We start from the raw sequence: 107,018 nt of genomic DNA, 5'->3' as shown, positions 1-107,018 counted from the left end.
AGAAGGAAGAAAGAGAGAGAGAAGGAAGAAAGAGAGAGAAGGAAGAAAGAGAAAGAAGGAAGAGAGAGAAGGAAGGAAGAGAGAGAAGGAAGAAAGAGAGAGAAGGAAGAAAGAGAGAGAAGGAAGAAAGAGAGAGAAGGAAGAAAGAGAGAGAGAAGGAAGAAAGAGAGAGAGAAGGAAGAAAGAGAGAGAGAAGGAAGAGAGAGAGAGAAGGAAGAGAGAGAAGGAAGGAAGAGAGAGAAGGAAGGAAGAGAGAGAAGGAAGAAAGAGAGAGAAGGAAGAAAGAGAGAGAAGGAAGAAAGAGAGAGAAGGAAGAAAGAGAGAGAAGGAAGAAAGAGAGAGAGAAGGAAGAAAGAGAGAGAGAAGGAAGAAAGAGAGAGAGAAGGAAGAAAGAGAGAGAGAAGGAAGAAAGAGAGAGAAGGAAGAAAGAGAGAGAAGGAAGAGAGAGAAGGAAGGAAGAGAGAGAAGGAAGGAAGAGAGAGAAGGAAGGAAGAGAGAGAAGGAAGGAAGAGAGAGAAGGAAGGAAGAGAGAGAAGGAAGAAAGAGAGAGAAGGAAGAAAGAGAGAGAAGGAAGAAAGAGAGAGAAGGAAGAAAGAGAGAGAAGGAAGAAAAAGAGAAAGGAGGGAAAGCACATCATTCACTTCCTCAAGCTTGGCAGGCTGGGTCCTGCCGAATGGACAAGAGTGAAATGAAGGAGCATGTGCTGCAGGTTATATTGTGCAGACAGGAGAAGTTATGACATTTAACCAGATATGTTCTGGACTGACCCATCTGCAGATTTTATTTGAATTCAAGCATTGCAGCAAACAAAGGGAATTTGAATTCTCTTCACTCTTAAGGAAGGAGAACAAAGCTGTCACTGCCTCAAATGTACAAGGAGCTAAGGACAGCTGGGTAAGATTTGCTGCAACCCAGCCTGTATCCAGATAACATTATTAAATGGTAGCTTGTGGGGTTTTTTTCCATTTGAGATTTAGAGCTCTAAAGTCAGATTGACAATATGTCAGATTTTTCTGTTGCCACATGTAAGCAGTGTTTAACATGATTAGCAGGGCAGTAAACCTTTTGGCTTATATGAATATAACTTCAATACTACAAGCAAAAGCCACAGAAACTCAGTGAAACGCGTGGACTGGATTTTGGACAGTTCCCACTGACAAAAAGCACTAAATGCACTCAATGTAAGGCAGATCTGCCATAATGTAGTTCTGAAGGTTGGTTCCATCGTGTGAATTTGCTACAGAGAGCTCTCTTGGGAGCTGAATGCATGCTCTGGTGGACAAAACTTTAGAGACAACAGAAGAATAACATTTCTCCCCCAAATCATAACAGAAGTCAAATGGTCCCTCAGATAAAACCTGGATAGAAAAAAACCACAACTCACAAAACAGCCTTCCTGTTGGGAAAAGATAGTGAGAAAACTTTTAGCATGCAAATTGAAAACAAACAAACAAAACCCACAGAACTTATCTTCAGTCTGCAACCCAAATTTGAACTGCAGTTGCCAGAAGTGTAGTGACACCACAAATTGTATGACATTTCCAAGTGATATGATCTCTTGTCCACCACAGTTTTCTACACAGAAGCATTTAGTGAGTAAAAATGTAATCCAGTCAAAAGTCAGTTCCAAACAGCCCATTTGCATCACCTATTTCATTTAATAATCACATACCTCATGTCATTATTAGGTTGCTCACTTTCTGTGATTAACTTCACCCATTTGCACTTTCCATCCTACAGAAAGACCCCCACATTTCAAAGAACCTTTCTCCATCAGTGTGGAAAATAATCTCAGGTCAAGTCAAATAATTGCAAAGGAAATGAAAATGTAATATCAGGAGAAAAACAAATCAAAACCTATGAAATACAGTAAAGGCACAGTACCATCAGAGAAACTTCTGAAGCACCTGGCAGCATTGGGTCCCTCCACAGGTTACCTCCAGTTTGTCATCCTTATAAAACACCTTCATGGACCATAAAGCCTTATTCCACTTTAAATCATCTCTCTAGAGGTTTGCTGCTTGTCTCTGAGGTGAACTGAAGAACCCTAAGCTAGTCCTGGCAGATAAATCTATTGTAGCCGCTTCAAATGCAAACCTGAAACATTTCATCCCTTCTGCTCCACAAAAGCAAAGAGACCTGTTCCTGTGAGTTTTGAAAGACTGTCTTCTGTTCTATTGCCAATTCTCCACCTAACACCCAAATTTGTATTCTCCTCTTGATTGCATCTTTTGTTAATCTCCTTCCCCATCAATATTCACTTAGTAATCTGCCCTATATTTTACCACAATACAAGCATTCACTCTACTGTATGCCACCAAACCCCCTCATATTTAATTAAGCCTTTCTAACAGGAAAATATCAATTTAAAACAAGATCCATCCACAATCCTCAAAAAAATTAATGTTTGTCTTTATTGGAACCATATTACTAAGCATAACCATAGAGCAATGCCATAGGACTTCAGGTTATGGAAACTTTTCTGTCTTTGAAGTAAAAATCAGAACCAAAGAATCTGAGCTTTGTATGTAAAATAAATCTCTCTGCCATTTTTATGCACAGACAAAAAACTTCCTTGTATAACTATTTGCTATTGTGCATCTTATTTTTGACCCTAGTTAACTCATTTCAGCAAAATAGCAGGGGGGAAGAAAAGTAATAAAAGGAAGGAAGCAAACTCTTGCACAAACATACTGCACTGGAGGGAATAAACACTGGATTCTCCACACTTCCATTTTCTTTTATAGGTCACTTACCTCACCAAAAAAAAAAGAGCAGAAAGTTTCTGCTCAGGTTTTTTCTAATGGGTTTTAGCCAAATAGAAGGTCACTGAATCCTGGAGAAGACCCTACCACAAACGACCTTTTATATAAGAAGCAAAAGTGCAGTAAACCGCAGAACTTACATTATTTTTCCATCCCCTCTAAGTGAAGGTTCGAGGAGTCACTTCTTTCTATGCAAGAGAAACATAGCTCAGCCCAGTTATCTCCCAGGAAGTACCTGAAAAAACCTCCTCACTGTCTTTATCATCTGTTTCCCCTTTCAGGAATCCCTTGTCACTCTGGCAGTACTCTTCCTTCAGGAACTGTGTTATTTGTACATGGGGGGGGGGCAGTGTTGAGGGAGGTGCTTATTTAGCCATTAAAGTAACTGATGTGATTCTACAAGGTCTCGTGGGGAAGGCTGTAACGTCAGTAAGCAAGCTGGGGAGGCTCCAAGCTGAGCATTTCTTTAAGATACTTTCCCATCCTTGCTTTCCTGAGCCTTTTACAGACCATCAGGAGTGAAGCAGAGCAAAAAGGGTGGGAAACATGGGGGTGAATGTCTCTGTGGGCCTCACAGTGAGAGCTGTTTTCTCTACAGCAGGATTTAAAAAGAAATCAAAAAACAAAACAAAACAAAAAAAAATGGCCTTTATATTTTGTTGGAATATTTCAGTTTCAGTTCTCTGCTTGGCAGAGTCAGAAAAATGTGTAACTGAATCTATAAATTCTACTGAAAACCTATGACTGAAGCTGGGTAGAAGGCAGGAAAACTGGTGAGTTCTCTGTGTCTGTATACATGTGTATATATGTGTGTGTATGCACATATGTGTAAAACAAAATGCCAGTGCATATATATGAGTCCATTTAGTTATATATATAGATGATGATGCATGCAAGGAGTAGATGAGGAGCTGGAAGAGTTCACTCACTCTGTGTGTGAAGGAGAAGTGGGACATAGTAGAGATAACCATGTAGGTACCCAGGTCAGTGCAGGAGCAGAGGAGGCATGCCAGAGCAGCCATCCCTCCCAGCCTATGGTGAGACAGGAAGCTCAACCCATACACCCCTCAGAGATAAACAGTGGAACAAAAGTCTACCTGCAGCCTGTGGAGGACCCCATCCTCTCCTATACTAAACACAATCAGGATCAATAGAATATTTCCCTCCCACCCAACCCCCCGCTTCCATCTGCATTTTGTCCTTGGCAGCTTTGCTTCAGACAGAAGAGAAACTTTCAAGGAAAATAGTCTTGCAATATAGTGAGACAGATCCTATTTTATTTTCTGTTGAATTTGGGTTAATGAGAGAGAAAAAAAGAAGAGAAAGAAGCCTTGATAGTACACCTGGTCTATGGCTTTGATATGTTGGCTGAACATTGCCACCTTTTGGCAACAGCTTTGGTTCATTAGGCTCTGAATGTAACGAGTGTTGCTACATGAAGCTGTAATTTCTCTTGGATGCTTTAGACAGAGTGTTGTACAGAAAGTTTAATTTCACTGGAAGAAGCACATCTGTGGTGCTCAGGAAGACCATCTCCCTCCCCCCCCACCCCCACCCCCCCCACCCCCCAAAAAAATATTAGGAGTTTTTGTGGCAAATTAGGTTAGATAAAAGACTTATTAATCCATCTGACTTCACAGTTCTCACCACTATCACACTTTAAAGTAACATCACTTACAGGAAGAAGCATATTCAGATCAGTCATATGAGCCTCAGATTTCATGATGCTAACTGAATTCATATTATCTCTTGTGCTGTGTAAGCTCTCTGTCTTACAGGTCCTTCAGAGCTTTAAACCCGTCTGATACTTATGTTATGAAGTTTGAACTGTTTGAGGTTCTTCTTAGGTGTCTGTGAATATGCATGAAGTTCAGCTCCTTCATATAAACACCTGCACCTTGCACTCATATGGAAGGAACAGACAAATAAGGGTAGATGTTAAAATGTACTCATGCCCCTCAAAGAAACTTAGAGATGCTCACTAGGTTTGGCTTCCTCCCTATTAGCTATTCTCCACTGCTTTGGGGGAAAGATGACCTACAGTTTTCAGAGACAAGAAGGGAATTGATGCCATCTCTAGGTGAAGAAAGCAGGAATGCCATCTCTAGGTGAAGAAAGCAGGAATGTCATCTCATGCTTATCTCAGACTTTCTCAGGCCCTTGTGTTAACCTTGAGATCGGCAGGTTACTTGTCAGCTCTGGCTCAGGCTGAATCAGAGATAGCTTAGATGTCATTTATTAAAACTATCCCAGGGTGTTTTCTAAAGGCAGGTTGCATTCAGGATATATTCCAGGTGTACACTGAGTTCTCCAAGCCCATTGACTGTGCATGGCAAAGGATAACTAATTCAGTTGTAGCAGTCAGCCAGTCATACCCCAAGGATTGTTTGAGAAATCAGGTGTCTAGTATCATCTTGTATCACAAAGCTGGTGAGGGGTTTGGAGCACAAGCCCTATGAGGAAAGGCTGAGGGAGCTGGGGTTGCTTAGCCTGGAGAGGAGGAGGCTCAGGGGAGACCTTATTGCTGACTACAACTAACTGAAGGGAGGTTGTAGCTAGGTGGGGGTTGGTCTCTTCTCCCAGGCGACCAGCACCAGAACAAGAGGACACAGTCTCAAGCTGCAGCAGGGGAGGTTTAGGCTGGATGTTCTTCATAGAAAGTAATTGGCCATTGGAATGTGCTGCCCGGGGAGGTGGTGGAGTCACCATCACTGGAAGTGTTTAGGAAGAGACTGGCATGGTTTAGTTGATTAGATGGTGTTGGATGATAGGTTGGACTCAATGATCTTAAAGGTCTCTTCCAACCTGGTTAATTCTATTCTATTCTATTCTATTCTATTCTATTCTATTCTATTCTATTCTATTCTATTCTATTCTATTCTATTCTATTCTATTCTATTCTATTCTATTCTAGCTACAAAGTGGTCTTGGTTCACTACCACCTGAAAATTGCAGCAGATGCATGAAAAAAGGAGGAAACGTTGAACTGTAGTGGCCAAACAAAATGCACATTTGGTGAGAGAAGCAGCTCCATTGACTGTGCTGATGAAATCTCCCCTGAGATAAATGGAAATGTAGACATGTCCCATGTCTTTTTAAATGTATTGGGAGAAAATAGAGATTCACTGCTGGGCAGGGAAGGGTGAGGCACCTTTGGCATTGACATTTATTTCCTTGTTGAAATCAAATCATCATTTCACCCATTGCACTCACAGCAAGGCTGTGTGAGTCCACTCTCCTCTATCAGAGAGGAAAGTGAAGAACCTCCATACTCATGAAACTCAAGGCAATGAGAGCAGCTGGAGGGAAATGAACCTCAATCTAAAAGAAACTTGTAAAAGCATGAATAGCTGCCCTGACAAAATCTCCACTTTGCTAAATGAAGAAGAAAAGCCAAAAAGCATTCCTCATTTGTAAAGGAAACATATGGAATTAGTCTGTAAAAGGTCATGGTGTTTAGAGAAAAATGTATTTAACAAGCTGAGCAGTATCTGCACTTGCAAACGATACAGAAATGCCTTAATGGAAGTGGGCAAATAATTGACATTAATGGATGTTTGAACTTAAGACAAATTAATACTTAAAGACAAGTGAAACATATTCATGTGATGCATGTTTGCTATTAGAAAAGAAGAATATTCATTAAATGTAAAGCAGTCTAATCTACAACAAAGCTGAACAGTCAGCCTAAAGTGAGATTCATGTTGCCTTTCAGTTTTACCCTCCACAGCATAGCAATAACTTTGGAGTAGGGAATGGTTGCTTAAAAACAGTAGAAAAGAATTTAGCCCTCAGTTCTTTTAGCAATAACCACCAACTTATTTTTGGGGTGCTTTCTGCCAATGCTGTAATTGGTATGTGTGTGCATACCTATCTGCTATGATAAATTAGGCTCTTTTATAGCAATTTAAGGAATAATGAATGGAAGGTAGATTGTGAAAAATTATATATCAGGTGCAGCAATCAGTCAGCATCTAGCCAGCTTTTACATAGATCTCATTGCTATAGTAACAGGGACACAATGGTGAATACAATGGCTGCTTTAATTGAGACAAAACAGATGAGTTGCACAACTGCAATCATTTTTCTTTTAATGTGTTTCTGGAATCTTACACCACCACCAGATTTAGCAAAGATTAATTTCTGGCCCTTTCTGAGAAGCTAGATGTCGTTTGTAAATCTTAACTATAAATTCTTTGGCATTTTTGCTATCATCTTCTTTTGAAGGACGCAGCGTGGGCTCTCATTTTGTAACCAACCATAGTTTTTCATGGCAAAAAAAAAAAAACAAAAACAAGAGATGTGTCAGTCAGAACCATTTCAGCAGCACAATATGAGAGAAAGGAGATGAAAACCAACTCTCCATGCAATGAAAGGAAAAAGTATCACTGTTGCGATACCTTTCCTTCAGTGTTGCTAACAATATTTCATCTTAGAACTCTTTGACAGATTTTTAGATATGTAGTGCAGAATTATAGGGTCAACCAGGTTGGAAAAGACCTCAGAGGTCATCAAGTCCAACCTATTATCTCATACCTAACACCTCCTGACAACTAAACCATGGCTTCAAGTGCCACGTCCAATCCTTTTTTGAACACCTCCGGGGACGGGGACTCTACCACCTCTCTGGGTAGCACCTTCCAGTGGCCAATTACTCCTGCTGTGAGTAGTAGTCATCAATCAAAGGAAACTTTGCATGCTGTGAGCAGTGTAATTATACCTGAAATAATAAAAGATAGTGTTTCCATTGCAAGTGTTGAGATTTCTAGTGCCAACCAACACGGCCTGGGGAAAGTAGTTTTGCAACATCCAGGTGTGTGCTACTTCAGTGCAGCCATTTCAGTTAATTTAGAATCACTTAGCTGCTATGGTTTTAAACAGCAAAATCAAGGACCTTATCACCTATCTTATGTTTTCTCTTTCCCATAAAGAAATCATCATGATGAGATTTATATCATTAAACTCCCATATTTTTTTGGTGTGAGGTGTTACTGGTTATATTCTGTCATTGAAAGTATGATATGGAAACTACCCTCTGAAACACCTAACTGTTTGTCAGATCAGGGGCTGTGTTCATCAGTACAGTGTTCCTGTGACTTTACAAAACTCAAACCTTTTCAGTGTGATATATATAGAGATATATTTTTTTTTTCATTGTTATTATTTTTTATGACACTCTTACAATACAATGGAGACTGAGAGCTTCTGGTCAAGAGGGGAAACCCTCATAAATTGCTGTTTATGGGACAAGTATTAACATATGTGTGATTCACAGCCCAGGCTGGAACTGAAGAAATGATGCTGCAGAGAGCTTTTAGTGATTTATGAAGGCCTTTTACTGCACAGAGATTAGAATAGCTTCTGTAATACATTACACTGTTGCTGTATTTTAAGAGAATAGCTGAAGCCATTTTCAGATTCACATAATAGGGAAGTCTAAATGGTATAAAATGGTTAATTGGCATTTTTGTCAAAATAAAGAGCTAGTATAAAGGAATCTTATTTCCTTTTATCAGAGAATGAAATTTTAGATAGATATATATATATTTAAAAAATCATGGTGATTTAAAATTCAGACTCTTTTGAATGGATAATTGGCATTACAGAGTAACAGGAAATTGCTTTCTTTGTAAGTATGTATTAAAATCATTCTGATACACACAGTAATCTTCAGCTTTCTAAGTGGTCCAATGCACATTTCAATCAGGGAAATTTGCTTATCATCTACTCAAACAGAAAAAGATGGATTGCTCTTTTCTCTCTCCTCAGTGGTCTATCAAAATAATACTAAGAGAATTAGGGTAGTCAAGTAAATCGAGTTGGAAAATTAATATTCCTAATACTATTTCATCAAGCAGCATTAAGTGGTCTCTGGAGATTTCCCCAGCTGTAGCAGACACTGGATATATATTATTGGTGAAACTCCTTTCACCCATTGCATTTCTATCTTTTATGAAGAAACAAAACACAAAACCTCGATTATCTGATGTAAATCAGAGGTAACTTTAGTTAGCTGAAGATACAATGCTCTGGAACGAAGGTTCAGACTGCTAAGGATAACTATAGCCTTCAGAAGCAGCCAGCTTGAAGGGCCTACCCAGAGAGTACAAGTGGACAAGCTATTTAATACATAATAAGATGATTGACTGAAGCATCTGTTTGGCACAGCACAGTGATATAGAGATTGTATTATTCATCACATTGGAATAGCTGGAGGGGAGAAACAGTGTCTGTCAAGGGTTAGAACTGGGCCAGCCACTAGAAGAAAGACAGACACTCTGTGAACCCCACTCCCTTCCCAGAGGGGAAAAGAAAGAGTATAAGGGAGAAAAAGCCTGTGGATTGTAAAAGAAAACTAAAGCAGATTTAGTGAAAATAATATCAATAAAATGAAATATCCACAAATAAATACAAAATCAATATCAAATCCAGGCCTTCTGATGGCAATTAATCACCATCACCACTGATGCTACGGGAAAGTTCTCTGGGAATCCCAGTCTGGACGCAGCAGCAGATTGGAACCAGACTCAGGAGATGACTTCTGACACTGGATTCAGAAATGCCTGGATCAGGATAGAAGACAAAGCAGAGAGTCTTCCTCAGACATTGGCCATTGAAGAAGAGAACTTGACCTTTCTGGTCCCTCAGTTTTATAATGAATACAATCCCTTGTTGCCCAGTTTAGAGTCACCTGTCCTGTCCACTCCTCCCTGTAGGTCTGACCTCTTACTTACTGCGCCCCCAGCATAGGGCACAGATTGAGCAGTGATCTCAGTCTGCATAGGAGCAAGTAGAGCAAGTAGAGCAAGAGCCATTCTGCACACCAATCCCTGGCAGTAAGTGCAAACATCAAGTGTTATCACTGCTAGCAGCAGACACTGCCTGCAAAAAATATGTCATTTTCTTTCGAAAGTGCAGAGATTGAGCTGAAAGGTAAAGTCACTGAACAGAATTGGTTCTGGTCTAGCTCAAACCAGGACAGTGTCAAACACTGTTGAGAAAATGAGGTCCTTTTCTGTGTGCAAAATAGTTTCAAAAGAAGATCTGAATTAGATAATCTCCACCAGCTTGTTAGGCCTGCTACATTCTTTATTCTTTCCACCCTATCTGGAACAGAGCAGGTTGTCACTGCTTGTCATCTTCAGCAGCTTTCTGCAGAAATGTTCACTTTTCCCTTTGTGATCTTGATAGCACAATTCTGTGTCTATTACATGTTTCAGAGCGGCCTTTCTGCAGCATCTCTGCCTCTTATTTTGTGGTTTCCTCTATCATGACAGTCCTCCTGGATTGTGTCATCTGTGGTAGAAGAGAACTGAGCACCCAGGGGGTTTTAAATTCATTTCTTGTATGTTATCAGTTGATCATTAAACTTCCTGTGTAACAGGAGTGCGAGAAGAGGCAAATTCACAGCCAAAGCACCAGTTCACTAACCTGGTGTCTCAAGACTTTTGAAGAGCTCTAATCCTGCTGATTTGAATTAGGCATATTCATTCCAGGTAGGATGTCTAAATCCTTGGAGTGAAGAACCAAGCAGCTGCTCTTTTGCATGGGCTACCACAAAATCTGGAAAGAGCAGCAGAAACTATTTGGTGAAGGAAGAGCAGCTCTGTATACAAGGAGCCACATTAATCATGGGATAATTATATGGATGTTTGCAAACTGAGAGAGTGTTGTGTTCTTTCAGCCAGAAATTGATTTAATTTGATGATATTAAAAAATAATTAATCACCTTTTACAATTATGGGATTACTTTCATTCATTATTTTAAGTTATGCTCATGTGGACAGTAAGATCTGTCAAATATTATGTATCAAGAACTTTCTTTAAGGAACAGCAGGAAGTGACTAATACAAACACACAGTGAAACCATTTGGTTGTTTACACAGAGGAATCTTCCTCCAGATCTTTAATGGACTAATGCATGTTGAATTGTAATGGGGCTAATATGCTCAACACCTACTTAAGGAGAAGATGCAGGGTGCCTGATTTTTGCTCCCTCTTGGGTCTGAGAAAGCAATATATTGCCTACATGAAAGCATCTGTGACACTTTGATAGATAGTGAGCTGCAGCCAATGCATAATTGGATGATGCCAAGAGAAGCATCTGAAATTGCCTCTCAGAAGACATGCTTTAAAAGTCTATCACATTCAACAAACAGAACTGGGGGGAAAAAAATCTAGGCTTTGTTTCATCACTCATCCCACCCTCATCTTTTAAAACTAAACCAAGAGCTTTGTGTTTGTGGGAACTGAAAGGTCAATTTGTGGTGATGGAAAGGTCAAAGAGACCTTCTCCTGCTACTGGAATGTGTTATGTTCTAAGCATCTGTGCTATGTCAGCCCCAAGTATTTTTGTGTCAAAATAATGTAAGGGCCAGGGGAAACAATAACCTGAAATAGCATCAGTGCACATGTAAATGCATACATTTAGTGTCTTTTCCCCCCAGTAAATCAAATGTCCTGTAGCTGGGACCACACTTTTCTGTTATTTTATCAGCACCTTCATTCTTATTTACTTACAAGAACACAAAGCCTTTTTGGGTACCAGACACAGAACACATCCAACACTAGGTATTTAGAGGCTGGTTTCATTATCATATCTTAACCACAACATTTTTATCCTGCAGCTTCTTGCAGGACGTAAACCATAATAAAACTAATGCTGAAAAGGAAACAGAAAAAGGTGGAAAGAGAAAAGGCAAAGCGGAAAAGGAAGGAAGTGCTTGTGTTGATCTACAAGTTTCCTGCAGCATCTTATTCAGTTACTGAGACAGAATTCAGTTTCTTTTTCAGTGAGGAAAGCTGATGTTTGATGTAAAGGGTCTTTTCCTTTGAAAATAAAATCATCAGTCTTTAATACCAGAACTGGTGCTTCAGGTAGGGATGGATTGTTAAAGTAGCAACAACTGACACTATCACACACACACACAAAAAGAGGACTTGCTAACAACCATTACTTTGGTTAAATACTTGGATTTCTTTAGGTGTTTGGGCCAGAGAGACTCTGACTAAAAATTCCAGGAAAACATTAAATGGATAATGTTAATAGCTGGGTTTGATGGCATCCAAAAATCTTGACAATATTGGGATCTATGGGAACGTGCAAGCCTACTTCCACTCTTACAACACTGGGCAGCCACAAGACTGTCTGATTAATTGGGGGGCATATATCACTTGTAACACTGCTGAGTCTTCTGGGCAGAACAGACCTTCCTATGAGATTTCTGGGGATTTAATTTTCTTCCTAGAGTCTGTGGACAGCCCTAAACTTTTGTGTTTACTGTGGTAGAAGACTTGGGAATTCAGCTTCACATTTAGTAGGACTGGCAGCAGCAAAAAGCCGCCAGCACTATATACCTATATGCTCCTCAACACCATGAAAAGATGGAATAAGACAGAAGCCTTACAGGAAGGATGGAATGACATTTGGTTATGGAGAAAAGCTGGTTTACTAAGTCACCTTCAGAAATCCAGAAAGTGTCTTGTGAGGAAATGGCTTATTGCTCCATAGGCATTTTCAGTGATCTCCTGAAAGATGAGCACTGTTTAAGCAGTGCCCACAAAGCCAGATTTGAACCACTGCATTTTCCAGTGAGAAATGGCTCATTAGACAGTGTGGACTGTTAGATCATGAGCAGGGCCATGATGTGGCACTTAGAAATAAAAGCCTCTGCCAATCAAGGCCATTGTTTCTCCCTTACTACAGCTGGATGTAGTATTCACATCCACTAATCAGCGGCATCAAACCAGGATCTGTGGAGATAGATTCCTCTTCTTATATATTATTCATGGCATGCTATAAAACATTATGAAGTTATTTTAATTGCACTACAATTAAAATACCTGTTTCTGTGTACATAGATAAACATACAAAATGCATAACCTTAAATGAAGAAAGCTGTTGTCACTGTCTCTGCAACCATTAAGATGAGTGAATGGCTTCTAAAATTGTCATTTTTCTTTGAGCATTGCCCCACCTTTAACAAGTAGAAAAGCCTTTCCCTAAATGTTTGGTCATTTATATTCTTGGCTGAGGAGAACTGCAGAAAGAACAGCTATGCCTGGTTGGCAAAGTCCAACAGCCTCTGTCCAGATTCTTTGAGATATTCCACGCATGAAGAATGCTTAATACCAAATTTGCTTCTATGAGGGTTTTTGGCTTAGCAGAGTGACACATAATATGCTGAAATCAGAATACACATGTAAGGCTGCACTTTGAAAAACACAGCAATTGCAATATGCAGTTCAACCACAATACCAAGGGGACCTCTGTCACCTTCTCTATGATACCACCATCACGTTGGACATCCCCAGCCACCAGGGAGAAGTACATGGGTTGTAGCAGCTCACATCCATCGTTCTCTTTGCAGTTCTTTTGTTAGTTGTTCTTTCTTTTTTTACATTCTCTGTTGGGCTGAGCCACATGTACCTTTCCCCTATAATGTTCTTGCCAACTTTAATGAGACACTCCCTTTTAATGAACTCAGGAAGAAAAATTTACCCCACCAGCAGATCCACTCAGTTGTTGCTGTAGTCCCTTCATCCACTCAGTTGTTGCTGTAGTCCCTTCATCCACTCAGTTGTTGACAGCTGTTCACCTGAAACAAATGCCACCCCTGGTTTCCCTCTTTCCTTGCAACAACTATTGATTGTCAGTCACCTCCTACCTTGTCCCCTGTGCTTCTGGGGCACATTACCTTTGCTCAGCCCCTGTAAGGCTTTCCCCATTTTAAGGTTTTAGCAGTCCTGCAGGAAGAAAGTACTTTTGTCTCAGACTGAAAATGGGGTAAGTGTGGAAAACTGAGTTGGGTGATAGCAATTTAACAAAAAGATTCTCTTTTGGCAGTCAGGTATATCTGTGCAGCTCATCATGCACATCTGTGCAGCTCATCCTGCACCCAATGAATAAAAAAAAAATAGACATAATGAAACGAAATAACTGAGACAAATTTTGATTTTTAAAAACAACTTCTATTTTATTGGGCATAGCATTCAGTTTGATACTTCTTTTTAAGCATTTATTGGGGAGTGTGGTGATAGGATGAGGGGTAAGGGTTTCACACTGAAGGAGGGTAGATTAGGTTTTAGGAAGAAATTCTTTACTGTCAGGGTGATGAAGCACAGGAGGAGCAGGTTGCCCAGAGGAGCTGTGGATGGCCCATCCCTGCAAGTGTTCAAAGATAAGGTGGAAGGGGCAACCTGATCTACTGGCAGGTGTCCATGTCTGTGGCAGGGGAGTTGGAAAAAGGTTATCTTTAAGTTGCCTTCCAACCCATACCCTTCTGTGATTCTATGACGTTCTATTCATCTCGCTGTCTGTGTTATTACTCCAGCCACGGCCGTACAACAAAACAGAAAACTGAAGTACTAGTATGAAATCTTTGCTGATGAATTCTAGAGACTCTGCTAAGAATGGTAGCATAGTACTATTAAAATACTACCTCCAGTTCTACTCCCTTCAAGAAGGTTATGAATATATAAAAGAGAAATTACATAAGAGCCAATCTTACCCGTGGCTCGTTTCTCTCGGTGTTTGGGCAGCAAGGTAGGGTGCCTCCTGGTTTAAGTTTAACCTATGAATCTTTGAATGTTCCTGTGTAATTCCGTCTTCCCTGGAACCTGGTGAGAAAAGGAAACTGCATTGCCCTCAGTTTGCCCAGAACTCCAGCATTCTACATTAAAATAATGACTATTATCAAAAGCAGCCTGGCATCTCTTGCCTTAGCTCCATGGAACCACGGAGCAGACAACTGCGATGGATTTGCCCAAACAGCTATACTTTCCTGAGGGGCTGCCAGAACATCTCTATTGCCCTTTCAGAAGTCCCTGTAGATCAATAAAACTACTTACTAAGTTGATGCCTTCACTTATTTTCTCTGGAACTGGCAAAGAGCCTAAACTTGTACCACCACATTCAGCTTTGAAACCATGCAACGTCTTTATCTGAATATTTATAATGGAGGGGGCCGCTGAAGAAACAGTTGTAGAAGTTAGAGGACTCAAAATTTAGCTCCTGGGGTGGACAAATAAGAAATGTCTTGTTAATTTGCACTAATTTGTCACTCTATCATACAGAGAGACTAGAACTGTATACCCAAAATATTACTGATGGGTGTAGACTCCCAGAGGACACAAATGGCTGTGGATGTGGCCTGTTTAGCTATAATGTTTAAGTTTGAAAAGCAGGTGGCTACTGTCGTGGAATCAAAGAGTACTTCATATTGGAAGGAACCTCTTAAGATGAACTAACCCAACTCAAGACAAATATACTTCCAAAGGTAGATTCAAGTTTGGAGCTAGATTAGGCTGGTCAGTGTCTTGTTATATCAAGTTCTGAATTTCAAGGACATGGATGCCACAGCGAGTCCTGGCAATTTCTTCCAAAATTCATGCTACTATTTTCTAAGTCATTTACAATTAATTTAATACCTCCATGCTCAAGTGTGCGAGCTCGAGAGCAATTTCGCGTTGGTCGCATCCTAAAACGCAGTAAATGCTGCCATCTAATGGCCTTCGAGCAGTGAACGGAAGCTGTCGGCTCCTTTCAGCTCAAAGTTTCACCTCAAAAGCATCACTGGGCACCAAAGACACAAAAGGAATCCAAGCTGGCTAGAAGAAGGTCTTAAGCAGACCCACCAAGCATCTCTCCATCCCTCTGTCCCACATTGCTGACACTGAGTGCAAATTTCTGAGTTATCCTAAGAGGTCAATTTTGTTCTAAACAGAAGCTGGTTCTGGAAGTAATAAAGCTAGTTCAGGTTGTACTGTACCTGAACTCTTTTCTCTCTCAGAATTTGTGTGCTTTTATTTGTCCTTCAGATAGCTTCAGTGTGCCTATATCTGCCCTATTTTAGTAGCACAGAACAAGGAAATGATAGTAACAACTGATGATAGTTATGTCGTGTCGTTATAAATGATAGTTATGTCATGTAACAAACTGAGGATAGCCCTTAAACTCAGACCAAAATGCATTAAGCATCTGAACTCTTTATTGTAGAATCATAAACAGCCCTTTTAGTAGTTCTGAGGCCACAATGACGCTTCACCTGACCAACTTAAACTAGAAAAAAAGCCCAGTAAAAGTAATCTTAATGCACATCATTCGCACACGTTTCTTTTTTGTCAGCACCAACGAAATAAATACTTCCATTAACTTTAACAAATGTTGTCCCACAAGACAGAATAGAATAGAATAGAATAGAATAGAATAGAATAGAATAGAGTAGAGTAGAATAGAATAGAATAGGAGTAGAGTAGAGTAGAGTAGAGTGGAGTAGAGTAGAGTAGAGTAGAGTGGAGTAGAGTAGAGTAGAGTGGAGTGGAGTAGAGTAGAGTAGAGTAGAGTAGAGTAGAGTAGAGTAGAATAGAACAGAACAGAATAGAATAGAATAGAACAGAACAGGTTGGAAAAGATATACCATGAATTCCCTTTCAGATCACTAGGTAATACTTTCTTATGGCAGTAGGATGAAGTAAGTACATTGATGACATTTTATGTACAAGAATTCCTTTGATTTTCTGGAAACAGTACCTGTCAGGTAACAACCTTTGCTTTTGGTGACTATTATCATCATCATTTTCATACACTGAATGATACAAGGAATGAGCTATATACAGTTTTTAAGCACAGGCACATGAGGCTGGGACATTAAATCCATTTGGGTGCACGTGGAAAGACACCTCAACATTTTTAAGCACAAACAAACCCATCCAAAGGCACAGGGAGGAAGATGATCCCAAGCAACACAGAAAGTAGTGGCTGATTGTATTCAAGTGTCTTGAGTGAGACCTTTTATTTTTACAGAAAATGCAGTAATTATTTGGTTTTGCTACCAGTGTTGCACACCAGGCTGTATCTCTAAAGAGCTATGCGTTGTTCTACAGCCTTCTGCACTGTGCATCATAGTGCAGTTGCAACTGATCTTTTACAGATTTCTTCTGTAAACACAGAAATAGGAAGCAATACAAAAAACAAAAGAGACAAGTGTGGAACAACTAACTCACCTATTCTAGTAGTTGGGGAGGGGGGGGATAAAAAAATCCATGGTTTCATTTTCCTTTAATATTTATGACACGGATGCACAAATCTTGTTTTAAGGAGCATTGGCAAAACTGAACAACCACACCACCCAAAGGCTGCCATCATGGTTCTAAATTTAGAATGGCACATCAGAAATAGAAATGTTTCCTCCATCTGAACATAACTGCTACTGGCTTGAACAAAAATGCTGCAGCCTGGGGCAGCCTTACATGCCCACGTTGGTATCGCTATCTGTTTCAACAATGCCATCATAACATAAAGGGAGAGAGATGGAAGATGTAGTCCGTGATTTGTCTAGCTTCCTACCACTATATTCATTAGGCATTGATGCAATGAGACTTTCCCTCTCACGTGTTCCTTCTCCAAAGTCAGCGCTGCTGTATCGTTTCTGAGGGTGCAAGAGAGATTTGTTCTTAAAGGAACGCTGCACCAAATACCTCCTGAAGGCCCTCTGAATAACAAGAGCTGATACCTCCTCTTGTTTCCTTTTAAGGGTAGTGGTAATTGGCTTGTAAGAAATTTTAGATGGATTGGAAGCCATAAATTTTTCTTCCATGTGCAATTCAAGACCATCCAAATCTCCAGACTCTCCCAAGACCCTTTTGGTGAAGGCAAGCAAGATATCCAAGCAGTGGATCTTATCTCCACTAACTATAGGGAGGTCCATGGATATGAGCTGAATTTTATTAGGCTTTGGAATGCGTAAGGGCTCTGACAGAGCATCTGCAAAGTCTGGGAGAGCAGAATATTCAATAAACTGTGTTGCCTGAGGATCAAATTTTCCCCAGGTTTCATAAAACATGTCAAAGTCATCCTCACAAAGAGGATCTGTGCTTTCTTCAGTGGCAACACTGAAGTTCTCTAAAATGACAGCTATGTACATATTTACAACAATAAGGAATGATATGATGACATAGCTTACAAAGAACAAAATGCCCACCCCTTTATTTGTGCAGTTGTTTCTCTGTTCATTTGTTAAATTCAAGTTGGGAGCACATGAATTAGAGCTTTTCAACACAGGGACCAGAAGACTATCCCAGCCAGCTGATGTCGTAATTTGGAAGAGACAGAGCATGCTGCTGTCAAAGGTTTGAAAGTTGAAGAGGTTGTCGATCCCACCTTCCCAGCCAACACAGGCAAAGTTTGCCATGCCCACAATGGCATAAATGAACATAACCAGGAAAAGCAAAAGGCCAATGTTGAAGAGTGCAGGGAGAGACATCAGTAGTGCGAAAAGGAGAGTCCGGATTCCTCTAGCTCTTCGAATTAACCGCAGGATCCGGCCAATTCGTGCCAAACGAAAAATTCTCAAGAGTGTAGGAGAGAAGAATCTTTTAAAGGCTTCAGAAAGTCCAATACCTTTGAAATGAAAGAGAAAGCAAAATGTAGTCAAGCCATACCAGCAGAATTCCCTATCTACATCCACTTTGTTATACTCTGTTCTTCTACAGGCCTGAGAGACACACTGTGTGCAAGGCTTTCATTAATGCCCATTACTTGAACAACATCAGAGAAGAGCAAGAAGAAAATAAAGGAAAATTGTCTTGCACTATTTATCCTCCATTACACCTCATTCTATGGTTCTACAATCAGAGGAGTGACAGAATAGTAATGTAAATGATCACAAACAGAAGATTTAAGAAGTCAGCAATTTTCTGGCATGCATGGGACAGCAAAGGGATGCTGTGCTTAGGGATGAAGCAGAGAGACCAGGTTTTCTTTTCTGCCATTTATTCTATGGCATAACCTGAGCCCAGGTAGGAAGCATAGATCAAGCAGTGTACCAGAAACAGAGGTTATGTATGACCCTTTGTAGAGGAAATTATAAGCATATAGCAAAACCACTTTTAGTAAGATTTTTTTACACAGTCACAAAGAGTAGCCCAGGTTTAAAACTGTGCTGAGCAATTAAGTTTTCCTAAGCTTTCTAAATCAGCCCTCAGGATCTTATTTTCTTCTAGAAGAAAGTCCTGAAAAATGGAATACATCTTTCCCATTTTTCATACAAATGTATTTTTAACCTGAGCTTACTTTTACTTGGGAAACAACAGTTGGTGTGATTACATGTAAGTCAAAAGCATAACAAAGTCAGACAGTTTAAGCACAGTAACTTACAAAATATGTTACTGCATTAAATTCCCATCCTTACTGACTACAACTCTGCTTCATCCCTAAGTACAGAATCCTTTTACTATCCCATGCAACCCAGAAAAATACCTTTTAGCACTCTGAAAGAAAATATAAGGGAAACCAAAAATCCATCATTTTAGAACAAATCACTTAGCACATGGTTTGGAAAAGTACAGTGAATCTGGAATTTGTTCACCAGACACATGTTAAGTGGTTATTTTATACTGAAATTTAGCTCAGATTACCTGAGCTCATAAAGATTGATACTTACTAACTAGTGAAAGGACCACAACAGCTAAATCAAATATGTTCCAGCCACTGGTGAAGAAGTATTGCCTTAAGGCTAGTATCTTGATGACACATTCGGCAGTAAATACTGCCACAAAAAAATAGTTGATTTTATTCAGAACCTTCCTGACGTCCTCCTGGTTAATTTCTGCCATCATAACAACCATGTTTAGACAGATGAAGACCACAATGGTAATGTCAAATGCTTTGTGTGATACTATATCAAACAGTAGTCCTTGGAACGCATTCTGTGGAGGGAAGGAGAAGAACTGCTTAATGCTACTTCTAAGACTCATGAAACACTCAAATATTAATCAGTAATATGTGCTTAGAAATAGAATTTAAGAGGATATAAATTTAACTGCAAGCTACTAGAAGCATTGTTAGGTGATTTCTTTAGACCTGCAAAGAAAACAGTACCTGGCTAAGTATTTTCAGGTATCATGCAACCACATTTTATACAGCAGGAAAACACTCAGAGCCCATTGTGATTGCTCCTTTAATAGATTAATAATACTTGGTGAAGCAGATATTTCAGAATAAGCAATTCTAATTAAAATGTCATAAGCAAGGAAAACTCTGAATAGTTGCTGTGTGAAAACAAGCCTGGAATTAAATTTAAGAAACTAATAATAACTAAAGCAGAAGATTAGAAGGAAAGAGCAGCCATGGGCCATTATCACCTGCAGTAATCCAACCAAGCTGAAGTAATACCACGTAACTTAACCGACCAAGATCACACTGTGAATATCAAATACTGAATATGAGCCTTTATGGATAGGTTGTACAACTGGATGGCTGATAAACAGACAGGAAATTTCCTCAACTGATACCCACATAGATTGTATTAGATGAAATTAAGAAAATGAGAGTAAATTGTAAACACTAAGCTGAGTGAGAAAGATGATGTTCTCTAATGAGAAGCTTATTTCCAGTTGCCTGGCTACTGGAAATCATCACCTTTATATCTCCTACCATATTCTGCTAAAGATGGTCTCACCAATGGTCTTGGGATGGGTTTTTGAGGTTTCTTGGATCCAAGTTTCTTTAGGGCATTATAGTATTTTTTCTGTTCCTCGGTCAAAAATAGATCTTTTCCACCTAAGTAAAGAAAACTGTCATTCAGCTGAAGTTTAAGCAGTCAGTTGAATAAACACCACCAATTGTAAGTAAAAACAAAACAAAACAAAGTTAAAACTGTCATGACTGGGATCTATGAGAGCGCAGAGATACAGCCTCAAACTGCACCAGGGCAAGTTTAGGCTCGAGGTGAGGAGGAAGTTCATCACAGAGAGAGTTGTTAGCTGTTGGAATGTGCTGCCCAGGGAGGTGGTGGAGTCACCATCCCTGGAGGTGTTCAAAAAGGGGATTGGACATGGCACTTGAAGCCATGGTTTAGTAGTCATGAGGTCTGTGGTGACAGGTTGGACTTGATGATCTTTGAGATCTTTTCCAACCTTATTGATTCTATGATTCTATGAAAATGCCTTCACAATTCCTCCTTTCCCCCTTTTCTTTGAAAAGATGTACTGCAGAAAGCTGCTCAGGGTGTGCTCACGAAAGTGCAGTCTAGGCAGTGCACCTTGAGTCAGTTTCCTCACCTGTGATAGCCTTTCTGAAGTTTTACACATCTATTTCATGTTTTTTAAATGACCCAGGACTCATTAACAATGAGAATAATTCCAATCTATATTTCTGGGAAAAGTAGGAACAGAAATGCCTTGCTGGGCAAATAAACAGAGGATTATGAATAAGCACTTGAGGATTCAATTCGACACGTTGTGGGATGGAGGTCCTGATTACAAATTTCTGGTGCTCATTACCATCTACACCACCTGAATTGCTTAGCAATCACTTTGAACTGAGTATTCAGCAGAAGCCACTCATCATAAAAGCACTGAATGATTAGCACTTTGTGAAACACACTTTAAGTTCTGTTCTGCACTTTGGCAGAATCACTCTGTCAAGACCTCTGAAACTCAGTTTCATTTCACTACATGGCGTCTCATTGAAAATCCCCAAGAAGTGGCAAAGAAATTAGCAAGGAAAAAAAAATGGCTAATTACAGCATGCACTGGGGAAAGCTGTTACGTTCACGTCAGCTTCTAGCAAGTGTTCAGACTCATAAACTACTTAACCAGCATAGTTTCTGTCTGTTGGGATTATTATCATTTCCTTTCATAACAAAGTCCCAATTAGAGTGAAGCTGGACTGTTGTTCCTCAGCCCCTACACATCCTTTCTCTGTTCAGATGCAGAGGTCAGAATAACTTCTGGTGGGCCTTATTTCTACCTATCTCTACCAAGGGCATTAATTCTTTGACCCTTGGTGCGTAAGTCAGCCTATGGAAACAATAAATGGCTCCTAAAGAGATTCTGTCTTCCCAGTGTGAACCTTGAAATTGTAAACCTGGTGTTGGGAATCTGCTTTTCTGGCATTTTTTTAATGAGTAAGATGCTAATTTGTTTTGAGACTTCCAAGTGGATTAACTGACTCAATTTCTCATGATATTCTGGATATTTAAGCCCCTAAATGAATCAGGGAGAAAACTCAATTGACAAACAAACTTGGCAGAGAGAAGCAGAACTCTGACAGGGAATGTTGACTGTTGCTTTTATTTTACTATTGCATTTTCCATTCAGAGATTTTTGCCTGATTAAAAAGAACAGAGAATCTTAACAATCATGAGGAGAGAAGTGTAAGCAGTCAGTGCTCCATGGGCTTTAGGAAGGTTTTACTTTCCTAAATGCCCTCTTCCTGGGGCCTCAATGCAGAAAGCTTTAAATTCATCATTTACTTCATAAATATGGAAAGGGTGAGTGCCAAGAGGATGGAGTTAGGCTCTTCTCAGTGATGCCCAATGATAGGACAAGGGACAATGGGTGGAGGTTGAGGCCTAGGAAGTTCCATGGAAACATGTGGAAAAAAATTGTCACTGTGAGGGTGACAGAACACTGGAGCAGGCTGCCCAGGGGGGCTGTGGAGTCTCCCTCTCTGGAGACATTCAAAGTCTGCCTGGATGCAATCCTGTGTGATCTACTCTAGATGATCCTGCTCTGGCAGGGGGGTTGGACTGGATCATCTTTTGAGGTCCCTTCCAACCCCTGACATTCTGTGATTCATTGTCAAGAACATTTTTAAAATACAGGTAGTTTTAGAAGCAGCTCTGATTAGCAAGATCTTTCCAAGCTTCTTTACCAGGAAAGCAATGGCTGCCTCTTCCATGAGCAAGAGTGGGGTTTTGATTAGTGTTGCCACATTTGTCAGGTGTTTACTCACAGCCAAAAAGACTGCTCTCCAAAGTAAATCTTCAAAGCAGAAGAACACCAATCCATTCTCTTGTAGGAAAGTCTAAATAACCTTTTTTTTTTAGCTTCTTTTTTCTAAAACTACCCTCTTCTTCCTCCCCACCCTCCCACTTGGAACAAATGAAGGGCTTGGCATGAGAACAGAATTCACATGTAAATTACTGAAAGCTCGGTATCTAAATGTTATTGTCAAAACTTGGTAGAATAGAATAGAATAGAATAGAATAGAATAGAATAGAATAGAATAGAATAGAATAGAATAGAATAGAATAGAATAGAATAGAATAGAACAGGACAGGACAGGACAGGACAGGACAGGATAGGATAGGATAGGATAGGATAGGATAGGATAGGATAGGATAGGATAGAAAAGAATAAACCAGGTTGGAAAAGACCTTTGAGATCATCGACTCCAACCTATCATCCAACACTATCTAATCAACTAAACCATGACACCAAGCACTCCATCCAGTCTCTTCCTAAACACCCCCAGTGATGGTGACTCCACCACCTCCCTGGGCAGCACATTCCAATGGCAAATCACTCTTTCTATGAAGAACTTCTTCCTAACATTCAGCCTAAATCTCCCCTGGCACAGCTTGAGACTGTGTCCTCTTATTCTGGTGCTGGCAGCCTGGTAGAAGAGACCAACCCCCACCTGGCTACAACCTCCCTTCAGGTAGTTGGAGACAGTATCTAAACATTATTTTAAATGTCTCCAGTCAAACAGTTATCTGAGTATGTCACACATCTAGAAGGCAAACCAGCATTCACATAATCAAATTGGGATTAGAAGAGAGCCTGAATTAGCTTATGTGGTACTTATCTTTTTCCTTTGTTGGTTAAAATTGCTGATAACCACTCCAATGAAAAGGTTCAGCATGAAGAACGATCCAAAAATAATGAAAATCACAAAATACAAATACATGGCTAAGAATGCTTCAAACTTTGGCTGTTCATCCACCTGTTAAAAACAAATTATCAACATTAAAATGATGTTGGTATAAAACAGATAATCACAGGTCTGTCATTTCCAGTTTATAATAGCAAATCTTTTTATTGTCAGGAGGCATAAATTATTTCTATGCATTCTAACCTTTATTTAGATGTACAAGTAGAACAAATATCTTGTTCTGTCCTGCTTATAAAGATAATTACAAACAAAGATATATAGGCAAATCCAACTCTAGCAAATTCTTATCTAATAAGAATCACAGAATCACAGAATCATCAAGGTTGGAAGAGACCTCAAAGATCATCAGGTCCAACCTGTCACCACAGACCTCATGACTAAACCATGGCACCCAGTGCCACATCCAATCCCCTCTTGAACACCTCCAGGGATGGTGACTCCACCACCTCCCTGGGCAGCACATTCCCACAGCTAACAACTCTCTCTGGAAGAACTTTCTCCTCACCTCCAGCCTAAACTTCCCCTGGCACAGCTTGAAACTGTGTCCTCTTGTTCTGGTGCTGGTTGCCTGGGAGAAGTGACCAAACCCCTCCTGGCTACAACCACCCTTCAGGTAGTTGTAGACAGCAATAAGGTCTCCCCTGAGCCTCCTCTTCTCCAGGCTAAGCAGCCCCAGCTCCCTCGGCCTCTCCTTACAGGGCTTGTACTCGAGGCCTCTCCCCAGGCTCACTGCCCTTCTCTGGACATGTTCAAGAGCCTCAATGTCCTTCTTAAACTGAGGGGCCCAGAACTAGACAATCAGAAGTCATGCTTTGAATGCCTAGATTAGAAAAGCAGCTCAGCCAAAGCATAATGGTGAACCACCATCCCCTTGAATGCTTTCCCAGAGAACCTTTAAAAGGCCACCTCACTATGATCAGTCCTACGAGGAGGTCTCTTTTTAATCAGCAACTATTTCACTACATTCAGGAGAAGAGCACTTAAAGGGAAAAAGGAAAATTCATATTAAATAAAACATTAAAAATAAAAGTTTAAACACATTATGCTGTTGAGAGAGTGAGGAACAGCACATGGAAATGGGGAAGAAATGATGATGATGTCAAACAGAAATGACTGCTAGGGATGCATGCCATTGTAATGCTACAGTGGTACACATGTGAAAAAGAAGGATATTTGCTTCAGAGGCACAAACCTTTCAAGAATTCTGAATACTGTTCCCAGAACAGACTTGTCCAAAACTAGCAACATCCTGTCCAAAACTAGCAACATCCTGCCCTCTGCATTCTCAATACCATAAGGTTTTTTGTGTGGTGTCACTCTATTTCCACCATTTTTCTTTTCTCTAAGCCCCAGCCCTTTGGTACCCCAAGGATTCTTGTTTCACTGCACAGTTTGATGCAATCACCTGCTCGTATTTTGTGACTTGATATTGCAAACAAAGCTGGGAAATTAATTGTGTGGATAGAAAGAGTCAGAAGGGAAAAGAACTAAAATTTCATTGTAGTGACATACCCCACGTGAATCCACTGCTGCATACATAATATCCATCCAACCTTTAAAAGTTGCCTGAAAAAAAATGCATTGCTTAGGTTATTGTAACTTAAATATATATATTTTAATACATATATAATATATATATTTTTTATATTTATATTTATATATATATATAAAAATAATTAGGTAGAGCTAATATAAATGTATTGAGAAATGTGTAAAACTGAGCAGTGTGCAATAAAAAAATACCTAAAGATATGCTTGGAGATATTCAGTAAAGCTTAGTAAGGAATAAAAAAAAAACCTAACCAAACAATTCCTGGAAATAAGATTTAAAAAACAAAATCAACTGTAAAAATTCACAGGAATCCTGTGACACATGATTTAGTGTTAACTCCACTGAGAATGAAGCAGTAGAAGTTTTGGCTAGCAAATATATCCCAAACTGATAAAACCACTTTCTAAGAAAAGAGCAAACAATTCACAGAATCACAGAATCACCAAGGTTGGAAGAGACCTCAAAAATCATCAAGACCAACCTGTCACCACAGACCTCATGATTAAACCACGGCACCAAGTGCCACGTCCAGTCCCTTCTTGAACACCTCCAAGGATGATGACTCCACCACCTCCCTGGGTAACACATTCCAAGGGCTAACAACTCTTTCTGTGAAGACCTCTCTCCTCACTTCCAGCCTAAACTTCCCCTGGCACAGTCTGAGACTGTGTCCTCTTGTTCTGGTGCTGCTTGCCTGGGAGAAGAGACCAATCCCCTCCTGGCTACAACCTCCCTTCAGGTAGTTGTAGACAGCAATAAGGTGTCCCTTGAGCCTCCTCTTCTCCAGGCTAAACAATCCCAGCTCCCTCAGCCTCTCCTCACAGGGCTTGTGCCCGAGGCCTCTCCCCAGCCTCATTGCCCTTCTCTGGACACATTCAAGTGTCTCAATGTCCTTCTGAGGGGCCCAGGGCTGGACACAGTACTCAAGGTGTGGCCTAACCAGTGCTGAGTACAGGGGCACAATGACTTCCCTGTTCCTGCTGGCCACACTATTCTTGATGCATGCCAGGATGCCATTGGCCTTCTTGGCCACTTGGGCACACTGCTAGCCAGCAGTGTTCAGATAGAATCACAGAATCACCAAGGTTGGAAGAGACCTCAAAGATCATCAAGTCCAACCCTTCTTGCCATCTTTAGGAAGTCTGCCGAATTATAGAACTCAGGGCAATGAACTTCATCTAGAGAAGATACAGGGATAACAGCCACTTCAACAAACACCTTCCTCTCCTTTGTTGTGCTATTAGGGAGATTTATACCATAGGAGAAAATATATAGAAACAGAAACAAGCTGCATCACACTTTTTCACCCACACTGAACTACCTTCTACTGAATAACTTTAAATCTGGTAACATGCAAACTATTTTAGACTTAGGGTTTTAACAAAGCAAAACTGATATGCCATGAAACGCAGTTCTTGATTTTAACACAAGGCTGCGTGTGCTCAAATGTTCTTTAGGAGGAACAGAGCAACTTACAGACAACCAAAATATTTATGGAATCTGGAAAAAAAAATAATAATCCCCAATTTCAGTGCAATAAACACAAGTACAGTGGGCTCACAGAATCACAGAACCAGCCAGGCTGGCAGAGACCTCCAAGATCATCAAGTTCAACTGATCACCCAACCCTATCTAATCAACTAGACCATGGCACTAAGTGCCTCATCCAGGTTTTGCTTAAACACCTCCAGGGATGTCGACCCCACCACCTCCCTGGGCAGCCCATTCCAAAGGGTAATCTCACTTTCTGTGAAGAACTTCTTTCTAAGATCAAGCCTAAATGTCCCCCTCAACACATCTGCTAGAAGGAAACAAAATTGAGCATGTTTTTGTACAACTTACCACTTGGAGGAGAGCCAAGTACCCCATCCCAACATTATCAAAGTTTACATCACTGTTTGTCCAGCTTCCATTATAGGCAGCACAATCATATGTGTTATTGATTTTTTGGATATCTTCATTCTGGAGTGTGCATTTGAAAAATTTTTTTGCAAGTAGTTTTACTCCTGCAATGTTAAACAGGAGCCAGAAGACAACACAGACGAGCAAAACATTCAGGATTGAAGGGATAGCTCCCAATAGTGCATTCACAACAACCTTCAGTAAAAAAAAGGAAGGAAAGAAAAGAATGAATTATTCACATGCAGTAGAACACCTTTGCAGGAAACCACTTAGTTTATCTTCTGTAACTCTTGCAGATTTTCACTCATATAAAACTAGTAAATGATAAATGTAAAGGCAGCATTCAGCCCAACTTCAAGCTTCTCTTAACATGTAAGTCTGTGGTATCTATACTGTCTTTTTTAGGGAGGAAGTAAAACAAATGGCAACCAGAATCACCCTTGGGTCTAAGAAATACATCACATTATGCATCTGCAGCATTTATGGGATCTGAAAATCAGGTTTAGGGGAATGGGTTGTGTAATCTGCATTTACTGCAGTACCATAAAGAATCCTCTCTTTCCTCTTGGAGGGGCTTTGTAAGAAAATGTCTTGCTCTCCATAACAAAATAAACCTCACTCAATGACCACTGTCTGCATACTGCATAAGGTAGAGAAGCTTGGCTTGCAGAAGACTGAGTTGTTTTGGTCAGCAGTTTCCCTTCATTTAGGCTCGCCTGAGGACAAGGTGAATGCAAACCCATGACGAGATTTAAAGCATTTCAGTTCCAGAAATGGTACCAGTGAAAACAGGATTCCAGCTTTTGGTGTCTCTGCTGGTGATGTCAAAGGATGTGACACATTCCTTTGTGAATCCAGCACATTTGATGCTGACAGGCAGGATTATGTTTGTTGCAAGTGGGGAATCGAGGACTATGTTTCTTTTCACCATTTTTCACTACACTTTTGTGAGACATAGTTTAAATCTCTCTGGAATTGTTTCAATCCTACCATTATGAAAAAAATCTGAGCCTTTTCTCCTAGCCTTGGATAATATTTGTACATTGGAATCACACAGAACAAAGCACATTGGAAATGACCTCTGAAGACCAGCTGTACCAACACAGACCAAGTTTCTTGGCACCTTGTCCAGTCAAGTTCTGAATTTTTACAAGGGTGATGATTCAACAACCTCTCTGGACAACCTCTTGCAATACTATGTACTCATACTGCCATCATTTTTCCCCCCACATAGCTAATTGGAATGTCCTTCACAGCCAGCACATTTGCTCTCATTTTCTCACTATGGACCTATGAGAAAACCGTGAAAGTGCTAGGTCTTATTTCAAAATAGCAACTATAAGATGCAAGTAGGCAGGCAGTCTTCATAGTATCACAGTATCACAGTATAACTTAGGTTGGAAAGGACCTCGAGGATCATCAAGTCCAACCTATCAACACAGACCCCATGACTAGACCATGGCACCAAGTGCCACATCCAATCCCCTCTTGAATGCCTCCAGGGTCGATGACTCAACCACCTCCCTGGGCAACCCGTTCCAATGACGAACGACTCGCTCGGTGAAGAATTTCCTCCTCACCTCGAGTCTAAACCTCCCCTGGCACAGCTTGAGCCTGTGTCCTCTTGTTCTGGTGCTGGTTACCTGGGAGAAGAGGCCAACCCCTTCCTGGCTACAACCACCTTTCAGGTAGTTGTGGAGGGCAATGAGGTCACCCCTGAGCCTCCTTTTCTCTTCTCTTCTCCTCTTCTCTTCTTGAACAATCTTAATGCCAAAGTCCCAAAACACGAGATTCAAAGTGTAATTTTCACAAAAATTGCACACACACCCCCACCTATATCCTCACCTTTATCCCTTCAAATCTTGACAGAGCTCGGAGAGGCCTCAATGCTCTAAGCGTCCTGAGAGACTTCAGGGCACTCCCAGAGGAACACGGTGATGGGTCTTTGGAAACACTACTTAATCCCCAGGAAAGAAGTGACAGCTGTGTTCATTGAATTAAAACTGAGATTATTAGATAGCATATGAAAATTTCTTTGCTTGTGTCAGTAGACAATCGCAGCCTGATTGTCACAGCAGCTTGGACCAGTAACTTCAGTTAAGGAAATGCACATTTGAAGTTATCATAACAGAACTTTACTTCATTCTTTCCTAGTATTTAAAAAATGTAATTCTTTCATTCTAATTTGAAACCTTTTTTCTCTCTTTTCTCTTTCTTTTTCCCACCCCCTCACTTTTTTTCCTCCCCAGTGGGGTTAGACTAGATGACATTTGGAGGTCCCTTCCAATGCATACTATACTATGATTCCATAATTTTTTCTGGTTGGAAGGCAAAACATACTTCCCTACTTCGACTTCCTGGTAGATTATTTTTCCACCAGCACTTTTCCATTCCCTTTACCATCCACATTTCTTCTCCTTTAAAGAAGCAATTTTACTTTTTGTTTGTTTCTTAATGCTGGAGATGCCAACAGCATAAATTTTTCCACTGCCTTAATCTGTTTTAATTTCTGATCACTAATTGCACTCTCTACACTCAAAAAGCTTTTTATAACCAACATGGTCCTCAACAATAGGGATACCTAATAAAATCACAGAACCACAGAATTATTGAGGCTGGAAAAGACCTCTGAGATCAAGTCCGGCCTATGACCTAACATGACATCAGCTAAACCCTGCCACCATGTGCCACATCCAATCTTTTCTTAAAGACCTCCAGTGATGGTGACTCCACCACCTCCCCAGGCAGTCCATTGCAGTGCCTAATCAGCCTTTCTGTGAGGAAGTTCTTCCTAATATCCAATCTAAACCTCCTCTGATGCATCTTCATACCATGCATTCTTGTCCTGTCACAAGTTGCCTGGGAGGAAAGCCTGACCCCCACCTGACTACAACTTCAAGTAGTTCCAGAGAGTGATAAGGTCCCCTCTAAGACTCCTCTTCTCCAGGCTGAACAACCCCAGCTCCCTCAGCCTTTCCTCACACAACTTTCATAGAATCATAGAATCAATAATGTTGGAAGAGACTTCAAAGATCATCAAATCCAACCTGTCACTCAAGACCTCATGACTACTAAACCATGGCACCAAGTGCCACATCCAATCCCCTCTTGAACACCTCCAGGGATGGTTACTCCACCACCTCCCTGGCCAGCCCATTCCAATGGCAAATCACTCTTTCTATGAAGAACTTCTTCCTAACATCCAGCCTAAACCTCCCCTGGTGCAGCTTGAGACTGGGTCCTCTTGTTCTGGTGCTGCTTGCCTGGGAGAAGAGACCAACCCCCTCCTGGCTACAACCTCCCTTCAGGTAGTTGTAGACAGCAATAAGGTCTCCCCTGAGCCTCCTCTTCTCCAGGCTAGCCCCCTCACCAGTCTGGTTGCTCTCCTCTGGACCCGCTCCAGCATCTCAATATCAATTCCCTTAAGGATCTTCTGTTTATTACTATTTCCATTTCCATTTGTCCTAAACTCTCTTTGGATTACATGCTTTTCCAGCACTTGGAAACTGCCTTTTACACTTGATCGGATTTTACATGTAGTTCTCTGTATAGAAACTACCAAAATTCCAAGCTATACTTACACATACAATGATGAAGTCCAGCCAACACCAGGCATTGGTGAAATAACTGTGCAAGCCATAAGCTACCCACTTCAGAAGCATCTCCAGCAAAAAGATGTAGGTGAATATCCTGTCAGCATACTCCAGGACAATTCTCACTCTTTCCCTTTTATGCAGGTGAATGTCTTCAAATGTCTGCAATTCAGGATGCAATTTCAAAGCCAGTTTGAATAGTTCCATGGGAAACTATCTTTAAACTGAACAGTAATACAATTTGGCTTGCTATAACCATTTTATATTGAAATGATGGGCAGCCACCACTTAGTTTTACACTTAGTAGTAAAAACCTAAGTTGTCCAATAAGTGCAATCTCATTTTGAGGTTAGCTGAAAAAAATAACGTGATTTCAGTTGTTTACACTCAACATTTCACCTAAAAATACCTGAATGAAGATCAGATGTGCCACCCAAAATGCACACAGAACAGGTTTCATTTGGAAAATCCTGGCATCTACTATATAGATCACTTTCATACTAGTTGATCATGTTCTTTCTGCACTGTATCAATGATTTATACTAACAAATTCAGTTGACTTAGTGACCATGCTTTGAAAACAAATATAGCCAATGTAAACAAATAAATGTTTTGATATAACCAGAGTAGCAACAAGATATTAAGTCACTACCAGTTTGCAACCATCTTTAATTTCAGATTCTGAGCATCTTAATGCTTGGATGACTTTAAATCTAAAGTTTTGCTGAGCAGTTGGTATGCTTTACATGTTTAGTAGTACTTTTATTAAGTTTTCCAGAGCCCCTGGTTTAGCTTCCTAATCAAGCATTATTAAGTTTTCCAGAGCCCCTGGTTTAGCTTCCTAATTGAGCACACTAGCAGTGTGTGAAGAACCATATTCCATGAAAAGCTAAGACTATGATTCCATACATTTAAGCATCTTATCCAATTCAAGGAGAATCTTATATTTTATAAGGGATATGTTTGATACACTTTTGCATCTTGCTAATGAAAGGAAGGTGAGAGTAAAGGAAATAAATTATATATAGTAATATAGAATAGAATAGAATAGAATAGAATAGAATAGAATAGAATAGAATAGAATAGAATAGAATAGAATAGAATAGAATAGAATAGAATAGAATAGAATAGAATCTTGTATGGTTGCCTGTGAATCACTGATCATATGCCTCATGAGGACAAGTGAGGAGGCATTGTTACATTTTTGAAGGACAATAGAGGACCCTTTTAGCATTTTCTTAAGAGTCTCTAAACCAGCAGGGTGATAGAGCCTGCTGGGAAGCACTTCAACATTGCCTTTCTAGGAGTCACATCTTGCAAGAAGGGAGAAAGGAGGATATGGGCTTAATGACATAGACTAGACTAGACTTGACTAGACCAGACTAGAATAGAAAAGAAATGAATAGAATAGACCAGGTTGGAAGAGACCTCAGAGATCATCACGTCCAACCCATCATCCAACACCATCTAATCAACTAAACCACGGCACCAAGCACCCCATCAAGTCTCCTCCTAAACACCTCCAGTGATGGCGACTCCACCACCTCCCTGAGGTTGGAAGGGACCTCAAGGATCATCCAGTTCCAACCCTCCTGCCATAGGCAGGGACACCTCACACTAGATCAGGTTGCTCAGAGCCACATCCTCCAGCCTGGCCTTAAAAACCTCCAGGGATGAGCCTTCTACCACCTCCCCAGGCAACCTGTTCCAGTGTCTCACCACCCTCAAGGGGGAGAATTTCTTCCTAACATCCAATCTGAATCTACCCATCTCTATTTTCTTTTTGCCTTTACTGGATAGTTCTGAGGATTTTTTTCCCTTTACTGACAAAGAACAATTCAAAACTGAGAAATGAAAGTGAATTTACCAGTGCTGCGCTGCTCAATATTATCATAAAAATGATAAAATTTTCAAACCAGCTATGTTTAACAATTCTGTAGCAGGTTTTTCTAAATCTCCACCAAGTTCTGCCAGGAAACTTAGTGACATCCACTGCACAACACGGGCAACATTCAACACAACCTTGAAAAGGGAAAGAACAGCATTTTAGTTACGTGGTAAAGCATGGAGACATGGAACCTAAAGAGTGTAAGGCACCTTAAAATGAGCTTCTACAGACTAAACAAAGAATTTGCTGGTTTACCTCTGGGGTGATGCTATGGCTGAAACAATTTAAACCTTAAAACAACAACAACAACAACAGAGCAGAAAAAAACAGGACAAAATTTGTAGATAATTATAACCTCTTTTATTAGAGCAACTCATGCATGGAAAAAGAGAAGCTTGTGGCCCAAAACCCCTTGTAGGGACAAAACTCTCTAAAAGACTTTCTCGGTTTTGGTTGGAAAATATATAATACCATACCAGTGGTTCAGTAAATGTTTGAGTTTTTTTACTGATCATTCCACTTGATTGCACTGCGGAGAAGCTAAAACTAGATTCTCTGATCACTGTTTTGCATCCCAAACATTTTCTCATTAATCTGTAAAGGCAGGAGGATTCAGCTGTGAGAGTCAATAGAATCTAAGGAGCCATTTAGGCAATCAGCTGTAGGTGTCCATGTCAGAATGAGCTGCACATTCCTCTGAATTCCTTTATTGACTGGATATTCATCCACTGTATTGGGATCTCAGACAAATTCAGCTGAAGTGCCATTTAAGATACCAGATATCAACATGCATATCCTAACTGGCCTCCAGCTGCCTGCCTCTTCAGAAGTGCTTTGAGTGCCCTTGCTCATGTACTAATACCTACAGTCTAATGCCTCAATTCAAGACTGAATCCCAAAGATATCATTTTGTTGACTGAATACAAGAGTTTAGAACCATTTTAGGTCTCTTCAGATACCTTGCAGCTTCTGTGACAGTTCAAGCATCTCACAATACTGAAAGCCTGTGTTCAGGCATCCTAATCCTGCTCTGTTTCTGTGCTAGCTTCAGGTGTATTTAACTGAGTTTTTATACGTACAAACAAGTGTCTCAAGGTGTTTCTGCCAATTTGGAAATGTTCCAATCAGATATCTTTGAACACTGGTTCATTTCTCTGTGTGTGATTCAGTGTCACTGCAATATATAACACAATTTCTTACTTTCTCCAAAACAGTCCTTAGGCAGGCGTGACTTTTTAGGCGGGGAAAACACCTCCAGGAGAGAAACTGGATCCACCGTGCTGGCTTCAGAATAGCTACCAGAATCACATTTCTGCACAAAAGAAGGGCAAAGAAGATAACTTACTTGATTTTCATGATTAAGGCTACTAAATAAGGCTTATTACTTGTTCTCTGACAAAAAAAAAAACAGTAATAAAAATGATCTGCAGCATATAAATGATCTTCATGGTGCTGAACTACCACAGTAACATTACAAATAATAGGACAGAAAAGGCTGTGGCAATTTTCAGCTCCAGCATATTCCACCAAATGATAGAAGTTGTAATTACCTCTTTCTGCTCTTTCTTTGGGTGTGTTTCTGAAAAACCACTTAGAGTTCCAGAAGTCCCAGAAATCTGACTGAAACCACTTGAGCTCTGGCACCGTTCTCTGTGTCTTAATCTGTCTCTCTGCATGAAAACGAAAATGTAAAACAATTGATTTGCCATATTTTTGTTCACAAGCCTAAATTCTTTATCAGAATCTAAAGCCTCCACAAAATGCAGCATGTTTGCCTTTTTACAACTAATTAAATGCTATCCCTAATAGCTATGTAAATGAATGGTTTCTTCCTTCATTTCACATCCTGTGGAAATGTATCATTGCTCAAAGTCTACATTCATCCCACTGGTGGATTCCTGCATCCAGATCACTAAGTTCTGATGAACTGGCTCAGTATCAACTTTTGCAGCTGGACCCCAACAGTCTCATGTTTCTACTTACTGGTGGAAGAACTAAGTGACCCCACTCAGCTCTCAGCCCTTCTGCCACCACGGATTCCAAACAATGTCAAATTCCATTGCAGCAGGGAAAGGATTTCTGCCACCAAATGCTTGTAGGCACCATATTTCAAACAGCCACAAATGATCTTAAAGAGATCAGCAGTTTCTGCTTCTTTGAGAATTTGTCCAAAGATATTCCACTGGCACTGGTTAGGCCACACCTTGAGTCCTGTGTCCAGTTCTGGGCCCCTCAGTTTAGGAAAGATGTTGAGTTGCTGGAATGTGTCCAGAGAAGGGCAACAAAGCTGGGGAGGGCTCTGGAGCACAGCCCTGTGAGGAGAGGCTAATGGAGCTGGGGTTGCTTAGCCTGGAGAAGAGGAGGCTCAGGGGAGACCTTCTTGCTCTCTACAACTACCTGAAGGGAGGTTGTAGCCAGGTGGGGGTTGGTCTCTTCTCCCGGGCAAGCAGCACCAGAACAAGAGGACACAGTCTCAAGCTGTGCCAGGGGAGGTTTAGGCTGGAGGTTAGGAAGAAGTTCTTCATAGAAAGAGTGATTGACCATTGGAATATAGGCTACCTGGGGAGGTGGTGGAGTAACCATCACTGAAGATGTTTGAGAAGAGACTTGATGGGGTGCTTGGTGCCATGGTTTAGTTAATTAGATAGTGTTGGATGATAGGTTGGACTCGATCTCAAAGGTCTTTTCCAACCTGGTTAATGCTGTTCTATTCTATTCTATTCTATTCTATTCTATTCTATTCTATTCTATTCTATTCTATTCTATTCTATTCTATTCTATTCTATTCTATTCTGTTCTAGTCTATTCTAGTCTATTCTATTCTATGACCTAAGCCACAGAAAATGGCTCTTGACAATCCACCCAGGCCCTGATAATCCATCCACAAATAGCACTTCCTTTTGCTGCTACCACCATGGCATCATACTAGGAAGGAAGGGAAAACATTCAGTCTTGAGTCTTCAAGATTCTATTTACACATGCAAGTTACAGTCATTTTTTTTTCAACTATTAGTAATCCCTTACCTGTTTTCCATAGTCTGTTTCTGTGCATGCACTGTGCTTATCATCACCTTCATCTGTGCAGGTCTCTGGGGCTTCAATGGGAACACAGGTACTACGGCTCCTTAAAAATCCTCCATAAGTCCTTGTTGTTGAGGAACTCTCTTCAGTATTGCAATAGTCAATGTCAAAACAACTGTTGTCTACCTCCTTTCTGACATCTGTCATGGCATAGGTATCGCTCTCCATGTCTTTGGCAGAAATCTTCCCCAAAGTCTTCCTTTTGGCGGTCGTTTTGTGCCTTCGTTTCATTATTTTGCCACAATGGTCACAAATTCTGTCTTTCACTGACTGCAGGCCCTTGTAAATCTGTGCAATGGCAATCTGACATTTGGTCTTTTGCCCAGTTTCCTCTTGTCCCATCGAGGAGTCAGTACTGAAGGAGCTCAGCAGCAAGGCAATGAATAGGTTGAGAACCTTAAAAGAGTTAAAGTAAGTTGAGGAAGCTTCTGCTAGAGGAAAAGACATTTGAGAAAACCTAACTAAGATTTTAAAAGGTAAACATCTTACTTCCATCAACCACTGCAATGAAATTATTTCCTATCACAGTGCAATATAAATGTATTATGACATGGTTCCTGGAAGGTATGGCAAGACAAAAAGGAAGTGAGGGTTTGGGTATATCATAGTATCATATCAGATATATCTTCACCTGCTCTGATGTTCATAATGTACAAGGAGGTAGGAATACTGTTTAAAAAAGGCAAATATAGCTTTTAATATCATTAACCATCAAGTAGGATCTAGTATAGACCAACAAAACAAGCAACATCAGATTGATAATGTACATAGGCATTAGATCTGATTCATCTGACATACACAAGAATATCTGGGTACTAAACTGATAAGCAATAAAAGCACTGAACAGTTTGCTTATTTGACCCGAGTAACACACAGGAGGTAGAAATCAGACACCAAACTATCAAAAGCATGGCACTTCTGCACTCTGGGTAGAAGGAATAACTTTGTGTATTGTTCTTAGCACCTGTCTGTTGTGTGAGAAAGAGAAAGAAAGGGGGAAAGAGGGAAAAAAATAGACAGAAGGAAAACATGTATTCATTAACATCCAAAAGAGAGTAAAATGTGAATACTCTTCAAATGATAAAGTTTGCCTGGGAACAAAAAAAAAGATGCCAGTATATCTGGGTGCAGCCAGCAGGAACTGAAAAGTAGCTTGAAACTCACCACCAGGTTTCCTATCACCAGGACTAGCAAGAAAATAGGAAGACACAGCCCTTTTCCAGCCACTTCCATACATTCCCACATGGTTTCAATCCATTCTCCACATAATATTCGGAATATAATCAGGAATGAATGACAAAAGTCTTTCATATGCCAGCGCATTTTCCCATCAGTGCTTATTCTCCAGCGATTAGACTCATAGTAAGTGCCCAAAACCTGCTTTCCTACTACAGCAAAAATAAATATAGTAATAATCAAAACCAGAGTGAGGTTACCCAGAGCACCAACTGAGTTCAGAATTATCTTCATAAGAGTATTTAAGGCTGGCCAGGACTTTGCCAATTTGAAGATCCTGAGCTGCAAGTAAAACACAAGAGAAGAACATGAGTGGCAAAGACTGTATAGATAGCACAGCACACATAAAAGCCAGACCCTGTACTTATCATGCTAGCCTCACTTCAGTAACATCATCATAACATTCCACCCAAAGTAAAGTTTTCAGTTGTTTTGACCTAAAGCAGATGGTTGAATGATACTGAGAACAGAAGACTGCTACAGGACCTCTCACCCAACAGACTTAAAATAGGGTCTGTACCCTCATGATTAAAAAGGACATTTTTAGTCATTTAGGCATTCAGGGCAGTTAAAATCTCCCAGTCATGGCACCCAAGATAAAACAGACTTCAGCTGAATTTCTAGATTTGATGACTCTGAAAAGCTACAAAGAATGTTAGAAGTAGTTAGCAAATTTACTATTCTAAATACACCATAAGAACGTAAGCACAGAAAAGGTAGCATTATACATAGGCACCTCAGAGCTAGTCTTCCATTTCCCTAAGACAGAGGAAACCCTTGAAGAGACCTCAAGTCCAAGTCTAAGCCTTGAGGAATGCTATGTTATTTAACAAATCTCAAGTCCAAAGGAAAAGCTGTAAAGAAACCTTTGCCATCCTTCAGCTCATAAAAACACTCAGGTAGTATGGTTTTGTAACTGTGAAATGTAGTTGAGCAGTGCCACAGTGCCGATCTAACAGAACCAGTGAACCTCCTGCTAAGTCAGATCTCCAAGGCACTGCACTGTGCCAGAGGATTTGCAGTATCCAACATACCCAGGGTCCTGCATCTGGTTGGAGGCAATCCCAGGCACAAATACAGGCTGGGCAGTGACTGGCTGGAAAGTAGCCCTGAGGAGAGAGACTTGGGGGTGCTGGTGGACAAAAAGCTCAACATGAGCTCTCAGTGTGCACTTGCAGCCCGCAAAGCCAATCAGATCCTGGGCTGCATCAGGAGAAGTGTGGCTAGCTGGTCGAGGGAGGTGATCCTCCCCCTCTACTCAGCCCTGGTGAGACCCCACCTGGAGTACTGTGTCCAGTTCTGGAGCCCCTATTACAAGAGGGATGTGGAGGTGCTGGAACGTGTCCAGAGAAGGGCCACAAGGATGATCAGAGGGCTGGAGCACCTCTCCTATGAGTGCAGACTGAGAGAGTTGGGGCTGCTCAGTCTGCAGAAGAGAAGGCTCCGAGGTGACCTAATTGTGGCCTTCCAGTATCTGAAGGGGGCCTACAGGAAGGCTGGGGAAGGACTTCTCAGGATCTCAGGTAGTGATAGGACTAGGGGGAATGGAATGAAGCTGGAGGTGGGGAGATTCAGGCTAGATGTGAGGAGGAGGTTCTTCCCCATGAGAGTGGTGAAACCCTGGAATGGGTTGTCCAGGGAGGTGGTCGAGGCCCCATCCCTGGAGGTGTTTAAGAGCAGGCTGGATGAGGCTCTGTCCAGCCTGATCTAGTGTGGGGTGTCCCTGCCCATGGCAGGGGGGTTGGAACTAGATGATCTGTGTGGTCCCTTCCAACCCTGAATGAAACTATGAAACTATTAAAGTATTCTTTAATAGTCATTTCATGTTCAGTCTAATTAACATTCACGTTGGCTTACTATTCACTAACAAAGAGTACTGGTTTAACACATTCACCAGGAAAATAATTTGAGGGTATTTCACTACAACCTTTTACAAATCTGTGCAACACATGAGCTTTTAGTTAAAAATAAAAAATAAAGACATAATTACCAGCCTGAAAGCTGACAGATTTTCTTGAAAGCTGATTAGGCCAATCATAACAACTATGCTGTCAAAAATATTCCATTTTTGCTGGAAATAGTTGTAAGGATCTAGAGCAATGATTTTCAAGACCATTTCTGCTGTAAAAATCAGGGTGAAGACCTGAAAAGAGAAGAATGAACTTCAGCAAAGAAGTCACTCAAGAAGTATGTCTGCTTATGGGTTGCAGCTCCATACTCATCCTCCCACAGATCTCATTTACCTTGTCACTTATATAGATCATGCTTTTGTAATCAGACTGCAGGTCGGGGTGCTCCAGAGCCATGAAGAAGGTATTGACAATAATGCAAACCATGATTAGGAGGTCAACAAATGGATCCAAAATTACCAATTTCACCTTCTCTTTAATTGCTCTCCAGCATGGACAACAATTCCAAATCAAATACTTTCGAGCAAAACGTGTCCAAAACGAAGGGCATTTCAGTTTTGACTCTTGCAGTTCTAAATGACAAGAAGGGAAGGTGGCACAGGAATAATTTTATGTGGAATACCATAGTGTGGAGGGAAAACCAACCAAACCAAACCAAACAATACAAAACAAAACATCAGACACACACACACAAACCCTAAACCAAACCAAACAACAACAACAAAACCCCCACCCAAAACGAACCGAAGAGCAGTCATAGAAAAGATTGGAAAGAAAAATCAATTTTCTTTGAGCAGAATGGCATCATCAAAATTAATTTGTTTTACTCATCCTACACAACCTAATCACAAGCTATTTAAGTGCCACCCTCAATGAACCTCAGAAGTACAGAAATAAATGGAATTACCCTCCTCCATGTTTATTATACTATCAAAGGATGATGAAGGATCTACATAAGGAGAAATAACTGTCTGGGAAAGTGATAACTTGTTTTCTGTGAGGTGCTTCTGCACAGTCACAGATGCAGCATGGATAAAATGAAGAAGGGCACCCCTTATATCTTTATGTCCATTGCTGAGGATAGAGTTGTCAGATAAGTCATGTTGGAAGGGACCTCGGGAGATCTCTGGTACAACACCCTCCTCAAAGCAGAGTTTGCCATGGTAATATCAGAGACTGCATAACCTGTTCATCTGTCTGACTGCCCTCATGGTGAAAGCTTCTGCCCTCATGGTGAAAGCTTCTGCCCTCATGGTGAAAGCTTCTCCTTACACACAGTTTGAAGCTCTCTCTGTTGTCTCATCTTCCTACTGTGCACCATTGTGATGAACCCAGCTCCATCTCTTTGATAACATCTTCCTACACACTGGAAGGGTAGCATTATTTTCCTCTCAACATCTTCTTTCTAGGCTGCACCAGTCCAGCACTGGGTAAGCGCTCCAGCCCCTGACTTGGTGACCCTCTACTGAACCCTCTGTACTTTTTCTACTGGGAGGGCCTGGAGGTGGGGTGGGAAACTGGGTATAGTTTGTGGTCTAGCAAGTGCTTAATAAAGGGTAATAATCACCTATCTCCTGGCTATTCTTCTTTTAATATAGTCCAGGAGATTGGTGCTGGCTCAGCTCACTGCCCATAAGGACCCACAAGATCTTTCCTGCAGAGCTGCTTCTCAGACAGCCAGCTTCCAGTCTGTGTTGTTGCAAGAGGTTTCTGCAGATATGCAGAAGTTTATCTTTGTTCTGGTTGAATTTTCATAAGGTTCCTGTTGGCCCATTCCTCCAGCCAAAGCCCTCTAGATGGCAGCCCTTACCTCCGGGGTACCAAGTGGTTCCCCCTCAGTTTGATGTTATGTACAGAATTCATGAGTAAGCCCTTTGTTGCCTTCTCCAGGTCATTTAGTACATGATGTGTCCTAGGATATGCCCCTTCCTAGGATGTGCCCCTGTGGTACTCCACTAGTTACATGTCTCCAAGTAGAATCCAACCTCTTCACCAGACACTCAAAGCCCAAACATCCACTCATTATTTTGTCCACCTGGTTGTGCACCTATGCAGACCCTAACACTCTAACTTGGATGAAAAAAATGCTGTATGAGACAGTGCTGAAAGCCTTGCTGAAGTCAAGGTAAATGAAAACATTGCATTCCCCTCATCCACAAGCCCCTGTCATTGTACTGTACAGGGCAATCAAGTTGGTCAGGCAAGATTTACCCTCAGTAACTGGAAGTTATATTTGTGTGATACAAGAATATTTATTTTGTTGACACGTACATTTGATTGCAGCATCATTTCCCTGAGTGACTTTTAAAGTAATGCTGATTGTTTGTGACACTTTGATCTCTTAGGTCAAGACACACAATCACTAAAACTCTAAACAGTGACTTACCCAAATTATCTGTAATAACAGTGGCTGCACTCATTAACCTCTGTCTCCGAAAGGGATCGCTAATGGATTCCACTGACAATTCATAGGACAGCAGTATCTGCCTCTTTGGTCAGAAAGGCAACAGAAGGTAATAAAACAAGAGAATATGAATAAATGGTAATGTAAAAATGAGGTCCAGCATAAGATAAATGTGCTTTCTAAAAAACATATTGTAATGAAGCCTTGCCTTGCTGAAAGAATATCAAACAAAAATACAACAATGTCAGGTGTTTGCTTTTGAAGGCAAAGGATATTTAATCAAAACTAGTAGTATTTTTTCTACTGGTGTACACTTTGAGCCTTCCTTGCAATTCTGTCACAGTATCACCAAGGTTGGAAGAGACCTCAAAGATCATTGAGTCCAACCTGTCACCACAAACCTCATGACTAAACCATGGCACCAAGTGCCACATCCAATCCCCTCTTGAACATCTCCAGGGATGGTGACTCCACCACCTCTCTGGGCAGCACATTCCAATGACTAATGACTCTCTTGGTGAAGAACTTTCTCCTCACCTCCAGCCTAAACTTCCCCTGGTGCAGTTTGAGACTATGTCCTCTTGTTTTGGTGCTGCTTGCTAGAGAGAAGAGACCAACCCCTTCCTGGCTACAGCCACCTTTCAGGTAGTTGTAGAGAGCAATGAGGTCTCCCCTGAGCCTCCGCTTCTCCAAGCTAAACAATCCCAGCTCCCTCAGCCTCTCCTCATAGGCCTTGCTGCCCTTCTCTGGACACATTCAAGTGTCATATCACATACAAGCCCAATGAATGTCTCTTCTATTTTGAATACTTACAAGTTTCTTCTGGCAGTGACCAGGCTGTGAATGAAAGACATGCTCCTCTTTGCCACGATCACCTAGAATTAAGTTTTGTCTTAAACCAGTTTTTTCTTGCTTCATCTCTTTTTCCTTTGGATTTTCCAACCCAGCAACTAACGTTTCAGATCTGACATTTAAAACCTTATTACCTTCTCCTTCAGCCAACATCTGTAAAGGAAAGAAACAGCAAAAAATCTGTCTTAATGCAAGGCAAATGCCAATGCATGGACTAAGATCATATACAGTTTAATTATTATGCTATCTGAATGCTTTGCACTAAGGTTTCTTACCTTTGAAAAATTAAACCACAATAAAAAGATAGGATTACAAAATGCTGCTCACAATGCTGAAAGATAAAGCAGAGTTACTTATCAGCTACTGTGATTAAAGTTTGTCCTTGACACGTCAGATATTGTATTTTGTATCTGAATTACAGAATATTATCCTTTTAGTCTCCTTTTCTTGCTTTGGAAAGGTCCTTGAGCCTAATATCAACAGAGGACTAAAGACTCAAACTAAATCCTAAAATGTTAAAACTTTCTTGACTACTTATCTTGTTGAAAGGAAAACAGAAGGAAGAAAAGCCTGAGTAAAGCCTAGTAAAGCTAAGTGAAGTAGAGCCTCCTCAACAGCTGTAGAGGAGTAATTTGCTAAACTGCTGATGCCTTTCACCTCAACAGCGAAATTGGATAGTTGCTAGAGAACACTTGTGTGTCCTCTTACAAGTCTGACTTTTCTGACTGCTGGCAGTAAAGCAGATGAATCATTTATAAAAATTTAGAAGATAAAATTTTCAGTCTGTCTCGTTGCCTTAGCTCAGAGCTTCACTTCTCAGAAAGGAAATAAAACCAAGCTGATCCCTCGTCCCATACAGGCCAAGGGATGAATAAATCAAGGCAATACTGTGCCAAGAGGAAACATTGCAGAAATCCGACCTGTGGCTATTATCTCTCCAAACCAACAGCAAAGAAACTAATGCAGTCTCTGGATGTCCTTCTATATTAATATGGAACCAACTGCAATACCTTGGCCAAAGGCTATTCCTGCTCTTGTCACCTGGTAGAACTTCTGCATGCAGTCACTCAAAAAGAGGCATGACACCCCTCAAACAGCTGAGCCCACTAGCTCTCTGGAAGCTGGCATTGTTAATCAATCCTGAAATCTATCAGCATCAGAACTTCCAATCTCAGGGAACCATAGAAATGACAATTTATCTTATGGATGCTCATTTATGTACTCAAACTTCCTTGATCAGGCTGCACGCTAGGAGCAAGAAGGAATATCCAGAGAAAGGAGTCTGCAATACCATAAAAAGCTATGTACTTCCCACAAGGCTGTTTCTGTACAACATCAGGTCTGCAAATCCTAAAACCTGATATGATTTAACTTGAACTGATGCTGTTTGTATGACAGAAATGTTGACATAATTATGTATGTATACACACATACAGAGAATCACAGAATAGTTCAGGCTGGAAGGGAACTCTGGAGATCATCTACTTCAACACCCTGCTAAAACAGGGTTGCCTGAAGTGGGTTGCCCAGGATCATGTCTAAGTGGGGTTTGAAATTCTCTAGAGAAGGAGACTGCACAACCACTCTGGATTGCTTGTTCAGTTCTCTGCCACCCTCAAAGTGAAAAAGTTTTTCCTTATGCTAAGGTGGAACTTCCTGTGTCTAGTTTGTGCCCATTGCCCTTGCTCTATCACTGGGCACCATTGAAAAGAGTCTGGCCCTGTCATCTTGCCCTCCACACTTTAGATATTGATAAGCACTGACAAGATGCCCTTTCAGTCTTCTCTTCTCCAGGCCAAACAGCTCCAGGTCTCTCAGCCATACATACACAATTAGAGACATAGAGAGAAAGAGAAATGAAGTGTGGAAAAAGTATTGCATGAAGCACATGTTTAATTAAAAACCTTTTTTCACACAAACAGAAGAAAGCAGAAGGAACTACATTATATATTACATACAGTAATTTACAAACCTTTTCCTTCTCTAGAACTTGTTTGGCATCCTGAAGTAATTTTTCCTTTGTCCGTGTTTCAGCGAGGGTAGCTTTATTTTGCTCTTCATATGCCATAGTTACCACAGCCAAGATCAGGTTGAAGAGATAAAATGCACACAAAAAGATGACTGCCAGAAAAAACAGAATGTAGTTCTTTCCAGATGTACGGATAGTCTGGGAGGAAAAGGTAAAGGTTGTAATAAATACTCCACAAAGTTAATATCTAGAGTAGAATTTCAAACTAGCTTCAAGCAATTTGTTTCCCTATACAATTGAAAGGGACAACATACTGCATGGTTTTCATTGAACCACAGTAGGATCTACCTCTTGTCTTGAGTTATACAGAAGGTCTAGAAATAAATCCAGTCAGGAATTCCCCTAGCCTTTAAGTAAATAGACTTCAGCTCTTCCAGACATCTTTGTGACCGTACAGTGTTTTCTCTTTATGTAACACACCATCAATAATTCCTAGTGATGCCATGTACTGCAGAGAAGAACTGAATAAAACCCCATTCTTAAAACTAAATGAAAATACCTCCCAGCAAATTGGGCAAATGATCATCAGATTCTATTTATGAGAAGCCAATTTCAGGTGTAAAGAGATTTACGGGTGAGCACAGAAGCAAGTCATGCACCTCAGTAATAAGGAAGCAAGCTAAGATTATCTGAACAATCACAATTAGAAAAGCAGAGTAAATATTTTTAGACTGATGGATTATTCTTACTTTCTTTTTTTTTTAATGGCAGCAGAAGAGATATCTGCTTAAAAAAAATGGATACATCTTTTTAACATTTGGATGTTACATGGTTTTCAGTTTTAAATATCTCAGAGTATCATTTTGAGTCATCTCAGTCCCTGGAGGTGTTCCAGAGGGGATTGGACATGGTACTTTACTAGTCATGAGGTCTTGGGTGACAGGTTGGACTTGATGATCTTTGAGGTCACTTCCAACTTTATTGACACTATGATTCTATGATAAAGGTTGCTGGAAACAAGTTAAAATGGACCATGGGAAAGCTACAGAGCAAGACAGTGGATAATTCCCTTCTAGCAAAGGATAGGTGTAAGGGATCCAGGGAGCTCTTTACACTCAATTTATATATCAGTTTTGTCAAAAGAAAAATATGGAATTTTAAAGTTACATTCAACTCTCTGAATCAAAATACAAAGACTCCACGTTTGCAGTACCAGTAGTCAAAAAGTATCTGAAATGAAAGTGTTTATCTTGAGTGAAAAGGTTTGGTGGAGTCAGGACTTAAAAGGAAGAGAAAGAAAGTGTGTAACAAGTCCTTACACCTTCTACAGCAGCAGTGAGTTCACTAGCTAGATCTGCTATATACCCCAATCCTCTGATATTTGTTTACATGTTAGCATTTAACTATTAATCACTGACCCAAGTGTGTTCTCCCACAAAACTATTAGCATCTACAGCAGGATTGCTCTCATCCTATCTCACGTGCAGAAGATATCAAAACTGAAGCCAGCTGAAGCTACTTAACATTCACATTGATTTTAAAAGAAATTTGGTATCAGCAAGGCTAAAACAAATGCAGATTTTTTTAAGTGGACATAAAGCTTTAAATTACAGGTTTAAAGTCACTTTAGCAGGTAATAAAAGGTCCTACTTGTCTGTAGAGGCGCTCCCAGCAATCCTGTGTCATCAAACGGAATAAAGAAAGGAAGGCCCAGCCAAAATGATCAAAACTTGTGTAACCAAAGTCAGGATTCTTCCCAATCTTCTTACAGCTATAGTTCTGTGGGCACTCGTTTCTGACCACAAAAGAAATGTTAAACAATACTCACTTGCAGCATTAGATTGTACCTGGAAACATCCAATACACAACATTAAATCTAGATGTGTTCAGTTTATCTGAAAGTCCATTTATTCACTCCCTAATACAACTCTGCCAGAAGAAACTAGACCACAACTCTAGTTCTGTCTAGTTTGTGATTAGACAGAAACTCTCCAGTGGTGTAAGATACATGCAAACAAACACATGGGATGGGATGGGATAGGATAGGATAGGATAGGATAGGATAGGATAGGATAGGATAGGATAGGATAGGATAGGATAGGATAGGATAGGATAGGATGGGATAGGATGGGATAGGATAGGATGGGATGGGATGGGATGGGATGGGATGGGATAGGATAGGATAGGATAGACCAGACTAGGTTGGAAGAGACCTTTGAGATATAGAGGAGGGAAAAAAGGGAAATGTTTACTTTTACTGAGACAAGGAGAGGTTATTAATACCTCATAACTCTTTACTGATAATGTTCTCTTCCTCCTTTGTATCATTCTACGTTGCCAGTGGTTAGCAACAAAGCACATATATAATTACTCATACCCTAATACTTTACTTCACTCTTTCTGATGTGAAATACCTAGTTATTAAATTAAGAACACACACACACACATTCCATCCTCATGAAAAATCTTCAGCATTCCTTTAGGCCAAAAATAAACCCACAGTACCTCTGGAGGTAAAAATCAGAAAATATTAAAACTGCTTCTGTCACTTACCTAGAATCTGAGCTGAACCCACAGAGCAGTATCTCAGAAGATTTATTCATTCTGTAGCAGATATCAACTAAAAAAAAAAAAAATATTAACAAGGAATCAGAAGTTGTCAATAAAAATCAGCAGCTGTCAGTTCCTGCAGGACTCTGACAGGAAAGCATACATTACTGCACTTAAAAAACCCACTTTGATGGACCACATTTGTGTGACAGCCTCCTTTCACTGCAAAGGGCATACAGGGCTGTTTCTCTGCAGACCTGTCCCTGTGGCACTTTTCAAAAACATAGTTTATTAACTGCACAACTCACAAATGAAGATTTTATTTGATCTGCAATAAAAATAAGAACCTCTGTGATAAGCAGGCAAAATCCCACAGGCTGACAGAAAAAAGAAGTCTCTTTTCCACAATATCCCTCAAATTAGGATCCCCATGCAATATGTGTAGGTGAAGAAGAAAATGCTTATGCAAAACTCAATCCTTTCTAACCACAGAATCGTGGAATCATCCCACAGACTGATAATCTTTTCCAAATCCAAATCCAAGATTCACTAATCTCACATTCAGGTGCCCCCAGGTGTCCTTGTGCAAATGCAAGGACACATCTGCTTGTGAGAAATATATACCAACTCCATTTTCCCATCTCTGTGAAAACATAAGACATACACAAGGAGATGCACAGAAGGAGTAAAATTTACCTCCATTATTTGGTGAATATATCTTGGCATCCCTGCACAGTGAGTCATTGTATGTTACGTTAGTGAGGACACATTTGGATGTTAAATTGCCCATGAAAAGCTGGAGGCCTATTAGAGCAAATACACTCAGGCAAGAAACAGTCAAGATCAAGACATCAGTAAGCTTCTTAACGGATTCAATAAGGGAATTTACAATGACTTTCAGACCTAGAAAGAAAAGATTCAGTAATACAACAAATGAGTTGAGAAATGCAGCAGTGTTCCCATGTGACAACAGAGAGCGGTTGCAAGAATGTTTAAAACAGTGAAAATGGCTTTGCAACTCTAGAGCATTCCATGAGATAAAATAAAGCAGGAGAATGAGCATAGTGTTTATACTTAAATGTCTTAATGTCTTTTACTTCCTTCTAATACTGCTGAAAGAGAGAGGAAGTTGTTAAAAGCTGTCCCTTACCTGGTATTACAGAAATAGCTTTCAAAGTCCTCAGCACTCGGAAAGTTCGAAGAGCCGAAAACTTGCTCGTGGTGATACACATAGAAACATACCTAAAATATTAAACCACCATAGAACTGAATGGCAACGGTCAAGCTTTTCAGAGCACATGCACACTCAGCACACAGGAATAACTTAACTAAATTTAAATATGTGGTAAATTGAGAACAAGTGGTTCTAAGACGATCTTTGCATTCTTGTGTCCTTAAAGCTCTATGAGCATTTTTCTCTTTGCAAGTATGCAAAGGGTGATTCAAGCACAGTAACTCTTAGGCAGGCAGGATGCCAACCACTCCAAAGAACTTCAGCAATATCAGAGAGCATTTTATCTGCATGTTTCTCCTTTGAGTGTAAAAGCACAACGGAGTTTTACTTACATTACAATAATAACGACAAGATCCAAACAGTTCCATGGATCTCGAAGAAAGGTAAATTCATCCCAAACAAATCCTCTTGCTGATATTTTTATTAATATTTCACCAGTATATATGCCAGTAAAAAGATATCTGAGAAGCAAAATGCATATATTAAAGTTATAAAAATATCCAGGAGATTGAGACATGTTCAGGCACATTTCTATCTTTTCTATGGCGATTCCAGGTAAAGCTGGAAAAAATTAAGTAAACTAGGACAGGGTACATTATTTTCAGAAACATTGAGCTGGGCCTGCTTAGCCTGGAGAGAAGGAGACTCAGGGGTGACCTTTTTGCTTTCTACAACTACCTGAAAGGAGGTTGTAGACAGGTGGATGTTGGTCTCTTCTCCCAGGCAGCCAGCACCAGAAGAAGAGTCTCAGGCTGCGCCAGGGGAGATTTAGGCTGGATGTTAGGAAGAAGTTCTATACAGAGAGAGTGATTGCCCACTAGAATGGGCTGCCTGGGGAGGTGGTGGAGTCACCATCATTGGAGATGTTCAGGAGGAGACTTGATAGGGTGCTTGGTGCCATGGTTTAGTTGATTAGGTGGATTGGATTGGTTGATGGGTTGGACGCGATGATCTTGAAGGTCTCGTCCAACCTGGTCTGGTCTATTCTATTCTATTCTATTCTATTCTATTCTATTCTATTCTATTCTATTCTATTCTATTCTTTTTGAATTTCATTAGGATTTTCATGTAAATCTATAGCCACCAATGTTCACATCAGCATAAAATTTCTGGATAAAGGATAGCTCACATTTCCTCATGAAAAATGTTAAGATTGTGTTTATGTGCAAAGCAGGCCAGAAAATTATGAAGCCTTAAGATTTTGGCACAAGAATAACAGCAAAGACTTATTTTAGCCTGTGAAGTTTGCACATTTTGTACATTTATTCTGACACATACTCCTTAAGTGAAAGAAGTTAAAATTGTATTATCACCATGCTTACTTCAAAGTAAGAGGAATCAGCATTATAGAACCTCTGAGGCACCAGGCTCATTTTCAAGATTTAATTCCAGAAGGTTAACACTGAAGTTACACTGGATACAGAGCACAACTACAAAAGGTAACAAGACATTACAGGTAGATGGCTTCCTAATGTGAACAACTAAACTAGGAGTATCCCCAGGAAACAGCAAGAAAGAATGGAATATTTATCCCATTATACTTTTTGAATGAAGCGGCCATAACAGACATTCAGGTTATTGCTTTTCAATGGCATATACTCAGTTAGGGTCCTGTTGCACACTCTCTGCAAAAGGCTTAGTCCTTAAAAGGAAAAATGGGACAATCTTCTATGTCAGAGCAGATGGGAAAACAGCCAATGTAAAGAAAAGTGCATATGGTGTAAGCCTCAAAAAGTCACTGAGGCTCCACAAAGGACTGTGTGATATAATCATCATCATCATCCTAATTCTCCCTCAGAGGTGTGCCTGAAATTTTGAATCCCCAGAAGTGCTACATTTTTCTGTCCAGCACTTTGGTGTTCCTGGAAAAACAGTGAACAGAAGGCAACTTACTCAGTCCAGTTGAGATATCCTGGAAGATTATTTACAGCCATGGAAGCACAATTGAGTATTACAGTACATGTAATAAAGCAAACAAATAATGTGAATAACAAGTTAAGGACAAAGTGCTGTGTTATAGAACAATGAAATTCAGAAAAGTTGCTGATTTATACATAAAACCCCCTAAACTGATAATATTCAAATAAGGACTTTAGTTTTGAATATGGTCAGGACTTTTCATGTGCTTTCCAAAGAAAACCACAACAAACCTGCTCAGCTGGGTAAATTTCACAGCTTAAAAATAACGATGGGTTATCTGCATGTGGAGATAGTGTTGGAAGTTAGGACATTAATAGGACAAAACATGTTTTACAGAAGAGATGAGGAACAGAAATAAATGGGGGGAAAAATAAATGGAATAAAAAATCAGAGTCCCCTGCAGTCTGCTGTTGGTTGAAACTTTAGAAACCTCCATTTCTTCCCAACAGGAGCATGGAATAAAGAGCAATGGACCACAACCCCATAATAAGTAGGGGCTTTAAGCCTAGGAAAACCAGATGAAAAAGCTTAATTTTCAGTAACTAGGGAAACAGGGAGTCCATATATACATTGTTACAGGAGACACCTATGCACTCCCACAAGTTCAAAAAAATTTCTTAATGTGCCAGGGGATCAAAACATGCACCTGAAAAAAAAAACCTCCTCTTATGCAAGTTCACTTGTTGTCTAATAAAATGTGGTTGCTCTTTAACATTGGGCCTAAATTCAGAGTTTCTTTGAAACTGAATAGCAAATTTAGTAATTTCTACTAGCAGGTCATCCAAAGTCAATCACTGAGTTCCTGCAGGATACATTTCTGCAAATCAATAACTCCAACTGAAAACAGATGTTTACTAGACAGAGCAGCAACTAATCACCCCATGGGTTTGCACCTGCATCCCTTCACATGTTTACATTCTCCAAGCCACATTCACATTTTTGCAAAAATACACAAACTGGGCACTCTTCAGGACTTTCTAAAGTTGAGTGCAAAATACATGTCCTAGGCTAACATCAGACTCTCACTGTAAAGCGCCGCCATGAGTCACACCCTTCATGCTTAAATAACTAGACAGTAACTGGTTTGGGTTTTGAACACTTGAAATATGCCACCACAGTAGAGATTTGGAAAAAGGTTGGGGAAAAGATAAAATATGGAACAACATTTAGAAGGTACTGAATGACAACAGTAGCTGCAAATCTGACTTTAAATAGGAGCTTTAGGAGATTGTTCTACCAACACCACATAAATATTTTGGCTGTTGTATATCAACGCTCAGCATAAGCACACAAATACAGCCACCTAAACTTACATTTACATTAACATGAACAGAAGCACAGAATAACAGAAAAATTCTAAAGCATACTTAAAAAGAAAAAAAAAAAAAAAGGAAGCTAATAAAAGGATATGAGTGGGTCAGAACTTTAATTGACATTTTTCTGACTGGATTAAAAGGGCCAGCTAAACACAAGGCACGTGTGGCCGTAAACCGGAAGATAGTCCTCCTTTTATTTATCACCATGAAAGTCTGTAAGATAAAGGTTCAGAGAGTATATGAAATATTTTAATGAAAGAAAAAATCCCCCCCCCCCCAAAAAAAAAATTAAATGCTTAGATTTGCAAATCCACACCTAGAATTTTATTTAACTGCAATTACAACTGCCCTGGAAGGTTATGGAGTCCCCTTCTCTGGAGGCTTTCAAAACCCACCTGGATGCATTCCTGTGCGGACTACCCTAAGTGACCCTGCTTTGGCAGCGGGGTTGGACCTAATGATCTCTTGAGGTCCCTTCCAACCTCTAATATAGTGTGATATGAGTAGAGCTTCCCTATATTCTTACAAGGAGCTGTGACCTAATGATACCACATTTTGAAAGAAAGACACCAGCTAAATAAAAGTTCATTGATGCCTTTGAAGGAATGAATTTGAAGACCAAGTGATCATACTCACCTGGTCAAAGTAATTAAAGGATCCTATTCTAGGACTGCAACAATGATGGATATTAATTTTTAAGTATTTCCAAATTATCAAGTAATACTAAATTCCCTCTAAACTACCTTAAGTTTCATGCAGCCCTGTACTTTTGCCACAGGAAGCAAAAAGTGAAATCTTTTAAATCAAAACTTAAATCAGTAACTTTTATGTACATTTCTTCACCTATTTCAGGTTTTGTTTCTCTTTGTGAAGACTCTATCACTTTGATTTCTTTGAGGGGAAATAAATAATCTTTGGAAGAACAAATCTTCCTGCATGTTCTCTGATTAAACTATTATATTCCAATGACTTGCTGATATATGTATACATATAAGCAACATAGGACTGGATAGAATCTTCTGCTCTTCAGCTCAAGTCCCTTCCAACAGTGAGCAATTATCCTAGAGACATTTCATTTAGAAGGGATTTTCCTAAAGCATCTACTTTGCATACTCCTACAGCCAACAACACAAACATGCAATGTAAATATGGTACAATAAACAAAGATGACGAGACATAAAATAACAGAAAATTAATTTACAAGGAAGGAAACATCTTGATTATGACTCTCTTAATTTGTATAATATTTGTAAGTCATCAAAAGCAGTGGGTCAGCAATTGCAGTGTGATCTACTGTTTGACAGGCACTGTTTGTATAGGAGACTGAGTTCAGCCTCACAGGCATCACAGAAATTGCTCTGGAAAATAAAGCATTGGTTATCCCAGGATATATTTCCTATCAAAGCATGTCTTGTTTTCATCATTAATTCTGTTTACTGACTGGACCTTAAAATATCTTTGCATTACATAACATTGAGCACACCTTAGCACTCCTGCCCACGAAACACTAGTTAAATATTCAAAGATCTGTACAGAACAATCAAAACTCATCACCTCCTGAACAGAGCTTTTTATTTATCTCCTAAGAGTTCAGCAGACAAAAGTAAATTAAAGAAAAACAAACAAAACCAAACCAAAAAGCTCTGAAACTTTTAACCTTGTGATCACTGTAGTATGGATCGAGATCTTCCAGGGGTTCCCCGATGAGTTCCACAGGAACATCCCCGTACAGAGATGGCAGTTTTTTGTAGGTTTTCAGGTCAAGCTGAGGAGTAAGTTTTTCTTTTTCAACTCGTTGACCCTTATGCTTCTGGTTAACTGTGGCTTGCTGCTTTTTTTTCTCAGCAATTCTTTCCTCAATTGCTGCCAAGGACTCAGGGGTGAAACGTCGAAAGTTGTTAGTTTCTGTTGGCCAAACCAAGGGATCCATTTTTCCTTCTGTGCCTTTGTTTCCAGTACTAGAAGTAATATAAAGGAGAAGATGCTTTACAATTAGAAAATAACAGAAATATACACAAATTGAATCTAATACCCCTAACATAAGTTACTTCTTCCTTCTGTGAAAACATAATAGAGTACAGAATTTCATCTGGAAGGGATCTACAATGATCATCTAGTCCAACCATCTGACCACTTCAGGGTTGACCAAAAGTTAAATCATGTTATTAAGGGTATTGTTCAAATGCTTCTTGTGCACTGACAAAGGGGAAGGCTGGCAACGTAATGGGAAGCACTGACGAGACTTAAGGCAAATTATTGTATTGATTTACTAATGACTTCCAGCCTGAATTTACCACATCTCTTGTAGATGACAGCAATTTACATGACTGCAGCTCTCATCCACAAAAAAAAATGAAGAAAATGTTGCCCCATTACACAATGATGTGTTCTTTGTGACAAAACATAAATTGTTTTCATCTAACAAACACTTTCAGTCACAAACAACTCTTTAAAAGGCCACATTTTTGACTGCCCAAGGTCCAGCTGAGCTACTTCATTTTTGTGAGCTCATATGTGGACCATGTTAAAGAATCAATATTCTCCAGTTATTACAGCTCTCTTCCTTAAAAATGTATATTCATTTCAAATAACATGCAATTACCTGAAGCCAGAGTGATTGTGCAATGATTTTGTTTTTGGTTTAGGGGATTTGGACTGGTTTTCTTCCTCCTCTGGAACTTTACCAGCAAGTTCAGATCCGATCAGGGACCACAACTCAGAGATCAAAAGTATATAATCAAAGAGCTGTTACTTTGCAAAACCACAGACCCATTTCAGTTGAAAGCTCAAAAAAGATAAAAGCAAAAATCAACATGCTTTCCCCACCCCACCCCCAATTTTAATAATTCTAGGCAGATTAATTCAAAGCAGTTTCAAGGACAGCAGCGAGACTGAGCTTTTAGGCAACTACATCGACTGTAGTAACTGAAGCAGAGACAATGGTTGTAGTAAACAAAGGCATTGGCTTAGTGTTAAGGATTTGGAAGTTGATTTTTTCAGAATTTGGGGGCTGAATCTGCAAAAAGCAATGATCAAGAGCTAAAAACTCCTATGCACCCCCCTCAGCAACAGTGAATATAAATTATGATGAGACAAACATTCACTGATAACCTGAGAAAATACTTCTGCTCTCTGTTCATCTTTTTTTTTTCCTAAGTAACTACCAATAATTATCAACAGATTTAACAGATTTTTAGTCCTCTATGAACTCAAAGTTGGACACTTGATTTGACTACTGCTGTTTCCAGAATACATCGTCATTTCTTCCACCTAGCATTTTGTCCTCGGTTCTCCACTTCCCATACACCCCCTGTCCCAACCAAATAGTTAAATATTTGTGCCTGGATAAATATTTACCAGTGGGGTTTTGATATTGCTTGTAGGGGTTTAAGGTTTTAGGGAGATTTTGGGGGTTTTGTTTGTTTGTTTGTTTTAATAAGAGATGCAAAAAGTTATTCACAGTATCAATGTGACATAATATAATCTATTACCTTCAAGATCAGAGGGGTATGCAACGGGCTAGACTGTGAAAAATCACCCTGAAAAACACCCCAGAACACTAGAATTTTTGTGAGAAAACCATTTTGGGCTTGTGTAGGTAAAGAGATTCCGCTGTCTCAAGATAAGTAAAGCCCAGATTAGATAGTTCTAAAGCCAGTCTGAGAGCTACTGTGCACAAACTGAAGAACAAACCAACAAGACAAAAAGTAGTCACTAATTAACATGAGAAAAACATTAATCTTCAGTAAAATGTTGCAGTGCCACATGCAAACTATAGGAAAAGCTACATATTTACACCAACATAGTAGTTGTACATTAAAGGCACATTTTCTTCTGTACAGTGCTGCCTATACCTAAAATAAAACGACATCCAAACCCTACAAACATTTGTGCATCTATGTTTTTCATACACCACCTGTATACAGACAGCCCTGAATATTTTGATCAAACATACACAGATTTAAATTAAGCAAATTAGCAGCTGAGATTTCTCACAGCACACAAATATTTAGCAAAAGCAGAATACTTACAACATCCCCTTCAAAATAAAAACCCTTCACAATGATTTCTTGAGGTAATTTTGGCTAGCTTCTATCTTCAAAGAGTCTTCATTTCGTCACCTTCAGCATCCTGTTCGAATGAACGCCTTGCCTAACCAGTCATTTCCCATGCAGAAAGTTTTCTTTTGTATTGGGACGCCTCAGGGAAGGATGGAGGGAGGAGCTTGGCTGCTCCTCTGACTAGTAAGTGAAGCTTTGCCAGAAAGAAAGAAGCATGTGGGTGATACCTTTGACGAATAATCACCTAAATCTTAATTATCTGCTCTCTGCTGAAATCACAGGTACATTTATGAAAAGCAAAGAAGAGGTGTTTTCCACAGCCTCTGAGTGTCCCTCCCAACCTGATGCAGTCTGTGAATGTAAAATTCTATGAAAGCAAAAGCTGTTCTGCTTCACCTTTCGTTCCGAGGTTTTAACCAGCTGAACTGCCCAGCATGTATTAAATATCGGCACAAATTTTGCCCTTCGTTAAAAGCTTGTGGTCAGAAATTAGTTATGTATGACTTGTTTTCATTCTTTAATTTCTATTTGTTCATTATTCCCAGGCTATGATGTATGTTCATTATGCCTTACAAAGACAAATTCTCCAAGTCAAAGTCTTAGATGCAAGATCAGAACCAGCATCACATTGTGCTTTAACTTCTGTGAAGACATGCAAAGCTCGTTTGAGCAAATAAAACCCACAACATTTATCTCAATCTTGTATTTATTTAAACATAATAACTATTATTTATGTTAGTCTTATATTGTTAAATATGAAATATAGTCTTGTTAAAAATATTATGATATTTAAATTAAGGTAAACCATAAATACGTGGTATCTTATTGAAATAAAAGTTGTGCAAAGTGCCTGCAAGCAACAGGTACTGGATAATAACAAATACACATTGATGGTAAGCTATGTACAGTTATTTCTCTTAGATACATTGCCAGAACATATTACTTACCTTTTTTTACTCTTGATTGAGTACATTCTAATTCTTTCCCATTGTTTTGCTGATGCTATGAGAGTTACTATGGGTTTTGTTGGAAGAAGTCTACTGAAGGAACTACCTCGTCCTTAAAAGCCAGGCAGCCCTAATGCATGCAAAGAGAAAAACAATCGTGATCAAACACTTTGCTTGATAGGTATAATCAGCAAAGGAAACAACTAAAGACATAAAACGCTAAGTGTTCTGTGCTGCAGGCAACAACGAGCCATTTTAAGTTGCAGTGCAAGTTATTTTTCCAGAAGGCAAGAGCAGGTTCTCGAGGTAAGTACAATTAAGAGACCACAATTTTAAGGATCAGTAAAGCATTATTCCGTAATGGCACTGCATCTGCTACACTCAAAAGCAGCCACCTTTACAATGCAGTACCAGCTAGTATTACTACATGCAAAAAAACAAAAACATCCTTACCTGGATGTTTGTTTGGTTGGTTGGTTTTTATTTCCTGCTGTACCTCCTTCATCAGTCCATCCCCGTGAAAAACGAGGCACAGGGAATAATTACAGAAAAGAGTGAAAGGAATTGCACTCCACTGTCCTTTTGCCACACTGTAATCTCTATAATCAAAAAAGAGGAAAACTTGGCAACAGCAAGATTTTTACCTGTAACTGCTAAAAAAAAAAAAAGCCTTAGAGCTTACACCAAAGAGTAAAACATTTAAAGCAGGAACTTTCCTTGTGTTATTACATAAGATTTACTTTCTCCTATTAGAGTTTCCTGAAGGTAAGGTAAGAGGCAGGAAAATAGCTTCAGCATCAGGGCATTGTTTCATTCAAGTTTCATTCACTACCCTGCAGTATAATGAAAAACAAAACAAAAGAAAACAAAACAAAACCCCAAAGAAAAACAATAAAAAGCCAAAGTTTAATGACAAATGCACATCATAGAAACGCCTGACTGTTAATTAGTCACCATGTTCCTGACATGGATCTGTCTCTTCCATTAACTGTGAAGTTTAGCACTCTTCTTTTTTCCTTTTTGTTGCCAGAATATAAAAAACGATAAATACTTTTTTCTTGGTAGCATTAGCACACCACCATCAGTCTAATGACTAAGAGTCTGCAGATGTCAAGAGCTGAAAACCTAGATTTTTTGCATAATTAAATGTATCTTGTGGCTGTGACATAACTCTGAACACTAGATGCTGCTTTAAATTGCTGTTCAGAAAAAACACAGGCATTAAAGATATCAAGGCATTTGACAGTTCATGTACATTGCATGACACTCATCCTCTAGTTCTACACCTCTCTGTTGTCTGCTAGTGTTGGACTCGATGATCCTCGAGGTCCTTTCCAACCTAAGTTATACTGTGATACCTACTGAGAAACACTGTGCTACAATCCTAGAAATCTGCCTCCCCTAAATTTAGCAGGAAAACAGACATACAATGTGTGCCCCTGTCTTAGAGGGATGAAGGTTCATACAAGGTTTCTTTTCCTATTTTCCCCATTTATTATGGGAATGAGAGTGCTATTTCCCCAAAATTCAGCACCATTTCCCTCCTTTTCATATCTGATTGAGAGCTTCCCTCAATAGCTCACTGACCAGGGCCCCCCCTGCTATATGTGAAGAAGTCTGAAATTCAGATCACTGATAACCTAATCCTTCTCACTGCATCCCCCTTTAGGATACTCCTGTATCTTTCTCTATAATTGGGTAGGATTATAAGATGGACACAAGATGTGGGATGGATACAAGAGGGAGTAGAACTTAAATTTCAAACAAGTCAGTCCCTTTTGTCAACTGACTTATGTCTAATTCTGAAATGTATAGACTGGTCTGTCCAATAGCCTATTTATTATTCACATAAACTCATGCACAGAAAGTGTGAGTTAAAAAAAAAGTAAAAAACTACACACATACATTAAAAACAAAGTCAGAGGAAAAATCAACACTACTTACATGCTAAAAGCATCCCATAACTTCAGCCCTAAAAGTTGGAAGGAAAGTAACTTGATCCTGAGAAAGATGTTTCACCTTTTTCAAGAAACATGGCTGTGAGTTTAAAGGAAGACAAGCAAATCAAAACCAGCTCAGTTACATCTTTCAGGTAAACATCTTTGAGAAATCTAGGACAGGATAAACCAGCAGATCCAGGGACAGTTTCCATTGCATGTGATCATTCAAACAAGAAGGGGACACTGGGCTTGATCATGTCATAAGAGTTTACAGATCAACAAAAGCTCTAATAGTGGATGGTTCTTCAATCCAGCAAACGAAGGCTGAACTTGAAGCTAGTCAAATGTGGCACATGTATTTATCAGGATGGACAACTAAGTACTGAAACATCTTGTGAACACTTGTGATCTTCTCAAAAGCTCAAAATCATTACTGTTGGATTACATGAAATCTTTGTTTTCTAATGCCCACCTTCAGGATTTTCTAATCCACAGCTTCAGGATTCACATTAATTTCAAGATCTAGATGAGATTCCAGGAATGTTTCTATATCATATCCCTGGGGCAAGAGTATCACAGTATCACACATTATCACGGTATCGCTAAGGTTGGAAGAGACCTCGAGGATCATCGAGTCCAACCTGTCATCACAGACCTCATGACTACACCATGGCATCAAGTGCCACGTCCAGTCTCCTCTTGAACACCTCCAGGGATGGTGATTCCACCACCTCCCTGGGCAGCACATTCCAATGACGAACGACTCTCTCGGTGAAGAACTTTCTCCTCAACTCCAGCCTAAACCTCCCCTGGTGCAGCTTGAGACTGTGTCCCCTTGTTCTGGTGCTGGTTGCCTGGGAGAAGAGTCCAACCCCTTCCTGGCTACAACCACCTTTTAGGTAGCTGTAGAGGGCAATGAGGTCACCCCTGAGCCTCCTCTTCAGGCTAAACAACCCCAGCTAATATGAGTGAGCATGCAAAAGGAAATGTAGAGGGGAAATATATTTTCTTTCTTATATCTGGAATGAAGAATAACTAAATATTACAGGTACAATAAACCCAACATGCATACACAGAGAAACATGTTATACAAAATACCTAAAGGTATGAGTTTGCCACAGAAAGAAAGAGAGGAGTCTGGCTAATAAGTATCTCTAAGATAAATGAAAGGTATGCCCCAATCTCTCTTAGAAAAGACTCTCACAGTGTAAAGTCAATGAGGTATTTATCAAGATAATAATTTATATAATTGCCATTTCCCTTTTTTTTCATGCTGCCCAATGAAATAAGAACATGAGATTTGCTATTTGGTAAATAGCTAATTGGCTTTACAGAATAGCAGGAAATGGCTTTGATGGTAAGTACACATTAAATACACTGTTACACAAAGTAGCTTTCTGCCTAATGATCTAATGTACACTGAGTAAGTCTGAAAATTAGCTCAGTGCCTGAAGTTCAAGTTATTCCATCTGTTTCTTCTCAGTCTCTGAAAAATAGTGTTAGTGTTTTTGAACCACTTTGTATTTCTCTGAAGATGCTAAAAGCAAGCAAAATGTTGCTGCCACAATCTCTGCAAGATTCCCATCCTTTCTGATGATGCAGTCTGGGTAACAGTTTATTCTTTCTAAAGTCTTGCCTTTTATGGCACGGCTCGAAACATAGCCATGAGGAGCACTAGCAAAGATTGAGCCACTTGGTTTCGAACCCATTTCTCAAATCTAAACTTTACATCAGGAATGGAACTCACTCTCCCCCTCTACTCAGCTCTGGGGAGACCCCACCTGGAGTACTGCCTCCAGTTCTGGAGCCCCTATTACAGGGGCTTCAGGAGGGATATGGACGTGCTGGAGCATGTCCAGAGAAGGGCCACGAGAAAGATTGGAGGGCTGGAGCACCTCTCCTATGAGGACAGGCTGAAGGAGTTGGGGCTGTTCAGCCTGCAGAAGAGAAGGCTCCGAGGTGACCTTATTGTGGCCTTCCAATATCTGAAGGGGGCCTACAGGAAGGCTGGGGAGGGACTTCTCAGGATATCAGGTAGTGATAGGACTAGGGGGAATGGAATGAAGCTGGAGGTGGGGAGATTCAGGCTGGATGTGAGGAGGAAGTTCTTCCCCATGAGAGTGGTGAAGCCCTGGAATGGGTTGTCCAGGGAGGTGGTTGGGTCCCCGTCCCTGGAGGTGTTTAAGCCCAGGCTGGGTGAGGCTATGGCCAGCCTGATCTAGTGTGAGGTGTCCCTGCCCATGGCAGGGGGGTTGGAACTAGATAATCCTTGTGGTCCCTTCCAACCCTTACTGATACCATGATACAATGATACCATGTAATATCAAACAGCTTTACCAATTAAACCCAACCAAACAATACATGCTAGTGCACTGGAGCACAGTAGTTATTAGATTTCTCCAAAGCCTGCTGGACTTCAGCTCTGCCTGTCTCTTTTGCTAGCTGGTCCTTGTGGTCCTTTCCAACCCTGACCGATACTATGATACTATGATACTCAAGGAAGTGTGTCTCACTCCTCTGTGTCAGCAGAGAAACCAATATCTCATCCATCAGCCAAACCCAGAGCAATTGTGAACTCATCTGCAGTAATTTTCATTAGACTCCTACAAATATTCCCTCACTGAAAATGGTGAAAAAAAGGAGAAAATAATAGAGAAAGGCTGGAGTTCTGCCTGTCTGTCATCTACAATCGCTATTTTATTCCAAATTCTATTTGGCAACTTTTCCAGGCTGAATCCAGCAGCAGGAGGTAGTTACAGACACCCCACTTCCAGAGAACCATAGAGAAGACTGCTCATTGTACATTGTTCTGTGAATGCATTTTTGTGGCTTTTACAGAAGATTTTGGACATGAAAGGGTCTAAACCAGAAGGTTCTATTACTTGAGTGTCTTGCTCATGCAGACACGTAGAATATGATATGCCAGGAGAATTTAGCCACATAATAATATTAAATAGGATTTAAGATCACCAAGCTTCACATCCCATAAAATACAGGCCAAACACAGTCATTTCAAGCAGTTACATCTGAGTCATGCCCATAAATTATATATAGGCTGCAACACTTTGAGTTTCAAGCTCTGTAGAACCTACTATGTCCTTTGGGAATTTTCCCCAGTGATTAGCTGGCTTTAAAGTGCATGCCTTCTTCATATCTTGAATTTATGTAGCTCTTACTCCAACTACAGAACCTATTACAGCTTTTCCTGGAAGACTAAAGAGGCCTTTGTTTATGAAAAACATTTCTACTTGTGGTTGTACAACTATGTTGTTTTAAAACGGGGTTGGAAGTGGGGTCCTAAAGCTGCCTAGTTCATGCTTCAGCTCCAAACAGCACTATACCGGTGTAATTCCTGGAGATAATTTGAGTAGTCTCTTGTTACAACAGATGGTGATTCCAAAATCTCATATGCAGCATATTCTACTGCTTCACTACTCTCACTGCCAAAAAAATAAAGGGCTTTTCTTCTTCTGTGCTTCATCTCAATTTCCTGAACTGCGAACGCAGGCTGTTATTTCATTTCACTCGCCACAGACATGAGGATGAGTTTATTCCACATTTCTTCTTATTTATTTGAAAACTGCTGCTGTGTTTCCTTTCATCTTCTCTTCTGTGGACAAAATCCATCTGAATTTTATACTGCAATTTATACTTCTCAGGCTCCAAATAATCCTTAGCAGTTGTATTTCTAAATCCTTTTAACGTTGTCTTTGAAAGCTGTGGCTGTGAAACAGAGGAGCAGACAGAAGAAGCTGGGAAATTCTATGGCATTGTTGAGCTTCCTATTATTAAGGAAGTATCACACACCCTGTATACTCTTGCTTATTACAATGATTATTCACCCAACACTTACGTTCTGGGCATTTCCATCCTCACTTCTCTTTATCTCAACATCCTGGTTTCACTCCTGAGACATGTTTGGTTCTCCACCATTTCCTTTTTGGCTCAACAGCTGTTTGTTTACTCTAGCCTTCTCATAAATCCACAGTGTAGCCAAAGATGATCAGATTTCATGGAAATTGAAAAAGAATCCCTAGACTCATGTATACATCACATTTCTTCTTTTCCCAAACCAAAAGCAAACAGCTCACATCATAAACTAGATCATCTTACCAGTTGCCTAAAACTGACAAATGTGATGACATTTTACCTACCATATTTTTAATATGCCATGTTTCTAATGTTGCCTTTAATTCAGGCTTGATAAACATACACACAGAAACCAATTAAAAAATCACTATTAGACTATTCCTATTTTCAGCAGCCCCCAGTAAATATGATCTTTGTTGGACTAGGTGCTCTCCAGAGATCCCTTTCAACCACAATGGTTATGTTATACAAAGGGATCACTATACTTCTTCTCTCTTTAAACTAATGAGTTCTTGATTTGAAAGGTTGAAGAAAGACTGTGTTGTACACAAAAATAGCTGTGACTACCCACAGAAATGTCTTTGATGCACACAAGAGGAAAAACAATTTTCCAAATGCATAATAACGTAAAAAGTGAAGATTCTCTGCTCATAAACAAATCCAGTTTTGAATTAAATGTATAAAAGATGACTGCCCTTGAAGACACTGCATTAACTTGACTAAATGAATAATCCATTGGTGATTATGGATAATGAAATGATGATTAGGGTTTATGAACGACATTATTGTTTCATTTTATCAGAGAGTAACACAAAAATAATATAAGAATTTCAGGATCTTTAAGAGAAAACAAGAAATGACTTTAAAGTATGCATGAAAATTGTTGCATTATGAAAAGAAGTCATCAACCTCTTAATGGACTAATGCACACTGAAACGTAGTAAGGCAATTTGCTCAGTATTTACTTACAGAGAAAATTTCACCCTGTCTCATTTTTCACCAGCCCAAAATCCAATAAAATTACATACTTTATGCATGAGAGCAGCTGAAATACTTTGACAGCTGCCATTAGCCTGAAGCCAGTGCACAACCAAACTGAACCAAATCATAGTATCATAGTATCATTCAGGGTTGGAAGGGACCACAAGGATCATCTAGTTCCAACCCCCCTGCCATGGGCAGGGACACCCCACACTAGATCAGGCTGGCCAGAGCCTCATCCAGCTTGGGCTTAAACACCTCCACAGACGGTGCCCAAACCACCTCCCTGGACAACTCATTCCAGGGCTTCACCACTCTCATGGTGAAGAACCTCCTCCTCACCTCCAGCCTGAATCTCCCCACCTCCAGCTTCATTCCATTCCCCCTAGTCCTATCACTACCTGAGATCCTGAGAAGTCCTTCCCCAGCCTTCCTGTAGGCCCCCTTCAGATACTGGAAGGCCACAATAAGGTCACCTCAGAGCCTTCTCTTCTGCAGACTGAACAGCCCCAACTCCTTCAGTCTGTCCTCATAGGAGAGGTGCTCCAGCCCTCTGATCATCCTTGTGGCCCTTCTCTGGACACCTTCCAGCACCTCCACATCCCTCTTGTAATAGGGGCTCCAGAACTGGATGCAGTACTCCAGGTGGGGTCTCCCCAGAGCTGAGTAGAGGGGGAGGATCACCTCCCTTGCCCTGCTGGCCACACTTCTCCTGATGTAGCCCAGGATCTGATTGGTTTTGTGGGCTGCAAGTGCACATTGAGAGCTCATGTTGAGCTTTTTGTCCACCAGCACCCCCAAGTCTCTCTCCTCAGGGCTGCTTTCCAGCCAGTCACTGCCCAGCCTGTATTTGTGCCTGGGATTGCCTCCACCCAGCTGCAGGACCCTGCACTTGCTCTTGTTGAACTTCATGAGGTTGGCTTGTGCCCACCTCTCCAGCCTGCCAAGGTCCCTCTGGATGGCATTAACTTTTGTCTTTGGCAAAGAAAAAAAGAAAAGAAGAAGGAAATTTATTAACGATAGGCACATTTCACATCTCTGTTAGGAGATGCCTTAAATCATATGCTTCCCACTGCTGTAACAAGATAAAACAGTAGAAATAATGCCGTTAAGGAAGAACTTTGGTCAAGGCAGACCCCATTTAAGAATCATTCTTGTAACTGTGGTGAGGACACCATGCATCCAGCAGTGCTAGGAAATGTGTGTCAAAATAATCAAAGCTTACATTAGCAAAAAAATGGTCATTTATGTCTTCTGCTTACCACTGCAACCAGCAATGAACATGAATACCTGAATCTTTCTCCTTTATCTCTTTGCACATTTCTTTATTCCTCTTCCAGTAACTTTTTTTCCCCCACTAATAACTATTAGCATCTTTACTGTTCTACCAAAATGAAGTGCAACAAAAAGGTTTGCCAAGAAGTTAGTCCTGTACACTTTTTGCATCAATAGTTTTAAGTGTCAAGGAGATATTCGGGAATTGGGGGAGGGGGGCAGGGAGCATCTCTGGAAAAGAGTATTGAATTTCATACCACCACAGGATCATTTTCAGGAATACTGTTATTTATTAGGCCAACGTAACACTATTAGAGAAGAATACAATCTTCCCTGGTCCTCTGGGGAAGGTAGATGAGTTTTTGCTCATCCGTTCAGTTGTGGCAGCCTCACACACTTTAAAGGCAGGATCTTGCTTTTAAACATTTGACCAACACCACAGAACGTTAAAAAGAAGAGGTGGATCTGGGTACTCAAAGGGCACGTATACAGCCACCAGCACTTCAAAAGCGCTGCCCACCACACTCAGCCTCAGGCTTTGAGCTGGAGCACCCAGCGCCAGCCTTGTCTGAATTCCTCTGCTCTGAGGAGACCCCTCCACAGAGCGTAAGCGACCCTACTCCGCCGGCTCGCCCTGCTGGGTGAAGACACGGCCCCCGGGACACCACGGGGAGAGAGGAGAACCCATAAACAGTAGCACAGACAAAGACAAGACCCCCAGCTCTTTGCTTCGTGCAGTGCGCCCCAGGCAGGGAGAGCCGGGACGCAGCCCCGTCCCCCTGGCAACGCCTCGAGCAGGCGCCGCTCCCGCGCTGCGCGGGCTCGCCGTGCGGAGGGGGCGGGACTTCCGGGCCGGCTGTCCCTCCTCGGAAATGACATCAGAGTGTCAACATGCAAGATGGCGGCGCATCATCGGCAGAACACGGCGGGGCGGCGGAAAGTGCAGGTGAGGGCGAAGAAGGGCCCGGTGGGGGCTGTCGGGGGGCGCTGCCCTGGCAGAGCCTGATCCTGGCACGGCCTGGCCTGGGAGAGGAGGACAGTTTGCAGTGGCGAGGCGGATCGCGCGGCCCGAGAGGGGCGGCGGCGGGGGTGGGATCAGCGGGCAGGGGTGGTGGTGGGGGGCAGGTGGCGGGGCGGAAGGGCACCAGACAGGGGAAGGTTCCCCTCGGGAGTGCTGTCGCCCTGGCTTGAGGGGCTGCGGCAGCGGTTGCTCTCAGCTCGGGGGGAGCAACGGTTGGGGGTTTCTATGGCAACGCAGTCGCCTCCTTCCTTTTCCTGGCAACCCTGAGTTGAAGGGGAGACACCCCACGCGCCCCCAGTGCCCCTCTGCCAACTCCGAGCACGTCCGTGGAGGGGGCGAGTGGCTGCCCTTGGCACCGCGGCCTGGCCGGCCTAGAGAGTCGTGCTGCTTGCTGCCGATCGGGGTCAGGTTCCCGGGTCCGGAGGGGACAGAACTGCACCACGCCTCCCATCTGCCCCTTCCATCTCCGGTCAGCGTTACTTAAAGGATGACTGTAGCCTGGGCAGCCCGATGGGTGTAAACTTTCTGAGCTCACCTGAGAGGCGATCGGACCTCCTGGTGTGAACTTATATGTAGTTATGGGTACACTACTGGAGTCTGGGTAGCGACTGGAATTACTGAAATGTGCATCGGAATCAATACTTTTTTTAACAGCAAAAGTCATGAAGATGGTTTCATTACAGTCCTCACCTATTTTTTTGTTTGTTTTTTGTTCTTGTTCATGGCACTACCAGCATTTTAAACATTCTTACTTTCTATGGAAAGTAAGCTTTCCATAGCTTTCACTATGGAAAAGATTTAGGGCTTTATCAGTGTGCAAAGCTGCCTGCCTTTGGAGGCAAGTGCAAGTTTCATCTCTCTCCACTGTGATCCAAAGAAATATCGATCCAGACCAAAATAGCAGTAGAATCCTTCCAGACAGAGGTGGGGTTTGGGTTTGAACAGACCTTTTGTGTTTTATCACACAGAGGAAATGGTGTGTTTTTATGGCCTTGTGGTTAAAGGAAGCAATCAATACTGTACAAAGAATTCCCTTGTCCTAAAAAAAAATAATAATTAAAAAAAAAAAAATCCTCTGACATTCTTTAAAAGAAAAAGAATCCAAATTATTCTATCCCTTTGATTTCATTGTCTGGTCCATAAACAAGTTTTTGCAGGTTGCTCTCCTAAGGAGGGGGGGTTTATGATAACTTGGTATTGCTTTGATGTAGTTCTGTCTCTTTATAAAGTAGTGCTTCCCTGACAGCCACCTGCGTCAAAGAGTTCATTGTTTCCTTTTTTACTGCTGCATTCCTTTTTGAAGCATTACTGCATTCCTTTTTGAAGCATTACTTAGCTCCTGAGCTTGTATTTACAGGTAGATTTGTGCTAGTTTATGATGTCGTCTTCTCCACTTTCATTATTGCCTTTTTTCCACTATGCTGATCTGTCTCACCCAGTAAGTCCATTGTAAGTCTAGATCTACAACAAATAACTTTGCTTATATCATCAGTGTAAAGCCTTGAGTAGAAGGTAGGCATTTTCTTAAGCTCTTATTACTTCACCTAATTGGTTACAGAAAGGATTTTCTTCATGTAATGGCATTTTAAGTGGCTATTGTATCCATCAGCTGCTGATGGAAAGGTAAAACCACTAATGATTTGTTTGGCTTCCCAGTGGCTGGGAGTTTAGGGTGCTGCTACCTCAAGCTTTAGACAGAGTGTGAAGGAGGAATTTCTCCCAAACCTATGTGGCATGGGGAAGAAGCTTCTTTAAAAATGACCTCTCAGGCATGGAAGAACTTGATTCCTTCCATGGCAGGAGGAGAGCTGGCTGAAGTGTATGGAAAGTAGAGCTATTATTGTCTTGGATCCACCTGCTTTACATATAAGCAGAACCACCTGAAATACTCAGTTTAGGGTAGTTCTGCATATAATCATATGTTTCTAAGGGTTGAATCAGAATAGATGCTCCAGGCCTCAAAATAAATTCCATGCATAAAAGTATAAGCAGCTTAATCATTTCAAGGTAAAGCAGGCATTTGAAATGTCCAGTGGCAGTCTGTTGGTGTTTCTTAAGCTTTGCTATGCATGTCTGAAGGCTGCAGTAGTGAAGTTGTCTGGTTTGGGGAAGGGAATGGGGATGCAGAGGTATGCCAGACAGTGCTATGTGATGAATAGCAGTTGTCCATATCATAGTATCATCATAGTATCAGTCAGGGTTGGAAGGGACCACAAGGATCATCTAGTTCCAACACCCCTGCCATGGGCAGGGACACCCCACACTAGATCAGGCTGGCCAGAGCCTCATCCAGCCTGGGCTTAAACACCTCCAGGGACGGGGCCTCAACCACCTCCCTGGACAACCCATTCCAGGGTTTCACCACTCTCATGGGGAAGAACTTCCTCCTCACCTCCAGCCTGAATCTCCCCACCTCCAGCTTCATTCCATTCCCCCTAGTCCTATCACTACCTGAGATCCTGAGAAGTCCTTCCCCAGCCTTCTTTCAGGCCCCCTTCAGATACTGGAAGGCCACAATTAGGTCACCTCAGAGCCTTCTCTTCTCCAGACTGAACAGCCCCAACTCCTTCAGTCTATCCTCATAGAAGAGGTGCTCCAGCCCTCTGATCATCCTCGTGGCCCTTCTCTGGACACCTTCCAGCACCTCCATATCCCTCTTGTAATAGGGGCTCCAGAACTGGACACAGTACTCCAGGTGGGGTCTCCCCAGAGCTGAGTAGAGGGGGAGGATCACCTCCCTTGACCTGCTGGCCACACTTCTCCTGATGCAGCCCAGGATCTGATTGGCTTTGCAGGCTGCAAGTGCACATTGAGAGCTCCTGTTGAGCTTTTTGTCCACCAGCACCCCCAAGTCTCTCTCCTCAGGGCTGCTTTCCAGCCATCCAGCCAGTCCCTGCCCAGCCTGTATTTGTGCCTGGGATTGCCTCCACCCAGCTTCAGGACCCTGCACTTGCTCTTATTGAACTTCATGAGGTTGGCTTGTGCCCACCTCTCCAGCCTGTCAAGGTCCCTCTGGATGTAGCTTTCAGATACATTGCTGTGAAATCTGTCAAGATGAAACCATTTTTCAGCAGGTGGCTTAAAGCAGCTGCCCCTGCTGGAATCCTTCCAATGATTTTGAGAAACAACTTTTTTTTCTTTAATTGCTCACAATAACATTTCTCTCTGAAATTTTTCTCTTCTTACAAACAAGGAAGTGAGTTTTTTTGGTGAGTTACTGAGTATTAAAATATTAGAACTGTTGGTAAATACAGTAGCTGTACAGGTATGTGTGTACACAAACAGGTCTAAGCAAGGCTGCAGCACAAGGCTTTAGGCTGAGAAGAAATTGCTGTGGTAAGATTGAACTCTGACCTGCAGCATGCACATCTGCATCGCTCCGTTGCACATGGAGAAGACTGCAAAGGTCACCAGGAAGGTAGGACTTCAGCACCACCTGGCATCCACTGCAAAGAGGGCAGGCTGAGAGCACATTACTGTGTTGTTCAGTGCTCCAATTTGGAGTCAGTTGCAAAACCACAAAGATAATAATGGCTGTGATAGAGATCAGTCATTTTATTGCCATGATGGGCTGGGAGGGGTAAGATCTGTGGGATATGACATGTTTTAATAATGACCAAGGCCTTTTACTTTTATACTGCTGTAGATTTTATAAACTCTCATAATGAAAAAGGATCTTTCACTGCAGCAGTGCACAAACATTACAAGGTGGTACTGTGTACCCTCATTGTAAAGAATTGATGGGATTCAGTACCCTAAAAGGATCAGGACTGATTATTTTAATGACTATCTAAGAGCCCCAAAGATAAAGTCACTGTCAACAGTTCAGCACACAAAGCTATGGGCAGGGATGCCTCTCAACTAAACTTGGCTGCTCAAGGCCTCATCCAGCCTGGCTTTAAACACTCCCAGGGGGGAAACATCCACAATTTCCCTGATCAACCTGGTCCAGAGTATTGTCACCCTCATACTGAAGAACTTCTTTCTGAGATTTAGTCTAAACCTTCTGTCCCTCAGCTTAAAACCATTCCCCTTTGACCTATTGCTGGACACCCTTATGAAAAATAGATCTACAGCCTTCCTGTAGGATGCCTTCAGGTATTGGAAGGCAACTATAAGGTCTCTCCAGAGTCTTCTCTAGGCTGAATAATTGCAGCTCCCTGAATCTGTCTTCATAGCAGAGGTGTTCCAGCTCTTGAATCATCTTTGCGGCCCTCCTCTGGACTGACTCCAAGTGTTCTGTGTCCTTCTGATGATGGGGACACCAGAACTGGATGCAGTATTTGAGGTGGGGTCTCACAAAAGCAAAGGGGCAGAATCGCCGCTCTTGACCTTCTGGCCACACTCCTCTTGGTCCAGCCCAGGATATGACCTGCCTGCTGGGCTGCATGAGTGCTCTGCCCACTCATGGTGAGCTTCTCATCAGTCAATACATCCAAGTGTTTCTTCAGAGCTTCTCTCAACCCACTCTGCACTCAGCTGGATTTGTGCCTGGCGTTGGGCTGACCCAGATGCAGGACCTTGCTCTTTGACTTGTTGAACCTCGTGCAGTTGGCACTGACCTGTTTTTCAAGCTGTTGCTTTTATTGATCCACTTTAAGTTCCCTGTGTTAAGAAAGTCATTTCAACACCCTTTTAACAGATTTTATGGAACCCTTAATTTGTCCCTCTGTGTTAATATATAATTAATGTATTTGAACACAAGCCTGGATGCTTCTGGCGTTACACCTCTTTGTCTAAAGGGTTCCATGTGGTGTACAGCAAATGTCTAGTGAGGTTATTTTTAGTTTGTCCACATATTCTGTGTGTCTTGTTCTACTTTTTTGAGTACACAAGATGTTTATTTCATTCTGAATGACTGGTTTGCAAGGGATGGACTCTTGAACACTTTTTGCTTTGAATGAGAAGAAATGTATTAAGTATTTTCTGTGTAAGCAGCTGTCTGTTACTAGAATGTCTTTAGGCTTACAATGGGAAGTGGAGGGTTCATTTTTGTGCCATAGTCCTCATTTTCAAATAATACTCTCTTCACAAAAAGCTCAATAACTGTTCAAATAGGAGTACTCATTTGAAATGCTGATGTGGTGTCAGATAAACTTGCTGACTCCAAAGTCATTTTCTTCTTTCTCTTTTAAGTACTAGAAATAAAAGAATTTTAAGGAGCGCATTTTAGTTTGGGTCAAAGTCACCTCTACCCTTGAAAAACAGCTGTCACAATTTCTCGCCATGACATGCAGCAAATGATCCTTACCTATCCTATACAACAGAGAGCTGTGGCAGTGGGAAACAGTTGTCAGTCTTCCCTGGTCATGTCTTTTAATGATGGAAAACCAGCACCCAGTTGAGCCAGCAGCCTCAGTTTCAAGGTCCTTCTAGATGGCAATTTAAGTTAATGCAAATTCCATTGTAGAAAGAAGAGAAAATGACTACATCTAATCCAGATGAGCTTTTTACACTGCTTGTTTCTAATTTGAGAACAATATTTACTTCATTTTAACATGAAAGTGTTTTATCCATTGCATATTAAGATACAACTTTAATTCTGTGATGAACATGGAAATGTGAGTCTCAATTTCCGCAGTCCTGTGAAAGTATCAGTCATACATGAAATGTACCTTATTTACTGGAGGAAGCCACTGTTTGCTTTTTTCTGCATTTTAGATGCAGTTATTTATGGCTGTTCTTTACTTGAACTCCTGCAAACTAAAAAAGGAGCATTATGATGAGCTAAAAGCTCCTTAAAATGCTTGGGTGGGTAACGTACTTTGACAGTTTTATTTATGAGTGGAATAAAGAGCTGTATATTATACCTGAAACTATAATGAATATGGGAGGTGGCTGACAGAAGGTGTGCAAACCCAAAAAATTGAGGATACAGAATGAACCAGGTTGGAAAAGACCTTCAAGATCATCAAGTCCAACCTAGCCCCCAACACCATCTAATCAACTAAACCATGGCACCAAGTGCCTCATCCAGTCTCTTTTTAAACACTGCCAGTGATGGTGACTCCACCACCTCAATGGGCAGCACATTCCAATGGCCAATCACTCTTTCTGTGAAGAATTTCTTCCTCACATCCAGCCTGAACCTCCCCTGACACAGCTTGAGACCCATGTCCTCTTGTTGTGGTGCTGGTTGCCTGAGAGAAGAGACTAACCCCCACCTGGCTACAACCTTCCTTCAGGTAGTTGTAGACAGCAATAAGGTCTCCTCTGAGCCTTCTCTTCTCCAGGCTAAACAACCCCAGCTCCCTCAGCCTCTCCTCATAGGGCTTGTGCTCAAGACCTCTCCCCAGCCTCATTGCCCTCCTCTGGACACGTTCAAGTGTCCCAATATCCTTCTTAAATTGAGGGCCCCAGAACTGGAACCAGGACTCAAGGTGTGGCCTAACCAGTGCTGAGTACAGGAGCACAATGACTTCCCTGCTCCTGCTGGCCACACTGTTCCTGATCCAGGCCAGGATGCCATTGTCCTTCATGGCCACCTGGGCACCTGCTGGCTCATGTTCAGCCTACTATCAACCAGTACCCCCAGGTCCCTTTCTGCCTGGCTGCTCTCCAGACATTCTGACCCCAGCCTGTAGCACTGCATGGGGTTGCACTTAGGTATGTTGAATCTTAGTTTCATAGTTTCATAGTTTCATTCAGGGTTGGAAGGGACCACAAGGATCATCTAGTTCCAACCCCCCTGCCGTGGGCAGGGACACCCCACACTAGATCAGGCTGGACAGAGCCTCATCCAGCCTGCTCTTAAACACCCCCAGGGACGGGGCCTCGACCACCTCCCTGGACAACCCATTCCAGGGTTTCACTACTCTCATGGTGAAGAACCTCCTCCTCACATCCAGCCTGAATCTCCCCACCTCCAGCTTCATTCCATTCCCCCTAGTCCTATCACTACCTGATATCCTGAGAAGTCCTTCCCCTGCCTTCCTGTAGGCCCCCTTCAGATACTGGAAGGCGACAATTAGGTCACCTGGGAGCCTTCTCTTCTGCAGACTGTACAGCCCCAACTCCTTCAGTCTGTCCTCATAGGAGAGGTGCTCCAGCCCTCTGATCATCCTCGTGGCCCTTCTCTGGACACGTTCCAGCACCTCCACATCCCTCTTGTAATAGGGGCTCCAGAACTGGACACAGTACTCCAGGTGGGGTCTCACCAGAGCTGAGTAGAGGGGGAGGATCACCTCCCTCGACCTGCTAGCCACACTTCTCCTGATGCAGCCCAGGATCTGATTGGCTTTGCGGGCTGCAAGTGCACTCTGAGAGCTCATGTTGAGCTTTTTGTCCACCAGCACCCCCAAGTCTCTCTCCTCAGGGCTATCCTCCAGCCAGTCACTGCCCAGCCTGTATTTGTGCCTGGGATTGCCTCGACCCAGATGCAGGACCCTGCACTTGCTCTTATTGAACTTCATGAGGTTGGCCTGTGCCCACCTCTCCAGCCTGTCAAGGTCCCTCTGGATGGCCTCCCTTCCCTCCAGCGTGTCTGCTGCACCACACAGCTTGGTGTCATCAGCAAACTTGCTGAGGGTGCACTCAATGCCACTGTCCATGTCCCCCACAAAGATGTTGAATAAGACAGGTCCCAGGACTGATCCCTGAGGGACTCCACTTGTCACTGGCCTCCACTGGGACATGGAGCCATTGACAGCCACTCTTTGGGTGCGGCCATCAAGCCAGTTCCTTATCCATCTAGTGGTCCACCAATCAAACCCATGTGTCACCAGTTTGGACACCAGGATGTGGTGCGGGACAGTGTCGAAGGCTTTGCTCAGGTCCAGGTAAACGACATCAGTTGCTCGCCCCTCATCTATTAATTTTGTCACCTGCTCATAGAAGGCCACCAGGTTGGTCAGGCAGGATTTGCCCTTGGCAAAGCCATGCTGACTGTTCCCAATCACCTCTTCACTATTCTTTTGAGCGAGTAGTGACTCCAGGAGGATCTGTTCCATGATCTTTCCAGGCACAGAGGTGAGACTGACTGGCCTGTAGTTCCCTGGTTCCTCCTTCTTGCCCTTTTTGAAGATGGGGGCAATGTTTCCCCTTTTCCAGTCTGTGGGGACTTCACCAGACTGCCAGGACTTTTGAAATATAATAGAGAGGGGTTTAGCAACCTCATCTGCCAGTTATAATCTGAATCTCATGTAATTTGTCAAAATACATCCTTCTAGCAATTTGGAGAACTGAGGGACTCCTGCCAACCTCAAACCTGACACTTTCAGGAAGAGTTTGTTTTCCCTAGGAACTAACATCAAATTTGATCTACTGATCTTTAGGAGTTGAATTCCTTTAATTTGTGGTACCTGCTCACACTTACTATTTCTGGCTGAATGTTTTCACTGGCTTTATCTACAGAGTTTGAAAGCAGCGAGAATTTGATTGTCATCCTTTTGTCTTGTGTTTTCTATCATGTTAAACCTTGATATTGTAGCATTGTTTTACTCAAGTAGCATTTGTGGGTCTTTTAGCAATGCAGGCATGATACAGTCAAACCCAGATGAGGAGCTGCACATATATGTCTTGCTCTCTGCATCACAGAAAACATCAACAGACCCCCAAACAAAGTATTTGGAGTGTTCTAACACAACACTCTTATGTGTGGGCCATGGTGTCTTCTCTCAGTAACATCTCAGGCTGTGTGTAGGTAGAGACTTGAGCAGGAATTGGACAAGTGGAGTGCATGAGAGAAACCAAGAGTGTTGGAAAGTGGGACACAGTCTGAAATTGGGAGAAAGAGCAGTGACTCTACAAGAACTAGGAGTGGCTGGCAAAGACTGTGAGGCAGAAGTGCTTTAAGAGCATTGGAATATAACATCATAAATGTAGTAAAGCACTTGTGGAACAGTAATGCAGTATATTAAAGCAGAAGGATTCAGGAGGCTCTCAATTTTGATCCTTCAAGATTGGTCTATAGAGCTGTAGTTATAAAATGGAGAATAAGACTGGAGGTGTGCCTTCCAGAAGCATCAGCTCTCTTGTTGTTCTGCTCTGGGATGGAATAATTCTGTTGAGGTGTTGCCCCATCCCCCAGTTCTTCAAATGGACTTGCCAGTTCTTTTGCTATAAAACCTGAGACATTGTAAAAGATAAGCACCACTGAACATTTTGTTTAATTGGTTGAGGTTTTTTTGCATAACTGAGATCTGCTCTGGAAAACATTCTCTTTATACTGCTAGAATGCTGTCATTGGAGTGAAAAATTGCTTTCAGATTTCTAGCCCAAGACTACTGCTTGGAAATGTTGTCAAAACACTGGTACTTATGTATCCAAATGATTCCTGCTGTGAGCAGATTGGATTATAGCAAGCCTAAAATTTTCCTTTGTTGTCCTGATTGTGTTTTACAGAATCTGGGAAGAGACATAGCTGGCAAGCTCCCTTCCTTTTCTCTAAGTGGGAGGGCTTTCCTCAGAGTAATGCATAAAACCCTGTGGTCAGGAGAGATGCAGCACAATGTGAATGGGGTAGATCTGAAAAAAAAAACTGCAGCAACTTGTGTTGTAGACTTTTCAGTATGTCTCCTTAAAGCTTTTTTGGTGTTTCTGAACAAAACAATGAAATAATCTCTGTGCAGGGTGCTGTCAGATGCAGAAGGAAAGAAACTAGGGGAATAATTTGACTGGAAAAGCAGTAAATGTTTGTTGGTTGTTCTTATTGTATTAGCAAGTAGGTGGTGTTTTTAAAACTGGCTTCAGAATAATAGTGGTTACTGAAATACATAGCTAGAACTTGTTTCTCTGGCTTTTCAGTGCTTTGTAGTCCTTAGAGACCATATCCTCTCCCTTGTGAGTCTGGAAGTACTGTCATCCCAGCTACAGAAACTGTGAAACCTACCTAAGATTTGTAACACAAACTCTGTGTGTTGTCTAAGATCACCCAGAATATTTGTGCAGAGCAGGGAATTGGAACTAAGAGTTCTCTGCATCTAAGCTTGAGTTGTAATGATTAAAGTATCCTTTGGGCTCCAGTTCTCTCTGCTAATCTCTTCTCTATGGTTCTTCCCCATTTTCAGCAGGAGGGGGAAAATGACTGAGGTGGTTTGGGTAACTCTCAAACTGACAGACTTAATGCTTGTAAAGCTCCTAATATTTTCTACCCAAGAACCTCACAAAGGTGAAACAATATTTTATGGCCAAGTCAATATCTTCATGCTACAATTGGGTTTTTTAAATGTGTTTTAGGTCTCCTATGTGATTAGAGATGAAGTGGAGAAGTATAACCGAAATGGGGTAAATGCACTTCAGCTGGATCCAGCATTAAACAGACTCTTCACAGCAGGGCGAGACTCTATTATAAGGATATGGAGTGTCAATCAGCACAAGGTGAGTTGTGAGAGGATTCCTATGTCTAAACCTACTTCTTTTCCAAGTTATGAAACTAGTAAGCTGCCTACAGATGTATTTCTGATTCTGTTTCTTAACAGCTGCCAATTATTCTGATAGGAAGATCATTCTGATACTGCTCGCTCTGTGGTATCTTACATACCTGTATGGTTCTGGAGCAGTGACTTCAAGTGAGACTGCATTGGGCAACTTTTGATCCATTGAAAGGCTGAGGAAAATACCACAACAGGATCTGATAGTCACAGTCTTTTTCATTTGTCATGAGATCTTATAAACCCTTTTTTCCCTTAATTTGCAGCAAGACCCCTATATAGCATCTATGGAGCATCACACAGATTGGGTAAACGACATTGTGCTCTGCTGCAATGGCAAAACATGTAAGTACTTAAACTACAGCATTCAGAAATTGTGCATAAAAATATTTTAGCTGCTGCTTTAGTTCTTTTCCATCTGCTCCTAGCATGTACAATTCAGTTGTGATGCACATTGCAAATTCGATATCAGGACATTTAGACACTTGAAGGTGTCCAGAGAAGGGCAACAAGGCTGGGGAGAGGCCTTGACACAAGCCCTATGAGGAGAGGCTGAGGGAGCTGAGATTGTTTAGCCTGGAGAAGAGGAGGTTCAGGGGTGACCTCATTGCCCTCTACAACTACCTGAAAGGTGGTTGTAGCCAGGAAGGGGTTGGTCTCTTCTCCCAGGCAACCAGCACCAGAGCAAGGGGACACAGTCTCAAGCTGCACCAGGGGAAGTTTAGGCTGGAGGTGAGGAGAAAGTTCTTCACCAAGAGAGTCATTAGTCATTGGAATGTGCTGCCCAGAGAGGTGGTGGAGTCACCATCCCCAGAGGTGTTCAAGAGGAGACTGGATGTGGCACTTGATGCCATGGTGTAGTCATGAGGTCTGTGATGACAGGTTGGACTCGATGATCCTCGAGGTCTCTTCCAACCTTAGTGATGCTGTGATACTGTGAAAGTGTAAATGTGCAATTAAATGAGTATTTTGATCTTTGTGGAAAGAAAATCAGTGTAGTGCAAAATGCTTTCAAGTCACACATATGCCACTAAAGTTCCCTCTTTATTCTTTCCAATGTAGTGATATCTGCTTCTTCAGATACAACTGTGAAGGTGTGGAACGCGCATAAGGGGTTTTGCATGTCAACACTAAGGACGCATAAGGTGAAGAACATTATCAGTAAATCCTGTATCTTATCACTGACAGTCTTTTCAATGTTAAGGTGTGGATTTCACATAGATAACATTGTTGATCCAGGTTGTTAAATTTGCTTTATTGTAGGATTATGTCAAAGCCTTGGCGTACGCAAAAGATAAGGAACTGGTAGCATCTGCCGGGCTGGACAGACAGATATTCCTCTGGGATGTAAATACTTTAACAGCACTGACTGCCTCAAATAACACCGTAACAAGTAGGTACCTAGGGAGGGAAGGCAATGCAATGGATTTGATTGAGTTGCATCTTCTGTGAGATCAATTTAAAACTTCAGATACTTGTTTCTGACTGCACACAAAAGATGTGCAGGAAATTGTACGGTGATGTTAGCATGTACTCGGTGCGTTTGTTGTGTTATATAATAGCTGAAAATCTGGAGCAGCCAACAGTCACAGCATTTAGAGTAGAGAACAGCCTAGGCTAGAGTCTCTTTGGACATTTACTCCTGAAATACAGTGTGCTGGTATTCTCTGAAACTTGCTAGAACTTGGGTTTCAGAAGCTTTTTGCGCCTCAACTAAACCTCTTCTAGAAATTTTCCCTCAGGGTATTTGTCAGGGCATTTTTGCTGGGTTTTGAGGGTTGTTTTGCTTATACAGATGCTGCAAAAGGTGCAGCACAGCTTCTAAAAGCAGAATTGGATGCATTTATCAACTCTTACCTGTCAGAAGAAGTAAGTTACTAGATAAATTTCAATTTAAAAAAGTGTGAAGTACTAAGATGTAAGCAATAGCACACTGGTGAGATCTAACTCACTGCTTAGATATTAGAATGCAAGGGGTAACTGTCCACAGATTATCAGACATAATCCTTAATGCTATCAGCATCTTTTGAGAAGTGGTCTGGCCTGCTTATCTATCCCAATAAGAACATTATAGTAAATCATGGGATACTTTCCCATAGAACAATTCCTGCATGGCTTGCTTAGAATTGTCAGGATAGAGCCAGTTCAGTTTCTCTTCTGGGAAGTGTGACACCAATCTTCAAGTTCAATTAGATTTGACTGCTCCATCAACATCCTGCTTTGTATTGGCTATTTAAGCAATATGTTTTTCAGAATGAGGTCCATTTTGGCCACACTTTATTTTGCTGCTTGTAGGCAGGTTGGAAAAACAGTGTTTCAGGTGACTGGTGTCTTTCATTTAATACTTCATGTTTGATCCTTATTTAAACAGTATCAGAGTCTCAGGTGTATGCTAGTTTTCCTCAGTCCTTTCAAACAATTGATTTTTTTTTTCAGAGTGCAAATAAGATTGCTCTTGTGCATTAATTTCCTATCTGATTACAGGGGAAGCACTGTCACAAGCCAGGCTTTAAAAGGAAGCCAATTTTTAAAGAGGCTCAATCAACAATAGCCACAATTTAAATTAAGTGGAGAGATTTGGCTTTTGAAAGGTAGTCCCTTCCAGAAGAGCTTTGCTTCTGGCATGAGTTTTGCTCCTGTACACTTAAGATTCTCTCTTCCATTCCTTGTGATAGCTCTGTACATTATCCTTTCATAAATCATTATGGATGTTGAACAGTGTGCAAACCTTCAAGAGTTTCCAGTTCAGCTTTTTTGCCTTCAACTATTGTCTGGGGACAGTGGAAGCCTATCACTTTATTTCGGCTACAAATAATAGATTTAATTTGAAAGTTTACCTTTGGCTACAAATAATAGGTTTAATTTGAAAGTTTACCTTTGGATAGCCATAGCTAGTGGTTAAGAGGACCCTTAAATAAAGCTGCATAATTCTTTTGCTGTGATGAAATGTTTATTACATTATTTAGGTTATGAAATACTGTGTTAGAAACTAATTTCCATAATATCCATAAATCATTATACAGAGCTTCACATCTTTGCTGGCAAGAGGTGCTGCTATTTTCAGCCTCTCTGGCATACTGATTGTATGGGTTTGAGGCTTGGTGAAATACTTCAGTGGTGCTCTCTGAATAGATGATTTTCATTTGCTATGTGTGTGCTTTTCCAGGTTGAAGGATTGATACTTTAGCTTGTCTAAAAGTGGATTAGGTGGTACTGAATTCCACAGCTCTGATGCTAGCTGTGAGGGGAAGGAGTTGCCATATGGTTTTCACAAACACAGAGATAGCAGCTGTGTTCAAGTAGCACATTTTAGCACTGCAGTGTAACTTCAGTAATGCATCTCTGCTGAACTAGGAGAGGAGCCTTTAATGTATCATGTGGAATTTCACTGCTACTTGGCTTGGAAGAAAAAATCTCTGCACTTAAACCTAAATGCTGTGAATTACAAGGCCACACAGAAGTATCATTCTCTGATAAAGTAATTGTGAAGAGCAGGAGTATGTTGATGGTCCTGCCACTGAATTGTGGTGTCAAAAGGACACCAGGATTGTAATGACCATAACTCTGAGGTGTTACTTTGGTTTTATGTAGCAGTAGGCTAAGAATTGGGATGTGTATTACCCTAGCTCTGTGCTGTCTACAGTATTTGATTTTTTTTTGAAGCAACTATATATATGGAATGGAGTGGCACTGTTTTCCTGAGCCAAAGGGCACTAAAATAGCCTAAAAGAGCATTTTTGAATGAACACATGTGTTTTTCAATTTACAGTATTAAAGTTGAAAATGTAAATTTTATTTTGAAATAGCTTCTTCCCTGAGTGGGAACAAAGACTCTATCTACAGCCTTGCAATGAATCAGATGGGAACAGTAATTGTATCAGGGTCCACTGAAAAGGTAAGCAGAAATCTGGTAAGGCTCATTCCACTTCACAGTTCAGTGTAGAGACATTTCAATGTCATGTCTGCAGTAGCTTTTGTGTTTTTAATAGTGAGGGTAGACATTTCAGGGGATTGTGTAAGTGTTAGGATACAAATACCTCCCTCAGTCTGAAGTTGTTTAGATATCCATGTAGTGTTAATTCACAGAAGAGACAATCAGAGCATCTTGTGTAACCTTCTCACTATCAGAGATGATTACATTTCACCACAAGAGCTCTGATTTTGGGGGCACATTATTCAAATGGTTATAAAAACTGAAGCAGTTGCCTTGGGCAAGGAAGAAGTGCTGCTAGGAATTTATAAGATCCCTGCAGGAGTTAGGAAATGAAGTGAGCTGATGAAGTTCAAGTGTTCCCAGGAGACAGCCCATGCTCTTTGTTGTAAAGGAAAGGGAAATACCCTGAAGTCTCCTGCAAGTTTTTTGTTATTATTTATTTTGTGGGGGTTTCTGTTTGTTTGGTAGAGCTCCTGGGGTGGTGTTTTGTGGGGGTTTTGAGTGTTTTTTGTTGGGTTTGTGGTGGTTTGTTTCTTTGTTTCTTTCTCCTGTTTGATTTTGTGGGGTTTTTGTTGGGGTTTTTTTGTTGGTTTGTTTTTTTTACCTGATCTGACCCTGGGAGAATTTGATTTCTAGGTCAATTTGAAAATGAAAATGGGATACAGATCCATCAGTGAAGCATCTGAGAGCATTCCAGTCACTTCCATTCTTTAATTTCATAAGAAGACAGAAAAAGCCAGGGCAAATGAAATGAAAATCTTGAGGAGAAAATCACATTTGATTATTAGAAGTGCCTGAGATCTAGTTATGTCTGTCTTGTTCTCATAAAGTATCATTCTGGTGATGGATGTCTGTGTGTTTGGAAGTAGTGTCGGTCTATTCAGAAAGAACTTCATTCTCTGTAGAGAAAATGCATTGCTGGGAAGAACGATGTTAATGCCAGTTATCCAATGTCTGTTTGCATAGGTTCTAAGAGTGTGGGATCCAAGAACTTGTGCAAAACTAATGAAACTCAAAGGGCACACGGACAATGTGAAAGCTTTGTTGTTGAACAGAGATGGCACCCAGGTATGTGCTGTAACCTGAGACAAAGGCTCTTTACAGAATGTCATTAATCATAGAATCATAGAATTGTTAGGGTTGGAAGGGGCCTCAAGGATCAGCCAGTTCCAACTTCCCTGCCTTGGGCAGGGATGCCTCACACTAGACCAGGTTGCTCAGAGCCATGTCCAACCCGGCCTCAAAAACCTCCAGGGATGAGGCTTCCACCACCTCCCTGGGCAACCTGTTCCAGTGTCTCACCACCCTCCTGGTCAAGAACTTCTTCTTGACATACAATCTGAACCTACCCATTTCTAGTTAATCTATTTCAGTATAGTTATTTTATGCCATAGATTACACAAGGCAGCTGAACCAAGTATCTTACAGATATTCAGTCTTTGAAGGAGGGAGAGTGCTGGGTGAAGACTCTGGTTTGTTACAGGTCCACCTAGTTACGGAGGGGGTGGTTTACTTCAAAATGGCTGAAAATTGTGATAAGAATTGTTGACTGCCAGTCTTAATGGAAAACAAAATAGAACCATAAGAACTGTGAAAGCTCTTTATGGGAAAAAACCCAAACATGTTTTCAAAGCCTTAAGTACCTGCTTTAAGTATGATGGTTGTTGCTCAGTGTCTTTCAGGCAGCTCTGATGGGACCATCCGCCTGTGGTCCCTTGGGCAGCAGAGGTGCATAGCCACGTACCGTGTCCACGATGAAGGTGTCTGGGCTCTGCAGGTCAATGAAGCCTTCACTCACGTTTATTCAGGGGGAAGAGACAGGAAGATTTATTGTACAGATTTACGGAATCCTGATATCCGTGTGCTTATCTGTGAAGAAAAGGCCCCAGTCCTTAAGGTAAATCCAGTTTAATTCAGGCAGTCACACAATGGTTGAGGTTGGAAGTGACTCTGGAAGTCGTCTGGTCCACACCCCCTGCTCAGGCAAGGCACTGAAAGCTGATTGCCTGGGGCCATGTCCAGATGGCTTTTGTCTGTCTCCATGGATGGAGACTTTAGCATGGCATGGCATGGCATGGCATAGCATAGCATAGCATAGCATAGAACAGAATAGCATAGCATAGAATAGAATAGACCAAACCAGGTTGGAAAAGACCTTTGAGATCATCACATCCAACCTATTATCCAACACCACCTAATCAACTAAACCATGCAACCAAGCACCCTGTCAAGTCTCCTCCTAAACACCTCCAATGATGGTGACTCCACCACCTCCCTAGGCAGCCCCTTCCAATGGGCAATCACTCTCCCTGTGTAGAATTTCTTCTTAACCTCCAGCCTAAACCTCCCCTGGCACAGCTTGAGACTGTGTCCTCTTGTTCTGGTGCTGCTTGCCCAAGAGAAGAGACCAACCCCCACCTGTCTACAGCCTCCTTTCAGGAAGCTGTAAAAGAGCAATAAGGTCTCCCCTGAGCCTCCTCTTCTCCAGGCTAACCAACCTCAGCTCCCTCAGCCTCTCCTCATAGGGCTTGTGCTCGAGACCTCTCCCCAGCCTCGTTGCCCTTCTCTGGACACGTTCAGGTATCTCAATGTCCTTAAATGACATGGCTTAGGAACATGTAGGTGTATAAGGAGTGTGTGATTGAAATGTATACCAGTGTGTAAGCAAATCTGGCTTTCCTTCCTTGGCATTCTCAGATAAAATTCTGGGTATATTAATGTAGCATTCAACGTGTAGAATCTGAGCAATTTCAGTTCAAAATGGGAAAAAAGCTACTGTCAGCTGAACAAAGATCAGAAGGGGTCTCCAATAGCAGCAGTGATTTGTTACTGTCTAGGAAATACAACAGCAGAGCCAAGTGTATAAAGTTCTTCTCTTTTAATTAGCACAGAACTTCTTATGTTCTGTCTTTAACTGTGTGAAGTATCTAAATGCAAAGTAATTGAGCAAATGTTGAACTTATCAAACTGTCCATTAGGGAAAATTGCATCTTGCTAAACAGCAACTTTAAATACTGGCTATTCAGACACATTACATCTGCTGCCCATGTCCACAATTTATTTGAGTATTTGAAACAGTTTCTCTTGGAGTTTCAAAAATTGCAGCTTAGTTGTATTTGTATTCAAACTTTGTGTTTCTTTACCCAACTGAAAATTGTGCTGTGTCTGAGGTAGATCCAAGTGTGAAAGCAGGTCTACACAGAGCAAATATTAATTGAATGATGGAAAATTAAGTTCAAGCATGCCTGAAAGTGTCTGTGGTTTCGTTGTTTAGATGGAACTTGATAGATCAGCTGATCCTCCTCCAGCAATTTGGGTTGCAACAACTAAATCCTCTGTGAATAAATGGGTAAGTGATACATTTTACACTCTGAATTCAATTAAGTAGTCATGGAATTTGCAGTCTTGGTTTGGAAAGTGTTGAACTGTTGCATGCAATGGGACTGTGCCTTGCTTAGGAGCATGTAGGTGTATAAGGAGTGTGTGATTGAAATGTATACCTGTAAGCTTTCTTTGAAAAAAAATACTCATAAAATACTAATATTGAAATTGATCAAAAAACATTGAAGCTTTGAAGTGCTTTCTTTGCCTGTTTGTGCTGCCTTTAGAAATAATCTCAATCAGAACTGGACTGTTCACACCTAAGGAGCAGCATGAACTGGCAGTTGTTACTCACAGATAAAAGCCAAGTGTTTTAGATGTATCATGAATGAGTCATTTTGTTTCTTTCTTTAGACTTTGAAGGGAATTCATAACTTTAGAGCATCTGGAGATTATGATAATGATTGTACCAACCCTATACCACCCCTGTGTACACAGCCTGACCAAGTTATAAAAGGTAAAGAGTTGTTATCCAGAAAATCAGAATCCAGTTGTTTTCCTTAGAAAATCTGTGAGGGAGCTGGGGTTGCTTAGCCTGGAGAAGAGGAGGCTCAGGGGTGACCTGAAGCCTACCTGAAGGGGGGTTGTAGACAGGCAGAGGTTGGTCTCTTCTCCCAGGCAACCAGCGCCAGAACAAGAGGACACAGTCTCAGGCTGCACCAGGGGAGGGTCAGGCTGGAGGTCAGGAGGAAGTTTTACACAGGGAGAGTGATTGCCCAATGGAATGGGCTGCCTGGGGAGGTGGTGGAGTCACCATCACTGGAGGTGTTTAGGAGGAGACTTGATAGGGTGCTTGGTTGCATGGTTTAGTTGATTGGGTGGTGTTGGATGATAGGTTGGACACGATGATCTTCTTCTGGTCTGGTCTGGTCTATTCTATTCTATTCTATTCTATTCTATTCTATTCTATTCTATTCTATTCTATTTTCAGATAATGGTGGATCTTTAAGACTAGCTCAACTTGATAATGTGATTTCCACTGAAACAATGTGCTTGTCATCTGCCTAGTGTTAGAGTAGTGTTTAAACACTCTTGCATAAAGTAGTGAAACAAGAGAACAATCTAGAGCTTAATGTAGTATTAGAAGAAAAAAAAATCATCACCTTCATTCTTGTTTGTTTACCAGGGGGTGCTAGTATCATTCAGTGCCACATTCTTAATGACAAGAGACACATATTAACCAAAGACACAAATAATAACGTGGCATACTGGGATGTCTTGAAGGTAAGTATGACATTTTGGATCAAGCATCTGCTGTGGGATGATTAATTGTTTTGCACTTTTTAATGCATTTGTGTTTTTTTTTCAGTCTGTGAAATGCCTGCAGTAGAAAATAAGTTAGCTTTCTGTCTCAAAATGTACTGCAAAGATTGCTTTTTGAAAGGGGAGGGAGCATTTCTGAGCTGTTCTGCATCTTTGCCCTGTCATGAGGCTGACCTCTTGTTTCACCTAACTTCAATGATGTATTGGTGTCTTCATTTACCTCAAATTGTACTGAAATACTGACACTAGGGGGGAGAAGGAGGACACAGGATGCTAGAAAACAGTTATTTACTCAGTGGTAGTGAAAATTGGGTTTTGTTAGTATGAAATAATACTTCCATACCTCTCCACCAGCTTGATGCCAGTACCTCAGAAATAAGTGATACATAAATTACTTGCCCCATAAACTGCTGTTCCATGTTTCTGAGAAAAAAATTCAGCCTTTGACTTTTGCATTTCTGGATTGCAGTACTCGTGGAGAAATCATTCCAAGTGTGTGTGAAAGTGAAGTAAAAGAGTTGAGGTTTTAGTATGACTTAATACTCAGAATTTAATAACTTACTTCTTTTGGTGTCCAGGCATGTAAAGTGGAAGACCTGGGGAAAGTAGATTTTGAAGAAGAAATTAAGAAGAGGTTTAAAATGGTGTATGTGCCAAACTGGTTCTCAGTGGATTTGAAAACTGGGGTGAGATACAACTCCTTCATCTATTGTCTTAATTATCAGATTTCCTGTCTTTTCATGTATTGTTTAGTCACAAAGGTTTTAGTGTGCTACAACATCATCATTTATCTGATGGGTGAGATTTATTTTGAAGCAGAATATCAGATCTTACATCAGTTGCTAATAATCTCAGTCACAATTGTTTGGTGTTTTTCTTATTATTTTTTCTCTGTTATGTTGAGTTTAAATCTACCAGCACCAACTATTAATTAGTAGAGTTTGGTAAAACAAAGTGTTCTATCATATATTTGGAAAGTCCTTGCATTGTCTTCCCAGCTAAGTATGAACAAAATGAATGTATAGACTCAGTTTAATACAAAACAACTATTGCATTCCTCTTCCCTGGTGCTCTTTATCCAACAGATGTTGACAATTACTTTGGATGAAAGTGACTGCTTTGCAGCCTGGGTGTCAGCAAAGGATGCTGGATTTAGCAGTCCAGATGGTTCTGACCCAAAATGTAAGTTTAACTAATATTAGTGTTTTATTGAGACACAGAAGTAAACCAGAACAAGAGGACACAGTATCAAGCTGTGCCAGGGGAAGTTTAGGCTGGAGGTGAGGAGAAAGTTCTTCCCAGAGAGAGTTGTTAGCCATTGGAATAGCCATTGGAATGTGCTGCCCAGGGAGGTGGTGGAGTCGCCTTCCCTGGAGGTGTTCAAGAGGGGATTGGACGTGGCCCTTGGTGCCATGGTTCGATCATGAGGTCTGTGGTGCCAGGTTGGACTTGATGATCTTTGAGGTCTCTTCCAACCTTGGTGCCATGGTTTAGTCATGAGGTCTGTGGTGCCAGGTTGGACTTGATGATCTTTGAGGTCTCTTCCAACCTTGGTGATTCTGTGAAATCCCAGTGTGTATGTTTCAAAGTATTCCAGTGCATGTACATCAATAGCTGGTTGAATTTTAAGGCTTATTTTCTTGAGACTGAACTCTGCAGAGCATCCTGCAATAAGGATGTTTGGGTAGTTTTCTGGAACATTTCAGTCCTATTCAAGTTCTCTATTTAACTTGGGTGTAAACCAAAGTAATATTCTTACATATTAACAAACCAAACAAGGAGTTGTATTCCTAAACTTGGAACTGTTGCCTAATCCTGAGAATGTGATTGCAAGTGAGTGATCCAACAGTAGTGATTCTAAAATCAGCTTTTTCTGAAAGTTAGCAACATACAGCTCTGAGAGGGTGCCCATAAATAGTTCATCTGGGGAACAGAGGTTCTCAGGCTTTTGGGACAGTGTCCATCTGGGAGTGAAATGCAGAATATTGTGATGCCAGAAGTTTTTGTGTAACTGAAGTTCTACCTCACTGTGTCTTGACAGTAAACCTTGGAGGTCTTCTGCTACAAGCACTTCTGGAATATTGGCCTAGGACACATATCAATCCAATGGATGAAGAAGAAAATGAAATAAATCATGGTTAGTATTTAAGTCTTTTCCTCTTTTAGGACTTTTTCTTACATTCTGTCTGTTTATGTTATTTCTTTTTGTTAATAGATGCAACTTGTCTCTCTGTCTTTCACCTATCATTGTATTTATTGTAAACTGCTCTTTAAAATGCTTTTAAACTTACCTTACACCAAAGTCTGCTGAGTAGCTTTCTTCTGAAAGTATCAGCAAAAAGCTTAAAAACATCAGTCTGTAAAAATAAAAGAGATAAATAGATGATTTTGAAGTGACAGAAACATGATGCCTTAATGAACAACAATTACTGGCAAAACTAAGGCTTGACTTGGAAAAGAAACAGCCCAGATCATGACAGCTGAGAGCTGTAGTTCAGTTATTCAACATTTGCCACTATGCTCTTGCTATCATTCCAGTTTGTTTCTAGGTATTATGAACAGCATAAAATAAAAGACAGATTTATTGGAAAACAGAGTGTTCAGTGGGGTAGGTCTATATAAAAGCAGCTTAGAGTGGTGTTTCCAGGTAATAATGCTAAGTCTAATCAGGCATGAGATAAAAAGCACAGCTATGGATAACATTTGGTCAAAGAAAAGAGACTGTGTAACTCCTAAGTTTGTGGATTACTTTGAAATTAATTCAGCCCAGATGAGAGTCTTGTCTATGACAATGAAGAAATGTCTTTCTGCAGATCAATCTAATTAAGCAAGCTGTAAGTTCAGCAATGCCATGCTATTTTGTGACAAAGGCCGTGCCAAGAGTTAGTTAATTTCTTCTTTCAAAAGTGATTCCATGGAGGGTTGCAGCACTTGGAAGATTTTCCTGGATAGAGTTGCTGATTCTCTTACTTCTGTGTATTGGCAGTCAGCAGCATGAGAGCCAGACAATACATTAAGAAATGTATACATCTCAGGCTTGTGTATTGTTCTGACACTCATGGTGCATTACTTATGTCTGTGGAGTGTTGTGGATTAGTGGGATATTTAGACTATTCACTGCATAATCAGTCTTCAGTTTCCTGTTTTCAAAGTAACAAGAAACTGGAGAAAACTGGTAGTGAGGTTTTGACAGATGAGCTCTCTTTCCTTTTTCTCAAAGGCTTTTAAAATTGGCCTTCCAAAAACCTGTATTGATTGTAGTTAGTCCCATGGTGTTCCTTTTTATACACTTGGTATGTCTTGGAAATCAGGGGGGTTATGAATCTTATGATTTTATTAACAGGAAATACATTAGCTGTAGGTGGATGGACGTGGCACTTGGTGCCATGGTCTAGTCATGAGGTCTGTGGTGACAGGTTGGACTCGATGATCCTTGAGGTCTCTTCCAACCTTGGTGATACTGTGATACTGTATGTGCCCAGTTTCAAGGCCCAGTGCAGTCTCATTGTTTTCTTCTTGTTTTTTTCCACCAGTGAATGGTGAGCAGGAGAACAGAGTCCAGAAGGGGAATGGATATTTCCAAGTGCCACCACATACACCAGTTATTTTTGGTGAGGCTGGAGGACGCACTTTGTTCAGGTATAAAAACACAAGGGCGTAATTTCAGTGACTGTAAATACTCACTTCCTTTATGCAGGCAGAAGTGTTTTCAGAGTGTGATACCTGCACCCATTCTGTACTGAATATTCAAGTCATGCCCTTAACAGGCACCATAAGCAGCTGTTAGTGAAAGTTTTGCATTGTCCAACTGTGTAGGTGAGTTTGAACACCAAAAGGTGTGGTATATTGTTAGTTATATGTCATAGCTTTGAGGTCTTTTGGGGGTGGGGGCATCCTCTTCCTGCAAACTGATTAACTGAACTTCAGTTTAGAAGGAAATTTTGCTGCTTCAGATTCTTGCAGAACTTCTCTTGTGTGTCTGGTGTGCTGGTTTTTGAGCATTAATGACTCAGACAGGAGATCTTGCTCACTAGAGAGTTGGTTTCTGCTCCCAAAATTATAGCTGATGACCCATTAGAAGGTCCTAAGCTCTAGGAGGTTGGAACATGGGTTCTGTGTTGTAATGTGTATATCCTGTGTACCCTTCTGTTTAATTCTACATTGAAAAGCCTAACTGATCACAGTTATATGATCCAGGAGAGACAGTTTAGCAGTGCTGCAAATCAAATGCCAGGCTTTTGAGTGCTTTGAAACATTTGATATTTACTGACAAAGTGGCTTTTAAATTTGAGGGGTGGGAGTTGTCAGATTTGTTGGGTTTGTTTCCCAGGCAGAATAGCTGCCAAAGAGCTATGTAACTTTCAGTCCATGAACTGGTCAGTAAAACAGCTTTGAGAAGTGATGGGTTTTTGTGCAGTATCTATCAATGTATCTACATTGGAGCTGAATATTGACATCCATACTCTACTGGTGGATCTTAAGCTTGTTCTCAAAAGAACACAAAAAAGGTGTCATTGGAGGCTGCAAGCCATGCTTATTGGACCTGAAAGGTAGCTTGCAGGACTCTGTGACAAAATAGTTAATGGGAATTTATTAAATTCTCTGTGGTTTTGTATCAGTATTTTATGTACCACTTCTTAACACTGGCTTTGTCTTTTCCATTTGGTGAGGGGTTAGCAGATGCTTTACAGGCAAAGCTTATTTTTCCCTAGCAGAAAAGAGCTGCTTCATGCCAGGTGCCATTCCCCTTCTCAGAACAGTTTTGTCCTCCAGCACAACACATACACAATGCACAAGCAAAGTTGTTCCAATTTCTCTACGCCACAGTTTATAGTCTCTTGAGATACTTCTTCCTGTTTCTGCTCCAGAGATGCATCTTCTTCTTGCAGCTACTTTTTCTAGTCCTTAACAAAAAAAATCACGTGATCACTTCCCCAATAAGTTTGTTGATGTGAAGAGCCAGCTAACCAAGCTCAAGCTCTCTGCCCCTTAAAAGGGCAGGTCCTCTCCTGAAAGCTTTTTGATGCAGATTACAACAATTGTTTTCATTCACAGAGGTTATTTCTCTGTGCCTTAGGTTATTGTGTCGGGATTCGGGTGGTGAAACGGAGTCTATGCTTCTTAATGAAACTGTGCCACAATGGGTCATTGACATCACTGTGGATGTAAGTATCATCTGTGTGGGTCTGTGTGTTTTGTTGGGCTTTTTAAGGTAAACTACCATTTCTTTAAACTGTAGGGCACATTTTAAAGTTCAGCTCTGTTTGTATTTAAAAGAAGTGCTCACAAGGCCTGTAGTCAAGACAGTTTGAGGTGCTTTGTTCTTTGCTATGTCCATTGAAGGCATTTCCATATTGACAGCGAGTCCTGAGAAAAGGAATTCAAAGCACTCTGCATCCTTGGTGTCCTTTTCTCAGTGTGGAGCTCAGGAACAGAGACTGCTCTGCAATCTTCTGATACTATCTCATTTCCTTTGAAATACATGATAATTTATATTCACAAGCTGGCTGATCTGTGCATCATCTAAATTGAAGCATTTCAGCAGTGTGAGTAATTTGAAAGTTGGCTGTGGTGGTGATGTTGATTAAGAATCTCTCTTGGTTTTTGATAATTAGAAGCTGAACATACTTCACATACCAGCTGGTGGAAGGAGGAGCTGATAAGAGTTTATCCTAAATTAATGCTTTGCAAATTTGTTTCCTCCTAGAAAAATATGCCCAAATTCAATAAGATTCCCTTCTACCTCCAACCTCACTCATCATCAGGGGCAAAAACTCTCAAAAAGTAAGTAATGCATATTTGCCTCTCAGACCTGCAGATAGAGAATTGCAAGCTTTGTGCTTGATGAAATGATGAATTTGCAATGTTTGAGACATTTGCCCATTGAGCCCCTATTACAAGAGGGATATGGACATGCTGGAAGGTGTCCAGAGAAGGGCCACGAGGTTGATCAGAGGGCTGGAGCTCCTCTCCTATGAGGACAGACTGAAGGAGTTGGGGCTGTTCAGTCTGGAGAAAAGAAGGCTCTGAGGTGACCTTATTGTGGCCTTCCAGTGTCTGAAGGGGGCCTACAAGAAGGCTGGGGAGGGACTTCTCAGGATCTCAGGTAGTGATAGGACTAGGGGAAATGGAATGAAGCTGGAGGTGGGGAGATTCAGACTGGACATGAGGAGGAAGTTCTTCCCCATGAGAGTGGTGAAGCCCTGGAATGGGTTGTCCAGGGAGGTGGTTGAGGCCCCATCCCTGGAGGTGTTTAAGCCCAGGCTGGACGAGGCTCTGGCCAGCCTGATCTAGTGTGGGGTGTCCCTGCCCATGGCAGGGGGGTTGGAACTAGATGATCCTTGTGGTCCCTTCCAACCCTGACTGATTCTATGATTTAAGCAGCATTGCTCAGAAGCACTGAATTACACCAGAATACAACAGGCAGTTGCTTAAGTTTATGCTAACAGAATTACACCAGAATACAACAGGCAATTGTTTAAGTTTATGCTAACAGATGTCCAAGAACTAAATGCTGAAATTAAGTATTTCTGTCTGCCTGCTGCATTAACTGGGAGCTGCAGAGGTTAGAAATCAATGCAGGTCCTCAGACAGAAAGTTAGGGTCATAGACACTATGCCTTCCATTTATTTACAACAGTATTTGGTCTTTCCCACAAATGTCTGGTTCCACTTCAAGTCTTATTAGGGTCTCCATATCAGAGACAATTTGTGAAGGAGGGGCTTCAGAGGGGGTTGTTTTGTACTTTGTGGGGAAACTGCTGCTGGTTTTCACTTTAGAATTCTGCTAATGTAGAGAGTGAATAGCATATTCTGACTTCTTTCATTGCTCAATATCCTCTGTCCTCTTAATAATCCTTTTGCTGTTGAACAAATGGAGGTTGTGGACTCTTCATAGAATCATAGAATCATCTAGATCAAGGATCATCTAGTTCCAAGCCCCCTGCCATAGGCAGGGACACCTCACACTAGATCAGGTTGCTCAGAGCCACATCCAGCCTGGCCTTGAAAAACCTCCAGGGATGAGGCTTCTGATTTTTAATTCAGTCTTCTGAATATCTTGGCACTTTCCTGAGTCCCTGTTGTGTGACTCTGTGGATAAATAGCTGTTATCATGTTGTTGTTGATGAACCTGATAATTTACTATTAAACTTCTAAGGTTATCTGTGCACTTTGCTACAGATGAAGATAAATACAGTTTCTCAAGGGTTTTTTTTCCTGCCAAACTTTGCTTACCTTTGTACAGAGATCGATTGTCAGCAAGTGACATGCTTCAGGTGAGAAAAGTGATGGAACACGTGTATGAGAAGATCATTAACTTGGATAACGAGTCTCAGACAACTAGCTCTTCCAATAATGAAAAAGCAGGAGAGCAAGAAAAAGAGGAGGACATTGCTGTGCTAGCAGAGGAGAAGATTGAACTTCTGTGCCAGGACCAGGTAAGTTACTCCACAGGTTTAGACTGCAAGCAAAACCAATGTCTAGCAGTGAATCAGTTATGAATTTCTGAATGCTGAGCTTCACATGGTTCTATATCTATGCCACCAATGATCTGTTGCCTTTAAATGTAAGTAAATGTTTTGACATCATGTTAACTTACTGCTGACACAAGTTCAGACAGCAGCAGACAGCTGGATCACAATGTTTACACAGTATGGCTGTGGAATTGGGACTGACTAGAAGCCTTGATAGGATTACTTACTCACACTCAACAAATAGGCTGAACACGATCCCATAGAGCTCTATTTCTAGCATTTTGGGAGTGTTTTGAATTGCATGTTTCTAGCAGAGTTTAAAATGCATCCAAAATTGTGAATTGTCTAGAAAGTGTAGTAAGTGCATGAAGATCAACTATCCAGGTGGGTGCTAGTAATGTGAAGTTCAGTGGTACATTGCTAAAATCTTTGAGTAATGCCTCAGGTTTACTTGCTAGTTGAAAAATCTGAGCCTTTTCAGAGAGGTTGTGAAGTCTCCTTCACTGGAGACTTTCAAAGCCAGTCTGGATGTGGCTCCTCTGTGACCTGAGCTAGATTGTATGGTCCTGCTCTGGCAGGGGGGTGTGGACTCAATGATCTCTTTGGGTCCCTTCCAACCCCTGACATCCTGTGATCTTTGCCACCAATTCAGCCATACACACAAAGCAGAGTGCTTTACCTCTACATTTCTGTCAGTCTAGCAGATCAGTGGAATAAAAAAAGGGAATTTTTCCTCTTTAGGTTTTGGATCCAAATATGGACCTTCGAACTGTAAAGCACTTCATTTGGAAGAGCGGCGGCGATCTGACGCTTCATTATCGCCAGAAGTCGACGTGAAGGCAGTGCTGCACCCAAATGGTTACTTATTTGCTTGACCATACTGTACTGGTTCCAAGAGTAGTGCTATAGAAGCCCACTGAACCCCTAAGGTAGATGAGACTTCTAATGACTCAGTATGGATGGAAAGTATACATTTAATTGAAGTGACTAATAAATCTGTAATATAGAGGAAAACAAATATCTATATGACTTCAAAGTCTCTCGTAGTCTCAGCCAGTGAGATGGGAAGTCCCCGAGTGGTTCGTGTTGTGTGAGGTGTACAGAGAACAGATGATAATCCAGTGCAGACTTTTGCTTCCTCCTTTTTTGCTCCTTGTTTTTCCACCACATAATATCCTCACCCGCTCGTGCTTGGTAGGAAACTGTCTTGGCCATATTAATCGTTGCGTTCACAGTATCGTTCGGAGCTGCACACAAGCTGTTTTTCAGGACATTCCATTCATAAAGTTCCTGCAGTGATTTCTCACAGGTTCCTTTCTGCCACATAAGAGAAATTTGGAGAAGAAACCCAACAGCAAGCAGACCCTTTGTGAATGAATCAGCCCATTTAATCGCAAAGGAAGGGGTAGCGTTAGAAACATGGCAATATGCAAACGAGAACACTAGTTAAGTATTGTAGCAGGGTCAGTCCGGTGATGCTGTGCATCATGACAGAGTGAACATGCTTTGCAGCAGTTAAAGAGAGCTTGCTTGCTTGGTTGGTTTTAGATACACACACGACTCCTTCCTGCACTGTGCCCTTAGGTGTTCGAAAGGCACACTAGTTTGATTTTTGGTGACCGGGCTCCAAAATGACATTGACATAGTGTCCAAGCTTCAGACCATTCTGAAAATACCTTCTTCTGTGTCATGTTGAAAAACCTTACAAACTTCTCAGCAGCTTTCACATCCATGATACCAAAACACTTAGCTCTTCTTTTCCAACGTTTTGTACGCAGTTATTCTTTTGTTACAGACTGAGGTGGATCTTCTTTACACCGCTCTTTCTAAAACTCTGTGACTGTCATAGACTCATAATAGTCTTTTATAGAGCTTAACTTATTGGGGGGGGGGAGGGGATAAAGGCATTTTGGCTTTTCAGGAGATAAAGGTGGGGCTGTCCCAGAAACCCATTTGTAGCCAGAACATACTACAAATTCCTCCTAAACCAATGGTGTAAAAATGACTCTTGTACGAAGCAGAAGCACAAGTGCCTTCACAGGGCAGTATATTACTCGAGTTTCTTCAGGAGACATATGCTCTTGCCCTTCCTGGATCTTGCTATCAAGATTTAGGTTGAGGCCTAAAGGAATTCCCAATAAATTGTATTACTGGGATTGTTATTGGTCAAACAAAAAAAAAATAAAAGGAAAATATTTTTCATCCTATTTTATTTAAGAAGAAAAGAAGTCAGATCATTACCTTCTGCACTCTTGAACCCAGCTACACAAACTCATGGCTTCAACAGAAAGCGTGGCTCAGAACTAAGCTGGCCTGTCTTCTCCCTGTCAATTTTGAGTCATTTTCAGTTTCTAAGCCCCATTTCTGTGTATTGCTCAGTTTGACACAGCTGTGCCCCAGCTGCACGTTTGTATTGGTATTTGTGACTGAAACAGTTAACCAGGACTGTAACTTTTAGTGAGACATTGTTCTGACTTGTATTTATTAATAGCAAGGGTCTACACTTGTTTCAATAGGCATTGGTTGGTTGGTTTTGTTCTGGTTGTCCTGCTGTCCCATTGTGTACATTGGAATTGCTCCCAGTAACTTTGTTTGAAATCAGTCAAGGTTGGAAATTGTCTTTTTTCTTCTTTTATTTTCTTTTCTTCCTTTTCTTTTTTTCCTTTCTTCTTTCCTTTTCTTTTTTTCCTTTCTTCTTTCCTTTTCTTATTTTTCTTTCTTTTTTCCTTTTCTTTTCCCCCCCCTTTTCTTTTACCCCACCCCCACCCCCTTTCTTTTTTCCTCCTCCTTTCTAACCATCCCAATACACAGTTTCTGGAAAGATTGACAAAAGAGTCTGCAATGCCAGAAGGGTAAATGATGTTTCACAGTTGTATAGAATAAAAGGCTTTAGTTAAAATATTTCCCAGTTGTTTTGTCTCTTGGTTCAATGATGCCATTCGAGAGCCTGGACCGTTGCCACCTGATGGTTGTTCCACAAAGGACTGCAACGTCCTTTGAAGCATCAAGTAACAGAATGGCTGAAGAAGGGGCAGTGCCTGCACAAAATGCCTGAAAGATGATCTTATTACATGGTTGGATATAAAACTGAGCAGGGATTCAGGCCTTCAAATAGATGCTCTGAGATACTTTTGAGGTGGAGAATGTGCTCAAGCCATGGCGTTTGCATGGGCAGTGCCTGCTTTTGTACTGTGGAAATACTCTCTGCTAACACCCATGGAGTACATAAGACAGCCCTGCTGCAAATGACTTGTGCCAGCTGGCACTCAGTTTTCTGGCTGTGGCAGGGTTATAGCCCCGTAAGAGACAGATGGAAGGCCAAGAGTGGATTTGCTGACACTGAAAATGCTCAAAGCAGGTGCTGTGGGGCCTGTCAGCTGGGCTGCTCTGAGATGACACAGTAGTTCAGTGACTGAATGTGCTCCTGGTGAGTCTCTGAGCACCCAGCTTGGATGGAGTCTCAGGTGTGAGGATTATTATTTTTTTTTGCTATTCCTTTTTCATTTGTCACCTTTTCTGCAGTTGTGAGGTCTGGAAGTCCTGAAGGCAAGAAGAGGAGGAGAGGCCCCTGCCCAGCATTCAGGGGTTCATATGTGAGTCACAGCTCACTAGGACATTGTAAGCAGAGAGTTCCAGTTTGCCAGAACCAGAGGAAAGGCTGTGGAGTTGTAGAAGGTGGATGAGGTTTTTTTATTTCACAATGAAAAGGAGTTGTAAATCTATTATTTAGTAGAATAACCTGTCCCAAAGAAAGCATTTGTCTGTAACAGGCTTTTTAGTTCCCTCTTCAGTGCCAGGGGAGGGGAGAGAATGTGTTTGCCAGAGGTGAAGGCACAGAGCGACTGAAAACCTTAATCTGGTTTAAATACTCCAGTTTATGGCCAGTACATTGCACCAAGGTATTGCTGTTTCTTTCACTGAGGTCCCTTTTGATTCCAACTCCATCCCTAGAAATTTCTGGAACTTGACATTTAGCATCAGACTTTAAGCACATGACTTTACACTTGTCCTGATCTTAGCCAGGTGGAATTCCCACCCAGCAAGGTAACAGAACTGTTAAAAGCACAGACTTAAATATCAAGTAAGTGATTGACTAAATAGTTTCCTGTACCATGTTCTGAAGGTTTTTGTGGAAGGCAGCTGTATAAACACCATGCAGACCAGAAGTATTGATTAGAGAGTGGGTGGGACATGCCCAGTCTCTGAGGGTACTGTGACACTGTTCTAGCCATCTATTTCTGGGGACTGAGAATGCTAAATTACTTAGAAATGTAATTTAAACCCAACAATTGCTTTGAAATTGCCCTTACAGCAGAACCAATACAAAGTGGTGTTTGCTTAAGGCAAAGAGGGAGGCTGGGTGGACATTAGTGGCGCTGCCCAGGAAATAACAGCAGATTAACACAGATCAAATGCAGCAAGGAAGGTGTAGCTGCTTTCACTTAGAAGCCAGAGGCTCTTTCATATTTGCCCATGTGTGGGGGAATATGAGGGATGGTGAGGGTGATGAAGGGAATGCCAAATTAAAGGCTGCTCCCTGGGAGGCTGCCTCTGCTTTTCATTTCTGCTAATTCATGGTGCCACAGTACGGGAGCACAGGGTGCTGAAACAGCTCAAGTCTCCCACTGCCCCAGTTAGTGCTGTAAGGCTTACTGCTAGGTAAGGTTAAATTCTGAACCCCCAGGCAGCTGGAAATACATCATTCAAGCCCATCACATGTCAGTGGTGTAATTTCTGTGTTGTAGCCTCTCTTCCTGCAGCATTTCTCATTTACAGCTAAGAGGAGTTCAGTGAAGTGTGGCAGCTAGGATGAGCAGCTTCTGAAGGTAACCTAGAGTAGTACAGCAGAAGATTGAGTAAATATCAAGCCTACTGTGAAAGTTGAAGAGGGAAAACAATGTCTTCACTGCCTGAATTTGGTATTTCAACAGTTCTTGCCAGTAGTTGTTCACCCTAAAGACACTAAGTACATTCATTAACACATTCAAGTTCAGTTAACTCGTTTATTACTGTGACATTGGAAATTGAGTATGAGTTGACATTCCCTATTCCCTTTTATGCTCCAGCATCACTTGCATGAGCTACCACCAGCTTCAAACCAGATTAGAAACTGTCTTAAATAAACAACAAAAGCCTAAACAAATCACTCAGATGTCTTAAGTCATCAAGCTCTGAGACCCAACTTACCCCTAGCTTAAGTTACATTTATTGTTAGTGTTTGGCTGCCCACCCCTGCAGCAAGCAGGTGAAGGAAGAGAGGAAATTTATTTTAGCAATATAGGAAAACCAAAACCTGATCACTATTGACAGAGCATTCAGCAGATCAGATTTCAAATCTCTTTTGAACTCCCTGCATTCAGGGTTTAATACATTCTTCTTCAAAGCAAAAGAGACTTGGACCATCCTGGTCAAAGCTCCTGTATTTGATGTGAAAGCGTTATTTGAGACTAACAGCAGAGGTGAAGGAATGTGAAGGACAGATTTTATGTAAGGGTTTACTCTTTTGAAGAGCTCTCTGCCATTGTAACTTCACCTCTACCTTTTTACTGCAGCTGAGCTGTCGAGGGCTCAGCTGTGTGAGCCAGGCTCCCCCTCCTGCATTGTGACTGTGTTTCAGCCTCATCAGTCACTTCACTTGCTTATGTGCATAGAAAACAGGTGGACACAGAGCAAAGCAAAGGAAATTTGGCATTATTGTGTTAAACAAGTATACTCTTCTTTATAGCTTCAACACACACCTAACCTTCTACCTCACTCTCTTTCATTATGAAGAATTCTCACCACAGCAACTGTGCCAGCTATAGTAAAGCTCTTCCAAGTGAGTAGCTTTGAAATTCCATGATAAATCACTGCCCTGAGAGGCATAAAAATACCCATATTTCTTTCATGTTAATTTCATGTTTCCCATTACATTCAGAAACTATTTGAAAGCAAATGCAAACAACTACCAAAAACAACTCCTACAAAAAGCAGCAATGTGTTGCTGCACTAACCTGCTCCATCCCTAAGCCTTAAAATCAAAATGATTTCTATCAAACCACAAATGGGTCAATATAAAAGCATAACTAATTAAAAGCCATTTCTCTGTCACTACAGAAACCAAGACTTCTTCAGCTCCACTGAGAAGGTTCAGCACCCTGAAAACACACGGGCCTGAAACCTTAGTGATACTGAACACTGAAATCAGTTTGCTTTAAATGACCATCATTCCATCCCCACTGGTTGGGGATATTTTTTTAACTGTGAAACCACCCCATGAGCCCCTGAAGAGCTGAAGTGAATCACAGGACACACCAACATGATTTTGCCTTAGCTAGATGCTGCAGCTTCAAACCATATGGTGCTTTACTTCCTGCAAAAGTAGCTGTAGAGAAGATACATGAATCACAGTGACAGAGGAGGGACTGTAAAACAAGAAGAATTAACAGTTTGCAGAGCAGTCAGTAGAAATAAAGATGGCTTAGGGTAGGCAATACCTTAAAAGTCACAGGAACTAATTGAGGTGTACCATTATAAAGCTTTCAAGCAAGCCAAAACCATACATTTCTTTTCAGTGCTATCAATCACACTGAGAAGATCATCATTAAGTGTCACTGTTCAGGCAGGTTGCCTTGATAAATACATTCAGGAGCATTCACAGGCCTGTGAATTCAGGAGCTTGACGTTTTGCCCATCTCCAACCTGTGTCTGCTTTAATTTTCTCCATTCATTCGGTGATTTTGCACAGCATTCAAAGGCTGAACACAGAGCAATCCATTAAACAATGACTGGGCACGACAGCAAGATTGGTGTTTCTTTTATAGTACTGTCTACACTAACAAAATAGAGTAACTGGTAATTCTTTCAAGATCAGAAAAATGTTCCTGGCTGCAGTCTTACAGCACTTGGCAGTCTGTAAACAAAAGCAGCATCCGTTTCACTCGTGCTCTTGTGCTGCTTCTTTCTGTACACTTGCTGCTTCAGCATCTGCTTTCACTGGACTTGTGGTTAATGAGCTCTCAATGCTGTTTAAGAGCAGCTTTGCTTCTGGGTTGTCAGGATCAGTTCCGAGCGTTGGGTTTGAAGAAATCTCATTAGGAAGAGCAAAAGAAGGTAAAGATGGAACTGAAGGCAGGAGGTCATCCAGCTGTTTAACTGAGCCTTCAGAGTGCATGGGTGCATCTTCAGGGTCCAAGGCTGTGGCATTTTCTGGGAAATGGAAATAGTTGGTAAAAAACCCCCAAACTGTCAGGCAAACAGAGACAGCTACCACACGTCTAGGAAAATCAGCTGAATGAGATTCCTCATGCAGGCACCAACCAGGCACACAAGTGTCAAACATGGGCTGTGTCTGCTCAGCTCTCCCCACATCTGATGGTGCAAGCAGGCTTTTCAGAGACCACAACCTATTTGTGCTGCTGTATTTTTATGTTTGATTTCCTGCTGCAACTCAGTCACCCCTCCTTCTAAAAGGGAAAGGCATCCATAATGTGAAGCTTGTTGGCTCTTAATAAACAGGAAAGTCACTATTAAGATGACTGCAATTGTTTTCACAACTGATTTCAGAAATGCCTGCTTTGAAGGGCAGTTTAATTTGGATCATCAACATTTTCATTCAAAGACACAAGACACATTCTATAATCTTATGTAAAAAGCCTATTAGCTTGTGTCCACTTCTACACCTGATTTCTGCTACCAGTCCCCTTCCTGATCTTTTCTTAAAGCTGGCTTACTTCCAAAAAGCACAATCCTGGTGACAGGCAGGAGCTGGTGCCAGTCCAGAAATGAAGTCAGAGGCCTAAAGGAAACCTTGAGCACACTTACCAAAATAAGCAGAAACGTCAGTGCTGCTCTGCATTAACTTCTCAGTGCCTACTGAAGCATCTGCTGCTGGCATGGTGGAGGAGGCAGCTGAAGACATGTTGGGCACACTGGTTAAGTTAGTGAGTTCAGGAAGTGAAATATCAGACATATCTAGAAATCCTGAAGGAGAAAGCAAGTATTACAGTACTGGGTTAGAAACAACACAAAATATCCAGACTGAACTCAGTGAAATTCCCTCCCCACTTAATCCAAATTAATATCACCTAAATGTTAGCCAATGCTGGTGGAAAGACTTCTGCAGAATGTTAACCTCAATCAGGCTCACAGTACCCAAATTCTGCAGCTCTGAAATCCAGGGAAGTCAAAAGGTTCCATGGAAAGCTCCTAATTTAAGTCATTTAACTCATTTAAGTCTCAAACTTGTTGAAGACCTTATTACTTTACTTAGATGTCCTTTAAAGAACTGTTGAAACAAGCACCTAAGAAAATATACCTGGATCCATAACTCTCTGGAGAGGGGGAGGAGGGGAAAGTGAGCTTTCTGGTGAATAACCACTCATTTCTTGATCTGTGGAATGATGCAAGTCCATAACTGCTCCTGAGTTGTCACTCTGAGAAGTAGGTGCCAGTAATGGAGTCTGGAATAACAACAGTAAGAAGGAAGAGCATCTTTTCATATTGAAAGCTTCACCTGAAGATGACCTTCCTATCAAAGCATTCTGCCTCAGTCCCCCAGGTACACCAGTACAGAGAGAATCTACAATGCAGGAACTGAGAGTCAACACCATGATTAGGACTCCAGAGAATACACCAGAGATAGGAACTTTCTTGCATACCTCAGTGTAGCCATTAGTAGAAGGTGCAGGAGTTCCAGCTTCTGGTAAGGGTGAAGGTGGTTTGCTTTCTGGCTTTTTCTTTGATATTACAGCCTGTGTTGGAATTCTGTGCAAATAGCCATAGCCAATGCCACATCCTAAGCTGTACAAGAAAAGTAGGACAAGACTTGAAAAAGAGGTGCTCTTAACAAAGGTAACACATGCTTTAAGCTTTTATTCTTTAGTACAAGAGAAGTGTAAGTCTGTGTTCTGTAGCAATACCCAGCTGCAAGGATCATTTTACTTAAGAGTATTGAAGGAGCACCTAGACAAATAGAGCTCAGCTTTTTCACTTGATTATTTTTATATCTTTACAAGATATAATCTGATCTGATGTGGATTTTGCCATTTAACTGACTATGAGAATGTAGCTAGTGAATCTGCTACCAATGCAGGTTGTGCCATTGGCTGCAACTCAAGCAGGATTAGATCCAGAACATGCAGGATTAGATGCAGAACATGCATAATTCCTAGTTCTGAGCTAATAGTTTTATGGAAGCTGAACAGTTTTGTGTGAGAAGTGTAAGGAAACATGGGTAAATGTGAAAGCAGCAAGCTAGCAATACTACTCTTAAGAGGAGCTCATATCCAGTGAGTGCATGTCATCAGCCAGTGACTGTCAAGATCAGTACCTTCCTTCTCCACCCCAAGCTCCATTGGGAGTCACAACTACCTCTCGAATGGAATCGGCTTCAGTGTTATAAACCATCAGCTTCAGTGGCTTCCCCTCATGGGATTCAATCAGTGAAAAGAAATCCTCTGACTAAACAAAAAACAAGAGTAGTTATTAAACTCAAATGTGTAAGACAAGGAGCTGAAAGCAAAGTTAGGATTTTACATAGTGGCTTACTTTGGTGTGAGATGCTAAAAACCCAGGTACAGACTAAAACTTTGCCAGGGCAGACTGGTCTTTTGGGGCAAGTTTGGCTTCATTGCCACATTACAAGAAGATAATGTTTACCTCATCCATAAAGCATCTGTCATAACCATCAGCTGCCACCCCCAAACACTATGCCCACTGAGTTATGATAAAGCCAAATCCTACAGCAGACACTTGGAAGGCAGGAAGACAACCACTGATTGAAGGCACACACATCCTACCTCCTGAAGAATCTGATCAGATCCAACAATGTAGTCAGTGTTCGGCTGGAGGCCAGCTAGAGCTGCAGGAGATGCAGGTTCAACATCCTGTGAAAAGAATGAGAGGTCTCATCTGCACTTACAGCAGGATAAAACTGCCCCAAGATCAAAGAGCAAAGCTAACTCAAAACCATCAGAACATTTTGTTTATGGGACTAAACAGTACTCCTTGGACAGTCTCCACCTAGGTGTGACATCTTGTAAAACACATTCAGAAAGACAGACCAAGATGCTACCAATTCAAAATGAGACACTGAAGATGTTAAGAAGTTGCATTTATGTAAATAACCAGAAACATAACAGTCTGTCCTATTCAGTTCCACTCCTTCAGCTCTCTTTCTTAAGTTTAATATCATTTTTTGGTGCTTTATGTGACATTAATGTTGACTTAATAAAGTTCATGCAACACAAAGACACCAATGAGGTCAGAATGTTTTTGCTTTTGCCATTGATTCTTCAACTTAATACCAGAAGACCTTCTCCCCATCACACACCATTTGGTCTGGTTGAGACAGAGTTATTTTTCATAGTGACAGGCAAGAGTAATAGTCACCCACTGTTTGTTCCTATCCAAGTAGCTCAGACAAACCTTCAAGGCCATGTTCTTCTCACTGAAACTCTACATACAGGCTACTTCTAAAGATTAGCATTCATATAACCTTGTTGTCAAGTGTATAGAGCTACTGAGGAATTCTCTTACCAAAACATGCCACACATGTTCATTGGCTCCCTGGAAGCTGCAGAACCTCACACTGGCTCCAAGAAGGCCTTGTCCTCCCCACATGTTACTGGGGATCACCTCCACCTCTCTTATCTTCATTGTTTTGATATTATACACCTCCAGCTTCACGACTTTTTCAGCATTTGCCTTCAGCAGATCTTTCAACATATTGTTTTCTTTATTCTGTAAAGCACAGGAAAAGATACATGGTTATTTCTACTTACTCCTCTATGTCATGCCTGTGGCTGAATTTGAGTATGAAGAACCCAAACTGTCAAAGTTTAGGCTTAGTCTTTCATGATCAGCTCCAGCAGTTCCACTCTTTTTTATTAGAAAGAAGTCAGTGCTGTCAGGTCATGTTCCCTGCCACGAGTGTTACTATCACTCTGTTTCATTGCTTACCTTCCTGTTCTTCATAACTGCCATGGAGTAACACCAGCAATGTTAGATCTCAACTATGTAGTCTAACAACAAGCAGCAACATTTTACTTCATGCTCCTGATCCCAGTCCTTCTTTTTCATGCTTTATCAAATGTTGAAACAAGACTGTTCAAACACAGGTTGAGCTCTTACCATTGACTCACTAGCTCAATATTCACCTTGTGGCAGAAAATATGTGTAAATGAGTAATATCATAAACATTGTGTTAATCTGTTACAAAGTTAAGGTGGTTGAAGGCATGAGGTTCTTTCCTCACATCTGGATCCAGCCAGAGAGGAGACTTTGGACACCCCCAAGCTTCACTTTACCTTTCTAATGCCACATGCAACGTCCACTAAGAAAATCTTTCTTTACTGTGACAGCTTTGACCTCTGCTTTTTATCATTACAGTACCCACATTTCATGCAGGAGAGGAAAAAAAACAGCAATACAATCTTTGGAGGCTTACAAGCCTTGTGTGTCCTATGGCAATGATGAAATCAAAGAAAGGTTCCAGTCCTCCTTGCTGAGCTGGAGAGTTTTCCTGAACCTGCAAAACATACATTTTGGGTTTGTTATTACACTGATTGCTACTCACATGAAGTGATAATGTTAAACTTTACACTTGATTCAATATTTACTTTTGAGCTGAGCCACAGATAAGACACCCAGTGGCAGGCCTCGGAAAGCAGTTCACAAGTCTGAACTCATTTTTCTATGACTGCCCAAATGAAGCAGGTTTTGAACCCCACACATGACACAAGTATTGTTATTCAGCGTGCACAGCATGGGATTACTAAATACTGAAGACCCCAAAGAAAGACTTAGTATTCAAACTTCTGCTAGAGGATTTTCTTCCATGCTACTTAACAGCCTGAGCACACTGAGAGTTCCCCATGGCATCACAGCCCTGTTTCTTTTTTTTCCCCACATAAAACCAATTGATATTCAGGTTCCCACAATTTCCAGCACATCAGAAGGGGAACTCTTGAAGGATTGTGCTACAAGCACATGAGAGTGTACCCACTTCAATGTATACTAACAAAGCACTATGAAGGGGAAAGCACTGCAGATGTGCTCAGAGTTTGTACTTTTTCTTAACCTAGGAGCAGAGCTGAACTATATGGATGTTATTATGGAGCTCATGGCACTGTTAGTCAGATGCCTAAAGGACATACAGATTCCCATATGAAGCTGTAAGCTGCCAAACCCCTGCCACACTTGGGTTTTCAAAATGACACCATATCAAAAGTTGCATGAATTCCTGAGGGGATGGGAAATGAGTAATTTTTACTTTTTCTCCTGCAGACTGTAGGTCACCAAAACCATCCTCTGGTACAGCACACTGAGCAGAGTCCTGCACTTAGTATACACAGAGGGGGCATTTCAGGAGCAGCTGTCATGTCTGATGGAGGTAACTCAGCTAAGGAAACTGACATAAGGAGATTACATCACAACACTGGTACCCTGAGCACATCTCCTGATGTTGAGAAACACAAACTGCTGCTGAAGTGGAAAGCAGCATGTGGCCAGCGTTCCATCCTCATTTCAAGGAGGCAAACCACCAACGAAATGAAACACTAACCGAGGCAAGAACTGTTAGCAGCAACACCTCTGCCTGCCATTAAGCTCCCAGATACGCAGTTAAACCGATGTGTGTGCAGACAAGAAGCCAGATGAAGCGGTCATAACAAATTCGCATCCCAGATACAACACCGTGAGACCTAGGTCCGCAGGAAAACACTGGAGCAGGAATTAACTTAGCTCAGGCAGAGCGCTCTAAAGGTCTGCTGAGAGATCAGCCACATCTTCAAGGCAGGGGGATTTGCTTTGCAGAAAGGAGAGAGGGCTACACTACTCTTAAACGATTTCAGATCCCTCGACAGCAGTCCGGCAGCCAGGACACAGAAGGCCGAGGCTTCGAGCCCGGTGAAACCGCTGGGGCAGGCGTGCGGCCGCGCCGGGCGGGTACCCAGCGCCCAGCCGGAGGGCTGCGGGCGCTCCTCCCCTGCCGCCGTGGCAGTTCCCTGAACGGAACCAACAGGTGAAGCACCAGAGAGCCTACAACCCCGCCGCGCCGAGCCCTTCGGCCTCCACGTGTCAAGCTAGGGACTCGTCCTGCCTGGGCCGGAGGGGCAACTGGAGCCCCGTGCCCTGCAGGACCCCACCTCACGCCCGCCGCCCCTCACGGCCCTCCCTCGCTCTCCCCACGCTGCGGGCCCGGCCAGGGCCGCCTCACCCCGTGTACGTGGAAGCCCTCGGCGCCGCCGTCGGGGACCTCGGAGCTCGAGCCCAGCCCCATGCCCACCACGGCGGGACGGGACCAGACGTTCAGGTGGCAGCGGCGGAGGCAGCGGCAGCGAGCATCACGCTCCCGCCACTCCCTCTTGCTGTGCGCGCCGCAGGCCTGAGCAAGCGAGCACCGAGAGCAGCTCCCGAGCGCGGCGGAGAGAGCCGGGATCTGCGCTCCTCTCCTCTGCCTGCCGGCCTGCGGGCGCGTGACGCGTGACGCCCCCAGCGACGGCGGTGCCGCCGGGGGCGGACCGGGAGGGCGGTGCGGGAGCGGCGCTGCGGGGAGGGTTTGGGGGCTGCTGGGCGTGAGTGGGCAACGTGCGATCGCAGCCCTGAAGACCGACCGTATCCTGGACTGCATCCTCAGCAGCGTGGGCAGCAGGCAGAGGGAAGGAGAATTTTTCTACACTCGACGTGGTGAAACACGAGCACAGGTTGCTCAGAGAGGTGGTGGAGGTTTCATCCCTGGAAATACTCCAGGTCGGGTTGGATGGGGCACTGAGCAACTTGCTCTCCCCTCATGGTACCCTTGTGCTTGAAATGCCCGGACCTGCTTGGCATTTGGTACGGGGATCAGGATGCTGCCTGCAAAGCATCAGGATGCTGCCTGCTAAGCATCAGGATGCTGCCTGCTAAGCATCAGCATGCAGCTGAATGGCAGTTTGGGTCCAAGGGCGCAAGGAGGTGGTGGAGTCGCCGTCATTGGAGGTGTTCAGGAGGAGACTTGATGGGGTACTTGATGCCATGGGTTAGCTGTTTGGGTGGGTTGGATTGGTTGATGGGTTGGACACGATGATCTTGAAGGTCTCTTCCAACCTGGTTTGGTTTATTCTAAATAAAGGTTATTCTAAATAAAGGTTTCAGAGCCTTTTTTTCCACACATATTTCTACAGATCTCTGGAAAAGAAAAAAGGGGGAAAAAAGTTCTTATTCTAAGAGCCTTTTAAAAATTATACTTCGGTGAATAAAATCCAGAAAGAGATCATTGTGGTTTTTACCAGCACCTACTTCACACATTTGGAAAGAGCAAATGTTTCTGCCTTGTGCCTCCCTGTAGACATGAATTGTGTTCAAGAAAATTGTTTCCACCAGCTGAGACAATTTGCAGTGTTAGAGCTGGGGAAGCAAATTAATGGTCCGGTGTTGGCTAGTTTTTCAAGGCACAGGTGGCCTTGGGTATAGGTAATGGCTAAGAAATTGGGATACCTCCTTTCCCCTGAAATTTCATGTCTGCTCTGCTCTGTTTTACTCTAGGGTGAATTCTCTTGATTCTGCCTTTTAACTTCTGAGGGAGCTGGGGTTGCTCAGCCTGGAGAAGAGGAGGCTCAGGGGAGACCTTACTGCTGTCTACAACTGTGTGAAGGGAGGTTACAGCCAGGTGGGGATTGGTCTCGTCTCCCAGGCAACCAGCACCAGAACAAGAGGACACAGTCTCAAGCTGCACCAGGGGAGGTTTAGGCTGGATGATAGGAAGAAGTTCTTCACAGAAAGAGTGATTGGCCATTGGAAAGGGCTGCCCAGGATGGTGGTAGAGTCACCATCACTGGAGATGTTTAGGAAGAGACTGGATGGGGTGCTTGGTGCCATGGTTTAGCTGATTAGATAGTGTTGGATGATAGGTTGGACTCAATCTCAAAGGTTTCTTCCAACCTGGTTAATTCTATTTTATTCTTAATGGAAAAGTTCAGAAAGTTTTCAAAGTAGCAGTAATAATTTGAAGCATTATTGTATTCATAAAGTGCCAGGTTTATTTCCTTTGTAATTCCTTTCCAGTATAAAAGCATCCATTTCAATAAAACTCCCTGGTAATTACTGCTCTCACCTCTGAAATTTTTGCAGAGGATCAATGCTCATGACCTCTGTGGTTCAAGAGTAATGCATAAAGGCAGGAAAGAGAGAGAGAGTAGAAAAGCTGTTTTCTCCATTCTCTGCCTTTGCAGCCAAGTAAAACACTTTTAAGTTTAGACTAGAGAAAACTAAGAGGGGATCCTCCCAATGCTTTTCAATACCTGAAGGCTTAAGGGGCAAAAGGATGAGGTCAGACCCTTTCCAGTGGTGCCCAGTGACAGTACAAGGAACAGTAGACACAAGCTAGAACCCTGAAGGTTCCATGAAGAGAAGCTTAAGAGTAAGGGCTTTTTCCACCCTGTGAGCTTAGACATTACTTGTGACAAGTTTCACAGTCAGAAACTTGGCAGTACATTAGTCCAGTATTTCTTCCACAGGTTAAATTAGGAGCTGTAGAACAAAAGAAACCTAGAGATGATTTGATTAATGAATGTAGGTATGTTTTAAGTAATACTTTACCTAATTTGCTGAATAAAATAGTACCAAACCCAGTATTGCTGTCACTAGAATTACAGGGAAAAGACCCTAATCTGCCCAGGACTACTCTTCT

General features: G+C 41.5%; 3 protein-coding genes across 3 annotated transcripts; 1 reads left to right on the top strand and 2 right to left on the bottom strand.

The window, feature by feature from the left end:
• Window positions 1–15,800: 15,800 nt before the first annotated feature.
• On the bottom strand, window positions 15,801–54,976 carry LOC137444862 (sodium channel protein type 5 subunit alpha-like). Its single transcript, XM_068145941.1, has 27 exons — window positions 54,884–54,976; window positions 52,510–52,810; window positions 50,947–51,065; window positions 49,510–49,599; window positions 47,949–48,077; window positions 47,533–47,624; window positions 47,061–47,285; window positions 46,386–46,452; window positions 45,483–45,627; window positions 43,836–44,030; window positions 41,825–42,016; window positions 40,994–41,096; window positions 38,941–39,179; window positions 38,688–38,840; window positions 36,626–36,979; window positions 35,405–35,857; window positions 33,931–34,050; window positions 33,581–33,692; window positions 32,360–32,514; window positions 30,481–30,654; window positions 28,745–28,882; window positions 26,840–27,094; window positions 24,958–25,011; window positions 23,355–23,496; window positions 20,225–20,325; window positions 19,208–19,472; window positions 15,801–18,165 (listed from the first exon to the last, which is right to left on the bottom strand). The coding sequence occupies exons 1-27, from the start codon at window positions 54,886–54,888 to the stop codon at window positions 17,012–17,014; spliced, it is 5,532 nt and encodes a 1,843-aa protein (XP_068002042.1). The 5' UTR covers window positions 54,889–54,976; the 3' UTR covers window positions 15,801–17,011.
• Window positions 54,977–64,804: 9,828 nt separating this feature from the next.
• WDR48 (WD repeat domain 48) lies at window positions 64,805–94,270 on the top strand. The gene is made up of 19 exons (XM_068145939.1): window positions 64,805–64,872; window positions 75,124–75,264; window positions 75,584–75,662; window positions 76,380–76,462; window positions 76,581–76,710; window positions 79,124–79,212; window positions 80,218–80,319; window positions 80,924–81,148; window positions 82,526–82,600; window positions 82,987–83,089; window positions 83,759–83,856; window positions 84,474–84,581; window positions 84,981–85,077; window positions 85,937–86,032; window positions 87,429–87,534; window positions 88,973–89,060; window positions 89,603–89,679; window positions 91,141–91,333; window positions 92,111–94,270. Exons 1-19 carry the CDS (start codon window positions 64,825–64,827, stop codon window positions 92,204–92,206), a joined length of 2,034 nt encoding a protein of 677 aa, XP_068002040.1. The 5' UTR covers window positions 64,805–64,824; the 3' UTR covers window positions 92,207–94,270.
• Window positions 94,271–96,358: 2,088 nt separating this feature from the next.
• GORASP1 (golgi reassembly stacking protein 1) lies at window positions 96,359–104,704 on the bottom strand. The gene is made up of 9 exons (XM_068145940.1): window positions 104,568–104,704; window positions 102,798–102,878; window positions 101,888–102,091; window positions 101,149–101,235; window positions 100,680–100,810; window positions 100,009–100,150; window positions 99,666–99,810; window positions 99,173–99,331; window positions 96,359–98,557 (listed from the first exon to the last, which is right to left on the bottom strand). The coding sequence occupies exons 1-9, from the start codon at window positions 104,628–104,630 to the stop codon at window positions 98,286–98,288; spliced, it is 1,284 nt and encodes a 427-aa protein (XP_068002041.1). The 5' UTR covers window positions 104,631–104,704; the 3' UTR covers window positions 96,359–98,285.
• Between the last annotated feature and the right edge of the window lie 2,314 nt (window positions 104,705–107,018).

The sequence above is a fragment of the Melanerpes formicivorus genome, unplaced genomic scaffold, assembly GCF_026170545.1.
Source record: "Melanerpes formicivorus ecotype bairdi unplaced genomic scaffold, bMelFor1.0.p_v2 SCAF_13, whole genome shotgun sequence".
Taxonomy (NCBI): domain Eukaryota; kingdom Metazoa; phylum Chordata; class Aves; order Piciformes; family Picidae; genus Melanerpes; species Melanerpes formicivorus.
The sequence above is the reverse complement of the archived record's forward strand: the minus strand, read 5'-3'. Positions and strand labels throughout refer to the sequence as shown.

What these genes read in the sequence shown, in the direction of transcription:
- WDR48 (XM_068145939.1), top strand. Translation starts at nt 64,825, where the DNA reads ATGGCGGCGCATCATCGGCAGAACACGGCGGGGCGGCGGAAAGTGCAG. An exon ending in GGAGGACGCACTTTGTTCAG is followed by an intron (nt 87,535 to 88,972) that starts GTATAAAAACAC and finishes TCTGTGCCTTAG; the next exon opens with GTTATTGTGTCGGGATTCGG. An exon ending in TCATTGACATCACTGTGGAT is followed by an intron (nt 89,061 to 89,602) that starts GTAAGTATCATC and finishes GTTTCCTCCTAG; the next exon opens with AAAAATATGCCCAAATTCAA.
- GORASP1 (XM_068145940.1), bottom strand. Translation starts at nt 104,630, where the DNA reads ATGGGGCTGGGCTCGAGCTCCGAGGTCCCCGACGGCGGCGCCGAGGGC. An exon ending in CCATAGGACACACAAGGCTT is followed by an intron (nt 102,092 to 102,797) that starts GTAAGCCTCCAA and finishes TGTGCTTTACAG; the next exon opens with AATAAAGAAAACAATATGTT. An exon ending in CTACTAATGGCTACACTGAG is followed by an intron (nt 99,811 to 100,008) that starts GTATGCAAGAAA and finishes TTGTTATTCCAG; the next exon opens with ACTCCATTACTGGCACCTAC.
- LOC137444862 (XM_068145941.1), bottom strand. An exon ending in CATACTACAGTGATCACAAG is followed by an intron (nt 51,066 to 52,509) that starts GTTAAAAGTTTC and finishes TTTATCTTACAG; the next exon opens with ACTTTCATGGTGATAAATAA. An exon ending in ATTAAAGTTCTGACCCACTC is followed by an intron (nt 49,600 to 50,946) that starts ATATCCTTTTAT and finishes CTTGTTATTCAC; the next exon opens with ATTATTTGTTTGCTTTATTA.